At 51.0% G+C, this 134,112-nt stretch overlaps 43 protein-coding genes across 43 annotated transcripts in view; 18 read left to right on the plus strand and 25 right to left on the minus strand.

Annotated features, from left to right (window-relative positions):
* Positions 1-16,654: 16,654 nt before the first annotated feature.
* On the minus strand, positions 16,655-17,669 carry W97_05436 (uncharacterized protein; the record flags this gene model as incomplete). Its single annotated transcript, XM_007783466.1, has 3 exons — positions 16,655-17,187; positions 17,254-17,529; positions 17,585-17,669. 3 exons carry the CDS (start codon positions 17,667-17,669, stop codon positions 16,655-16,657), a joined length of 894 nt encoding a protein of 297 aa, XP_007781656.1.
* Positions 17,670-19,616: 1,947 nt separating this feature from the next.
* W97_05437 (uncharacterized protein) lies at positions 19,617-21,612 on the minus strand (the record flags this gene model as incomplete). Its single annotated transcript, XM_007783467.1, has 2 exons — positions 19,617-20,649; positions 20,714-21,612. 2 exons carry the CDS (start codon positions 21,610-21,612, stop codon positions 19,617-19,619), a joined length of 1,932 nt encoding a protein of 643 aa, XP_007781657.1.
* Positions 21,613-22,214: 602 nt separating this feature from the next.
* Positions 22,215-23,858, minus strand: W97_05438 (uncharacterized protein; the record flags this gene model as incomplete). The annotated part of the gene is made up of 1 exon (XM_007783468.1): positions 22,215-23,858. The coding sequence occupies one exon, from the start codon at positions 23,856-23,858 to the stop codon at positions 22,215-22,217; it is 1,644 nt and encodes a 547-aa protein (XP_007781658.1).
* A 963-nt stretch (positions 23,859-24,821) lies between these two features.
* Positions 24,822-25,421, minus strand: W97_05439 (uncharacterized protein; the record flags this gene model as incomplete). The annotated part of the gene is made up of 2 exons (XM_007783469.1): positions 24,822-25,154; positions 25,203-25,421. The coding sequence occupies 2 exons, from the start codon at positions 25,419-25,421 to the stop codon at positions 24,822-24,824; spliced, it is 552 nt and encodes a 183-aa protein (XP_007781659.1).
* A 402-nt stretch (positions 25,422-25,823) lies between these two features.
* On the plus strand, positions 25,824-27,798 carry W97_05440 (ATP-dependent RNA helicase sub2; the record flags this gene model as incomplete). Its single annotated transcript, XM_007783470.1, has 5 exons — positions 25,824-26,073; positions 26,553-26,963; positions 27,017-27,377; positions 27,432-27,689; positions 27,750-27,798. The coding sequence occupies 5 exons, from the start codon at positions 25,824-25,826 to the stop codon at positions 27,796-27,798; spliced, it is 1,329 nt and encodes a 442-aa protein (XP_007781660.1).
* A 4,414-nt stretch (positions 27,799-32,212) lies between these two features.
* On the plus strand, positions 32,213-34,930 carry W97_05441 (uncharacterized protein; the record flags this gene model as incomplete). The annotated part of the gene is made up of 5 exons (XM_007783471.1): positions 32,213-32,249; positions 32,409-32,529; positions 32,591-32,631; positions 32,687-33,119; positions 33,172-34,930. The coding sequence occupies 5 exons, from the start codon at positions 32,213-32,215 to the stop codon at positions 34,928-34,930; spliced, it is 2,391 nt and encodes a 796-aa protein (XP_007781661.1).
* Positions 34,931-36,423: 1,493 nt separating this feature from the next.
* On the plus strand, positions 36,424-38,178 carry W97_05442 (uncharacterized protein; the record flags this gene model as incomplete). The annotated part of the gene is made up of 3 exons (XM_007783472.1): positions 36,424-36,520; positions 36,580-36,659; positions 36,730-38,178. The coding sequence occupies 3 exons, from the start codon at positions 36,424-36,426 to the stop codon at positions 38,176-38,178; spliced, it is 1,626 nt and encodes a 541-aa protein (XP_007781662.1).
* A 627-nt stretch (positions 38,179-38,805) lies between these two features.
* On the minus strand, positions 38,806-39,502 carry W97_05443 (uncharacterized protein; the record flags this gene model as incomplete). Its single annotated transcript, XM_007783473.1, has 2 exons — positions 38,806-39,379; positions 39,447-39,502. 2 exons carry the CDS (start codon positions 39,500-39,502, stop codon positions 38,806-38,808), a joined length of 630 nt encoding a protein of 209 aa, XP_007781663.1.
* A 642-nt stretch (positions 39,503-40,144) lies between these two features.
* W97_05444 (uncharacterized protein) lies at positions 40,145-41,092 on the plus strand (the record flags this gene model as incomplete). Its single annotated transcript, XM_007783474.1, has 1 exon — positions 40,145-41,092. One exon carries the CDS (start codon positions 40,145-40,147, stop codon positions 41,090-41,092), a length of 948 nt encoding a protein of 315 aa, XP_007781664.1.
* A 990-nt stretch (positions 41,093-42,082) lies between these two features.
* Positions 42,083-43,138, minus strand: W97_05445 (uncharacterized protein; the record flags this gene model as incomplete). The annotated part of the gene is made up of 2 exons (XM_007783475.1): positions 42,083-42,966; positions 43,018-43,138. The coding sequence occupies 2 exons, from the start codon at positions 43,136-43,138 to the stop codon at positions 42,083-42,085; spliced, it is 1,005 nt and encodes a 334-aa protein (XP_007781665.1).
* Positions 43,139-43,498: 360 nt separating this feature from the next.
* Positions 43,499-44,013, plus strand: W97_05446 (uncharacterized protein; the record flags this gene model as incomplete). The annotated part of the gene is made up of 3 exons (XM_007783476.1): positions 43,499-43,513; positions 43,564-43,906; positions 43,967-44,013. 3 exons carry the CDS (start codon positions 43,499-43,501, stop codon positions 44,011-44,013), a joined length of 405 nt encoding a protein of 134 aa, XP_007781666.1.
* Positions 44,014-44,140: 127 nt separating this feature from the next.
* Positions 44,141-44,649, minus strand: W97_05447 (uncharacterized protein; the record flags this gene model as incomplete). Its single annotated transcript, XM_007783477.1, has 2 exons — positions 44,141-44,519; positions 44,573-44,649. The coding sequence occupies 2 exons, from the start codon at positions 44,647-44,649 to the stop codon at positions 44,141-44,143; spliced, it is 456 nt and encodes a 151-aa protein (XP_007781667.1).
* Positions 44,650-44,969: 320 nt separating this feature from the next.
* Positions 44,970-45,792, plus strand: W97_05448 (uncharacterized protein; the record flags this gene model as incomplete). The annotated part of the gene is made up of 5 exons (XM_007783478.1): positions 44,970-45,019; positions 45,156-45,262; positions 45,326-45,489; positions 45,546-45,695; positions 45,757-45,792. 5 exons carry the CDS (start codon positions 44,970-44,972, stop codon positions 45,790-45,792), a joined length of 507 nt encoding a protein of 168 aa, XP_007781668.1.
* A 602-nt stretch (positions 45,793-46,394) lies between these two features.
* Positions 46,395-48,357, plus strand: W97_05449 (uncharacterized protein; the record flags this gene model as incomplete). The annotated part of the gene is made up of 4 exons (XM_007783479.1): positions 46,395-46,468; positions 46,534-46,652; positions 46,709-47,809; positions 48,005-48,357. The coding sequence occupies 4 exons, from the start codon at positions 46,395-46,397 to the stop codon at positions 48,355-48,357; spliced, it is 1,647 nt and encodes a 548-aa protein (XP_007781669.1).
* Positions 48,358-48,759: 402 nt separating this feature from the next.
* On the minus strand, positions 48,760-51,311 carry W97_05450 (uncharacterized protein; the record flags this gene model as incomplete). The annotated part of the gene is made up of 4 exons (XM_007783480.1): positions 48,760-50,425; positions 50,490-50,559; positions 50,625-50,707; positions 50,857-51,311. 4 exons carry the CDS (start codon positions 51,309-51,311, stop codon positions 48,760-48,762), a joined length of 2,274 nt encoding a protein of 757 aa, XP_007781670.1.
* A 1,724-nt stretch (positions 51,312-53,035) lies between these two features.
* Positions 53,036-59,220, minus strand: W97_05451 (uncharacterized protein; the record flags this gene model as incomplete). Its single annotated transcript, XM_007783481.1, has 4 exons — positions 53,036-55,097; positions 55,154-58,744; positions 58,792-59,121; positions 59,195-59,220. 4 exons carry the CDS (start codon positions 59,218-59,220, stop codon positions 53,036-53,038), a joined length of 6,009 nt encoding a protein of 2,002 aa, XP_007781671.1.
* A 1,109-nt stretch (positions 59,221-60,329) lies between these two features.
* On the minus strand, positions 60,330-65,075 carry W97_05452 (phospholipid-translocating ATPase; the record flags this gene model as incomplete). The annotated part of the gene is made up of 4 exons (XM_007783482.1): positions 60,330-61,251; positions 61,302-61,531; positions 61,582-64,593; positions 64,647-65,075. 4 exons carry the CDS (start codon positions 65,073-65,075, stop codon positions 60,330-60,332), a joined length of 4,593 nt encoding a protein of 1,530 aa, XP_007781672.1.
* Positions 65,076-68,466: 3,391 nt separating this feature from the next.
* On the plus strand, positions 68,467-69,961 carry W97_05453 (uncharacterized protein; the record flags this gene model as incomplete). The annotated part of the gene is made up of 3 exons (XM_007783483.1): positions 68,467-69,132; positions 69,211-69,782; positions 69,847-69,961. The coding sequence occupies 3 exons, from the start codon at positions 68,467-68,469 to the stop codon at positions 69,959-69,961; spliced, it is 1,353 nt and encodes a 450-aa protein (XP_007781673.1).
* A 434-nt stretch (positions 69,962-70,395) lies between these two features.
* On the minus strand, positions 70,396-72,135 carry W97_05454 (uncharacterized protein; the record flags this gene model as incomplete). The annotated part of the gene is made up of 3 exons (XM_007783484.1): positions 70,396-70,774; positions 70,855-71,589; positions 71,651-72,135. The coding sequence occupies 3 exons, from the start codon at positions 72,133-72,135 to the stop codon at positions 70,396-70,398; spliced, it is 1,599 nt and encodes a 532-aa protein (XP_007781674.1).
* Positions 72,136-74,111: 1,976 nt separating this feature from the next.
* W97_05455 (uncharacterized protein) lies at positions 74,112-74,952 on the minus strand (the record flags this gene model as incomplete). The annotated part of the gene is made up of 3 exons (XM_007783485.1): positions 74,112-74,408; positions 74,460-74,594; positions 74,704-74,952. The coding sequence occupies 3 exons, from the start codon at positions 74,950-74,952 to the stop codon at positions 74,112-74,114; spliced, it is 681 nt and encodes a 226-aa protein (XP_007781675.1).
* A 1,553-nt stretch (positions 74,953-76,505) lies between these two features.
* Positions 76,506-77,326, plus strand: W97_05456 (uncharacterized protein; the record flags this gene model as incomplete). The annotated part of the gene is made up of 3 exons (XM_007783486.1): positions 76,506-76,907; positions 76,989-77,154; positions 77,220-77,326. 3 exons carry the CDS (start codon positions 76,506-76,508, stop codon positions 77,324-77,326), a joined length of 675 nt encoding a protein of 224 aa, XP_007781676.1.
* A 1,105-nt stretch (positions 77,327-78,431) lies between these two features.
* On the minus strand, positions 78,432-80,169 carry W97_05457 (uncharacterized protein; the record flags this gene model as incomplete). The annotated part of the gene is made up of 3 exons (XM_007783487.1): positions 78,432-79,172; positions 79,232-80,025; positions 80,064-80,169. 3 exons carry the CDS (start codon positions 80,167-80,169, stop codon positions 78,432-78,434), a joined length of 1,641 nt encoding a protein of 546 aa, XP_007781677.1.
* A 1,252-nt stretch (positions 80,170-81,421) lies between these two features.
* On the minus strand, positions 81,422-82,532 carry W97_05458 (uncharacterized protein; the record flags this gene model as incomplete). Its single annotated transcript, XM_007783488.1, has 2 exons — positions 81,422-81,981; positions 82,034-82,532. The coding sequence occupies 2 exons, from the start codon at positions 82,530-82,532 to the stop codon at positions 81,422-81,424; spliced, it is 1,059 nt and encodes a 352-aa protein (XP_007781678.1).
* A 1,474-nt stretch (positions 82,533-84,006) lies between these two features.
* Positions 84,007-84,921, plus strand: W97_05459 (phosphoglycerate mutase; the record flags this gene model as incomplete). Its single annotated transcript, XM_007783489.1, has 3 exons — positions 84,007-84,185; positions 84,272-84,760; positions 84,825-84,921. The coding sequence occupies 3 exons, from the start codon at positions 84,007-84,009 to the stop codon at positions 84,919-84,921; spliced, it is 765 nt and encodes a 254-aa protein (XP_007781679.1).
* Positions 84,922-85,542: 621 nt separating this feature from the next.
* W97_05460 (uncharacterized protein) lies at positions 85,543-87,591 on the plus strand (the record flags this gene model as incomplete). Its single annotated transcript, XM_007783490.1, has 1 exon — positions 85,543-87,591. The coding sequence occupies one exon, from the start codon at positions 85,543-85,545 to the stop codon at positions 87,589-87,591; it is 2,049 nt and encodes a 682-aa protein (XP_007781680.1).
* Positions 87,592-87,984: 393 nt separating this feature from the next.
* Positions 87,985-90,572, minus strand: W97_05461 (protein Arg-6, mitochondrial; the record flags this gene model as incomplete). The annotated part of the gene is made up of 2 exons (XM_007783491.1): positions 87,985-88,040; positions 88,139-90,572. The coding sequence occupies 2 exons, from the start codon at positions 90,570-90,572 to the stop codon at positions 87,985-87,987; spliced, it is 2,490 nt and encodes an 829-aa protein (XP_007781681.1).
* A 1,081-nt stretch (positions 90,573-91,653) lies between these two features.
* W97_05462 (vesicle-associated membrane protein 4) lies at positions 91,654-92,492 on the minus strand (the record flags this gene model as incomplete). Its single annotated transcript, XM_007783492.1, has 3 exons — positions 91,654-91,670; positions 91,759-91,990; positions 92,385-92,492. The coding sequence occupies 3 exons, from the start codon at positions 92,490-92,492 to the stop codon at positions 91,654-91,656; spliced, it is 357 nt and encodes a 118-aa protein (XP_007781682.1).
* A 604-nt stretch (positions 92,493-93,096) lies between these two features.
* W97_05463 (uncharacterized protein) lies at positions 93,097-94,599 on the minus strand (the record flags this gene model as incomplete). Its single annotated transcript, XM_007783493.1, has 3 exons — positions 93,097-93,660; positions 93,748-94,451; positions 94,506-94,599. 3 exons carry the CDS (start codon positions 94,597-94,599, stop codon positions 93,097-93,099), a joined length of 1,362 nt encoding a protein of 453 aa, XP_007781683.1.
* Positions 94,600-95,880: 1,281 nt separating this feature from the next.
* On the minus strand, positions 95,881-97,555 carry W97_05464 (uncharacterized protein; the record flags this gene model as incomplete). The annotated part of the gene is made up of 2 exons (XM_007783494.1): positions 95,881-97,361; positions 97,438-97,555. The coding sequence occupies 2 exons, from the start codon at positions 97,553-97,555 to the stop codon at positions 95,881-95,883; spliced, it is 1,599 nt and encodes a 532-aa protein (XP_007781684.1).
* Positions 97,556-98,328: 773 nt separating this feature from the next.
* W97_05465 (uncharacterized protein) lies at positions 98,329-99,160 on the plus strand (the record flags this gene model as incomplete). Its single annotated transcript, XM_007783495.1, has 2 exons — positions 98,329-98,622; positions 98,687-99,160. 2 exons carry the CDS (start codon positions 98,329-98,331, stop codon positions 99,158-99,160), a joined length of 768 nt encoding a protein of 255 aa, XP_007781685.1.
* An 841-nt stretch (positions 99,161-100,001) lies between these two features.
* Positions 100,002-101,742, minus strand: W97_05466 (uncharacterized protein; the record flags this gene model as incomplete). Its single annotated transcript, XM_007783496.1, has 5 exons — positions 100,002-100,605; positions 100,680-101,014; positions 101,082-101,369; positions 101,421-101,558; positions 101,605-101,742. 5 exons carry the CDS (start codon positions 101,740-101,742, stop codon positions 100,002-100,004), a joined length of 1,503 nt encoding a protein of 500 aa, XP_007781686.1.
* Positions 101,743-103,958: 2,216 nt separating this feature from the next.
* W97_05467 (uncharacterized protein) lies at positions 103,959-104,964 on the minus strand (the record flags this gene model as incomplete). The annotated part of the gene is made up of 2 exons (XM_007783497.1): positions 103,959-104,740; positions 104,793-104,964. The coding sequence occupies 2 exons, from the start codon at positions 104,962-104,964 to the stop codon at positions 103,959-103,961; spliced, it is 954 nt and encodes a 317-aa protein (XP_007781687.1).
* Positions 104,965-105,561: 597 nt separating this feature from the next.
* On the minus strand, positions 105,562-108,353 carry W97_05468 (uncharacterized protein; the record flags this gene model as incomplete). The annotated part of the gene is made up of 5 exons (XM_007783498.1): positions 105,562-106,348; positions 106,402-107,110; positions 107,166-107,242; positions 107,301-107,900; positions 108,040-108,353. The coding sequence occupies 5 exons, from the start codon at positions 108,351-108,353 to the stop codon at positions 105,562-105,564; spliced, it is 2,487 nt and encodes an 828-aa protein (XP_007781688.1).
* A 649-nt stretch (positions 108,354-109,002) lies between these two features.
* On the minus strand, positions 109,003-110,807 carry W97_05469 (uncharacterized protein; the record flags this gene model as incomplete). Its single annotated transcript, XM_007783499.1, has 5 exons — positions 109,003-109,392; positions 109,450-110,158; positions 110,215-110,389; positions 110,446-110,613; positions 110,669-110,807. 5 exons carry the CDS (start codon positions 110,805-110,807, stop codon positions 109,003-109,005), a joined length of 1,581 nt encoding a protein of 526 aa, XP_007781689.1.
* A 1,710-nt stretch (positions 110,808-112,517) lies between these two features.
* W97_05470 (uncharacterized protein) lies at positions 112,518-114,501 on the minus strand (the record flags this gene model as incomplete). The annotated part of the gene is made up of 2 exons (XM_007783500.1): positions 112,518-113,218; positions 113,271-114,501. 2 exons carry the CDS (start codon positions 114,499-114,501, stop codon positions 112,518-112,520), a joined length of 1,932 nt encoding a protein of 643 aa, XP_007781690.1.
* Positions 114,502-115,628: 1,127 nt separating this feature from the next.
* On the plus strand, positions 115,629-117,825 carry W97_05471 (uncharacterized protein; the record flags this gene model as incomplete). Its single annotated transcript, XM_007783501.1, has 2 exons — positions 115,629-117,443; positions 117,520-117,825. 2 exons carry the CDS (start codon positions 115,629-115,631, stop codon positions 117,823-117,825), a joined length of 2,121 nt encoding a protein of 706 aa, XP_007781691.1.
* Positions 117,826-119,038: 1,213 nt separating this feature from the next.
* Positions 119,039-120,588, minus strand: W97_05472 (uncharacterized protein; the record flags this gene model as incomplete). The annotated part of the gene is made up of 2 exons (XM_007783502.1): positions 119,039-120,510; positions 120,576-120,588. The coding sequence occupies 2 exons, from the start codon at positions 120,586-120,588 to the stop codon at positions 119,039-119,041; spliced, it is 1,485 nt and encodes a 494-aa protein (XP_007781692.1).
* A 1,509-nt stretch (positions 120,589-122,097) lies between these two features.
* Positions 122,098-123,510, plus strand: W97_05473 (uncharacterized protein; the record flags this gene model as incomplete). The annotated part of the gene is made up of 5 exons (XM_007783503.1): positions 122,098-122,309; positions 122,370-122,392; positions 122,451-122,631; positions 122,701-122,884; positions 122,941-123,510. The coding sequence occupies 5 exons, from the start codon at positions 122,098-122,100 to the stop codon at positions 123,508-123,510; spliced, it is 1,170 nt and encodes a 389-aa protein (XP_007781693.1).
* Positions 123,511-124,478: 968 nt separating this feature from the next.
* W97_05474 (uncharacterized protein) lies at positions 124,479-126,125 on the plus strand (the record flags this gene model as incomplete). The annotated part of the gene is made up of 3 exons (XM_007783504.1): positions 124,479-124,703; positions 124,771-125,693; positions 125,759-126,125. The coding sequence occupies 3 exons, from the start codon at positions 124,479-124,481 to the stop codon at positions 126,123-126,125; spliced, it is 1,515 nt and encodes a 504-aa protein (XP_007781694.1).
* Positions 126,126-126,741: 616 nt separating this feature from the next.
* On the plus strand, positions 126,742-127,945 carry W97_05475 (uncharacterized protein; the record flags this gene model as incomplete). Its single annotated transcript, XM_007783505.1, has 2 exons — positions 126,742-126,916; positions 126,981-127,945. The coding sequence occupies 2 exons, from the start codon at positions 126,742-126,744 to the stop codon at positions 127,943-127,945; spliced, it is 1,140 nt and encodes a 379-aa protein (XP_007781695.1).
* A 370-nt stretch (positions 127,946-128,315) lies between these two features.
* On the minus strand, positions 128,316-129,286 carry W97_05476 (uncharacterized protein; the record flags this gene model as incomplete). The annotated part of the gene is made up of 2 exons (XM_007783506.1): positions 128,316-128,716; positions 128,836-129,286. The coding sequence occupies 2 exons, from the start codon at positions 129,284-129,286 to the stop codon at positions 128,316-128,318; spliced, it is 852 nt and encodes a 283-aa protein (XP_007781696.1).
* A 708-nt stretch (positions 129,287-129,994) lies between these two features.
* On the plus strand, positions 129,995-132,583 carry W97_05477 (uncharacterized protein; the record flags this gene model as incomplete). The annotated part of the gene is made up of 6 exons (XM_007783507.1): positions 129,995-130,085; positions 130,258-130,386; positions 130,501-131,020; positions 131,097-131,557; positions 131,654-132,097; positions 132,192-132,583. The coding sequence occupies 6 exons, from the start codon at positions 129,995-129,997 to the stop codon at positions 132,581-132,583; spliced, it is 2,037 nt and encodes a 678-aa protein (XP_007781697.1).
* Positions 132,584-133,321: 738 nt separating this feature from the next.
* Positions 133,322-134,112, plus strand: part of W97_05478 (uncharacterized protein) — a gene marked incomplete at both ends in the record, with an annotated part of 1,189 nt that continues 398 nt past the window's right edge. The window contains 3 exons of the mRNA XM_007783508.1: positions 133,322-133,354; positions 133,539-133,946; positions 134,055-134,112. The exon at positions 134,055-134,112 is cut by the window's right edge and continues 398 nt beyond it. Of these exons, the coding sequence (XP_007781698.1) occupies positions 133,322-133,354; positions 133,539-133,946; positions 134,055-134,112 (499 nt within the window). The remainder of the gene's footprint in view (positions 133,355-133,538; positions 133,947-134,054) is intronic.

Raw genomic sequence — 134,112 nt, forward strand, 5'->3', positions numbered from 1 at the left:
TAAAAACTTAGAAGTTACTTTATATCTAATTAGTAAATCTATAAAACGCGGCTTAATCTAGTAATTGTATAGTCTCTTTAGATAGAGATAACTATAAATACTCACTCTCTTAATCACTTTTTATTTTTAGTTAAAAGAGCCTTTAGATTTAAATCTATTAGACTCTAAAGAGTCTATAGAATAAATCTTATCCACCTTTTATTTATAGAGTATTAAAATATATAACTAGTTTTAGTATACCCCTACCCTTTTATAATATAACTTCTACTTAAGAGTAGCATTATTAAATCTCTTTAAAAATCGCATTATTAAAGTAAATTTAATACTATTTACCTTAAGTAATAAGGTTTAATACAGATACTCCTAAACTATAGGTTAGAATACTTAGAATATTTAAAGTAAGGGGTTAGCCTCTTAATCTAGATTAACCCTAAGTAGTTAGCGTAGCTAGTAAAACCTTAATTTCCCTTAAAATATTTACCTAAAATCCTAAACTCTAAACTCTAAATATAATTAGAAAGATAAAAAGACTATCCTCTTACTAGAGTATTATATACTAGCGTAAAATCTAATACGAAAATATAGCTAGCTACTATTTCACTTACCCTTTTAAAGATACTAACCCTATAAAGTAGGTTATCTAATCTAGAATCTCTTCTATATAGCTTATAATAAACCTCGCCTTATATAAACTATTAATAGAGGTAATCTAGCACTATATCTCTCTACTTAAAAAGTACTAAATTAACACTAACCTATAGTAATAGAAAGATACCTCTAGAATAATATTCTAAGATATATTTTTTACTACTAAAAACAGAGCGTTAATAGTTACCCTACTAACTTAAATAGGCGGATTAGTAATAATTCTGAGAAACTCTACCTCCTTATTATTTACTTTAACTAATTAATAACCGCGTATATACTTAGAAAGACTATTGATAATAAGACTAGCCTTCTTAGTATACCCCTTTTTAATAAGGTTAATTTTAGCTCTAGTATCTAGAAGGACTATTAAGGATACTATATCTTAGTAATCTTCTATAAAGATAGGAATAAGAGAATACTTATAGTAATACTTTTATTACTTTTAGTAGACTTCTCGCTCTATAAGCTTCTTTATAGTAAAGAACTAGATATAGCTAATATAGAACACCCCTCTTAAAGCTTCCTACTTATTAGTAGACTATATAAGCTTCTCTTTAAGCTTCTTAATTTTATTCTTAGAGATAGCTTCTATTAAGAGCTTTTAGACCTTAGGTATTCCTATAAGTAGTTAACTAAGAAAAAGCGTAATCTTTTACTTTATAATTAGCTCTACTATTTTCTCTAGAAGCTAGTTATTAGTTAATAGACTCTATACTTTAATAATCTTTACTTACTTTATTTTAGTATTCTTTTTTTTAGTTATAGACTTAGTTATAGGTACCTCTACTATAGTTATATTATTTATTAGCTTAATCTTATATATCTATAGCTTTAGTTCTACTATCTAAGAAGTCTACTAGTTTAGTAGTAGCTACAATAGCAAGATAGTAGTTCTATTATAAAGAAAGTACTCTTTATTATATATTTCTTTTATAACTATAGGCTTTAGTCTAGGTTTAGTAACTCTTATATTACTATTAATAATAGTAGGGCGGTTATTAAACTCTTAGCTATAAGCTTCTTATATACCTTTATAGTATCTCCCTTAATATCTAATACTTTTTTAAGTAGCTGTATTAATACTCTATCTAGACTTTATAAAGTAGGCTCTATACTTACTATTAATAAGTTCTTCCTTCTAGTACTTTAGTAACTCTAGGCTAATCTCTTTTTTATTACTCTCTAAGTTATCTATATTAGGCTCTAATAGAGTAATTTAAGAAGCTAATATCTTTATACTTTTTATTATAAAGTGCTATTCTAGTACCTCTAGCTTATTCTTTCTTAGTAAATAGATTAGTTACCTAGGACTCTTAAAGGTGCCTTTAATAGTCTAGTTTCCTTTTATATAGTAGTATTCTTTCTTAACTATCTCTAATAGTTACTTATAGTTAAGGTAGAAGTTATACTATTTTCTATAACCCCCCTAGTAGTAAAATAAATTTAAAGGTTACTAGCTTATAGAAGGCACTTCTAAACCCTAATTAGTATAGAAAGTATTATTCCTAAATATATACTAGTTTTAAGAAGAAGGCTAACTAGAGTAGTATATAGGGTGAGAATAAAAGGCTTTTATCTTTTCTTAAAAGGCCGCGAACTTCTAGCTATTATAATATATATTTCTATATTAAGGTATTTATATTATTAGACTACTAATACTAGCTTAGTTAAAGCCTATTATAGTAAACTACTATACTAGATTATTAATCTTACTCTTATAAATAGGCGAGGGCGTCTCTTAAGCTATAGAGACTACTAGTATTACTAGCTAAATAACCTATAAAAGAGCATAATCTTAGCCTAAGGTTACTACTATTATTAGAAGAAATATAGGAACTTTAGGAAATAAAGTACTCTTAACCTTTATAGTCTTTATATTCTAAGCCCTATTAATTAAATACTTAAGAGTATCTAGTAAATTAACTACTCCTAATTATTTAAATACCTAGAAGGACTCTTTAATAAGAATTAACTTATTAACCTCCTCTATTAACTACTTAAATTAAAAGAATAATAGATTATAAGTTATAAACTTATACTATTTAAAGAGAGTTTCCTAGGTCTTAATAAGTAGCCTTTAAAGAAACTAAGTATATTATAAGTATTAATCGAGTACTCTATTGTTAACGTATTTCTAGAATATAATAATATACTTATAGGTAAAGGCTTTAAGGTTAGTAACCTTAGTCTTATATTTAGAAAGCTACTTAATAAAGAAAAGTTGGGTCCTAATATACTATATAGAGTTATTACTATAAAACTCTAGCTTAATATACTTTTTAAATTTAATTTAATTCTTATTCTTCTACTTCTCTATTCCCTTAATAGTAGCTTATAGCTACTTAGTATAGAAGTCTAGAAGCCTAAAAGCTTACTTCCTACTAGTAAAATAGCGGTTCCTTATAGTAGCTTTATACTAATAAAGCTAGTAAGTAGCGTTAATACTATTAAATAGAGAAAGTTCTAAGAAACCTACTATAGATATTAGTATTTTTAGAGCTACTAGATGAGATTTAAAATAAGATATAAGCTAATTAAGAGTACTCCTTATATTAGAAGGGGATTCTATAGAAGAGACTCCATCTATAGAAATAGCTATAAGCTTTAAAGCTTCTCTAAAAAAGAGTATAGGTAGAGGAGTATTCTTATTATTACTACTTAATAAGCTAGTAGCACCTTTAGCTATATAGGCTTAGGCGGTACTAAGTCTAAAAAATAGAGTAGATATTTAAGAGAATAAAGAATATATTAAATTAAGAACTCTAATAAGAGTAAATAGGAATTCTTTATAAGCAAGTAGTATAATAGTAAATAGTACTTAAAGGCTTCTAATAAGGATATAGTACTAATTTCGTGTAAGAGAAGAGTCCTATAAATACTTACTAGCTATCTTATAATAATCCCTATAGCTCTACTCCTATTTACTACTTCCTAAATCTTAAAGATATCTTCTATTAGTTAGAGTTTTATTCTAGCTAGAATACTACTCTATTCTTTTATAGAGGCGGCTCTAAACTATCTAGAACTTCCTTATAGCTATACTTAAAATAAATATATAATAATCTTACTAAAAGAGTAGTTCCTAGCTCTTTCTACTAGATACTATTTTCCTAAACGCGCGTTCTATTATTCTAAACTATTTATATTCTTTATAGCTATATAAGTCCCTTTTAGACATCTATTTAATAATTACACCTAAGTCTATATATTGATATTAGTTACTTTAATCTAAACTAAACCTTTTTAAGGTTAATTTAATACTTATATTATAATACTAAGTTAAGAGAGTTCTTCCCCTAACTATAGTCTTAGCATATTAATACTCTATATCTAGTAGAGTCCTTAGAATTCTTAATATTATTATAATACTAAGTTAAGGGAGTTCTCTCCCTAACTACTATTTTACTTATTAATACTATATATCTAGTAGAGTCCTTAGAGTTCTTAGTATTAGTAGTTCCTTACTATAATATATTTATAGTCTATACCATATTCTTAAAATAAATCCTAACTCTTATAATAGCTCTTATCTATAAATTATATACCTATATATTACCTTATAAGTCCTCTAGTATAGTTACTAAAATATTATAGGTAAGGGGTTTAGGTATAGACTTAGGTAAGTAGGTCGTATATATCTATAGAGGTAAAGTGTTAAGATAGGACTATTAAGACAGCGATAGAATTACGGTAATAGGTTATATAAGGCTAAATAGTATATAGAACGAGTGTAGTAATACTTAATACTATAGTATAACTAATAACTAACTAGCTTAGTTATCTAATACTTATTTAATAAAGAACCTCTAACCTTAGTACACGCACCCTATACTAGCTCCCATGTAATAAACCTCCTATACTACTATATTACTACCTCTAGCTAAGTAGTATATAGTTACCTATAAGATTAATACCTTTATTTAGTTAGAATCTAAGGCTTTAGATACACTAAAAGATAAGCTATATATAGTAATACTAGTATTAGTAGACTACTTATAAAAAAGAGAGCGAAGAGGCGCTATAGCCGCCTTTAGGTAAAAGTAGTTCTTAATAATAAATTATTTAAAAGATATCTAAGAATATATAGATTAGTATTTAGAGAGTATAAAGAAGATAGATCTAAAGCGCTACTTTTAAAAGTATAACTATAGCTATTAATAACTATAAATTATTAAGGGGTGGATTTATAATAGGGCTTTTAAAAAAGAAGTTATTAATTTAATTAATAGCTATATTTTATAATACTCCCTTAAGATAACTTCTAGGAAAGTAGCTAAGTAGTAGTTTACCTATAAAGAGCTTAACTAAATAAGATACTAAGCTAGTATAATTATAGTAAAGAAGGTAAACTTTAAGACCTAAAGTAATAGGTAAGTAGTAGAATATAATATATAGAGTATTATTAAAGCTTTAAGTAGTCTAGTATTTATACTACTAGTTATAGCGGCTAAAATTTAGACTACTTTAAAAAAAAGAATAAAAAGTATTTAAGAGATAAGTTATCTAGCTTATTACTACTAAAACGTATAATAAGATTATAGAATTAACTAAAGAATAGTAAGAAGATTATAGGCCTAAACTATAAAAGTATAGGTAGTAGTATTATATAAAAGAATAAAAAGAAAAGTAAGACTATAAAGAAAATAAATCTACTAAATATAGAGTTAAAAAAAGAACTTCTAGAATATAGGCTAGCTATAGAAAAAGAGGTTATAGACTTAGTTTACTAGTACTTAAAGTATATTCTAGTAGGTCTTTTTAACTTAATAGTAAATAGATTTAAACTTAAGAAGTTAAATAGTAATTTAGCTAACTAGATAATTAAGATATAACTCTAAAAAGTAATTAATTTTAAGCTCTTTAAAAAGAGACTTTACACCTTTTATATTTAGGAACTTAGTAAGCTTCTAAAGCTATAAAATAATATACTAGCTAAAACTCTTTATACTTATTTAAAGTATATCTTTTATATTAGCTTCTATAACTTATAACTAGTTATAGCTTTAATATATTAGTTTAGCACGTTCTTTAATAGAAAGACTATAGATTTCTAAAATAAGTATACTAATAGAGTTAAGAGGTTATAGGTATTTTCTATTTATCTAGAGTTTATAGTAAAAGGAACTATACCTAGATTTCTAATACTTCTAAATAACTAAGTAATAGAGGGCCTTAAGTTAGTATATAAAGAAAAGAGCCTTAAGAGTATTATTAACTCTTAGTATTAAGATATTTATATAGAATAGAAATTCTCTAATATTATTAGTAGTATTAATAAAAGTACTTATACTCTAATAACTCCTAGAAGGAGCTATATTTACTAAATATAGTATTCTCTCTACTCTAGTAACTTATATAGTAGGATCTATAAATACTTTATCTAAAGATTACTAGATATAGTAATAAATACTATATATTTATTACTTACTCTTTTATTCTAAAGCTTTTAGTTAATAAAAATTAAGGTTTAAGTTTAAATAACCTTTATTTTTAATACCTAAGTATAGAATATAATAGCGACCGCCTATAATAGAAATAAGAAAAGGTAAATAAGTTTAGAGTTATATATAACTAAAAGGTAGATAATATTAGAGTTACTTATATTTAAAAGTAATTCGTAATACCTAAATTCTTTAGTAATAATAATATCTTTAAGCCTTAATTTACTACTTTAGTTCTAAATATAGTATTATATAGCCTAGATTTAATCTTAAATATATTATTAAAGAGAATCTTCTAAAGTAATACTATAGTTACTATTAATCTTATAAAGCTCTTTAAAACCCTTACTTCTTAAAAAGAGTACCTTTATATATAGTACTAGAAGGTCTTTAACTAGTTTTAGGTAGCCTATATTACTCTTTAAGTAGTAGAGGAGTACTACTTTACTAATTTATCTTTTATTAAAGTAATAGAAGGGGATCTATTTATTAACTAAGGGTACCTATAGTTAGGGGAGAATAAGTATCTACTTAAGGGTAACTAGATAGTTTATAATAATATCTAGAAAGTTATAAAGGTAGTAATTTAGTATAAACTATTAATAGAAGAGTCTAATACTTCTAATTATAATCTAGTTATTACTAAAAGTATAGCTTATCTTTTTTTTTAGCTAGAATCTTAAAGGTCTATAAGGCGCTTTTAGTAGAGAATCCTTTTAGTAATAAGTAGTCTAAGGCTAGAGTTCCTAAAATAAAGAAGTCTAATTAAGAAGAGATTAATAAAAATAAACTAGTTACTAGTATTAAGAGCCTAGTTTTTCAATTAATATAGAATAAGCTAAGTGTTTTTAAATAACTTAAATTAATCTACTCTATAGTTTTTATAGTATAACTAGTAGTTATAGACCCTCTATATAGTTAATTAATAGATTAGCTTTTTTAAAATATTATACCTAGTCTTAATCTAAATACTTCTATTATAATTAGTAATTAAGAAATAGCTAAGAATTCTAGCTCTAAAGGTAACCTATAGTCTCTATATTTAGAATTTAGAATTAAGTAGAAGTTAGAAAGATACTTCTAGCCTTATTAAGAATCCTATAAAGAGTATTTCTAGTGTAATTAGTAGATCTATAAAGGGTGTTTCTAATAAGATAGGTAGACCTATAAAAGGTGTTTCTAGAGGTATTAAAAGGCTTATTAAGAGTAGTTCTAGAGGTATTAAGGTACTTAAGAATAGTGCTTCTATTAATATTAACTAGCCTAAAAATAGTGCTATAGGTATAATTAAAGAGCCTAAGAGTTAGATTCTACCTTCTTTAATAGTTTTAGAGAAGGAGTTAGTAGCTACTACTATATAGGAGCTTAAAAAGACGGATTAAGAAGCTATCTATAAGACTATAAAGGAGTTAAATATATTAGAATAGATATATAGTAAACTATAGCGCTATTAATAAAAGAACTTACTAGTAGTAAGCTAAGGTAGCGCTATTAGTACGAGGACTTACTAGTAGTAAGATATAGTAGTAGGATTTAAGGTTCTAATTCTTTAGTAATCTTAGCGTTTATTTATATTACTATTTAGAGGATTAGAGTAGCTATAGAATAGCTACTAGATAAGGGAGATATATAGTAACATAGAAGGTTTATTATATAGGAGCTAGTATAGGGTATATGTACTAAAGTTAGAGGTTCTTTATTAAATAAGTATTAGATAACTAAGCTAGTTAGTTATTAGTTATATTATAGTATTAAGTATTACTACACTCGTTCTATAAATTGTCTAGCCTTATATAATCTATTACTATGGTTCTATTACTACCTTAATAGTTCTACCTTAATACCTTACCTCCGTAAATATATATAACCTGCTTACCTAAGTTCTATACTCAAATCTCTCACCTACGATAGTAGCTATAGTAAATATAGAATAGGCTAATACCCAATATTATATAGGCGGTGTTCTTATATATAAACTCTACTAGAGATAGAACCTGCGCCTAGTTACTCTACTTCTTATTATAGTAGACTTATAGATAATACTTTAGTATTTAGTTCTATCTCTCTATCTCTCTATCTATCTATAGATAGAAGGCTATACTTAGCTAGTATTTTACCTTTACTATAAAGTAGAAGTCTAACTAGAAATTATTAGTAAATATAGTTTTTCTATTAAAAATAATCCCCTTAGAGACGCTAAATAGCTATATAATCTCTTTAATAAAGATATTATATTAGTAAATCTTTTTTCCCCTTAGAGTCCCTTTAAGTGCTCTAAGAGCCCTCTAAGTGCTCTGAGGCTTTAAGTAACTCTTACTTCTATTAAGACGCTCGCGAGTGTATCTAAGCACTCTAAGCGCTTTAGATATCTAAATTATCTAAATCGTCTAAATTATCCAAATCGTCTAAATTGTCTAAATTATCTAAAAAACGTTCTAAGGTATAGCTTAGTAGAGCTTAGTATACTTAGTTAGCAGCTTAAAAAATTAAAAAAAGCTTTACGTCTAATTTAACTAGTAGTATATAGAGGCTATATAATAGAGCTAGTTTAGAGGGTAAACTTTTAATAAAACTAATTATTATCCGCTTACTTTTTAAATTTATAGATATTATACCTCTTTTTACTAGGGGATAAAAGTTAAGCGAAGATAGGAACTCCAAAAAATTCTACTTACTAAGCTACTTACTAAGCAGCCTATTGTTTTAGACGATTTAGATAATTTAGACGATTTAAATATTTTAGATATTTAAAGTACTTGGAGCGCTCGGAGCGCTCTAGATAAGGCAGTCTATATATAAGGGACTCGCGAGCGCTCCGAGGGCCCTTAGAGCCCTTAGAGCGCTTAGAGGGTTTTTGATTTTCTTAAGGTATTAGAAGATTTACTAATATAGCTAGCTAGGCTAAGTCTAGAGTCTTAGTAGTAGGAATATACTATACTATTTTAGTGTAGCGGTTAATAAATATATAGATTATATTATATGCACTAGCGCTACGCTTACTTAGTAGTAACTCTATAATAAAGTCTATTATAATCTCTTACTATAGGAGGCTTAGAAAGGGTAATACCTACATTTCGCTATAAGAATAATAATAGGGCGCCTATATCTACTAGTACATATTATATATAGAGATATCCTTATAGATATCTTATCTTATTAAGCTTTAGTAGTATTTATAGAATAAAGGCTCTATTATCTTATTTTTACTAAATCCTACTAGTAGGTTATTATAATACTACTATAGAAGTGCTATATAAATAGTTAGCTCTACTAAAATATATAGCTTATTCTTTTATTTTAGAAGGCTAAATAGGTTAAAATACTATAAAGAATCTCTCTTAGTATATTACTAGTACGTATTCTATACTATACTATTAGCACGCTTACTCTTAATAAAGTTATTAGAGTCTTATAGCTACTAGATTATCTTAACTATAGACTATATACTTAAATTATAGGCTTACTTACCTATAATAGTAATTTTAACTTAGGTTTAAGGTATATAATATAGAATTATAATTACACTACTAGTAGTATTCTAGTTAAACTAAAGATAAGTATCTTTTTTACCTTCTATAAGTATTTTACCTATAGTTAGCGCTAATATAGAAGTATTTACAGAATACTTTCTATTTATAATACTATATAGAATATATACCTCTATAGTGTAGTTCTATATTTCTAAAGTTCTTTAGAGTAATAGTAGTATAGTATTTTTTTTGGTAGCTTCTCTATATCTTATAGTTATTTTGATAGTATATTTATAGAGTTTATCTTACTTAGCTTATACTTAATTACTAGATTATAGGTAGTAAGAGCTATTATCTATCTAGCTTATTATCTATTTAGAGTCTTTATCTTAGCAAAGCTAGTTAGGTTATAATAGTTAGTAAGAACTTTAAAGCCTCTCTTTAATTTATTAAAGTAGTACTACTAGTACTTTACTACTATAATAATAGCGAGTAGCTTCTAGTTATATATCTTATAGTTTCTTTTAGCTAGAATAAGCTTTTAAGACTAAAAGGCTATAGAGTACTACTAGCTATTATTATATAATTATAATATAATAGTAGCTAGCCTACTTATAGATATATTAGTCTCTAGCCTTATTAGCCTTTTAGAAGAGTAATAGTATAGAAGTAGCACTATTATAGAGATAGTATATAGCTTTCTTATTACTATCTTAGTCTTTTTAGGCTATTTAAAGGGCCCTACCTTTTAGCTATTTTAGAAGTCTTTAAGTAGGTTTATAATTAGCTTAGCTATTATAAAGTATTTATAGATAAATTACTAGTAGAAGTTTATAAAGCCTAGAAAGACCTAGATATCTTTATATAATATAGGTGACTTCTACTTAGTAATTACTTCTATTTAGCTAAAGTCTATCTTTACGCTATTAAGCTATATAATATAGCTAAGAAACTTAACTTTTATAATAGTAAAGGTATACTTTTTTAGTTCTATTATTAGTAAATCTTTTTTCTTTCTTAGAGCCTCTTAGAGTACTCTAAGAGCTCTTTAAGTACTCTAAGGGCCCTCTAAGCGCTCTAAGGCTCTAAGCGACTCTTACCTCTACTAAGGGGCTTATAAGGGGCTCTAAGAGTTCTAAGCACTTAAAGGGGCTCTTAGAGCCCTTAAAGTACTAAGCCTTATTTATTAAGTACTAAAAAATTATAAAAAAAAGCTCTAAGTCTAATTTAACTAGTAGTATATAGAGAGTATATAATAGAACTAGTTTAAAGAGTAAACTTCTAATAAAAATAATTATTATTCGCTTAATTTTTAAAAATATAAATATATTAGCTTTTTTAACTAAAGGGTAAAAGGTAAGCGAGAGATAGAACTCTAAAGGTTTTTTATAATTTATATTTTTTTTACTTACTAATATTTAAAACCCCTTTAAGGGCCCTCTAAGGGTCTATAAGGGCTTTAAGTACTTTAAGGGCTCTAAAAGCCCTTAGAGAGCCCTTAGAGCCCTTAGAGTCCTTAGAGCACTTAGAGAGTTTTTGATTTTCCTAAAGTATTAAAAGATTTACTAATACTGAGTATTACTCTTAATATATTAAAGTATATAGGCGATCTTAGTTTTATTATCCTAAAAGGTATTAGAAGCTAGATAAAATACTAGCTTTATACTATTATAAAAGTCTTAATACTTCTAAATATTCTTCTCTAAGTATAAGGGAATCTTTATAATAATAGTAGCTTATATAGAAGCCTTTAGCTCTACTACTATACTACTAGTATTACGCTTATACAATAGTATTAAGGTGCTTAGTTTAGAGGTGGTATTATTTTAAATTATTAGGGCTCTAGAGATACTATAGATTAATAGTAGGCCTACTACCCTATATATATCTAGGCTTTTTATTAGGAGTGTATCTAGAATAAAGGGAATAGCTAGAGTAGTTACTCGCCTAGTATTCTACTAGTAAAGAATATTAAATTTTTTCTATAGCTATTCCTTCTTTAGAAAATTTATATACTTAGCTTTAAGCTTATATATTAACTACTATTTAAGTATTTCTATTAAAGGAGTATTAGTATTTAATTTTCTTATATTTTATTAGGTAGACTTCTTAGTTAGAGTATCTACACTTTATAGTTATATTAATACTATATAATAGGTTACTAGATTACTACCTTAGTAAGAGTAGAGAATCTAGAATTATTAGAGGATATAGATTCTTAGAATTAATATAGTAATATAATAATAGGGTATAGGTAGATAGAGTAATATAGTTAGTTTAGTAGGAAACTAAATTCTACTAAGCTTCTATTATATAGAAGTATCTACTATATACTCTTACTTAGCTAGTATATTGCTAGCGGAAATTCTAGGTGTAGCCTAAAGCTCTCTTTACATCTTATAACTAATCTAAAAACTACTATAAGAGAGACTTAATTATACTTTTAACTAAGAACCTTAATTAGAGACACTCTAATAGAAAGCTATAAGCGAAATACATTAGGCTATTCTATATAAATAAGCTAATTAGTAAGTAGATATACTATCTATACCTTTCTAGCTTCTACTATATTCACTCTATTTTCTATGTTAGCCTTCTTAAACTATACTAAAGATAGTAAGATAATAGTAAAGAGCTAATACCTAGTCTAGTAGATCTTAGTAAAGAAAAGCCTACTAACTAATATATTACTAAAAAGCTAAGAGATAAGAAGATATAGTAGGGAGTTATTAAGTATTTAGTTAAATAGAAAGGCTAGTTAAAGGCGTATAATAAGTAAGTCTTATAGAATAATACTAATAAAAAACTTTTTAGAAAGTACTAAAGTAAGTTAAACCGGAAGTAAAAGATAAAAGTAAGTAATATATAAATTATAATTATATAGAGTAATATTATAAAAAAATATATAAAGTAGTATTATTAATAGGTATAAGGCCCTAAAGCTATTAAGCTAATAAAAAAGCTAGCGAGCTACTACTACTCCTCTTACTTCTCTATACTATCTAGTACAAAAAATAATAGCAAGAAGCTACTCTCGCTTATTATATTTTCCCTCTTAATAGAATCTAAGCCCACCTAAAATATATTAGTAAAAGAACTATAAATAACTATAAGACACTATATACCTAGGATTATATAATATCTAAAATACTTTTTAATACTTTATAAAATCTTTAGGTTTCGTGTAGTATAGTAAGCTATAGCTTCTTACTCTAGAGCTAGTAGCGAACCCACTACTTATTAGTAGTATAGATAAACGCCTCTATATCTACCTTATAGAAAGCCTAAGCTATAATAAGCGCAGCTTTTGTAGTATTAGCTATTAAGTTACTAGTAACTTATAAGGCTGCCGCCTTATTACTTATATAAAATAGCTTATTAATATAAGCTTTAAATTCTATAGAAATCTATTAAAACGTATAGTAGCGATTTATAAGTTAAAGCGCGAATAATAGTAACTTACCTAATTATACAGCTTTCTAATCTTCTTATAATAGGCGTACTTTGTATACTTTATCTTAATATAAAGGCTATAACTCCCCTTATAAATACACTTAGAGTAGTAGAGATATATAGACTTAAGTAGCCTAATAAGAGCACAAGCTAAGTATATAGTAATAGGTTTTTAATAAAAATTAGTAGGTAAAATATAGCCTAACCGCGTGTCTATTAAACTTATAAATAGAGTACTAGAAATAAATATTATAGCTAAAGAGAAGATAATAGTGAAATATAACTTAAAAGTAAAGGTTATTAAACTTTAGAAAAGCTAAGGGAGCGCGTAATATTTATACGCTCGCTAAAACTTATAATTTACTATTTATATACGTTTATAAGCTTATTTTATATTATAGCCTTATTTCTATTTACTTCTATAATATCTATAGTAATATAGCGCTTTTATGTATTATAAATAGAGAATATAATAGTAAGATATAGGCGTACTACTCCTAAAAATAGCTATATAAGAAGGGGAAGGTAGTTATAAGATATAAAGAGGGCTTTAGGCTCGCTCTAGGCTTCTGGCTAGTAATACACTAGTTAAGTAAGGGTATATATTAGTCTCTCCTATATAATAGACGCTTAATAGAATTTAGTCTTCTATTAAACCTACTATATTATTCTATCCACGCGTGCCTTATTATTATAATACTATATTAACTCTAAGAATCTATATTCTCTAATAAGTATAGTAGCTAGAAATACTAGCTACTATCTTATTTAGAGGAAATCTTAGTAGTTAGTTACTATAAGCTATAAGTCTAGATATAGCTTAGTAAATAGATATAAAATAAGGCATTTAGAATTATAGAAAGAATTAATTTAGGATTCTAATAATACTAGATATACTCTAGAGTTACTTACTAGCTAAGCTACTTCTTATATAGCTTATATATATACTAATCTAATACATAGCTCTCTATTTACTAAACTCTTAATTTAGTCTATGAAAAAGACTATAGACTCTTTCTAAATAGAATTAAGTATAGAGTTAGCTTTCTTATATTAAAACTATTATATCTAAGTATTACAAAAGTATATAGGTAATTTTAGTTTTCTTATTCCAAAAGATATTAGGGACTAGCTAAAATACTAGCTTTATACTATAGTAGAAATCTTATCTTAATACCTTTAATTATTCTTTTCTAAGTGTAAGAGAATCTTTATAATAATAATCGTTCTTTTAAGGACTTTTAGTTCTACTATTATACTACTAATATTATAATTATATAATAGTATTAAACTACTTAGTTTAAAGAAAGTATTATTTTAGGTTATTATAACTCTAGAGGTACTCTAGATTAATAGTAGGCTTATAGCTATATACATATCTAGTTCTTCTATTAGAAGTATATTTAGAGTAGAGGAAATAATAGAATTTATTATTAAGCTAAACCTATACTAGTAGAGAATATTAATCCTTTTTCAAAGAATATATAGCTATTTCTTTTTTATAAGTTTTATATACTTACCTCTAAGTATATTTATTAACTACTATTTACTTATTTTATTAAAGAAGTTTTGATACCTAATTCTACTACACTTTATTAGAAAGATATCTAAATAAGTGTATCTATAATTTATAGTAATATTAATACTATATAATAGAGTACTAGGTTACTATTCTAATAAGAGTAGAGAATTTAAAGCTGTTAAAGAATATAGATTCTTAGAGTTAATATAATAGTATAATAATGTTATATAGTAAATAATTGAAAACATTATAAGAACATAAGATTTTTATTTTAAGTTAAATTTGATATTAGTAAATCTTTTATTTATTTAGGAAATCTAAATATACTTTGAGTATGTTAGGTACTTTTAAAATACTTAAAGAACTTAAATATACTTATAGGCTACTTATAAATAGATTATTTTATTTAAAATACTTTAAATACTTTAATTATTTGAAATACTTTAAACACTTTTAATACTTTAAATACTTTAAATTTTTAAATTATTTAAAATAGCTAACATAGCTAAAATAAAAAGTACTGCTTAGGAAATAGCTTAATAAATAGGTTTTTAAAGTCTTTATTTTTACTTATTGTTTACTTTTTATAAAAAATCAATAATTTTTATAAAATTAAAAGTTAAGTACATAATAACTACTTTAATTGAAAGTTTTACTTTGTAAGCTAGGTTTATTATATATATCTCTCTTTATTATACTTACTAAGTCAGACTTAAAGCTCTATTTGATTTTTTTTAGTTATCAATAAAGTATATTAAGCTTTACTTAGCTATATTTTTTAGCTAACTTAATAATTTTCAAGATTTTAAGAATTTAAATATTTTAAGTAATTTAAATACTATTATATTTAAAGTACTTAGAGTAGTTAAAGTATTAAAATATATTTATAAGCTTTTTAGAGAAATAAGAACTACTTAGAGCTTTAAAGTTTTTAAAAAGCTTTTAAAGTACTTTAAAAGACTTTAAAAAGAAAAAAAGAATTTCCAATAAAAATTTATATAAAAGAAATTCTATTAGGAAAAATTCATATACTTATAAAATTAGAATTAGTTCAAGATATTTAAGCTACTTAAAGTATACTTAGAGTACTTGTTATTTACTATTAGTATTTTAAATATTTAGAATATCTAATATATCTAATATATTTAATATATTTAAATATCTAAAATATCTAAAATATATATGATATTGCAAATAGCTAGCGCTACTTAGTAAGTAGAAACCTTAGAGTTTAAAGTCTTATTTAACTTTTATTCCTTATTATTTACTTACTTTTTGGATTTATTAATATTTTAGCTCTTTTTACTAACTATTTTTAAAACATTATTCTCTAAACTAGCTCTATTATATACTCTCTCTATTCTATTAATTAAATTAGACTGAAAGCTTTTTTTAGATTTTTTAGCTACTAATTAAGTATATTAAGCCTACTAAGCTCTATTAAGCTCTAGCTTCTAGATAATTTAAATATTTTAGATAATTTAGATAGATTCTTCTACTAAATAGAAAATTAGCTTAGTACTAATTTAGTTTCTACTACTTTAGAGCTAAAAATTCTAATAGCTTAGTTTAAAGCTAGTAGCTTTGTCTAGAAAGTAATATACACTAGATAACTAATAATTTATAACTTCTAGCTAGATTGTATAAGTTTTTATTTTACTAGCTCTAAGTATTTAGAGCTAGATCTAAGAGTAGAATATAGGCTTAAAGCTAAATTTAAGGCTTTAAAACTAGCTTAGAGCTAGCTCTAAGGTCTTAGATTTATCTAAGCTAGAAACTCAGCTCGAGTAGATCTAAAGTATTAGCGCTAGCTCTAAGCTAGCCCCAAGCCTAGTCTCCGAGTTGCCTTCAAGCGTTTAGAACTTATACGCTCGTTGCAATTTGCAAAATAAACTAGTGTTGTATTAGTATTACTATATCTATATGCAGCTTGTATGATTAAGAGTAATAACAATAACTATTATAGGGAAGCCCTGTATCTAGAAGATAAACTAAATGCAAGTTTCATATTTATTTACAAACACTCTGCATCTTTTCCGATGGCTAACTTCGACACATACTCAGTTCATAATCTGTGGCAAGTTAGTGCGCTGTTCTAATGTCTTCACGATCGACCGATATTAACTTGCCTCAACGATAGCAGGGCCGGCAGCGACGGTGTTATCATTGACCGCGTCCGCGCATCCAGTCAGGACGACGTAGCTCTGGCCGTTGACGCCTTCTGGCACCACAACCTCGTAGCCGCCCTCAACCATGGTCGCATTGACGATAATCGGGCCAGTAACCGTAATGAACGCTCCATAGACTGGGGCGTCGTTCTCCGCTTTCAACATGTAACCCGGAGTCGACAGCATCACCGTCGATCCTTTCTTGATCGACATGTCACTGCTGGATGCAGCCAGCACTGGGAAGGCCTTCACGGGCAGCGCAGGGTTCGTTGAGGGGCAGGAGATGATGAACTGCGCGGCAAGAGTGTAGACTGAATTGATGCTGAGGGGAGTATCGAAGGGCTGCGGGTAGGGAGTCTGCTTCAAGGATGCGCGGATGTAGGACGAGTGTCGTGCCTCAACAGTCAAGATGGATCCTGCTGCGGTGAGGTAGGTCTTCGACATAATGTCGGCTGCGGCGCCGAGATAGGCAGAAACACCAACACCTGGAGAGAGGATTAGGATCATCTGCGACAACGTCTGGTAGTATCTGGAAGAGATGTGGAACATACCTTCAAGGACTGACGCAGTAACGAGGAAAGTGTTTACGTCCGTGACACCAAATGCATACTGGCAAGCCTCGACAGGTGTGGCACCAGCTGCTTTCAAGGCCCCGGTCAGGAAGCTAACGTGGGTCGACTCGTCAGACGAGATTCTTTTCAGGTTTCCGTAGAACGTCTCATCGTAGCCAGCAGCCTCGAAGTCTGCTTGAGTGAAATTGGCAAGGCCTTCGCGGTAGAATGTGTCTTCAAGGTGCTCCAGGGTAAGCGCGTAGTTGAGGATGTCGGCTGATCAAGACTTAGTTAAATGAAGAGAGCGCTCAAGCATGAGAGTATGATGTACCGTCTGTGGGGCCAGACTGCCGCTTTGTAGGAGCAGCAGCTGCAAGGCCGGCGAACGCAACGATGGTTGTAGCGGAGAACTTCATGGTGGAGCTGAGAGGCGAGCTGTAAGAGATGCTTTGTCGAAAGTATGTGGGCAAGTCGAATGACACAAAAAAGGTAGAGTAAGATGGACCCAAGTGACTGGAATGTTTCTAGGCTTATATATCTCTTGTTTATATAGACATTCCAGAGTTTCTACACCTCGGGAGATTGACCCAGTCTGATTCCTGGCGCTTCCCGATCTTCACAGGAGCAGCACAATCCGGGCGCACATCGTTTTGGGCGACATGGTATGCTCCGTCATGGTTCATTTCTTCCTGAGCTGGACTGCGTCTGAATTCAGATTAAGCATGCCCAGGTGAAAGGAAGCTCCTTGCTAGCGTGCCCGTATGCAGTGATGATCGAAGCTTAGTCTCTCGTCAACGACGTCGGATCAGGGCGTTTCCGCTGCTAAACAACACAGCCCGCTCCCTAGCGCTGCACATCACCGTTCTAAGGGTCTGGACTACCCGTGACTACCGCCGCGGTGACATAACATCCTCAGGATTACATTCCATCTCAGTCCCAACATAGAATCACCCGGCTTGGCACTCTATTGCCCGTCGTATCCGCTAGACATACTTGGGGAAGGTCTTAGACTTGGACCGGAGTGAAAGCAAGCTTGCGAGCCAAACTGACAAATGTTGATTTATCTTCGACGAAACCAATGTGTAGATCCCGGATCAGGGAGCTCCCGGTCTTACCTACTGCTGATACTTGGTTGTTGTGGAGATTCCTCGTGGTAGAGAGGAGGCATGTGTGCGGGTGGTGACAATACAAAACGCAGCGTTGGAATGGATCCCCAAATTACGCTCTGTCGCCCCGAAGACATTACCTCCTTTTCTTGAATCCAGATCATCCAGCTTGGTCAATATCTCAGCTCGCTCGTTTCATTGCTGTAACAAAGAAATCATCGCATCAGTTTTTCTCTGTCACCAGATCGCATAGAAACCATAAACACAATCGCAATGAAGTGCACCCTCATCTCGATCGCCGTGGCGCTTTTCTCAGCACATGCTGCCACTGCGTATATATAACTCCTTCTAAAAAGCCATCAATAGACTCGACTAACTCATCCTCAGGCAATCGGCTGCGTCCACAACCACCATCATCGCGCCTCCATGCAGCAACAACACGATGACCTCCAACGATATCGTCACTCGCTCGCCCGTATCCGTGCCGATAGGCACAAACTGTCCCAGCTTCACCTCAATCTCACTGAACGGATCAACGACTGTGGCTTCCTCTGCTACTGGGATCATGAATGGCGGTTCTAGCGCCACAGGGAGTTCGATGCCAGCTGTGTCCACTGGGGGTGCAGGAAGGGATATGATAGCGAGGGGAGGTGTTGCAGCGCTCGCTATGGCTGCTGGGGCTCTGTACTATCTATAATCGTGCAATCAGTGGGTAGTTGTGTCATACTGTTCACTACTGTGATCCGTTTGATTCCAACCATCACACGTTAAGATGTAGATCAAGTATGAATACTACAGCTTACAATGTCTTTGAGCTCGTCCTTCCCCGCCTAATTATGAGTCAACCTCACACTCTTCCCCTGTTCTTCGCCATGTTGTGCATCGCGTACAGCCTCTCCCCTTTACGTTTCGGAGCCCTAGGTCTGCTGCGCTGTTTGGTGAACACACGGGGTGGCGCAGCTGCACCGTCAGTTCTTTATTGAAGGGTTGAACCCATACCCGACTCTCGCCTAGATGCTCAAGCTCGCAGACTGTGCATAGGAAGAAGACAGCAAAAGGCAATCTTCTGACCTTAATCTTAACGCAGGTGTTGTACGATAGTAAAGTTTATGTTGCAACGCCATACGCTATGCGATGCAAATCCACCACCATGCCGTCAACCATGTCCTGCGGACTCCAGCTTAAGTCAACCCAGTTACGCCTGACCATCGTCATGCGCCCATACCGTGCTACCGCGTTGTACAGACACTAGAAAGTCTACGCCGTCCGCTGCCGCTTCTCCGCCGGCTCTCCCTTCTTGCTGCACCGGCGGCTTGGGCGACTGCGCGGATTGTTGTCTAAGGAGTTGGCAATCTCGTCACCGGAGGAGGACTCAAGGCGGGATGCTTGCGTTTCGGCAGTGTTGGTTGCCGTCTCCGCGGTGCTGGCGAGCTTTGTGTCCTTCGGCGTCGACAAAGCAAAGGGAGCCGAGATTGAGAAGGACACCAGTTCTCGCGACCTGTCAGGGTTGGCGCCCTTACACTTTATGATCTCCTCTGCTGGCTTCTCATCGTCGTCCTTCATCTTGTCGTATTGACCATGCTCATCTGCCTCTCCGCCCTCATCCCGCTCAACAAGCCTCCCAACCGCCTTCTCCAGCCGCTTGGCCTGCCTCTCCTGCTTCTCCGCCGAGAAGAAGCTCTTCTGACCTTTCTTCTTATTCTCTCCGGCCGCTGCCTCCTCCTCAACAGCTTCCGAGAAGTCCCACATCTCCTTGATCTCGCCCCTGACGAGCGCGGTGCCCCACAGCGAGATCAACACGCTCGGCACCAGATAGAGCAGTGCGGGCTGCGCGTGGTTGAAGACTTGCATGACGCCCAGGGTTGCCAACATACCCACGACGTAGCCGATGACAGAGGCCGTGAAATACGGTTTCGGAAAGGACGTCGAAAGGCCGGGGACTAGGGGCCGGCCGGAGAGGGAGTGCGTCCAGAAGGATTCCGCGGTGTGGTTTGTGAGTGGTACATACTTGGCCTTTTGCGCCAGCTCCTTCTCTCCCCCATTTTCAGGGTCTGAACCTGCCGCTTCTGTGGAAGACGAAGAAGGAGCAGCTTTTGTTTGCTTGCGAAGGTAAAAGAAGTAAAGATCGAAGCGGAGAGCGAGCCCGATCATGATGCCTGGTAACACAACGTCACCAAGGCCGAGCATCGCATGCGATAATGCTCCCGGTGGTGCATCGGGAGCAGCAGGGCGTGGGAACACAAGTTTTATGGGGACATCGAGGGATTTTGCTACGGTAACCATCATGGGTCTAGGCGGTGTCAGCGAAGGAGTAACTACTGGAGCTTATGCGTCGCAACGCCGGCAAGACTCACGTGAAGAAGACGAAGTAGATGTCGTATAGGAACAGGGCCGCTAGTATCAGGCTTCCCGTATCGAAGGTTGTCGGCGACATGATCTGCAGCGCACCATACGCGAAGCCGAAACCCATTAGGTTTGTCAAGTACCAAGGCTTGTCGAAGAAGTTGAAGTACAAGACGGCAGCCAATCCAAGGAAAAAGCCTGTGAGGCCGTGGAGACCAACATTCGCCCTGAGCGCGAGTATGCGGTGGATGTAGGCCTTGATCGTCCACTTGTGTCGAGGCAGGTCCCTTAATGTCCACAGCATATCGGTGATCCTCGTCGACAGAGGCAGCTTTGATAGGAAGCCGGGCAGCGGCGACGGCCGTACCCTCTCTTCGAGCCCCTTTCCAGTTGGCGCAACCGTCCTGCGCTCTTTTCCCCTCACATTCCATACAGTGCCGTCGTGCACATACTGCCTAGGAAATACGAAGCCATGCACCACATCCATCCCGTCCGCGATCAACTTGCCGACGCTGAAGACGCCGAAAAGGGCGAAGTACAAGTTCAAGATCTTGTTCAGCAAGTCCGCGTTCTGCAGCCACTTGATCAGAAAGTATAGTCCCGCAAGCGTACAGCCGGCCAGCAGAGGAAACACAAGCGCGTCTGAATGGCTCAAGCCCTCCATCTTGACCTCCTTGTCTTCGTCCTCGTCGTCGCTGTCTTTGCCTCCATCTTCATCGGCCTTGGGCTGTTTGCGCTTGACGGGCTTTGCGGCGGAGGAGGGACGAGAGAGCGAGGCATGGGCGCCAGCGTAGATGGGGAAGAGGGCGGAGACGAGGAGATGGGTGTAGGTGGGGAGGAGGGGCTGGATCTGGGCGAACTCGTAGGCGATCTTTCCCAGAAGCTCGGCGAGAGGGCCTGGTGAGGCCATGGTGGCCGGGAGGTGGCCGGCAGGTGGCCTGCAGGGATGCTTGTTCCGATGAGGGAGTGACGGAAGGTGCAACTCGCTGTTGTCTGGAATGTTGTCTGGAAGGAAAGCGACCGTGGAAGGCAAAGACGACACAGGGCGCCTCTTTTAGGTCCTAACGTTAGCTGGGGAGCAAGAGCGGTTGAAAGTCTGGGGTCAAACGGGCGTGCAGGTGGTCTTCTCGTCTTTTGCAGACGCGCGCCACAGCCCGTCAAGCCGACGGATCTACCCGCCGCTAGGCACAGTATTTCGTGCATGTCGACATTGATACCTATAGGTATGTAAGAGACTCTTCATCTACCCCAGAACGATGCCGCTCAACGACTCTTCGTTCCACCAGATGAGCATAGTCAAGCTGACGTCAAGGCTTCTGATAGACCGCTAGCGTTCGACAGTAGAACATGTATAAGCCTAGTAAAAAGTACTGTCCCGAAGCACGCCGCCCCGTGCTGTTCATCTCACTTGACTACAGGACCGCTTACACAGCCATCGCCCCAAACAGCAGAAATGACACAGAGCCTCCGCTCGCTAGTTCGGCCAGAAAACCCTCATCAACCATAGCGAGGCTACCCCACCGGGCAAGCCCTCAAGCAACCCACCAGCTCTTTCACCGGCACCTCCACGAACCCCTGTCCACCATCCGCAATCCCGATCCCGACGACGACCTTATCGTCCAAGTATCCCACGTTCTTGTCTTTGACTTCGACGCGGTTTCTCACGTCCCACGCCCAGGCTATACTGACCGTGTACGTGAAGCTCGCCCACATCTCCCCCATTCCGCTCTCCCTCCTCCTCGACGTGCTGTTGCCATTTATGCCTAGTGTATAATTCCCAAAAGGTGCCTCCCCATGGCTGTCATCCCAGTTCTCCCGCGCCGTCCACCCCGCCGCCGTCTCGTTGGTGAAGAGGATAGGATGCTTAGATACGCCCAACATGTCGAACGGCGGCTGCGCGCTCCACGCAACAACGTACCGCTCATACCGTAGCGGCAGGCCATACGCATTGAGATGCTTCCTGTGCACCACAGCTACGAAAACCGTGTTCTCTACGCCTGAGACATAGTCGCTGTCGCGGCGGCGACACAGCACGAGCGTGAGCGAGTTCGTCGACTGGTGCCACGTCGGTGTGTGCTTCTTGCCGTCTATGCCCGTGGTGATGAGGCCGGGGTCGTCGAAAAGACACGGCAGTTCAGCGGGAGACGTCAGATTGGGACTCGTGTATCCCGCGCCGAGCATCTTCGCGAACGTGCGGCGCTGGGGGGTGAGTTCGTAGCTGATGTACCCCTCCTCTCCCTGCCCAAAAACCACCCAGTTCTTCTCCATCGCGCCCCTCGTCTCCGGCGGATTGCGCGTCAGTTCCGCGAGGCTGGAGTACGAAACCAGCGGGCCAAGGGACGGAAAGGAGGGGGACGAGGCGAGGAGCCCTTCCAGCGGCGGGTATAGACTGCGGAGGTCGATGAGCCAGAGCCCGAAACACGCGTATCGGGACTGCGTGTTGAGGATCATGAGGGGGGCGCCGCGGCCGTCCCAGAAGATGCGAGGGTCGTGGAAGCCGGGAATGCTGGCGTAGGGGGCCATGCTGCCGAGGCATTGCTTCGCCGGTGTTGGAGGGACGTTTAGACGCATAGGTGGGGTCATACAGCGCATGCCCATTGCACCACTCAGGTGTGTGAGGTCGTCTTCTGAGCATAGCCGGCCCCCAGGCCCAACGTCGGTGGTATTGGGGTGGCAGATGTTGGCTTCGCAGATGACGTTCTCTTGATAAGCCCCGTCGGTGACGATGCGGCTGATGAGGAGGTATTGGTTCGAGGACCAGTAGGGCAGTGACATGATGGTCGGGTTCCAGAAGATTCGGGCATCCTCAGGCGAGCCGGCTGGGACCATCGAGATCCTGTAGATGAGGTGCGGCAGTCGGATGTGGCTGGTAAACTTGTTTGGAGCGTGGTGGCATTGCAGTAGAGACTTGAAGTATTTGCTATGCCGTAGCGGTGTCCGATCGAACGATTCGAAATCGCTCGTACTGTTGAGCAACTGCTGCCCGAGGGGAGGATGCCGCACTCTGGCGCCTGGAGGCGAAGGTTGAGAGCTATAAAGGATTTGCAGCGGTAGATGGATGATAGCTGGTCTCAGAGATGACTTGCAGATTATGAGTAGGATCAAGCAGACGAAAGAGGGGACAAGGAGTCGGCGTAGCGGCGGCAGGTAGTACATTTTGAGTTGTGTGCAGCGTGCGCATGCGAGATGATGAAGTGTAAGGGCATTGAGAAAAATTGAGGCGATACTGGCAGTTGAGGTCACGGTCGCCAATCCCGCACCACATTGTTTAAGAACTTAAACCCGCTAATCTGCACACAGGTCTTAGAACGACCGCTTCCAGGAAGAATTTTACAGTAGCTGCACACATGCTGCAAGAGTACGCGCCTGGCTTGTTGCCGCTGGCGTCTCCAACATTGAGAGCTTAGTAGATGTTCCCTGAAGGGACCTGCAGTCTTCCCATTATGATAGTAGATCTGGCAGTCCACTGTCCAGTATCAGTTTACAACGTGAAATTGAGTCGAGCGTAGCGCGATACAATTGTCAGCCACTTGAAATGGGTCGACTCTGATCAACTTAGTACAGCTCTCGCCGATTCCATATTTTCTAATGTCCCAGAAGATATATGAGTAAATCTCAAGATTAGACATTTCAAGAAGGAAGGCAATGTCACCGTGATGGGGCTGGCCGCATGCCTTGAGTTTGCAGCCGAGGCTCTAAATGACTCGCCATTGCGTGTACGGATGCCATATATTCAGGAGGAGCCCGCCGAAGCATGCATACAGTCATACATGCCCCCCTCCATTCGAGAACAGACACAATAGAAGCACCTGGGCATTCACGCTCCGTCCTACCTAGTCAAGCAAATCGCTTCATCGTTGAGCTTGTCAAGAGCTGCCACCATGGACGGGGTCCCTTTCGAGGCTGGCAGATCCATGGTCGTCCTTGCGCACAGTGGCAGAACAGCCAAAGCAGGTTGCACCGCCAGCGGTCGGGTGCAGTCGGTTGCTGCTAGATAGTCGCTGTGGATTTTACAGAGTCTTGAACCGGGGGATGGGTGCTGCTTGTTGGGAGATAATACATCCCCCCGGGCAGAAGTCCTCGACTGATGCTGAGCTTTCGACATTGTTGTTCGTTTCTTCAGTCCGAAGCAGCTGCCTTCTGTGCCTGGCGTGCAGCTTTCCTTTGCTGCCGCTTCGCGCCCACCGGGAAGCGCTTCTCCGCACCACAGGTCTTGCACTGGATCACGAGTACATCTGCCCACGGTTTCCGTCCTTCGTAGCTGAGGTTCGCAAGCTTACTGTCTGAGGTCTTCCCAGGGATTAGCAGCGTGTCGCAACGCTTACAGAGTGAACGTTTGATATCTTGCGATAGCCGGACTTGGCTCTTGCGAGATACGCTTCGGATATGAGAAGCAAGGTACAGAGGCGGCTCGAGACTCGGAGTCTCCTTCGTATCGGTCAATGCTTTCGACTTTGAAAGATCTGTCTCCAATTTGGGGGTGGTGGAGTGACCGGCCACACCAGCGGCGGTTTCTGCATTCTTTCCGTGACGCTCTTCAATTCTCTTCGCCCCAGTACTCGGTTGCTCAGCTGGAGCCGAGGTCGCTGACCTCCCATCAGCCCAAGGCTGGACGCTCGCCGATAGGTAACTGACAGCTTGGTGAAGGTACGAGATTCTTGCATGAAGGGCCCTGTTTGGAATGCCTTTCGGGCCCTTGGCCGGCTTCTCCTTCCCCATAGAGTTTCCCCTTCAGATTTGTGCCGGTGGTAGACAGATGGGTAACTCTGTGAACGAAGTCGTGGGGCGCGCTGAGGCAAATATCTGGGCATCAAGAACGGTCGTGAAGCTGTCGCGCTAAGTCACGTGATCAGCTGTTCTGGTCTCCGAGCCTTTTCTCACCTCGCCCTTCGACCGTCTTGCAACGGAACCACATCCACAACTTCCATCCGCCACAGACTCGGCTTCAACGAGCTCCTTTTAAATCCGCGCGACTTTTCACATACAGAAACTCTCCGTAAACCCCGAACATCAGCCGACTGCCGCTAGCCAGCACCACAAGCGTCTCCGACAGCAGCCTTGCGCGACTTCCAGAACCTCGCACACCACCAGCTTAACACATCTCACGGTCAACATACCAACATGTCTCACGAAGAGGATCTCATCGACTACTCCGACGAGGAGCTTCAGACGACAGAACCCGTCGCTACTGGCGCGCCAGGCGCAGTAGCCAACGGAGAGCAGCAGAAAGGCGACCTGACGGTTTCCGGGCCCGGCGCGGACAAGAAGGGCAGCTATGTCGGCATACACTCGACTGGTTTCCGGGATTTCCTACTGAAGCCGGAGCTTCTACGTGCTATCACCGACTGCGGTTTCGAACATCCGTCGGAGGGTCAGTCTTAACCTTTCCCCTCAAAGCTCCTCCTCCAAAGAAGCGTCCGTCCATCTCCGCAAGCGGCAGTCGAAACATGCAAGAAGCGTTCCGGATAGTAAGACACGGTCTGGGCCAGCGGCGCCTCTGTTACGCGGCTGCAGAGCGGACCTGCCCCGGATGTTGCTCGTCGAACGAAACTGTATCTTTACCTCATCATGTTCAAGTCACTTGACTCAGTATCATTTGATTTGGATTACGAGAGGCGTGGGCAAGAAGGGCTCCTGGGGCCTCTCTCCGAAGACGTAGAAGCTCCCCGGCAAGAACTTGCCACTGGCGGATGCTGTCGTCGTCGATGGATTGCTGCCTCGTGAAAGAGACACTTCTGGGATGAAGATATACGCCTGCATGCGAGATGGACGGACGCGACGCCTACCTGCTTCTATCATTATACTTCCTTGGACGAACTTCTCTAACATCATCTCGGTTGTTCGTTACAGTCCAGCAAGTATGCATTCCTCAGGCCATTCTTGGAACAGACGTCCTTTGCCAGGCGAAATCCGGTCTCGGTAAGACCGCAGTCTTCGTCCTTGCCACTCTGCAACAGATTGAGCCGATTGAGGGTGAGACATCGGTCCTTGTCATGTGCCACACTCGTGAGTTGGCCTACCAGATCAAGAACGAGTACGCGCGGTTCAGCAAGTATATGCCGCAAGTTAAGACTGCGGTGTTCTACGGCGGCACACCGATGCAGAAGGATATCGAGCTTCTGGCAAACAAGGAGACCCACCCGCATATTATCGTGGCCACTCCTGGCCGATTGAACGCCCTCGTTCGCGACAAGAAGCTTCGCCTTGGCAGCATCCAGAAGTTCGTGCTCGATGAATGCGACAAGATGCTCGACCAGATCGGTACGTCGCACAAGTCCTTTGAAACAAGACCGGTATCTGACTCAACCACCCAGATATGCGCCGTGACGTCCAAGAGATCTTTCGCGCCACGCCAACTCAGAAGCAGGTGATGATGTTCAGCGCGACTCTCTCGCAAGAGACCAGACCCATCTGCAAGAAGTTCATGCGGAATCCTCTCGAGATCTACGTCGACGATGAGACCAAGCTCACCTTGCACGGCCTGCAGCAGTACTACATCAAGCTCAGCGAGGGCGAGAAGAACCGCAAGCTCAACGACTTGCTCGACACCCTCGAGTTCAATCAAGTCATCATCTTCGTGAAGAGCACTATCCGAGCCACCGAACTGGACAAGCTGCTCCGCGAGTGCAACTTCCCCAGCATTGCGGTGCACTCTGGCGTCAGCCAAGAGGAGCGGTAGGTCGACTCGCACGAACCCACACGAAAGAATGTCACGCTAAACCAAACTAGTATCAAGCGCTACAAGGAGTTCAAGGAGTTCAACAAGCGCATCTGCGTCGCCACCGACGTCTTTGGCCGCGGTATCGATATCGAACGCATTAACCTGGCTATCAACTACGACTTGCCAGCTGACGCGGACTCGTACCTACATCGCGTCGGTCGTGCCGGCCGCTTCGGCACCAAGGGTCTCAGCATCTCGTTCGTTAGCAGCGAGCAGGACCAGGAGGTCCTCAAGGCGATTGAAAAGCGGTTCGAGGCGAATGTTCCGTAAGTTCCGCCCAGTCCCTGAGTATGTGGTTTGTGCGTTCGGCTAATCTCGTTGTGCAGTGAGTTCCCGGAAGGTGGTATTGACGCTAGCACCTACATGGCGAACTAGAGTTTCTGGAGACTTTGCTTTGGGATGAGGCGGTTGATCTCGCCTTGCTTTGCTCTGGGATGAGAACTAGCTCCTCACGTACTTAGGCGGAGGCAGAGCTTCGATGCCGAAAAGATTTTTAGCTGGCGCGGGAAAATTGTTGTAACACACTCGATCTCACACTTTGCTGTAGTCTAGTAACGGGGCCTGAAACAATCAAGTCGGAGTTTTGGGTTTCTTCCTCTGAGGGTTCGTGCCATACATACTGTGTCTGTGATTCCGTCTACTCGGACCTTGGGTCTGTGCCTTGACATCTTAAGTCGTCATGCAAGAAGTGCTGTTCGAAAAATATTCCTTCAAAGGCTCCTGAGCTCTGGCTGTTGCGGACGGAGTTGGCGATTACGTGCTGAAGAAGTTGAGGAGCACTGCGGATAGAGCCTCTCCGTTACCCTTTACACATGTTGTATGTATCCTGTCTCCCTTTAGGTGTGACAGGCAAGCTATGCACTTTCCACAGGATGTCGGTCATGTTTGATCCCTATGACGAGTGCTCATACGAGTGATAGTGAACTAACCCTTCAAAGACACGAAGAATGCTCGATTCACCGACCTTTTCAATAAATATTTATGCCGCTGTGGAAGGGTTCCTCTTGGAAAACATTCCATAAAGTCTTGAACCTTGTCTATTCATGGACGGGCTGGCAGTGCATATCAATAAGAATGAAGAGCATCACCACGAGGAAACCTCTCCCCTATTGTTGCGGCGTCCCAATTCACGATGTTCGTACACACCCTGTTATACCGATACGCTCTCCACAATCTTAGGATGCATGTCGCTTCCCACCCCCAGGATGACGGCTGACAGTCACCACATCGACCGGTGTAAAACAACTCTCCGTCTCACCGGCTTTATCTTAAGATACTTGATATCAGGCTCGCTCGGGGATCACGGACGCCCGTCTCGAAACAGCGGAAAAAGCGCAGGGCCAGCAGCAAGATCTGCCCGCCCAATCTCGCTTGTAAGCTCCCTCTTCCGAGTTCCTGATCTCCGCCACAGCGGTTCGGGAGCGACATACCCGGCGTTGCTTACTACAAATCCGAGGGGTGTTGGTTGGCTGGCGCATGGATGCCCCAGCGGTCAAGCTTGCAACACGTGTAAAGTGACTAGAGGAGGAGTGGGCGAGTCGTGTGTTGCAGCAATGGGCAACCAGGCAGAACCCGTGTCAGAACCAAGATTTGGTCCTGCAGTATGGAATAAGAATGAGTGGTTCCGCGATATCGCTACGATGAGGATCAAAAGGATCAGGGCGCATCCTGTGGATATCGCGATACCCGTTGCGGTAGCATGTCCGCAGGGTGATCAGCGAGATTAGCAGCTAGGGCCGCCATTGCTGCAAGAAAAAACGTGAATAATTCTGGAATGGAGCGAGATGAGATGGCCTCGTTGGCTGGGAGGGTAATTTGCGCTGCCGCCTAAGGGGGTTTAGTCAGGGACACGGACGTTGAGGAATGGCAGCGGCGGCGTGTGGAGCGAGGAGAGTCAGGATGCTGGTAATGGATGATGCTGGTACGGTGGGCACAGTGGGTGGCTTTGGGGCCAATGAAGCCGTTACCACGCCTCGGTGATGTTTCTGCGTTGCTGGGTTAAGGATCATCCTGAATGGCGTGTTCACCAGTCAGCGTGCTGATAAGCGTTGGTGGGCGTCGATGTGGGCTGTCGAGATTGGATGGGGATTAATTTCCGCTTGGCGCTGGGATTGCTCTTTTTGAGAATTCTCCTTTTAGAGTGGCGGCGACTGGCCCTGGCGGGAGAACCCCAGAACCGTGGTTTGATCGACCGTTTTCCCGCTCATCTCTCCAGACTGTGGGAACCCTTCCGCTTTAACTCTGGTTCGACGTCAATCATGGCCTCGGACCTGAGATCGTCCGCTTCTAGCTCGAGTCAAGCACTGCGGTGGACCACGAATAGCTCAGGAACGCAGGTGCCTCGGGGGTTTCGCTGTGCAGCGGATGCACGATGGGAGGCGGATGGGTTGGATGAGGTCCAGCCCTGTTAATTCAGGCACAGCGTGTGTTGATCGATGTCTCTAGAGCACGTTTGGCTGCAGGTCGGATTGTTAAAGATAAAGTAGAGTAGGTAACTTACAGCAACGAACTACAGTGACAGATATCTGAACGAATGAGGATACTCGAGATGCGATGCGCAACTGGGATGCTGACTCGTTCAGTCAACGGCTTTATCGCTCCTTAATATCAGAAATGCACCTTGAGCGTTGCAAAGACGCGTGCGCAGGTAGAGCTCACCGCCTGTAGTTAGATTGATTGTTCGCCATCGAGGACAGTTTTCTGTTTACGGCCGATATCTCGGCGGCGACGAATCGCAATGCCTCGTTCTCCTGCGGTGCCACTGTCTCCGGTGCCACTGCCGACGTGCATTTTCTGCGGGCATGGGTGGTGTCCTGTGCCTTTCTGCCAATCTCGTCCCGATGGAAGAGTTCGGCCAGGGTTCAAGATCAGCGCCAAGAGCTTTGACAGGCCGCGATCGCTGCGAAGCGAACCGTAAAGGCTTAACTAGAGGGGGCGTTGTCGCTATTTTTGACCCAAGGTTCTGTTTGTTGATGGATTTCTGCAAGAGGATGTCGAGGCTCAGGCTCAGGCTCTGGCTCTCAGCACCGCCGCTTGTTCCGGCCTCTGCAGCTGTGGCGGCGCTGTACTGCGGTGGGTCGTAGCACTGAGTAACTAGGTAACTAGCCGTCGAAACAAAGTCCCCGATGTCTCGCTGCTGGATCGGAGACGCACATCACGTGAGGTGGCCCGCAATGTGTGAGGCGTGGTGGAGCACCACTTTGAAGTTGGTGGGCACAAAGCGACGAACAGCAAGGGGCAGCACCCCAGCAGCGCAGGGATTTGCGACGGGGTCGTGCGTGGGCAGGCAGAGTGCTCGTGGCCGTGGCCGTGGCCGTTCTCTTGCGAGATTAAAATGAGGTTTTCCAACGTGCCGCTGCGGAAGCGCTACACCCGTTGCGAGAAGGCACAACGCCGGGACGATGATGATGAAGTGGCCCTCATCCTGCCCAGCGGTGGGACCTTCTCCCACGCTTGCATGCCTTGGCCAGCTTCAGATTGGCCGACTGCCGTTGCCAATCTCGCGGACAACGTCAGAGGCCCCATCTGGCTGCGAGAGAGCAGCACGGCAGCGCAACGTCGGCCCCTGCCGAGGGTGGAAAGTCGACTCTGTGTGAGCGAGGAGGCGCCTACGGAGTACCTACCACCCTACCCAGGTAGCAGACCAGCTAACTTAGTCGGCGCACGACATCGAGGCCTCTGGTGCGCAATGGCGGCCCGCTTCTCGACAAGCTCGCAATTGCATGACATCTCGCTTGCGCCTTGCTGAGCGAAGGTTTTTCTTTGATCGAGTTGCTTGAATGCGTGAATGCCAGCAGCGCAACGCAGGGGCCAGCCGCAAGAGCCGGGAGAGCTCAGCACCCGCAGCCGCAGCCTCGAGGGCGGTGATGCGTGTCTCCAGCGCCCGTGTGCTCAGGCTCCTGCTCTACGACGTGAAACACTTAGCTAGAACGCTGGAACTGGAACTGGAACTGGAACTGGAACTGGAACTGGAACTGGAACTGGAACTGGAACTGGAACTGGAACGAGGAAGGAACTGCACGGAGGCTCGGCTTCAGCGGAGGCGAGATCCAGGAACGGGTGCTATTTTGACGAGCGGCGGAGGCGGCGGCGGCGTTTAAGGACAGGCTTCATTGTTTCATGTCCGCGAAGCGCAGCTGCTATCTGGCCATCAATTGCCGTCCCGCTGCCCTCGCTAGAGCTCCCCAGCAAGTGCATCCTCCTCCGTACAAGCTTTTGATACGCACTGCGGAACCATCTCTTCTGTCGCCCCTCATCCAACCCTCTGTTCTGCGCCAGCCTTCCCCATTACCTCCCCGTACTGCCTGCGACACACGAACTCCATTCGTTTTCTGCTCCTCGTTGTCGCTCGGTGGCTGGGTAGTGATTGCAGACTCAAGAGGCCCACTATCCCTCGGTGCGCCTGCGTTATCTGCTGAGGCGCTTTCCCCGGCTCGGCTCCTCCTTGCGCGTCTGTGGCAGTTTCCCGCCTAGCACTTTTGGCGTCGCCCGCGACCGTCGAGAACAAGGTCTTTCTGCGTCCGATCTCGAGCAACAGCAAAACTCGACGCCTTTCTTTCATCACGGCTCGTTGCATGTCGACGACGACCTGCATTGCCGCCGGTCTCCATCACGCTCGCTTTGCGCCATCCCAACTAATCTTCTAATCCCCGCTGCCTCCCGATCTTACCTACTCAATCGCGGCACGACTTGGATACGCGGCCCTCCGTCAACATTTGGCACCTCCCGGTACCTCCACCTCCACCTCCACCCTCACTCCCACCGTCTCGGCGAAGACGTAACCACCGCCATGGCTCCAGCAGCACCACGACTGCGGATACTGTCAGGTTCGTTGTTGGATTCCGTTCAGTCCACAAAATCGCTGAGCTGTCGTCGCTTGCCTACCCGCCGCGAGTTGAGCGCATTAACCCCTTCCCACGACTGCAATTGCTTTTTACCACTCCTGTGTGCTGCTCGAATTTGCTGGCTGACTGTTCGTGCTATAGTGGGCGGCAATGCCGTCTCTGCGTTCCTGTCCTGGCGACTCCAAGCCACTCAGGCTTGCGACGTCACGCTTGTTTGGAAATCTGGCTACGAAAACGTGGCTCAGTATGGCATATCATTCAAGTACGTTGGAGGTATATCGAAGGCACCACAGACACGATTGTTGACGTGGTTCCATCTACAGGTCCATGCTCTTTGGTAACGAGCGGTTTAAGCCTCACTCAGGTATGTTTCTTCTCTCACCGCTTGCTTCCGCGAAGCATTGTCTGACACCTCGCAGTTGTCAAATCACCCGAAGACGCCGCCCACAGCTCGAAACAACCGTTCGACTACGTCCTCCTTTGCGTAAAAGCTCTACCCGATATGTACGATCTCGCTGCCATCATCGAGTCCGTCGTATCTCCTCAGCACACCTGCATACTCATCAACACTACACACGCACTCGGCGTCGAGACATATTTGGAACAGCGGTTTCCAACGAATGTCGTCCTATCACTAGTCTCAGGAGCGGAGATCGTCCAGCTCGGCGCGAGCGAGTTTGAGCACAAGGGCGCAACCGACATCTGGGTAGGGTCGGCAAACAAGAACGCATCGATACCAGTGTCGATACAATCAGACATGGCAGAAGCCCTGGCGATGACGCTCAGTTCCGGTCAAGTGGATTGCAGGGTGTCGACCAACATCCGGCAGCAGCAGTATGAGCGGATGATTGGGTACGTCCTTTGTTCTTTGACGTCTCGAGGAAGATTTGACTAATTTTCCCAGGCCGATCGCATTCCATCCCACCAGCGTATTGTTCGAGACACCCAACCATGTGGAGCTCATCGAGAAAGTTGGTGTCCGTTCCATGGTCTCTGGAGTTATCGACGAGCTACTATACCTTGCCAGAGCACAAGGTTGCGTTTTCCCGGAAAACTTCAAGGAATCTACTATCGAGGCGATGCTGCTACCGCAGGTCACAAACAGCATCATGTACCAGGACTTCGCTGCCAAGCGACCGATGGAGATCGAGGCATATCTGGGGTCGCCTGTGAAATTTGCTCAAGAAAACGACGTTGCAGTACCTCGGATCGAGACGCTTTATGCGATAGTCCACCACCTGAACATCGTCAATCGGGAGCGACCCATCGCAGCTCCAGCCTCACCAGTTGCCGGACCACCGCCTCCTCGGTTGTCGTCCGCTCAAGCTTCTAGAGGCGCTCCGATGCCCATGAATGGACCGATGAACGGATTACCGAATGGGCATATGAATGGCCCTATGTACGGGGCCCCGATGAACGGGCCGATGAAGAACGGAATGCGACCCAACGGTAGCAGAGCGCCTTCAATGACTGGACCGCCTCCGATGATGATGAGACGGGGCCCTCCTCACATGAACGGCTTCCCGCCTCGACAAGCGAATGGCAATGGCTACCCTCCACAAGGACCACCGATGAATAGGCGGCCTTCCATGGAGGGCAACGATCTTGAAGAGTTCAGTCATCTAATGCTGTACGACAACGTACCAGACGGCGGCGTTCCGGAAGGGTCGAGCGCGATATACGCGGAAGGCAACACGACGCCATCCTCGAGCGATCTTGCATTACGAGAGAGGGAGTTGATGCTGCGGCAAAAAGAGCTCGCACTGAGAGAGCAGGAGTACCATGCGCGGCAGAGACAACAACAGCGAAGGGGGCCACCGCCTCCGCCCCAGCCCCGTTCCAATGCCGGTGGCTTCGATGACGACGATGATGATGGGGACGACTTTTTCGATCCTATGTCAGGGCACGGTCCAACTTCCCAAATGAACGTTCCTGAAGACTTTGACATGATGAGCGTTACGTCCCGTCGTACACGAAAAGCGCCAAGTGCTGGCCAGCTACGCAGCAATCCTGAGGCTATGTCTCACGGAGGTTCGAGGAACCCTTTCAGCCGAGCGGGGAAGCAGAACAGGAACAGTGCCAGACTGGTGGCTGATATCCCTGGGCTGCATGATTCGCTCATGAATGACCCCTTGATGGGCTACTCTTCCAATCGCTACGGAACCGTTGACCGTCAAGCGATAGGACAGGAGTCGAGAGCGAACTCACTGACCGCAGATCGCCTGAATGAGCTGCAGCAAGACGGCGGGCATGGCGCATATCCTTCGATGACCCACCCTCCCACATCCCGCCGCACCAGCCGGTCGCCGGGCAACCCGCTGAGCCCGGGACCAAGGCCTGGCGGAAGACCGTCACCACCGAACGGGTATGCATACCCAAATGGCAGGCATCCCGGCGGCCGGCCGTCTCCTCCTGGGATGAGGCAGCCTGTCCCACGACACCCGCCTGGTCACGGCAATGCGGTGGCGCCACACCGGGTCGAGCAACACGCTGGGGTGAGCAACCTTTACCCGCCCAAAGTCGGCCCTCAAGTGCGGAGTCTGACAGGCAGTGCGAGCGCTAGCGCGGGGAGTGGTGACAGCGGCGCCAGCGCTCACTTAGATTCTTCGGCCCACAGCAGCCAGAGCAGTCTTGGTCCTCGTCCCCCTATCGGCGTCCGGTAATAGAAGGTAGTCTTGCTTGCAGCATGGCACTCGACTCGGAGTATTTTGGCGAATGGTCTTGCGTTCATCTCGATTTATCCTCAGCAGCGTCTACGTGGACGTCAGCGCGTACCGTTTCATCCCCCGACACCGGCTCCCAACCCATCTCTTGACGACCACATCTCTTCGCTTCTCCTCGCTGCCGGGCTGTTTCGACGCGCTGGCCTGTTGTTGTTTTCTCTATCTGTTTATAATCGAAGCGAAATCGGACTGTATCATCGGTGATCCGAGCAGCGAGCGCAGATGAGCTTCATGGGAGAATCCCTTTACGACGGAATTAGACGGGTAATCAGGGCCTCTTCTCCAGTACACGGACACAATCAGTTGTCATTTCCTTCCCCTAAAACGTACATACTCAGCCACTACCGGCACGTCTGTTGCAAGACTGACGCCTCTTAATCGTCTCTGCATCCAGGCGTTTCAGTCATTGGGTTTTTCTCTCCGTCTCCTCACCTCATACATGGATTCTCTAAGGAGGCATGTGGAAGCTGTAGTTGGGGCACCTATCATCATCGTTGGTGGCATTGTCCTGTGTGTCAGTAATTTCCGTGGTAACGGTATACCATCCAATATTCTTTTGCTGGACACGAAAAAGGGGAGCGCTGGATGTCCGACGCTTTGGGCTATGTTGCTTCAGGAAGAGGACTAGGGATCGTTTTGCGGTAGTCAACGTATATACACATATCTGAACAGAAGCATCTACAGTCTACCGTTTACAAAACTCCATATTGCTGTCCTGTGCTCCCATGTTGCGCCTGGGCCAATGACTAGCTACAATAGCGTGTGATGAAGGCGCTGTGACTACCTACGACCGGGTTACCGGTACGGCGCTCTACCACAGAACGCCGACGTCAGCGTGTTGTGCGGCACCGTGCAACGTACCCGATTGTACCGCAAACTGCCTTTGGGGGTAAGTCTGGTTACTGTAGATGAGCCAGCCGTCTTCCCTTGCCCTCTATCATTCACTGAGAGCCTAACGGACGCATGAACCCTCGTCAGTCCTCTCTTCGCCCTCCAAAAAGCAATTGACGCCCAGTAGTCAACGCCAAGCTCTGGGGTGGACCTGATCATTTCCTCGCTGCACGCCTCTGGCTACCCCGCCATTGCCCCACCCCCAGCCAACTGCGGCTGTCTCATGAGCACTGCCAGCGAAACTGTCACACCACGCACCCAGGAGGACTCTCTCCTCACAGCAGAAGTCTTCCTCATATTCTTCATCGTGGTCAGCCTCGATCCTCCAGGCTTTACCGATTGTCCTCATAGCAATTGGTGTCGTTGTTCAATTCCTCTGCCCACAATTGCACCTCTTGTCCCAAGTGGTCCTCCACGAGCAACCACGTCTTACGTCACCCTCGAACCCCTATCCCACGAAGACGGTCTTCCACACCGAGTCTACTTGTCCAATCCTCACAGCAGACAGCTTTCAACCCTTCCACGCGCCCACAAAACGCAGCATGGCTCTCTCAGAAGCAGCGAAGCGGGTAGCCGCCGAGTTCGACTTCTCAGCAGAGCAGGTCGATGCGGCTGCGAGGGAGTTTGTCAGAGAGATGGGTGCGTATACGAAGTTGGAGAAGAACTGCAGGGCTGCTGCTGATATGGTTTGCCGGCAGAGGAGGGCCTGCAGAAGGATGGCACGCACATGAGCCAGATCCCGACGTATGTCACTGCTGTGCCCAATGGCACTGAGAAGGTCAGCTATGCACATTTCCCTCAGCCTTAAACTAGCGCCGCTGAACACTATACTGACAACATCCCTATAGGGCCTTTACATGGCCGTCGACCTAGGCGGCACAAACTTCCGCGTTTGCAGCATCGAGCTGCACGGCAACACGACCTTCTCGCTCACACAGTCCAAAGTTGCCATACCACGCGACCTGATGGTGGCCAAGACCTCGACCGAGCTTTTCTCCTTCCTAGCAAAGCAGATCGAGAAGTTCCTTCAGACGCATCACACGGATCACTACGAAGGACATATCCGCCGACGCAAGACGGACAGCGCAGAGGAGGGCTACAAGGACGAGGAGATATTCAACCTAGGCTTTACCTTCAGCTTCCCTGTCCACCAGATCGGGATTAACAAGGGCACGCTGATTCGCTGGACCAAGGGGTTCGACATCCAGGACGCCATCGGGCGCGACGTCTGCGCGCTGCTCCAGGAAGAAATCGACAAGCTGCACCTCCCCGTACGCGTCGCGGCGCTGGTGAACGACACCGTCGGCACCCTCATGGCGCGCAGTTACACCTCCCCCGGCAAGACCGGGACGCTGCTTGGCGCCATCTTCGGCACGGGCACCAACGGCGCCTACGTCGAGAAGCTCGACAACGTGACCAAGCTGCGTGCGAGCAAAGAAGCAGGCGACTACGACGAATCAACGGGCGAAATGATCATCAACACGGAATGGGGCTCCTTCGATAATGATCTCAAGACGCAGCCCAACACGCCCTACGACGAGGCGCTGGATAAGGAATCCGTGAACCCGGGCATCCAGATGTTCGAGAAAAGAGTTAGCGGCATGTTCCTCGGCGAGATCCTGCGTCGGGCTATTTTGGCGCTTACTGAGGACCCGAAAGTCCCGCTGTTCTCGGACGAGACGAGCGCGCAGAATGATATCCATTCCACGACTAACATCCTTGATACCAGCCCGCTGTACAAGCAGTGGGGTATTGATACTAGCTTCTTGTCGATCTGCGCCGCGGATAACTCCAAGGGTCTGAGGGTCACGCGTCAGGCGCTGGATAAGGACCTCCAAATCCCAGCCACCTCGGAAGAAGACGCCCTCGCCGTCCGCGAGATCGCCAACGCAATCGGGAAGCGTGCGGCGCGCCTCGCAGCCGTGGCCGTCGGCGCCGTGGTCCTCAAGTCCGGCAAGCTGGACGTCAAGTCCACGGAGGACAAGTCCGGCGTCGAGCCCTCGGGCGGCCGCGGCGAGGGCCCGGAGCATGAGGAAGGTGCCGAGGGTGGGGAGGTCAAGGAGGAGGATACGATTGATATTGGCGTTGATGGGAGTTTGGTCGAGTTTTATCCGAACTTTGAGGAGTATATGCGGGAGGCGCTACAAGAGATTGAGGGGATCGGGAAGGAGGGGGAGAAGAGGATCAGGATTGGGATTGCGAAGGATGGGAGTGGGGTGGGTGCAGCGCTGATTGCGCTTGTGGCGGGGAAGGTGGGGAAGCCGGACGATGTCGAGGAGTGTGATAGTGATGATTGAGCGGAGGTGGACTGGGACGGTGGTTGAGCATTGGTATATAGGAAAAGATAATTTGGTAGAGGGAGAGGCGAGTTGTAGATGCATCTTTGAGTTACTTGTAACAAAAACGGGTTGTTTCGTAGAAAAGCTGTCTGTCCTGAACTTACAGTGAGACTGGAACTTGGAACCTCGTTGTGGTGAGAACGACATAGAAATAACGAGGATACTAGCCTTGGGTAGAGTATATAAGAGGCTCCATCCTGCTCGAGCAGCGCCTGATGTACGTACGAAGAGGGCTTGCCGGGCTCGAATGGACGAATCACTGGTTCTAAGCTTGCCTATAGAGCAGGGCACGGCCGGTTGGGAGAGCTAGACAGTTCTTCGAATCTTGCTGTTCACAGAAGAGCTCAGAGACAGAGGTTGATGAGGTAAGGACTTTGAACACATGGTGAGCCACTTGTGCAGGCTTCGCTTTCATGTCTGGTTGCGAGGAAGCAGTGCAATTGGTGGTCAAGAAACAACACTTGATGCTCTTCTAGTGTTCCTTCAAGTTACCGCGTCCGCGTCGTCCGGCATTCAAGGCCAAGGTGACCGTCTCACAAACTTACAATATATACCCGTTGCTTTCATTTCCACTTTACTGCGCTTCTATCGTACAGTCCTCTCAACAAAATTCCTCTCCATCTTCCCGACCTCCCGCCTGAAGTTCTCAACCTCCTGCCAGCAATCCAACGGCCGCCGGTCGTTAACCCTCAAACACCTGACCACCTCCTCCTTCGCCTTCTCCACGCTGGGATCCGCCTTCTCGAGCTTCTTCCGCCCCTCGAGCTTCCTCTTCAGCTCCGCAATCTCTTTTGACACGCTGTCGTGGCTTAGATGCTGCTTCTTGTGCTTCGCGTCTAGCGTGGACTGAGAGGAGAAGGCATCGGCAATCTTCTCGCCGATGGAGGGGGAGGAGTCTTCGGACGAGGAGGAGGGCTCGGCAGATACTTCCTCGGAGACTTTATTGAAGCGGGCGGACTCGGTGGACTGTATCTTCTCGAGCTCGGCGGTTATGCGGGCTTGGATCTGGGCCTCGAGGTTTTTGGCGCGGGTCGTGTCGGACTGCGGCAGTTTTGTTGAGATTTGCGCGTTCGCGTCAGGGAAGCGGAGGGGGTGCTGTACCTCAGGACTGCTCTGCAGCTTCTCTACGAGCTCGTTGGAGAACCGGATGGGCGTGTCTCTGTCCCGTGTTAGCCCCGAGGTATCTTCCTCCAGTAAGCGCCAATGGCTTATCGAATGAGACATACGCGGCGAAGACATGCTGCGACTGCTGTCCCTCGGGCTTCGAGTTTCCCGCGCCCATGGTGAGGTATAGAGGTGGTGTTGACAGCTATCCGGGACTTTTCCGCCCAACTGCTGGAGGTTGCGGTTCCTGCTTGGCGGAAGCACGTCCGTAACGGGCACACAGCTCGCACCATCCACAAAAAAGCTTTGGGCACCCAAGAAAAAAAGACCTGGCCCCACTTGCAGCTTACTTCACTAGAGCTAAGCCCATCTATAAGGTGAATATTCATCGCTTGTATAACTTCTAAGCATTATATATACTTCTATTATGACTTTTCGGCCGAATTTTTTATGATTCTAAATTACTTAGAGCCGCAATTTATCGGAATAGGTTTCTATACTCTTACTAGATAGCCAATCCTAATCATCTAACTTCTAATCACCTAATTTGCAGTGGATATATATATAAGAAATATATATAACGCTCATTTAAAGTATACATGGTTTATATACACTATGTAGGCTAAAAGCTGAGCTTACTTAGAGGTTTATCCGAGAAAACTTGGCTCTCCCAGAGGTTAATCAGTTGGTGCCCGGAACTTTTTTGTGAGTGGAGCGAGCTGTAACCCGGCCCGTGATTCGGCGTGTCACTCACTGCAAGGGCACGCGACTTCTCGTCACTCCAACTGCTCTGCAACCTGGAAGACAGACGCGCGACACCATGCTCCAGACATCGATATCGGCCTGGCTGAACAAGCCGAGGGCCGTCGCCGAGCCTCCTCCAGCTCCCCCAGCTCCTCCAGCTCCTCCAGCTCCTCCAAACCCCAAGTCTCTCACCGCGAAGGCCTCTACCGAACCCACCACAGCGCCAACCTTGCATTCAACCCCCACCCTCCCACCACCACCGCAAAGACCCGCAGCCCAAACGACGCCCCCGACACCAGTGCCACCGTCCAGAAAACCCCGTCCGCTGCCTCCAAACATAACCCTCGAACCCGTAACACCCAGCACACTCCCCTCCCTCCGCCGCCTCAACAGCCTCCTGCTCCCAATCCCCTACCCGCAGAAGTTCTACGACGAGATCCTCTCCGACCCGATCACATCCAGCATCACGCTCGTCGCGCTCTGGCACGACACTCCGCCCGCAGCCCCAGCCGGCTCTGCCACGGCCACAACGCCCGACTCCACCACGACAGATACCTCTCACGAGACTGTGAGATCTGCACCACCGAAACCGCGCGTCGTGGCAGGCATACGCTGCCGCCTCCTTCCCGCCCCTCCCTCCTCCCCCACCAGCTCCCTCACCTCCCCTTCCCATCCAGTCCTTTACATCTCAACCCTAGCAACACTCTCCCCCTACCGCGCCCACGGCCTAGCAACCCACCTCCTATACGCCGTGACACTGGCGGCGCACACGCGTCACGGCGTCGTACAAGTCTGCGCGCATGTCTGGGAGGCGAATGGGGAGGCTCTGGCGTGGTACAAAAGACGGGGGTTCGTGGTGAAAAGCAAGGAGGAGGGGTATTATCGAAGATTGAAGCCGCAAGGGGCGTGGGCGGTGGGGAGGAGGGTTGGTGTGGGTGAATTGGTGGAGATGGGGGCGTTTGCGGGGAAGGAGGATACGGGGGGTGAAAAGGGGATCGGGGACAAAGAATATGGGGGCGGCTGAACTGAACGAGAGGAATGCAGTGCGGCATTGAACGAACTCAAGAAGATGTTCTGGGGTTGGGGTTATGGGAACTCCAAGCCGAAAGCGGAGGCGCTGCCAAAAGGTTGCGTGCGGGCTGTGACCTGGTGTCGCGGATCTGCTGCGAGAGGCAGCTGGATACTGGGCCGCAGCGTTATGTCTTCGCCTTGAACTGGCCTGCGGATGTGGGAGAAGAGGCGGAGATGATGCGCGAGGAGGTGGTGAAGCGTGGGTGCCATGGAACGCGTCAAGGAGGCTGTTCCGATGCTCTGCCGCACTCGGTACAGAGTGTCTAAAGGTCTAAAGCGAACGAGTGGATTCTTCCGGTAGAGACGCTTTTCTGTGTCACGAAACTGTTCCGGGGGCTAATGCTGACCCGCACGCATTCGAGAAGGCAGTGTGGATTAGACAGACTGCTGCTACTGGTTTCTGGTCCTGAATTACGAATGTATTCGCGATGATAGAGAGAATCGCTACCACGACGAGTTCCTATTTGCGCAAAGCTCTGAATCGTCTTGTGTACATAGTGGACGGCCACCCCAATGATAACAATCGCTGGACTCGAAGTCGTGCGAACTGGTAGGTCACTGCGTTGACGACCGATTGAACGCTTTAACGTCAAATATGATGATAGAGCTAAGTCAAGGGCCGAGGCGCAAGGCGCCGTATACAGCCTCGTAAGCGTGTTGAAGCCATAGTTAGACGTGAAACGGTGTTTGCTTGTTCAAAAAGCGTCCATGTATTCGAGACGGGAAAGGAGCCTAGGTCAAACTAAGGATGTAGAACATCAGAAAAGTTTCTTGAAAACTTCAAATCTTGACAGAGCTGCGATCGAATTGGAGTTGTAATTCTGAAGCTGGATAGCCTGAACTCAGTTCGTCACATCAAAAGATCTTTAGAGACATGGTGAAAACGATGAATTTCGGTGATTTTGAAGTCCAGCAGTTTCTGTCACCCGCATGATGGCCTGTGCTAATCGCCATAATCCGCCATACCCTCACTCATCGCCCTCCTAACCGCAGCGGCCGCTCTGCCAACCTCTCCACCCTCTTTCTTCGCCATTCCCAATCCTGCCGTGATCGACGACTGAAATCGCTCATAGAAAATCCTCTGACGGTCCCCCCGATCCCCATACATCTCCGACTCCTCATCGCGCGGTGGCCCAAAAAGATTCAGATGCGCGAACCCACCTCTCGCCATATGGGCGTCGGTACGCCAGAGCGGGAAGTTGTTCACCGGCCCAAGATCCTTGCCGTCGTCTTTCGGCGGAGCTAGTCCAGCGCGCAGCAACGCCGCCAGCGCCATCAGAGTCCTGCCCTGCGCCTTCGCATCGCTCGGTTTACTCGAAACTGCGCGGTTGCTCGTCCAGTGGCTGTCGGTGTCGACGCGGGCCTGCCAGCCCAGCAGCCCGAGGAACGTCTTCAACGTCTTGAACCAGCCGCCTGCACAGCTGACGACGTCGTCGCCCGCGGCGAGGAGCAGCCATTCGAGGATGTCGAGAGAGGTGGAGCGGATGTCGGTCGAGAGGTGCGTCATTCCTGCGCGGGTCCAGAGGAGGAGCTGGTCGGTGTGGCCGGCTAGCTCGGCTGGGGGGAGGGTTTGCAGGAGCTTGAGGAGTTGCTGGCGGACGCCGTGAGAGGCGCTGTGGACGAGGGGTTGGACTTTGGAGAGGATGAGGGTGATGGGCTGGGGGAGGGGCGCGTCGGCGGGCTTGGTGGAGAGGGCGGTCGTTAGGTAGGCTAGGGACTCTTTTACTTGGGTGTCGGATTTGTGGGAGAGCATCGACAGGTGGTGCGAGAACTGTGAGGTCGCCGAAGGAGCGGCAGCCAAGATAGACTGCTGGACGAGGACGATCGCTGTAGTTCGGTTAGCTGGAGCTCGAGAGTGATGATGTAGCGTATACGTACACTTGGCTTTGAAGCTCGTATCCGTAAAGTTCGCAGCCTTCGGTTTGGCCTTTCCAACCTTGAGCTTCGGCTTCTGGAAGTCCTTCTTCTTCTCCTTCTTGTGCTTTGCGCTTTTCGCCATCTTGTCACCCGCTGTCTATGAAGCGGCACCGGAAATGCCTGGATTGATGTGTCGTAGACCGAGTGAGAAGCATGAGGCAGGCCGGAGTCTGCGAGTCTGCGAGTCTGCAAGTCTACGTTCAAGTTCTGGTCCAAGATTTGAACCTTGGTGACTTTCGAAGAATTTTGGCGGAGCATGTCGGATCTTCTTCGGCGAAACTTCCGCGGCGCCAAGCATCGTCAGATATCAGATATCTGAGAAACCTCGCGGTGCACTTGGTGGGACTCAAACCCCTACTACCAAAGCGAAGATGAGCTGGAGTTAAAGGCGCTGCCAATCGCCTCACCGCGTTCTATCATCCTCCTATTCTTCCTCTACATCATGACACCGTCAGCAGTAAGCCTTCAAGCCCACAGTCCTCTCCTTATGTCCTAACTTGAACCCAGCCAGATGATGCCCTCGCCCTCCTAACCCGCCTCAGCCAGAAGCCCGGCGTCCAAAGTACCCTCGTTCTCTCCCGCGAGACCGGCGCCATCGTTCGAACCTCCGGCCTCATCTCTACCAGCAGCAGAGCGAACGCCAACGGCACGCTACCCACCTCAGACGACACGTCCGAAAGTTACGGCAACGGAAGGAAGGAGAGCGGTATACAAAGTGCTGAAGATGTCGCCCGCTCGGTGTGGACGTTTGTCGAGGCGGCTGGAACTATGATCCGGGGATTGGATGGGGAAGATGAAGCGAAGCTGTTGAGGGTTAGAACGAAGAAGAACGAGCTAGTCATTGTGCCTGGTATGTCAGGTCATGTTGGGGAGTGGAATCAAAGCAACAGCGGCTGACGGTGTCTTCCAGATGCGAAGTTCCTCTTAGTCGTTATTCATGACACACCACCAGCTTGAAGTGTCTACGAGATGAGACGCACTGACAGAAAAGTGCCGCCCTCAAGGAGCTGAAGCGCATCCGGAGTCGAACCGCACCCCGGCATGGTTGGCCAACCTGGTCACGTAGAACCTAACAGCTCCGGCTTCACCAGTGCTCCTCCCCAATATCAACCTCCTCGACGTCGACACCTTCCTTGAACCACCTCTCCTCTTCTCCAATCTCAATATCGTTCCCGCTCATCATCCGTTTCCTCATCCTACCATCCTCCGCAAACGTCCAATCCTCTAGGCCATAACACCGCTTCCACTTCATCCCGTCCTCTTTGTCCTGGTACTCGTACCAGAACTGAACCGCGATCTTGTGGTCTTGGAAAGCGAAGAGCTCCTTACGGAGACGGTAGTTCTGCTCCCTGTCCCACTTGGTGGTCAGGAAGGATGTGATTTCGTCATGGCCCTTGAGGAATGTGGAGCGGTTGCGCCAGATGCTGTCTTCGGTGTAGGCTTTAGCTACGTTCTGTGGATCCCTAGGCTTTCGGTTAGGGGTATCTGGTCGCCTCTGGGCTGGGGAAAGGAGCACTTGGTGTTCCAAAGATCCTGGGCCTTCTTGACTTTTGCCTGTGCGGTTCCCGCGCTGAATGGTGGTATTAGTGACATATCCGCTCCGCCAGTAGTGTGGAGCTGGGAATCGAACTCGTAGCGGCAATCTCAGAATCCGAGTATCTTAGTGACCTTTGACAGCTCTAACAGAGCTATGTTCTGATGTTATAGATGTATGTAATACAATGGCGTCATCCAGAAATTTGGATCATCTCGGCACAACGCTTCAACGACCCCGCCCTCATCCCCACCACCTGTGCCTGTCGATCACCTTCAAGCCGTTCCAAAAAACATATCTTTTGTGCATTCTCCAGAACCGTAACGTCATTCATATTAACGACCTCCACAGAGTCCAACCAAAAACTTCTTGAGACAACATGGCACCTCTAAAGGTCGGAGACAAGTTCCCTAGTGGCGTCAAGTTCGAGTGAGTGATGAACTACTCGAGAGCTTCCAAGCATAGCCCGCGAAGAATGCTTCAGTTGCATGCTTTGCAACGAGTGCCAGCTTTTGAGGCGCTGGGGGGTCAACTTGGTGTGAGCACGGCTAATAACATATCACAGATGGGCTCCCATCACCGACGACGACCCAACCTCTTGCGGCAGGCCACAGGAGTATGATGCCGACAAGGAATTTAAGGGCAAGAAGGTCGTCCTAATCAGCGTACCCGGTAGGCTTCAGTACTTGATCCTTGCCTTTCTGGTGTTCCGTGACTTACTCAACGATCTTGCAGGCGCTTTCACCCCCGGCTGCCAGGCATACCACCTCCCTCCCTACATCCAGAAGTACGACGAGCTCAAGAGCAAGGACGTGGACATCGTGGCCGTCATCGCCTCCAACGACTGCTGGGTAATGTGTGCGTGGGGCAAGGTCAACCAGGTCAAGGACGACCACATCGTAGGTCGTGTCATCATCCATGGAAGGGACCACAGCTCATGCTTGGGTTTCAACAGCTGTTCCTGGCCGACACCAAGACCAAGTTCTCCGAGAACCACGGCTGGGCTGCTGGGATGGGCGACCGCAATGGCCGCTGGGCTATGATTATCGAGAAGGATGGGACCGTCAGCTATGCGGAGAACGAGTCTGATCCGAGACAGGTTACGGTAAGTAGAGCGTGAAGCGTGTGTCATCTGCTAAACGATAAGGTCGCTGATGACTCCCTAGGTCTCTGGTGCGGATGCCGTCCTTTCGAAGTTGTAGGCAGGGGTTCACAGCATGGAGTAGGTGCCTCCAGGCATGCATAGGGGAGAGTAGGCCAAACCACTAGAGATAGATTTCCAACAACGGCTCACCTAAATTGAACCGTTCCTCCCCGTTCCTCCCCGTTCCTCCCTAAGAGAAATGCGAACCTTGAAGCTTGATATCGCACCCCCGTGAGCTCCTACAGAGGATGCAATAGAGCTTCGACGCCCTAGTTCATGCTGAAGCGGACGCCAGAGGCGTCGAACTGCCGGTAAACTAAGAAATGAATGGGCTCGATCTGAAGTGTGCACACCGTTTGGTTGGATTATGTATGTGGCGTCACAAAACGAACCGCTTCTTTCAGGTAAAATCCAGAGCAGCAGATACAGGACGGAGCTTGGTCTTCCGCCCACATGAGAACAATCACTGAAGATGTCCAAGCATCACAGCGCACCACATTCCAGTGCGCTGCCAGCGTGAGCGGTGATGACAGACGAAATGCTAGAGATTCGATGTTTTGTGCAAATTGCTGCTTAGTCAGACTTCTTAGCTTGGACCTATGTCTCGACGACCTTGAAGGACAACTCGACACCACACGCAGCTTCAAAACTCAACACGGCATGGAGACGTTGAACAACACAGCCTGGGACGTCCTCATTGCCGGCACCGGCCTACAACAGTCGCTGCTGGCTTTGTAGGTTACCGCACCCATTGCACGGAGTCGCCTGCAAATTCTGACTGACGCAGTCAATGGTGAAGAGCCCTGTCCCGCTCAGGCAAGAAAGTGCTGCACATCGACAAGAACAGACACTATGGAGGGGCGGAAGCTGCCTTCAGTCTGCAAGAGGCCGAGTCATGGGCCCAAGAACTGACTCAAGGTATCACTCTAGCTCGCATGTTGATTTGGGGCTCCATCAGCTAATACAGTCTGTAGGTGACCTCAACTTACCCTTCCACAATGCGGCGATAGAACAGCCTTCATTACCCACTGAAGATGATGATGGACCAAAGCTGTCGTTCTCGCGGGCGTATAGCCTGGCGCTTGCTCCGCAGATAATCTACACTCGCTCCGCGCTCCTCCCGGTTCTTCTTTCCACCAAAGTTTATCGACAGCTAGAATTTCTGGCAGTCGGCAGTTGGTGGCTTTACACACCAGCATCGCCGCCCGACACAAATCCAGAGGTCTCGGACAGCGCTAGAGGTGAAGATGCCACATTAGCGAGCAAAGGCTGCCTTACCAGGATACCAAGCGGGAGAGAAGATGTCTTCGCAGACCAGAGCCTCGATATCCGGTCGAAGCGGGCCTTGATGAAGTTTCTCCGCTTCGTAGCCGACTACGAGAACCAGCCAGAGATTTGGGAAGCACACCGTCAGGCGCCGTTCCCCGAGTTCCTCTCCATTCAGTTCAAGCTCCCTGCGGCATCCCACAATATGCTCCTTGCGCTCACATTGTCACCTTCTGCACCTCTTGAGACGACCACTGAATCTGCTTTGCCGCGTATAGCTAGGCACCTTCGGTCCATAGGGCTATTCGGGCCTGGCTTTGGAGCGGTCATACCGAAGTGGGGAGGCCTAGCAGAGATTGCCCAAGTCTCGTGTCGCGCTGGCGCAGTAGGCGGTGGTACGTACGTTCTCGGGAAACGAGTTACGAAAATCGAGGTCAAGAGCGAATGCGCAAACGTTGCTAGCGACACAGACATAAGCCCATCTCAAGCTTTCGACACAGTGCTTGCTGGCGAAGACGGTGTGGACGTCGTCAGCGCGGCCTGCATTGTGGGCTCCGACGAAGACCTGCCGTCGGCCTCGACTTCCAGCCAAGATGCCCAGCAGTCCGCTCGTCGTTCGATATCGATAATCTCTTCGCGTCTCGAGTCATTGTTTCCGCCGCTCGCCGAAGGCGCTCCCGCACCAGCAGGTGCCGTTGTCGTCTTCCCCGCCGGCAGTCTGTCCGACGGTGGAGCCGAGTCAGCTACGGATTCACCAGTCCACATCCTTATGCATACGAGCGATACAGGCGAATGTCCAGATGGCCAAAGTAAGTCTGTCTACTATGTCCACCTGTGCAAATCTTTCTATTTTCGCCTACTATGATGATCAACCTTGACGAATACTTATCTACATTGTCTGCAATTTCATTGAAGATACAATCTCTGACAAACTGATACTGGCTCACACCTACTGCGTTTCCCACTCAAAACCTCCGCAATGCAGCTTGCTGACTGCTTTAAAGGCGTCCTATACGCAAGTATGACCGCTCCCGGCGCCGCTGGTTTCGCACTCCTCGACCGCGCCGTCTTGGAGCTTCTTCATTGTGTCGGCGAAGAACCTTCGCCGACTGTCCTGTGGTCTCTGCGCTATGAGCAGAGCCAGTCCGCTCTTGATACCCCGGCTTCAGCATCTTCGAGCGAAGGCAGGATTCTTAGATTTCCGCAATCGAGTCTGGACCTGGCTTTTGATGATGGCATGCTTGAGCGTGTCAAAAAGATCTGGCAGGAGATTGTGGGGTCGGATGCGGGAGAGTTTATGAAATTCGGAGAGCAAGGGAATGGTGGCGGGGAGGAGGAGGATGATGAGGAGGCGTAGCGTCAAGACAGCTGACTACATTTGCTGTAGAGTACGCTTGCTTACGGATGGAATGAACGCAAAGAGATTCATACCGCTCACATGGCTCGTCTTGCATCTTTGCCATGCCATATCTGCAGCTAGAATCCTTCCGGTGTGACTTGCTAAGTGTGTCTTCGCTAGTAACAATCTCTCTATTACTATATAATATGACAGGCTAAGACAAGTCGACCCGCAGACCAAATTGGAAGTGCCCCTTTCTTAGGAAGTTACACTGGATACTGCAAAGCCAAAACTGTGTTGGTACCTTTGCACTTCTTCTTCCGCCATCGAGCTCTGTCGGTCCACCACAGCACCCCCTCCGCCGAGATATACTTACTCGTACAAGCCAACACGCATCTCGACACTTCCGTCGTCACGCAATTACACTCCGCCTCTCCCTCCCGCCGCCACAGTTTCCAAGTACACATCCAATGGACTCGTCCCCTCAGCCGCACTATCCCGGCTCGCCCTCCCATAGCCTTCCACCCCTCTGCCAGCGTCATCCCGCCGCCCCCGACCATGCCACCGCTCGTGTCTTGCGCTCTCTCGGGCAAGCGCCCCGGACGTCTTAAGCACGGCTACTAACGCCGCCTCTAGGAGCTGGTTCTCACGCTCTAGGGCTGCGACCCGGGACTCTAGCGCTGTGCAGCGCGGATCTGGGAGGGCGGCGTCGGTGCGGTGGGGGCTGTCTGTGTCTCGCGTGTGAGATGTAGAGAGCGGGACGCCCGTTCGGGAAAGCACGTCCGGCGCAGAGAGGTGGCGCGTGAGCGGGCCGCCCATCGGTGGTGTCGTCGGAGAATTTGCCATCGGCCGCGCGGACGTCAGTGTGATGCTGCTGTCTTCGTAGCCCTCGCGCTCGTCGTCTGCTCCGGCCGTCGTGTCCGCCGCCTCGCCCTGCTCTTCTAGGTTTCGACAGAGCTGCTCCAGCGGCGGCGTGTGTGTGCGCACGGCTAGAGTCGTACCGGCCGCTGCTGCGTGCTCGTTGAGCAGCAGTCTCGCCGGCTTCTTGAGCGTCTTGTTCTTCACGGGGATCTGCTCTGCGACCTGCATCACGGGCGAGAGACACATGCTGCCTGCTGTCGACGGCGTATAGCCTGTTTTGAAACCGGGGGTGGGCGCTGGATCCGGCACGTCTAGGGACGGCGGCCTAGGCCGCACGGTCTTGAGAGGTTGTGGGCGGAGCCGTGCTGATTGCGGCGAGGAGGGGGAGGGAGAAGGCGCTGCTGAGTCCGTGTCGGCGGAGAAGGACCGCTCGATAATCTCATCGATGTTCTGCCGTGTGCTCTCGAGGTCACGAAGTTTGCGGGCGCGGACCCGCTCATCGCGGGTTTTGCGGGTGGGACGGAGTGTGTGGGGCTTCGCCTTGATGGGCTCCTTGGTGGCCAATTTCTCAAGCTTATCGACAGCGGAGTCGTTGCGCCCGTGGTCAGCGTCTTCATGGGAGGCTTGATGCTGGACCCAGTTCTCCGTCGCTGTTTTTGGAGGCATTGATGGCGGGCTGTCGTCGTAATCAGACGAAGACCTTCGCATGCTTTGACCGGTGAGGAGTTCGCTGCTGCGTTGCATTGTTCTTCCTCGTTGGTCATCCTGGTAGCTGAGTTCGCAATGTTGAGGCATTTCCTGTACTTGCGGCTGGATGTCCAGCAACTCAGTGATTACCACCTCGCCACCAAATACGCACAGCGGCTCCTCTAAGGATATAGGCTCCGTGATCGGAAGGTGACTGTAGAATGCCTTTTCGGGAGCTGTTGCTCCGCTGCCAGGAGCTTCGAAAGTTTGGTTCTCGAGAATGGTCCGGGTGAGATCCACTACTCCGGCGCTCAGAGACCGACTACGCCTTTCTGTTCTGTTTGGAGAGCTTGGTGGTGACAGAAGACCGGTATCATCTCTCGAAAGTCCGGGGGTCGATGCCGATCTGTGTGACTTGCGGTGCTCTTTGGTGGCCTCTAGCCTGGGGATCCAGATATCAAGCGGGTCGTAGTCAACGCCTTCGTCTCCGTCCTGGAAGACGGTTGAAATGCGAGGGAGCTTGCAGTCGTTACTAACACTAGATACAACAGTAAGCTCAAAGTGTAGATTGGTAGGCAGACTCTCGGACAGAATAATCTTACTATCGAATGCTGCTTGTGGTCCTCCACTCTGCAGGTTCTTGGTGCGGTATGATCTGCAGGTATTTCTTTCCTAATAACTGTGGGTTAGTGCTCGAGACGACAAAGTAGCGGCAACGCGAGCAATGTGAGATGTACCTTTCGAGGAAACTTTCTGCACAACACAGTCTGCTGGGACAAAGTAGTCTAGTGGTGACGGCTCTCGACCAGATCTGGGTTTCCTGCTCGTGATTGTCAGCGTACTCTTTCAATCCTACACCTCAATGCCGGACGACGTGCCCATCCAATTATTTTATGCTTCCGGTCTCTGCTTGGCGGGTTTGTCTCTAAAATACGCCGAGACAGGAATACTAAGCAATTGCGAACGTACCCTTCAGCCGTTCCCACCTTCGTCGCCAAACTATGCTTCCGCCCCGATTTCAAAAACCTCAACGCACTCTTATGCCTCAGCTGTTTCCTCTCCATCTTCCCCGTCTCCGCCGCCCCTGCCTGTATTGGTCCTGTATTTTTCAAAAAATACGCAATATCAAACGACGCATTCGCAGACGTTACAGGCCCTCCACGAGCCGTTGGCTTATTAAGGGGCATCAAGAGTTCGGACTCAGAAGGCTGAACATGTGGCGAGAGGTCCGTCCAGCTTAGATTCGTGAAAGACCGCGGACGACCGCCGCGATATCTTCTATTGCGCCGCGTGCACGCTGCAGGGCTCGTGCCACCGGAGTTCTGACGGCCAGCGCAGCCCTCGGAGCTGCGATGCGGGAACGAAGCCGTGCCATCTGTGGTGCCATTGCGGAGAGATTGGGGGAAACTGACGAAGTCGCTCATTGGTTTGCAGGGCTCGGAGAGATAGGGGGGTAAACCCAGTAAAGGTGAGAGAGGTCGGACGGCTTGCATGGCGAGTTTTCGAGGGCGCGGAGTGTGATTCACGAAGGACGGGTACCGGCGATCGTGGTGGACGGTTACGTGCATGGGCGCCGTTTTCGCGCGCCTGGGTCATGAGAGATGTCGGGCTGGGTCGGACTCGGACGGCAGCGACACAGAATGAACAGAGCGAGAGAAAAGAACGAGCAGCAACTGGTTATCAATGAATGAGAGCGGATGCTACCCGTACTAAAGCGGTGTTTGTTCGCTATGATCCGGGGTTGACTCACACCAGGATGTGACCGCTCAATCGAGCAGTATCGGTGGCCCATCCAGGATTGCGGACTCTCATTCAGCGCATCACGGCACCGGCAGTGGTTTCCTAATGCTGTGAACAATGCTGCGAAAGCTCTGCAGCGAGGCATCGCAACGATCTGTACGTTGCACGCTTGCTGTTCCCGAGCATCCATCATGCGTCGATAAGGCACAGCTGCAGTCTGAGATGAGTCGGATCCAGCAATGCTGGTGGCACAAGGCTGAGTGATATTCAATGGGTGTAGCGGAGAAGAAGATTGCTTGGATGTTCGAGAAACGCCAACACGTGCGGAGAAAACACATCTGATCCTCTTTGGTAAACGACGCAAGGGACAGGTACATAGAAGATGCGCGAGACGTGGCACTGCATAGGCTGACAGTAGCCTGCGGAGGTCTCTTCTGTCGTGGACGAATCTGAAACAGGGGGAAAAGACGAGAAGGACAGTGGACAGCCCTGAAAGAAACTATGGTGAGATGTAGACATCTCAATACTACTGCGCTTACAGTCCGCTCAGATGTGGCAATGGCTGCAATCGAGTCAACACCGTGTCAAGCTGCACCACCGCGGCGGCAACAGCGGCCAGACTCGACGCCCGGACGTTGAGGGACCTGGTTCCTGGTGACACGGCGTTTCATGAGAAAGTTGAGACCGGCACGCATCCGGGCTGCGCATTGTACCACTTCACCCTAACCGGTTGGTGGGTCGACGCAGCAGCAGCGGGTGGAAACCTGCGGGAGTTGGACGTGGAGATGTCGATGCAAGTTGCACGGAGCAAGTGCTGCTCTCAGAAGGCTGAGCTTCGCCCACGCACAGGCATACCGTGATATTTTAGGCACGCAGGTGTTTGACTAGGCGCGGATGGCAGCTGGAAGCCGCTGGCCAGCTCACTTCAACGAAGAGGGAAGCGCGCTTGTAACGCCTGTAGAAGTAGCTCTCTACTCCACGGTGAGGTAGCAAAGCTCGTAGCCGGTGGGTGTGCATAGAGCACGCCAGGCGTTCACATCAAATTAGCGACCATCGGAACGTTGCTCCACCACAGTATCATCCGATGATCCTACCGCCTAAGCCACTGTTTATAGGTTACAGTGCCGTGCCATCTATCTGAGTGACTGCGCCGCCAGATGAAATGCCTATCAAGTCCTCCGACACCGCGGAAATGCTACCAGCCTCTTCTCCCTTCCCATGCTATGCTGCCCGCAACTGTGCTTACCAGACCAAGAAACCGAAAACAAGCCCGTTCGCCTACCGGAGAAAAGAAAACGAGCAGGTGATTAAGTCTCGTGTGGTGCCAGAAAGTCAAACCGACATGGTCTCACGCCTACGCCTCGCGCACGCGGACCAGCTGGCCACGGCCCGGTCGCAGCGAACGCCTCTACGCCGGCCGCGGCCTTTTCGGTACCGGTTTCTTAATGAATGGATCCACCGGTTTCTTCTTCCGCAGTGGAGGAGGTGCCGTTCTCGGCTCCGTAGCAGTACTGCCCCGCAGGCCGCCAGCACTGCCCTCACGCCTATCCGAGACGCCATTCGAGGCTTGCCGTCCGTTTGCGGTGGACTTCTCGATCTTGGGTTTGACGTCAGTCGCCGGCGTTGACCTCCCACTGGCGTTCCTGCTAGACGCTCTATCTGATTCCGACTTGACGTCCTTCATCTCGACGTCTTCATCGCTGTCGATCGAGGCTTTGCGTTTGTGGCGGACTTTGTTCTCGGGAGGGGCGCCGAAGAGCTCCTCGTCTAGAGACATGGATCGTTCGTTCTTGAATACGCTCAAGGGCGCAGATTCACGTTCGGTCTTAATCTTGACATCTCCATTCGATCGGACCGGCTCAGCCTGCCGAGGGTTCATGTCGCGTGGCCCCGCAGGTGCGTCCTTCGGCGCTCTCGAGGCGAACGTCGGATCAACCTTGACCGGCTTCCGGAGCAGCTGCATCAGCCTATTGCCCTCAATATAACGGCTCCTGCCCTTCGCATCATCGACCAGCTTCCGCCAGTACTCGCCTCTCGCGAGGCTCTCCGAGTTCCCCAGGACCCAAAGCGACGACTTCGCACGAGTGAGACCGACGTTCATACGGCGGATATCCTGCAAAAACCCAATACCACCAGCCGGCGACGCGCGCACGCACGAGAAGATGATGATCTCGCTCTCACGGCCTTGGAAGGCGTCCGTGGTGTTGAATTCGATGGTGTCGAAAACAGCCTGTCCATAGCGCCGCGCGAAGCGATCTTTGAGTTCGCGGAGTTGGCTCTTGTAGGGCGTGATGATACCGACTTTGCCCTTGAAGTCGAAGGAGTGGAAGTCGGTTGTTAGACGCTCGTAGAGTTGCATGGCGACGTCTATTTCGGCTATATTGATCAGGGAGTGGCCCTTTGGCGCTGCTTGGTGTTGGCCCTGCACGTCGAAGAAGCGGTACGGGCCCAGCAGCTCGCTTGCGTGCCATGGTCGTTCGCGTAGAGCAGCCATGTCAGCGCCGTCGAGGAGCCTGCCGTCGTAGAAAGTCTGGCTGGGGAAAGCGCTGATTTCCGGGTGCATACGGTACTGCGTGTCGAGGAGGTGAACGTCGTCTGGATGGTTGCCTTGCATGCGGACGAACAGGCTCTGCTCGTACTGGAAGCGTGCGGCTTCCTTAGAGAAGACGGTGGGCGGCAGCTGTTTAGGATCTCCGACCAGGATGCATTTCGCACAACCGTATTTGAGCGGAATCAGCGCGCTCATCTCAACGCACTGCGCCGCTTCGTCCACGATGACCGTCTCGAATTCGATGTTCAGATTCTGGAACATCTCGTGGCCACTGCCGCTGAGAGTAGCGCAGATGACATGCGCCTCGTCCAGTACAGCCTGCTGCGCGCGCCTTCGGTTCAAGTCCGCTTGTCGATTCTGAAGGTTCTCGTTGTCACGAGCACTATCGATCTGAGCACCAAGCTGTGCTTTACGCCGCCTCAATGTGTCAAACTCGTCTTTAAGTTTAGTCGCCTCCTCGCCTTTGGCTTCGCCCGCATCAAGCTTCTCCCGTGCTTCTCGTAGCTTCTCCGAGACCGCTTGGTGCTCCTTCATGAGATCTTGCGTTTGCTTCCGCTGGTCTTGATTGTCTCCTTGGTTGAGACCTAGACGCTTGCTCACCAGTTCATCAAGGGTAACATCGATGACGTTAGCATTCATGGCGTCACTCCGTCCTAGTCTGACCACACCAAGCTTACGATGCTGGCCAGACAGCGTTGTAACACCTCCTTTGAAACGCATCACCAGTTCGTCCACAGCTGCATTGCTTGGAGCGCAAACAAGTAGCTTCTTCGGTGGAGCCGGAGCGCTGTGAGCTGCTCCGTTCATCCCAGGGGCTCTTGGCTTCTCGATCACTGTTGCTTTGTTCTCCCGTAAGCTGTCTGTTAGTATGGCCCCCACTATGGCCACGATTGTTTTGGTCTTGCCAGAGCCAGGAGGTCTACGAGATAATCAGTATGTGTGTACTCATGTGTTCATGGTTGTTGATCGCCTTACCCTTGAATCAGCGTGAAAGCATCGTTGTCAATAGCCGATTTGACAGCTTTGGCTTGGGCCTTGTTGACCTTGTAGTTGGCGATAATCGGATCCAGATGCTTGTCTGAGTATTTCAGAAGCGGCGAAGGCTTTGCTTTGATGATTTCGTCGCAAAGGTCGTAGTATTCCAAGCCTGCAAGTGCGCCGTACTCACGTTCGAGCGGAGTGATAGACTGCACCTTCACGCCCTTAATAGTGGCATTCGGTACCAAGGAGGAAATGAGAGGGTTTCCGGGCATGACTCGGTACAGCACTTCGAGGTTTGCTTTCTTGCGGGTGATACGCCACACCCTTGCGAGGCAATGCGGCTGGTCCGCAGCTGTAGCTGGATTCGGAGCTTTGCCCAGAAGGGCAATGTCTCCCTCAGAGATCGAGATCTCCTTGTTCTCCGCATGCGTCATTGTACTACTGACCTCGATGAAGGCATCGACGCTTGAGCGGTTGACAATCTTGACTTCATAAGGCTTGAAGTTACTCTCTTCTCGAGCTTTGACAAAGCCTTGCCATGCTTCTAGAGTCAAAAGAGGCTGGAATGTATTCTGGTAATCCACGGGAGTGCGGAAAGTGTTAGGGACCGCGCTGTACATATCCGGACGCGAGTTTGGCGGAAAGTCCCCTTCATGAAAGTAGTCCCAGCCCAAGATCGTCTTATGCAGGTTGGACAAGTCAGGTGCTAATCGAGCACGCATATCTCTTGCAGATCTAACCTTCCGCTGCTTCTTGACGGGGCCTTGTGGCGGCATCTCAGCGTGGACTTTGGCTTTCAATGCAGGATCTCTCTTCACAACCTTCTTAGGCCCGAAAAGCTCTTCGTCAAGTTCATCGTCGTCGTCGCTTTCTTCATCGCTGGAGACCATCATGCCTGTCCCTCGAGCAGCATGATCTTTGCCTTTGATGCCGAGACCTGCGAGACCTGACCCAGCTTCCGCTGTCTGACTAGTTCGTCCTGTGGCGACAGCAAGCATAGCCGCATCTCTCTTCTTCTTCGCCGCAATCTCCGCTTCCCGGCGGCGTTTGAACTCGGCAACGTCGAGTACATTCTTTTGCGCGAGCGCTGCCTTCCTGGCTGCGGCTGCCTCGGCCTCCTTCTTTGCCTTGTTAGCTAAGATACGGGCCTTGTATGCGTCAGCGGTGCGGGGATTGGCTTTGACGATCTTGCTCAACTGGTCAGAGTCAGTTGCGTCAGAGTCTTCCGAGGTGGCCTTGCGTGATTCAGGAGTTGCAGCTCCAGGTTTGAAGAAAGCACTTATTGTGCCCTGCTTCTGCCGCTTAGCTGCCTCTTCGGCCTCGCGCTTCGCGGCTGTTACAGAGTGGCCAACATGTCGTTCGAGCGCCTGTTCTAACTCTGCGATTTGTTGTCCAGACAGCTTCGCCCGTATTTTGCCGGTGATGATGCCTTCGACGAAAGCTAGCGAGTCTTCCGAGACCTCAATCGAAACGTTGTGTAATCGGATGAGCAGCTTGCTAATGAGGGACACAGATTTGGTGGAGAGAAACTCGTCCCGCAGTCGCAGCCACTTGACGGCTGCGCTCATTGTCCGCGCAGGATGTTCCAGGAGGCTTTTGGTGATCGAAGTCTTATCTCGGGTCACTTCAGAATCTGATGATGCGGTGTTGAGAGCACTTGCGAAGATGCTGCATTCGTCGAAGAGCCTCTCTGCAAACTGCATAGTGTCACGGCAGAAATCCATCATCTGTGTCTTCTCGTGCCCCTGGTCGCTCCAGCTCTCCGTCATTTCGAATATAACTGTCAGCTCCTGCCACAATGACTGCCAGAAATGTTCCGCGGCTCTAGCTTCAGGTCCAGTTAAGGTTTTTGATCGAAGAAGACCGTCTTGGGAATTGCACAGCACGTCAATGACGTCCGTGGATAGCTTGAGCGTGCTAGAGGCCGGGGTGAACACTCTCCGCTGTGCTATCCGTCGCAGTGACATAGAGATGGCAGTGAGAGTATTTCGGAAGTAGGATGTGACTATATACCCAACGGCTTCTTTGCGGCCGTCTTCTGAACTGACAACCTTCAGAAGTTCGACTGTCGCTCGACGTGTTTCCATATCTGACGAAAAGAGTGTCGTAATGACAGTGTTAGCGTTGCCAGTGCTCTCAAATATCTCTTTGAGGGTCGACGGCGGAAGGTCATTGAGGCGCTCGATGATTTCAGATACGTTTCGTGAGAGCTGATCAAACGTCTCATTGAATCTCGCCATTTCTTTGGGCAAGGGGACGCTCGCTTTGGTAACGAACTTCTCAAGGCCAATGAGCAGACGTGCACCTATGAGCGCTCGTATAGCGAGTGCTACGGTATCGAAATTGATGCCTTGCACTACCGCCTTCCATAGTGGACCACACTGAATGCCTTGATCGTGCTGTAGTGGTCTGTTTTGCACCAACATCTCTCTATCGATGACCACGGATAAACAGTCAAGCTTCAATGCCTGTTGAACGACATCAAGCGCGATGTTTCCAGAGTCGTCGAGTTGTTGGAGCTTGACAGAATCCTTGATGGTCCTGATGAGTGATTCAACGTGATGAGCGACAACATCTAGAACATCTGAGACAGTCGCTGCTCCAACAAACGTTGACACAGATTCGCCTTCGTTCAGCTTGCTGATTGTATGTGATAAGACCTCGAGTCCCATCCTGGAGCAGAAAGACCATACTAGAGGGGGATATTTCCCATCTTGGAGGCGTCCTAGAAATTGGTCGCAAAGCGAGCGACAGGGCGGCCCTTGGTTTGAAGCCTTGATCGAAGCCAGCAATGGTTTGACCCATGAGAATGTCTGCTGCAAGGCTTCGGTGTCCCCAGTCTCCTCTTCACCCACGCTCAGCAACAGTTTCTTGAGCGAAGGGCTGTTGAAAACTTGCTCGATGACGGTCTTTGGTGATATTGTGCCCATGGCTTCCCAAACGTCGGTCGGCGACGTTTCGAGCAGCATCTGCATGGTGCCCAGTATGTCTACGAAACACTCTGAATCCAGTTGCAATTGATCCAGTGCTAGCGTACAGATATCCATATCCAGTGCTCGTAGATTGTGAGTGATAACCTCTTTATCGAGCTTGCTGACGATGACTTTGGCGCCACTCCAGAAGGTTGGCAAGAAGTCGACCTCGAGATTGCTCATGTGAACGCGCCGCATGGCGTCGGAAAGCGGGCTTTTGATATCACTATCGAATTCTTGTCCAGTAGGGCCTCGCTTGAACTTAGTCCATGTCATGAACCCCCACCTCCATCTGTCCTCCTGCTTGCTGAACAGAAAAGCTGTCATAGCCGGCGTGAATGTTTTTAGCCTCAGTCGCGTTTTCGTCTGCACGAGTCGAAACGGCTCGTCGAAGTATTCGGAAAGCAGATCCTCCCTTCTCAGAAAGGCCTCGCAGCTGATCGCCTCAAAGAGGGCGAAAAGTCCCGATGGTTGTAGGGCGCCAGGGCTGCGCTGGTCTGGCGGTGCAGCTAGGAGATCGTCTCTAGCTTGAACAAGACCTTTCTTGATGCGCTCGATGCTCAAGCCATCAATCACGGCCAGGAAGTCCGCAACTACATCTTCTCCGTAGTCCCTGACCGTGTCAGTACAGTTCCATTCATACGGTCTGGGTGAAGATACGCTTCAAGATCCGCCTTCAGCTCCGCGCGTGCCCGATGATAGATCCTTATGCAAACATCGCAGCATGCCATCTGCGCATCCAGCCGTGTTGTGAGCCATTCCTTGAACTTCGCCGCGTCGCTACCGTCGTAGGCCAGGATCTGCATGCACTCCAACACCAGCTTCTTCCGCCGTTCCGCATCCTTTACGGCATTGAGCCGCTTGTTCCTTGTGACTGCATCTTCGTTGTCGAGTCGGCCGTAAAGATCCTCGTCGAAGTAGCAGGAGTTGTCGTCAGGACCGGTTCGTGGGCAGAAAAGGTGGAGGTCTTCCGGCAGAGACTGGAGCTGCCTATTGAAAGCGCCAGAGGTTAGACAGGACGGAGGCGAATTGATACGTGGAAAGGCGGGTGGGGAGAACTCACTGGAGCTTCTGCGCGAGTTCCGCCATCAGAAGTTAATGTGCAAGGCACGCCTTGCCAGGGTCTTTTACTAGCTTCCCTCACTTCCAGACTATCTCCAGTAAAAGGCTTCAACCAAACAGATCATTGTTCCCCCCGGCTACCAAGAATCGTGTGGTGCTGATGTTCGCTCTGCAAGGGTTGTTGATGGTGTATGTGTGTGGGCCAGGAAATCAAAGGCTATGCGTGACAAAGGACAGGTCTTCCCGATTATGGTTTGAGTAGCGAAGGAGAGTGAATTGGGGTGGATGTTTATAGGGTATCTAGACTTTTCCAGGCGGGCCGAGTGCAGTGAAGCAGAGTGAGCGACGGCCGGGCCAGGGGAGAAGACTGGCGGTAGAGATCACGCTCGCAGCTTCGCTGCCCAGGCGGCTCATCAGAGGAATCGTCGTTTTTGAGGGAAGAGGGCGTCGCCGCTGGATTGCCGGGATGCACAAGACATACAGGAGCGCTGAACGGCGTTTGAAGCAATCCCGGAGAGATGCCGTCACTTTACGCGCTGTCACGACCTCTTGGCGCGCCCTTGTCTCAGACTCAGAGTTGTCAGGTCAATCTCGCAAGTGTCATACGCATGCCTTCAACCACTCGCGCGTGTGAGTCGCTTCGAGGCATGAGATATTGCGGCACAACAGTCCACGTTGTTGGCGGATGCGCGATTGAACTGACCATACAAAGCACGCCCTCAGTCTACACCCTTTGATAAAGCGTCTATCCTCACAGCTCGTCCGCCACACAGGGAAGTGAGGCCCCCTGCGCCGAGTGCACACAACGAGACCGACCGGAAACGCCGCTTACGATGCTGCGAGAAGAACACGTGAGAAGAAAAGGACGAAAGCAACCACAGTGCGCCAAACAGCGCCCTGCCCTCAAGACAAAAAGACGGGAATCATTCAGCATGCCCGGATCCCGCGCAATCTATCAGTGGCATCGCCCCCAAACGCCATCAACGTACGTATCTCAAGATCACAAGAAAACCCATGCCCGACTAGGCCGTCCGGGCGATATGGGTATGTACAACCCCCCTCCGTCCACAGCGCCAGAGAAGAGACAAAAGAGATGGATACAGCCGTAAAACTGAGGAATGCACGGGAGAACAGTTTCATCCCATATCGCGAGTGATGTCATTCCGTCTCTTCGACGCCCTCGCAGCCGAATGGCTACTTTCAATCCGGCTCAGCAGCGCTGCCGACGTGAAGTCGTTGCTGGCTTCGAAGCTCGGCCGACATTTGTCCATTGAAAGCCGAGCGCGGTCGAAAGAGGGTCTGGGCCTGTCAAGGGAGTTGCGTGGGTACTCTAGGGAAGGGCGGGGTGGGGGCTCGACGATGACGCTCGGTTTGCGGTCGTTCCACGACATGTGGCCTGTGTAGTCTGTTCCATCACTGCCGTTGTGGCTGCGAGGGTTGTGGGTTGTGCCGGTCGGGGCGACGGAAGGCGGGTAGATGGGTCGCTCGTCGTCTCGGACTGGAGCGTTGCCATTCGTCGGTTTGTCCTTCTTGGAAGCCTCTGAGGAGCCCGAGGAAAGGTATTCGGGGGATGGCGCTACGTGCTTGACATCGACATCTTTGAGGTAGTCGAACTTCCCTTGCCGCACTTGCTCGCGTATGATGTCAACGTCGAGCGGTCTGTACATCTTTTGGAATGCCTTGACGGCGAACCGGGGCAAGAGACAGATGATCACAATGAGTAGAACTGTGGCCCAGAAGGAGAGCTGGCCGTAGACGTGTGGAGCCGCCTGATAGAAGCGGAAACCTGCCGTTGTTGCAGTGTAGACGCCAGTCCAGAACCAGATCAGAAGGATGCTGATAATGGTGATTAGGATGATGAGCCAATCCCAACGGTAGGTGTTCAAGAGGAGATAAACGTTGACAACTGTGACAGCGGCGCTGCCGATGTAAACACCCATGCGAGTGTTATCATCGATGTTCATGCCGCTTTCGGTGACGAAGTTGGCGGGCGCAAAGACGAGGTACACCATGTAAAAGCAGATGAGGGATTGGTACACTCCGTCGAGCATATAGAGCCTGCGTGGGTTAGTAGCAGTTCTTGGGATGAAGTTGCGGGAAGGACTTACCAAAACTTAGGCTGAGTCCACTCTTTTCGTTCGATGCCGCGTCTGTAAAGCTGAGGAACAGCTAGAGACACCTTGTCCGAAACATCCTGATCCAAGACTCCCATTAGGATGACCGGAAGGGATGTGAAGGCCAAGTTGTACAGGATAATGTACGTGTAATCGAAGATGTACGCGCAGTCGAAGTTGCAATAAATCTGGTACCAGAAGAGGGAAAAGGTCCACACTATATTCTATAGCGTATTAGTGAAACGTATAGTGAGTTTCGCCAAGGCATCCTTACTTTGTAGAAGAAGTTGGCGATAGTTTCTGCCAGTCTCCTGTACGACCACCGCCCGTGGACAAGGACCAGTCTTGTCAGGAACCTGAACTGTCCGATGGCGTAATCTGAGGACATGACGGCTTGGCGACCCTCCTCACCAGCGATGCCGACTCCTACGTGCGCTTCCTGGATCATGGCAACGTCGTTTGCACCGTCTCCGATCGACAAAGTGAGGCAATCAAGACCGCGCTTCACCATCTGCACAACGGCAGCTTTCTGACTAGGACTGACTCTGCAGCACAGCACAGCCTTGCATTGCTTGCAGAGTAATAGAAACCTCTGCTTCAGGGCATCGTCGAGGACCAGCTTCAGGGAGTCGCCGTCGATGATGATAGCGTGCGTAGGCTCTGGTGGTTCGTGGTCGTCCTGAGCAGCCTTGAGCTCTGCATCTGATCCAGTCATGTTGAAGGTCTTGAGATGTCTATCCAGAAGCGCCTCGGCTGTCTCTAACTTATCATCACTGGCAGTAAACACGATGAGGTCCATGTCGTTGTTGAGCAGGTTGCACGAGAAACCAATGTTGATAGCGGTTTCGACCTTGTCTCCGGTTAGCACCCAAAGCTTGATGCCAGCGTCGCCGAGCAGGGCTATGGCATCCGGAACACCATCTTGAAGTCGATCCTCGATAGCAGTGCCACCAAGGAGCAGAAGCTCCCTTTCTATGGCGTCAGAGACCCTTTCGAGTTTCTCTTCTCGATCTTGTACCGCAGCGGCAGCGAGGTCATGCTCCTTGTTCCACTCTTGGTATTCCTCTTCACCGAGCTCTCGCTGCGCAATACAGAGCGTACGAAGTCCTTCTCGGGCGAACATCTCCAGATGCTCGGCAGTAGCCTTACGAAGTTCCGGCTGCTCACCACGCCTGAGGCGCGAATAGATCACGCTATCTGCACCTTTGCAGAAAAGGATGATCTTGCCGTTTGGCATTCTGATGATAGCGCTCATACGCTTTCGCGATGAGTTGAATTCTAGCGTATTGAGGACGGTGTACCTTCGTTCTTCCCCCTGGACGTTGAGAATGATCTTGTCATCGGCGCGTCCCAAAACCGTAAAGCCGCAATCGCGTGCGGTGGCTACTAACGCGGCTTCGTCGGGCGATTGTGCCTTGAAATCAATCCTGGGCGGATCTCCAGGGGTCTTTTCGGTGATGACAGTGTGGCATAACGCCAACGCAAGCATGAACTGCTCATTTGCCAGCTTTTGCCCTTTGCCACTCTCTCCTGCCAGATCATCCACGAAGTCAGGCGCGACGAAGGTGAGCTGGTCGTCAAGTAGGTAAGGATTTGGGTGGATTTTGCGCAGGCTGTTCAACATCCGAACGCGGTCTTGGGCAATCTGCTCATGAGCTCGAGCACCCTCCTCTTCGACGTTGATGCCTTGCCTGCGATGCATGCCTGCTTGTGCTTCTGTATATGCTTCTCCGTACGGCACACCGTTGATGGTGGCTTTCTTGAACTCCATGACGTTCTGTGTCAGCGTCCCTGTCTTGTCAGAGAAAATGTACTCAATCTGGCCAAGGTCGTCCGAGATGTTCCAAGACTTCGGCGTGCACGGGTAATCGATCTTGTCGTAGTACATAAGGACGTCGCTGTAGATGAAGTACGCTTGAGCTGTCCGGATGATTTCAAGCGTGATGTAGAGCGAGATCGGGACCAAGTTCTGAAACAGAATAACAGCGGCCCAGAATGTGATAAACCCATCCAGAGCAGGCGAGCCTCCATAGGAACCGTACTCAAAGTACGTAATGGTAGAATCCGTCTGGGACCAGGTCACTCCTTGGATGATACCGGAAATCAAACACATGAAGAATAAGATAATGAAGTTGTAGATGACATTCCAGTTAAGGTCCTTCGAAATCTTAGCGCGCTTGCTGGGTGTGATACCTGAGTTGAGCATGATCTTCGTTTCTTCTCCAGTGAAGATGACCACCCCGAGTACCCACTCGGTATTGCGGACGCTGCTGCCTCGAAGGAGTACGTTGTTGATCGAAATTGGTTCGGCCATGTCAACGGTAGCACCGTCAGGATTCTTAAGGTCGTGCTGTTTCCACCTGATTACGCCACTGTAAGAGTAGAGGTTGGCGTGGGGGCCCTCGCTTTCTATCACAAATTCAGACTGCTCGCAGTGACGGGCATGCTTCACGCTGCGACCACAATGCAAGGCTTGCCGGACCTTCAAATTGGTCTCCCCGTCCAGGTTCTTCGTCTCGATGTAACACGCTCCGTCGTGATCCGATGTGGAAAGAACGACAATATCGGCAGGGACCTGTTCCTCGTTGTAAAGCCGGACAAAATCTCCGACTTGTACATTCTTCCAGTAATCCTTCTTGAAACGGGCTTTATCGGGCGCTTGCTTCAAGGGATTAATTAGACTGCCGTGGAATCGCCTAGGCGGTTCTGGACGCGCCTTCCTGGGCTTTTCCGAAGCCGATGCCTGCTCATACGGCTCAGCGTGAACCTGCTCGTACGATACGGTTGTCGCAGGCTCGCCGGGAATGTCCATATACTCCTCTTTCTGAGGGCTCTGGCCTGGAAGCGGCGATGGGACGGGTGTCATTTGGATGCCATCGTCGCCTGGTTGACTGCGCGTGGAATGGTACGACGTCCTTCTGGAGCTTCTGGATACCACAGACGTTCGCCTTGTATCGATTGATGGCCTTGGCTGGTCCATTGCCGTCTCAGCGTAGGTTTTCATGTTCCCCTTCTTCGAACCCTTCCTGCCTTGCCACTTCCTCCACGCAAATGTAATTGCTCTTGTCGTTGCCTTCTTAAACTTGCGCCACAATGATATCTTGTCCTCTGCAGTGTTGACATTGTTGAAATCCACCAGCCTGTGCACAGGCGCATTGTTCAACTCGTTGTCGAGATTCGTCCTTCGCCAATCTTCTATACCGTCTTTCACCGCTGTCACAAACAGGATTACGATTAGAGGCACAGCATTCAGAGCCGGATTGTCGGCTCCAAATATGGGGAATATCTATAGTGACGATTGTCAGTCAACCGTTTAGATGCTCGGAATGTGGCACCTACCCCTAGAATAATGATGAACAAGAAGTAAACATTCGCGATGTTGTGGAACTGAAACCATAAGTTCTTCGGTATGAAACTGATCGGCGTATACTTTGCTGTCCGTATCTTGTTCCTAGCAAAGTGGGCTATCGGGTGTCCTTGCTCGTCTCGAGCGTCCGCTGGCAAGGGTATGTTAAAAAATATCCATCGCCCTGAATCCTCTTCCTCGCTACTGTTGTAGGACGCGGGCGTCTCGCCACCGGAAGTGACCATGGCATCGCCATTCGCCTCGCTCTTCAATTCTGCCGACCCAGTACGCTTGTGCATGCGCTCGATGAGCGATTGCCGCTTGCGGTCGCCCTTTTGTCCACTTGCCCGGTGTGTCGCCCATCTTATCCTCTTCGTAGGATTCGAGACTTCTGAGTTATCCTGATAAGGTTGAAGGGCCATGGTATTGGATAGCTCTCAGCGGAGAGCTGCGCCTCCAGGAGCGCTACTGGCTTGAGGCAGCGCGCCGGCCACAGCCGGAGGCACTTCAAGGTTCGGACACTAAGAGGATGGAGGTGTCCTGTAAGCTTCGCGGGTGTTGTTTGGCAATAAATCGATGTTCCGGGCGCAATGAGGAAAGTTGGGATGAGGTGAAGTTACGCGGCGGTGATGGATTCGATTGTTGCGGCCAAGCCAGGGTGTGGAAAGCCAGTTGTCGATCCGATGTTTTGAGGTGAGCTCCAGCTCCCGACAGAGAAGTGTGATGGTGCAGAAGGGCCTTTCGAGCTAGTAGTCACAGGATGTCAGGCCGGCATCCTCAGGGCGTTCGACACATGCTGTCCCTTCGGATTGTCGGTGATGTAGTCACAGCGGCGACGGGGGTTCGATGGTGCTGACAGACCAGAGTGCACTTTCGTAATGCACCGCTTACGGAGATTACGGGAAAAGGCGCGCGCGCTGAGGCCGAGCATTGGCTTGCGCTGCAACGTCCGGCGAACAAGCCTGTGCCGGCCAGCGGCACACGGCTCTTTTCCTAGCCGTAGCATAACCCTTTCGCCAACCTCGCTGTATTAAAGTGCAAGGCATCTCATCGTCTTGCGTTTACCAAGGAGACATGCGCCCTAGCGTACACTTCTTGCCGTGCACAAGCGTTTAGCAGTGCGGCAATCTTGTACGAAGGAAGTGGCGGGCGTTTTGATGCGAGTACAGTCAGGATCAACATCACCGCAGCATTCGTGGATGCGTCAGTCAGAGACGAGAGACGTGCAGCTTCTCCATGCTCTGTTTTCAGGATGCCCTGCCGAAGATCCGGTTCGCTGCGAACTCGCCGTTCAATGGACACGGGGAAGCTGCTGCCAGCGCTTCGTTTCGCCATACTCATTGGATCACAACATCTAGCAAGATCCTTCCCAAGGACCAAGGGCAATCCGAAAAGTACGTTGCCGTATTGAAGGTAGATAGCGCGCAAGCACGGCTCTAAGATCGAGGATGTCTCAAGTGATCAATAAATTTGAGGGTTGCAATGCTGAGTATCTCATCCTTTCTGTCGTGTGTAATCAGTCGCGCTACTCTACAATCGACATGAGCATGAGGCCAGCTCAATCGCGAATCTAGTATTGAAACAAGCTTGAGGACGGATGCGGCGACGCACTTCTCGGGTGGCCTTGAATGTTCATAACTCTACAGCAATGCGGAACTACTGGCTGTCGCTCAAAATAGCTGATAGGCGCACTGCGCACGCTTCATCGTCTGGAAGCCAAGAGAAAGATTGCGACTGAGAAGTGTTCCACCATTGAGCACCCAGAATTCGAGCCCGTGGGCAAGTCCATCGTTCCGGCTTCGCTTCTCTGAAGTCAGTCGTGCTATTCACTTCGCTGTAAATCTCCTCCGAGAATCACGATTTAGTCAACAAACCCTATCCAAAGCGTTCTCGCCGGAAGCTTTCTTCTCGAAGATGGAGGAGATGACGTTTCGCTCAGCAACAGGTTGTAAAAGGCACGTTTTTGAATGTAGGTACAAAGGTTTTTACCATCAACAGAATGTCGTATTACAGCTCTGGCAAGCTCTGTTTGAGGGAGCTTCCGACTGGGTCAAAGAGGCTCAACCAGTTGGTGGGGCCTTGACTAGAATTGACCGCGACCTGATGGAAACGGATTCTGTCGGCCGTCCTTTCGGCCTAAATGGAGGTATTCTCATTCATCCCCCGCTCCTGTTACGGTTCACGTTCCCGATTTTTTCGGACTCTGCTGTACAGCTTCGTACGGCAAGTTTTAGGGTCACAGCGCCGGTTGGGCACAACAGTGTGACATTCATCTCGTGGTAGTGCCGATAACAGGCTGTACACCGGTGAGGGGCCAACTTGGTATATGCTGCTTCCCGTTGCAGCCTTCATTACCTTCGAACCCGTTGCGGTATTGGTCGCATTCTGGAAACATCAAGAGAGAAACGCATTGCCGCATTTGGCGGCTCCATGCCTCACCTTGGCACGTTTGGTCGTCCGAGGGTCGCTATGAACAGGTGACCTTTACAGGAGACTGGAGAAGCTGTGCCGTTTCAAGCATGATGCGGGGTTGCTTAGAATGGCTGGCATCCCATGGACGATGGTAGACGTCGGACGGAGGACGTACGATAGAGGTAGGTGAGAAGTCATAATGACCAGCTCCGATGTCGCTGTAGAACCTCGAGACGGAAGATGTTGGCCTTGGAGGCTCGCGCTTCTGTCCCCTACGCGAAGAAGTAGCATGCTTGCATGCTTGCATGCTTATGTAGCCGAAGTCAAAGCCGCAAAGAGACGGAGTGACGCGTAGATCATCTCTACGTGGGTAGCTTGGGATATAGGGAGGAACGTCTTTCCTTTAAGGGGGTGTATGGATAGTTGTATCCATATGTGTTGGCAGTTAAAGTACTGATCATTCAAGTACGAGATTCGCTTGGTGAGCAAAGCAAGCATCTGCACTAGACACGCATATGCAAAGCCCTGTGTGGAAGATGGGGGAATCGGAGGACGGCAACGAAGAAGTCCGCGCATCGTCTGAAGACACGGGGTGACAGCTGGCTGGCTGGCTGGCTGGCGGCAGGATGTCACACAAGGCGAGCCCGGTACGGCCAAGTTTTCCATTGCAACGCTGCCAGGACCCGGGCAGGCAGTGCCGAGCCATGGGCCTTCCCGAGGTGCAGAAAGATGTGCAGCGGGGGGGATCTGAGGCTGCTGCTGCTGCTGCTGCTTGATGACGGCGACGATCACGGCGCTTGACGCCTTAAGGCTGTGAAGCTGTATGCAAAGATGGATGAAGTCGCGCTTCTGTGCTGTGCAGCGCTGTGCTGCTGGACGGTGACCGAAGAGCCAGGCACTTGCTTCTTCCACCCACTCTCACCATGCCGACGACAGCGAGGATCATCTTGCGCCGCCCACGCCTGCCCTTCTTCCACGTCGCTCTGCGGTAGTTAGCGGCGTGCAATCGGAAGGAAGCGGTGAAGCCAGCCCCAGGAGACTATGACGCCGATTGCGAGCCACGGCAGACTGGCAAGTCACAAGATTCGCCCGCCGTCCTCTTCACTCATCCACCTATTAAGCTGCACGCGCGCCGCGCATAGACACCATGAAGCAACTCACTTGCTGACGCCGGCGCACAAGAAGCACGAGAAATTCCTCCCCTCCATATCTCTGCACCAGCTTCCGCTAGCGTCGCATTCTAACAACCATATCGCCCTCCTCCCTCCTGTCAATCCTCGCCTTACAGCGGACTCCTGTCTACCAACCCTGGTTGACACTTGCGCTCCATACGTCAATATTACCAGACCGACGGCCTGTCATCCGGCGCATCCGATAGCCACCAGGTAGACCGCTTGCGCCATGGCGGGTCTCGCACTGAAGGCCATCGCCTACGGCGCTGAAAAGATTCCCGACAGCTTTTTCGAAAAGATCCCCGGTGGCTTCTACAAGGAGAAGGCCAAGGAGGAGCGAGATCGCAAAGACCGCGAATTCGAACGAGACCGGGACCGACGTAACGGAGACAGGAGCAGACAAGGACGCAAATCGCACCGCTCTCACACCCCGTCGCCAGACCGCCATTCGCCCCCTGACTGGAGCGACGACGAGTTCGAGACTGACCCCGAGTCCGGGACTGAGCGCGAGCGTGACCGAGACCGACGCTCGAGGCGGAAGAGTGACCGTCCATCACGACCGCGCAGGTTCTCGTCACCGCCCTACAACGATACATACTCCCGGCCAAGAGCCCAGACGGGGACTCTGAACGGCAGCATGACCTTCCCGCCTCCACCCATGGGCCAAATGTACGGTCAGTCACCCAGAAGCTCTGTCAGCTTCGTGCCGCCAATTGCACCGATTCCGCCGCAAGCGCCACCGGTAGCGAACGGTGTCCCATACTTTCCGCCTCCGCCGAGGGATGATGTCCGCGAAGAACCAAGCCCATACGCACAGCCCAGGCCCTACAACCCAGCCGACTACGTCGTCGAAGGAGCCATAAAGTCGCCTATCGAGAACCCCAACTATCACCCAGTCCGTCCTCAACAGGTCCGCTCCCAAAGTCTTTTTTCACCTAAAACCACACGTACAAATATACCTAACCCCTCACAGCCCCAAGTAGCTTATGCCCCTTCACCCGCCTACGTCCCCGTAGCCGGTGCTGTCCCCATACCCCCCTTCAACCCCACAGCGTACCCGAGCCCTCCGAACTCCGGTACCTACCCGCCCTACAGCCCCATTCAGAACCCCTACGCACCCATTCCACGCGCACCAGGCGCCTATGCGCCCAGCCCCGCCTTCTCTCCCCCGCACTACTCCCAACCGCCCTCGCGCCACAGCAGCCAGCGCGACCACCAGGACCAGCGCGACCGCCAAAACCGCGGCCGCACCCACTCCGAGTCGCGGCACCGGCAGCATTACAACGACAACGACGTAAGTTCCAGCGACGCCAACCAGCCGCGGCGCGGGCGGAGCGAGTCTCGCAGAGGCGGCATCAGGGCTAAGCTGCATAACAGGTTCGACGGCCTGGATGGGGGGCAGAAGACGGCGCTGCCGGCGGCCATCGGTGCGTTTGCGGGCGGCCTTGTGGGCAGTAGCGTCGGGCCTGTCGGGACGGTCATCGGGGCCACGCTGGGAGGGATGGGAGGCACGGCGCTGGAGAGACGCCATGAGAGGTTTGAGAAGTAGGTGGCTCCTGGCGAGTTGCGCGGGAGTTGTGTGCACCTGCTGACGAAGTGGGTCCGTCAGGGCCAAGTCGAAGGGGAATGCCGGTGCGCGTGGTGATAAGGATGGGCGCAGGCGGAGGCGCGAGAGGAGCAGCAGCCGGAGCAGGAGTGATGAATACGACAGCGACAGCTACTGAGACACTGGAAAGGCTGGTTCGTAACCCCACCCTTCTAAGCGCTCTGGCAGATGTCGACTACGCCGTGCAATTCACCCCTTTATACATACTTGACCACGAGTCTCGACCTTGCACATACTTTTCCTTGGGGGCCGAGTTTCCTTCCCGTAGCTTTTCAATTCTCGTTACTTCTTGGATTCTCTATCCTGGTTGGGCTGCATTAGCGGATGGAGCACCTCGTCTGCTCATACCATTAGGTAGAGAGCGTGATGTTCTGATTATTAAGCGAGGACAAGATACCATCGAGGTCAACTCTACGTCCAATACGTTATACGGCCAACCAACGAACATCCCCCATGCAAGTATCCAGCGTGCCAATGTCCCACCGGCTAGAAACGAATGTACAGAAGGCACATATCCAAAACAAACACGCAATCCCAGCACATGTGTACCCCTCACTGCACGATACTCAAGCTCCCCCTGCCACCATGCACCGACCTCCCCAGCACAACCACCACCTCCTCCTTCCGCGTGGTCTGGCCCCTATAGCTCTTCCTTCCCCTCGCAAACCAATCGATAGTAATAATCGCCACCACGACCGCATACACAGCGCTGACATAATTCATGTTGCTGGCCTTGACGGGCATGGCGTAGGGGAAGGAGTACATGACAACGGTGAAAACGGTCCACATCAACAAAACGTAGTTTGCGAACATGCCGATGGGACCGAGCCAGAAGGGGCCGTGAGCGATGTTATTCCTGCCGCGGTACAGGAGGCAGATTACGGGGATGGCGTAGGAGACATAGAGGAGGACTATGCAGGCTGTGACCATGCTGTTTGGGGGGTTAGCAAATCCTCGGCCCGTTGAGAAGTATACGGACGTTGAGGCCCGGATTCAGGGGGGAGAACTTACGAGTTGAAGGCCGTGTAAGAACCGAGATACAAGCACCCCACAAGCCCAACGATGACGCAGCTAACAATATGCGCATTTAGAGGCACATCAAGCGTCGGATGCACCTTGCTCAACCACCGATGCCCCGGCAGCCCCCTATCCCTCGCAAACGACCAACACAGCCTGCTCTGCCACGTATGACTCGCAATCTGGCATCCCAACCCTGTAACGATGATCAAGCTCTCCAGCACAATGGCCCCCGCCGTATGATTCAGCGCGCGGTAGAACAGCTCTAGGATCGGGACGTACGTCGCCGTAGCCGCGATCTCGGAAAAGTCACCCACGATGCTGAAGAACATGGCGACGCTGTAGAACCAGGAGGTCGTGAAGCCGATGGCGACGGTGCCGAGGATCGCGATCGGGATCATACGCTCCGGCTGCGCGACTTCTTCCGCCAAGTGCGTCGCACAGTCCAGACACGCGAAGGGCCAATTGGTGTTGACGAGGCCGACGATGAAGGCGATGCCGTTGGATTTCCAGCCTGTGTTGTTGATGAAGGTCGCGAAGACGAAGCGGGCTTGTTGGTGGGTCGGCGCGACGGAGGGGACGGTGACGAGGATGATGAAGAAGGAGAGGAGGGATGTGTAGAGGGCGGCTGTGGCGATTTTGGGGAGCGTCTTGCCGTAGCAGTTGAAAAAGAAGCAGAAGGCGTTTACGACTTGGTAGGCAATGAAGACGTGCCAGGTTTCAATTACACTGCGGGCAGTCAGTCCCAGCGCCGGTGGTTAAAATGACACTGAAACCCGATAGTACTCACTAATCGGGATGCCCGAGTTGCCAGCAACCTACGAGCGCGGCTCCCATAGCAAGAGCAACACTAGCGGACGTAAAGATCGAACCGGCCCACGCAAACCAACCGGTCAAGTACGATGCAAAGTTGGCATATTTCCTCGGTGCCAGCTCGTTCGCCCAAAAGTATTGACCGCCTGCATTCGGCAGCGCACTAGCCAGCTCACTGAGCGATATGGCGACACAGGTGGAAATCAACGCAACGATTATGATACCGTAGATGATGAGCATAGGTCCGCCGGAGTTGATACCAGTTACCAAGGCGGCGGATATACCAAACCACGAATTAGTGAGGGAGAAGCCTACGCCCAGGACTGACCACACGGAAAAGTTGCGTTGCAGGTCCTGCGTGTAGCCCATCTCGGCCAGTTTCAGAGCATCCTCATCCAGGCTTTTCTGCTCCGAGTAGTCATCGGATATGGGCGCTTTGGCGATCTCTTTATCGATATCCATTATGGGCAATTTTGTGAGTTAAGCTGCTCTAGGCCGACGCTGCGTAGGGCCCGCACGTAGTGCGTAGGAAGTGCGCGGGTGCTGAGGTTACTGCGTTGGGCGATGAGATGATGTATCTCAGAGGTTGCCAAGCCCGGAAGCGTCTCCGGATTTTGTAGTGTTTGATGGCGAGAGGCAAGTGGTGTTATCGAGGCCTCATAAAGCGTGTCGTCACAGCGTACTGATCGCCAAAACAAATCAATATTTCGAAAGACTTTATGGTGGAGCGCAGAAAAGGGTTAGATATGTGTGATGAAGTGGGAGATAACGAAGATACAACGGAAAACGAGGGCGTGACAGATACTTAAAAAGAAAGCAGTTCCGCTGTCGGCTCTTGTCCAAATCTCACTTCAGACCCTCCTCGATGCACCACTGCGATAGGACAAGAGGATCGAAGAAAAAGCAAACGAGACGGGAAGAGATCTGAGGGGAAGCGGATTATCCATTGATAAAACACCTTGATCTATTTCACCTGGCTGGATGCCCTGACGCAGCTAGCTTGAAGCAGGGCGGCGCTGGGAGCGAGGTGGGTGGTGGGGGAAGGCGACGTATCGAGGCTGACGGCTGGGGTCAAGCAGATGCAGGCTAAGACGTCGTCTGAGGCAAGGCTGTGGCACAGCTTGGAGCAATCTCTGCAACATCCGGGTGGAATCAAGATGAAGAAGCCAAAGAGAATATTCCACTAGAGCGAATGAAACACTTGCGCAGGCTCTTGCAAACAGGTGCTGTGCCGCAGGAACCTGTCAATATCCGCCTGGTCCGCGCCCCGCGAGCGAAGGAACGGGGCGCAGCGGCGCTCTAGCCTGCAAAGGCAGTTAGGACGCATGGCTCTTGCGTATTCTGTGCTCAGCTGCAGGTTCCGTCGTCGCTTTGCGCTTGTGAAACTGGCACAGATTCGACAGCCGATGGAGCTGCTGCATCTGCACCCCGCGTTCCGTGGCGTCGGCGACTGGGGTGCAGAGAGGGTCCGGGGAGAGCCTGGGTCAGGCGTCTGAGAATATCAATACGAAGGATGTGGTGTGAATACGACTGATGGGATTACGCTGAAGGCGGATATTCGGGCTATACCAACAGCAGACAGACGGATGAAGCTCTTACTAAGCGGTTCCAATTACAGGACATGTTGCGGAGCGTCTGTAAAACCATGCTCGAAGGGATATGTCACGTGATTACTTCTCCTAGTCCAACTCATTGCTTCATTACCTCAACTGTTTCTTTTTTTTGGGTCCGTACTGTTTCCATTGAACATCATCCTTGTGGTTTGTGGTCCGGCAGGAACACCCCTTAACGGCAGATACATACCGTTTTGGGCTGTCATATAATGCCTGTGTATGAGGAATGTAGTCTTTGGAGTTGTAGACAGAAACTTACACAGGATACTATAGAAGCTACTTAGTTATTCAGTGGTGAGAGGAAAAGAGGTGGTATTGCTAGTACCCAGCAACATCCTCGAGGTAATTTCTAGGTGCGCACAAGGGCATGTTACTGAAACATGAAAACAGCACAGGCGAACAAGAGCGCACGTTGAACAACTTGCATCGTCAACGTCCTCCATTTTAGCACTCGGCCTGTTCGACCTACTACATTACGTTTTCACACGAGACTGAGTGGGATCGACAACCATCGCCTCAAGAGGTAAGAGGAAAGGAGAAACCGCCGCGAACCCGTGGTTCAGAAGCTACAGAAAGACTGAAACTGCACCTCACGACCACCATTGACTCCATCTGACACCGTTCCACCCACCCGTGCGTAAATCAAGCTCCGAATATGAGTGAGCAGATTGGTCGCTCCGTTGCGTTCATATCCGGGTCATGAGGGTATCCACGTTTGAACTTCGTTTTTCTTCCTTTAGCAGAAATAATTTGGATAATCTGGTAAACTCCAGACATCAGCTCACGGCAGACTCAAAGATGGCAAGGCAGGAAAGGATCCTTCCGTTATCTCAGCTTTTGATCTGGTGGATACTGATGCTGAGCGTGGGGGGGCATTTGCTGTTGTTGCGGAGGCATCGGATACTGGCCGGCGGCCTGTTGTTGCTGTTGCAAATATGACTGGTATTGCAGCGCGGCCTCGGGAGTAAGCCCACCGTACTGAGGAGGCAGGCCTGCGCCTGCAGGCATGCCGGGCCGGCCGGCGTGTACTTGCGCATGTGTGTTGTCCTCGGGCGACTCTACTGCGCCGTCGTCGATACCGTTTTCGTTGCCAGTCGAGGGTTCGGGGGCATTTAGGCAAGCCTAGGACCAGTGAGCATGACTTCATGGAACTTATACCAAGCGCCAACAAACCTGGATGAGGTTCTTCCCTTCAGACTTCGTAACGAGGGGTTGGAGCTTGGGTGTCGTGAAGGTGTATACCAAGCCGGTCTCGGATACGACAAGCAGTAGGACTTGAGTGCCGGTGAGTACGGAGAGTTCGTAGGCCTGAAGCACGGTGTCAGCAGAGGTTCGGACGCGCATGCGACGATGTGCAACGCGATCAGTCGCGTCAGGCGCGTGAGCTTCACGACGGTCGACGCGATGCTGGACTGACCTTCTTCATGATACCAGCCTTGCGCTTTGAGAAGGTGATGTGCCGGCGCGACTTGTCTTGGATGAACTTGATCTCAATCTTCCTCCTCTCGCGACCGGGCTTGTCGTCGTCGTCGTCATCGTCGTCGGCGGCAGGTCGCGGACGCTTGGTGCCTCGACTGGCATCTCCGCCGGCGAGCGCGCCATTACCATTGCCGACATCGTCGTGGTCGGTTGGTGATGGACCTTGGTCGGTGATTTCGCTGGCCATTCGGAAGAATTGCGGTCGCGATTGACGGTTTGGGTAGAGTTTGGTCTAACGCTTTGTGGGTTGTGTGGGAATTTCCTTTTGGAGGGGAGCACCCGCTGCAGACAGCGGAGTGGAGGAAGCGATCCGACCGAGGGAAAGGGCCGGCAGCAAAAAGCGAGATGACGCGCGCGTCTGCAAAGTAAATTGCACACCAGACCTAAAGCAATGGTTTGTTAAAATGGATCAGGTAAAGGACGATCAACGACTACGGGGTCGAGGCTCTGATGCTTGTTGGTGGTGGCGGGCGAGGAATGCAAGGAGATGGCAGTTTGGGGGAGGAGCAGCGCCGGTCGCACCAAACGGAAGCGGCTTACCCAAAGTGAGGCGGCGTCTCAGGTTTCGGGGTGCCACTGCACACTGCAAAGAAGGTCCGACCTGGCTGCGAGCGCTCAGCGGACAGGGGACGAATGTGCGGAACTGTGTATGAGACGATGTTTTAGGGAAAGTGCACAGGTGGATGTCTCAACGGGGGAAGAGCGAACCTTGAAGTAGTTATCTCGCGTTCTGGACGGCCTGTGGACACTAGTGCGCTCGGCCGGTTGGTTAGCCTGGGGCAAGGTGGGTTTGAGGGGACACAGGAAGCCTAGCACGGCGACGAGTCAGCGGCCTGCTGCAACCCCTGCAAAGCAGCCTTCGAAGCACTACGGAGTACGCCTTCGTGTGTGCGACCGCTCGCCGGCTCTCCGAGCGTGAGGGTGAGGGAGAGGGCAGCATTTGTGCTCCAGAGGCTTTGAGCGATTGCGACCGTCGAAGGCGCGGCGACTGAGCAGAGCAGAGCAGAGCAGACAGAGCAGAGCAGACAGAACAGAGCGGAGCGCCGATGTAATACTGAAGGATTGCTACTTACCGATCGGGATTCGGGACGGGTGACTGAGGCTGGTTTTTGGTGTCAGGTGTGACCGAAGAGGCTTAGATGGGGAGGCAAAGCGGAAATGTGAGCGCCTTAAAAGAGTATCGGCGAAACCCGAAGGAGCTAGCCGAGAGCCACGTGACCGTCAGAGATCCGTGCTGCCGCTCAGCCTTTTCACAGAGCAGCAGCACCACCCTTCAATACTCTTCCTTAATAATGCTTCTGCAGAGAGTTACGATACCATAGGCTTGCAGGCCTGAGTGACCACATCTGGCACGCATGAATGCCGGTAGTTGCTTTGTGAGGGCAACGGCCAATCATTCAGTAGTGTAGCCGCCGGCGCTTCTGCTCGAAACGCTGCATGTTAGACATAATCTGGCTGCAACGTTTGCTATTACAACCTCTCCCGTCCTCAGTGTCTTCTTCTTTTCCCGCTTTCTCCTGCTGTCGGTCTGCTCCTAGATCGTGTCTTCTCTGTTCATATGCAATGGCAACTCCAGCAAATGCAGCGATGCTGCTGAGCCAGCGTTCTTAATTAATCTTCGTTCTGGGTCAATCCCGAGATTGTGGATACCCACTCGACTCGTGCTGGCCATCAGTCGACGAGAAACTTCCCTTAATCCAACAAGTACCCGCAAGGCAAAGCTTGCCTATAACCTCAACCATGCCGAACAAACCAATGCTTGTCTTTCTTGCCGCAAACTTCCTCTTCGTAGCCTCTGGCGGCCTCATCCTCGCCTTCGCTCTCGTCTCTGAGCGCGAGAAGCGCGCACTGCCCACCATTACCAACGTGGCGCAGCGCATCCTCCTGGGCCAGTGCCCGCTCACCTCGGCCATCGTCAACTCAATACTGATGTTTATCACGTTCCTCATCTCGTTGCTGGCTGTTTTGCTTCCTAACAACCGCGGCTGGCTGCGCGCACACGGCTGGCTTGTCGTGTCTTGCGCTTGCTTTACGCTTGGGCTGGGCCTGAGTATCTGGTTTGGGACGCTGCAGACCAGAAGAGCAATGGGTGAGACGTGGGCGGAGGAGACGAGTATTACTCAGAGTTTGTTGCAACAGAGGGTATGAAAGTCTGATTGTTCTGTTTCCCTGCCTGTCACTGTTCTTCAAAGTCAAATACTGACCCACTCGCCAAAACCCCAGTTCAACTGCTGTGGCTACACCAACAGTACCACCCCGCCGTTCGTCCAAGACGCAACCTGCATCGATTCGGTAGTCGCAGCCCAGAAAGGTGGTTGTGTTACGCCGTTCAGCGATTTCGCCAACAGCTACCTCGATATTATCTTCACGACGGCGTTCGGAGTTGTTGGTAAGCTTCTCATATGTACCCCGATCGGCGGAGAACAACCTTCTAATCTGTTTGGCGATGTGTAGCTGCGGATATCATCCTTCTTCTGTGCACAGCCATGGTTCTCAAGCACCGCCAGGAGGTCGAGCGGTTCCGGTACATAGACGAGAAAACAGGATTCAGTGCTTTTTAGCCCGAGAGGGCAGACGGCCAGCCTTCAGTGGACGGATGGGCGAAGAAACGGTTTCTACAGTGTCTACTCTTCCGAAGCTTGATGATTGTGATTTTTCCAGACCTTCCCAGCTATGCTACGCCCAGCATAGTCAACATTGCTCGTTGGTTAAACACGTGCTCCAACCCGATTTCGCTTTCTGCATATGGTCACGTAACTTGGACCAATGGCAGCTCTGTCTGTGAGCTTTGCAAGAAACAGCGCTAGCCTCGCCGCCGCCGCCGCCATAACTCTTTCTCTACCGGCCTAGAGGGTTCGTTCCGTCTGTTCGTCCTGACTAAGCCAAGATTGAAGAGCTCCATCTCTGAAGCTGTCACTGCGTTTGCCGGACGCTCAATGCTTCTTCCTGCTCTTGCAGCCATCCGTTACGTCGATTTCACTAAGCTAAAACCTTTGTAGCTCCTTAGAGGAGACTGCTAACACATTGGAGACCGCACAAATGTACCAAGTCAAAGCATACGGACACCAGCTCAACAACTGGCTCAAGCCTCGTTTCCTGTCCTAAAAGGTAGATGCTCGCCTTCACTTGCTGTGAGCTGACAGATCCGTCCTGATGCGTTTAAGTGGATTGCTCCCTTCAACAGGTGATGAGACCTTGCAGTATCTCACTCGCAAGCCTGAGGGCTGTCGCTGCGTTCAGTTTCTCTTCAAAGTCTTCGAATCTAGTGTTTCCTTCCCGATCCTCGAGTACGTTAGAGGAACGGAAAGTGGGAAGCTCCCGCTCGCTGGGCTTCGCAGCTCTCCCTCGCACAAGCGTGCATCTTCCGCTGCGACAGACTCACAACGTAGTCTACAAGATGAGACGGGGAGCAGCGAGTCACGATACTTCCTCCGCCGCCCATGCTTGCACACCATGACTGAGTCTCTTCATCTTCTGCAGCATAAGCACGTACCGCACATGCACAGTAAGGAATACTAGCCGCTATAGCGCAACAAGTCATGAGAAGGAGCGCATGGTACACGCACTGGGGGAATCTCCACTGCAATCAGACCTTGAGCCTAACAATCCATCCAAGATCGTTCGGCAAATCCTCACGTACACATACACAAGCCACGGACTCCCTACTCACACCGCTCCTATAACACCTTTCAACCCGCGCACCTCCTCAACACCATCAACCGCATCCCACTTCCTCTTCGCCTCCCTACCCGCCTCGCCTCCACCATCCACGTCCCTCCCCCTCCCCCTCCCCACCCACCTCTGCATGACCGCACTACTCCCCACACTCCCCGCAAAAACATCCTCCCCGCTCCACTCGACCGTCCGAACCGTATTCCGCAACCTCGAGCACAGCCGCTCAATACTGTTCTTCGCCTGGATCTTATTCAGATACTCGGCCCCGGCACTCACAATCATATTCTCGATGAGTTTGAGCTGCTGCTCCAGCGCGTCGACATCGGCATTGAAGGTCGCTTCCGCGGCCTTGCTTTCCGGGTCCCGCTTCATCCGCGTCGCTTGACCCGTTGTCGAGGGCGCGGCGGACAGCCCGAAAAAATTGAAATCGGAGAACCCGGTGCCGAGCGCGAGGTCGAGCAGGTCGATCTTCGCGGCGAGGGCGAGGTAGTCGGTCTTTCGGTCGATGCGGAAGGAGCGCGATTTTAGGAGGTAGCGCGTCACTGTGCAGCTGAGCTTCGGTTCTATGAGGGAGTAGGTGAGGAAGCGGGGGTCGTTCATGAAGGACGCAAGGGCGAGGCGGCGGGCGAGCTTTGCCTGGCGAGGAGAGTGGGTGGGGAGCGCTGTGGCGAGGCGGAGGCGGAGTATAGGAGGTTTGAGGGTGGTGAAGATGGACAGGGCGACTGAGTGGAGCTGTGGAGGGCGTTAGCTGGAATGGAGCCTGAAAGTGGGATTGAAAGGGTGGCACTCACAGTCTCTTCAGCAAGCGTGCCAGGTATACTATCGATCAGCGCGCTAATGGCCTCTTGAACGGAGTGCTGGATACGGCCATCTGCTAGAACACTGATGTCGAAGCATAGCCGTAGAGCGATGCTCAAAGCGGCGCTGCGCGTTTCATCCGTGAAGCTGGTCGCTAATATCCGCAAGAGATCGAGAACCCATCTGAGCCCTGACGGAAGGGGCGGATTGAGCGTGTCATCCGATTGACGTGATGGTGTTAAGCTGCCGCTCGAATTTATGGCTTCCTGCTTTGCGCCCAGGTCACGGAAGAGCTGGTATAACCGGCTAGGAGTCAGGCATGCGCTGGCTCTCGTTCCGCACGATTGGAGTGCCCTTAGATATGCATGAGTGAGGTCTTCCCTTGTTTGGTAAAGTAGTTCATCCATCATCCATATCATCAACTCTTCTGGTAGTGCTTTAGTAGCCGCAATCATCTGCACACAGCCTGAGGTAAAGGCCTGTTCCCGTGTTTCCGGGCTCTTTAACATCATCGCCCACGGTTCAGGCGGCAGACTCTTGTTTGGAAAGGTCCGCTCAGCGGGCCGAGTGTCACCATCCTGGAAGAAGTGCCATACCTCATCCTGCTGCAACGCGTCCGTTTTGTCTATTGCCCGAGCAAGCTGCCCCGCTGCCTCGTCATCTTCCACAACCGAAGCAAGATCTTTCTCGGTTATGGCCGAGTTGTCAGCGTTGAGTAGCTGACCACCAGCTGCGGCGAGTTTGGATTTAGCTTCAGCGAGCTTGGCCTCAGCAACGGCGTCTTTGCCTGAGAGAGTAACAAGCTTGTTGAGCTGGAACTTATACTTGGGCGCTGCAGGCACTGGCGATGGCTTCCGGTCGCTTCTACCGCTATCCGCTTGCCAATTATCTCGCTCGCGCTGACCATGGCCGCCCTTATCACCTGTCCCATCTGAGGTTGTTGGCTTGGATGCAGAGCCGGAAGGGTGGGCCGCACGTCTTGAAGGCGGAAATACTGTGCTCACTACCTCCAAAGAGGAATCCGAGTCGTCTTCTTCGGAGTCCGAGCTGCGTACGCCCAGCAGACCATTGCTACACACTCGTATACTACCAGAGCTTGCGGGTGGTTCTTGAGATGCGTTGGGTAAGGACGAGCTGGGCGGATGGAAAGGTAATGAGGATTGCGGTGGCCGCTGGGCGGACTTTTTGTCGTTCATTGCGGCGTCTGCGCTAGATCGTTGCGGCGGTGGGGGTTGGTTCGGATGCGATTTGCTCATGGTATCGGTCTCAGGTACTGGAGAGGTTGTCCCACCGCTCTGAGCGAGGCCTGCGGCGCGACCCTTGGGATGCGGTCGGAATTGCCATTGTCGTGCGAGGTCTGGCTTTAAATAGACGGGTCAGCCAATGTGGAAGTCAAACTGAGCGAGGCAGCCGTCACGGACCTGATTGACCAACGGTATCTTCAGAGTCTCTAGAAGGATTATGGATATTCAGCTCGCCACGAGGCCGGAAGAAATCTTTGATACTGCGGTTCATCGGTACAGCGAGGGTGAAGATATCGGCGGTGGTGGTGATGATGTGCACCTTACGCGGGTGGCCTTTCAGACGCGTCCGGCCTCAACGCGCCGCACGTGACTACTTAACAACTGCTCACCGTTTCGGGAAACTTGTAACGCAATGCGAGGGCTCATACGGACAAACGAAGAAGCCGGGTCTCGTTCTTATGCGTTAAAATTGAACAGGCGTCTCTCTGTCCACTTGTACGATTCGAGCGTAGAAGGAAGGCGGAAGGCAAGGCTGATAAACCGACGCGTGATATTTCCATCTACGCGAGAAGACGAGGTGCTTCAGAACATGGGCTCCATGTCTCCAACCAGGGCTACCCAACGGTAAGCATATGTAAAGCCTCGCAACGCTCCACCGTCCGCTGTCTGGATTCTTCTAAGACGATGAATCCTCGGCACATCTCCAACACGCGCGAAAAGGAAAATTCCGCTTCATGCCCCAGTGCCAGTAACATGTTCCCGACCGATGCTGGAGGTATGCTAGCCTCGTATCCCTGATTGTGAAAGCCCAAGCTGCATGATCCGTCTACTCTAGAAACCATATCCGGGAAAGCCCATCAAGAGTGAACATGCTTGTGACGACCGAAATGTTACTATACTATCCTCCTCTGCAGCAATGTAGGCCTTCCTGTGGTCGGCTCATTTGAAACACGCCAGTAGGTTTATGTTATGCGTGGCGGCGAGTCGCTTGACGGTGATCTTGTCCATGAGTTCAGCCGCGAGACGCAATCTGGCTTGAACATGCATCAAGATCTGTGACCGCTTCTCTCTGAAAGCAGGCTCTGGCAATGTAACCAGTTTACTGAGCGAGAGTCCTCCAGCAAGAATGAGCGCCTCTGCGAGGGCGGCCTCAAACCCTCGATCCATCTCCACATAGTAGCGTCTCAGAAGGTCTTCAAGGTCGCGCTTTCCGAGCGGCTCATGGATGACTTTCCGGAGGTACCCGAACGTGTTTACATCCACCAGTGCGCGCATCTTCCATACGTATTCCGCCCAAGGTACCAGGGCGTCGTCGAAGCCGTACTGGGCGCCTGTGAGGTCCATAACGTAGATCTCTCCGGATTTAAGCTTCACTTGCAGGATGTGGTGGCTGTATTCCTTCTCATCGGCCTGACCATGGATGTTGACGCTCTTGAGGCGACGCGATCTGCATTCGCTCATAACATCGAATCGGATTTCGCTGATCTCAGCGTAGAGACCTGTGCTTCGTTAGGATCATCGCTTTATGAAGGCGGCGGTCTATTGACTGACCTTCTAGCAGTCCTGCAATTGTGGTATGCATGTAGCCAAGCGCATCTGTGCACAGCATGTGCGTGAGTATGGCTCGCTTCATGGACTCATCCGGCATTAGCTGATTGGGGAAGGGATAACGGTAGCCCTTGTTCCAACGGTCAACAATGCCACCATCTGCTTCTTGGAGATAGTACACTCCGTTCTTGAACGATATGCCCACGATACTGTAATCATTGGTCTCTTCTCGGAAGATGTACCAGAGGGACTGAGCAATCTCTGCGGCGCGAGAGAGCCTCTTGCGGGCATTGAGCTTCTTGCAAATGGACTTGTGACCCGGCCAGTCCGCCTTCTGACAGTCGGCGTTGCAGTACCACTTCGTTTCGATCTTGTCTTCGAATGCTGGAGCGTCTTTGCAGGCGGCGCATGTAAGCGTTGCTGGTGCCCCACAGTGAGCGCAGGCGTGGTTGTCGCAAAGTGGAGGACCGGCAGCGGCACCAGCAGGAGTGGTGAAAGCCATGTCTACGCGCTGTGAGCTACGTCTGCTGTATCAATCCCAGCTACCGCTCTAGATGAAAGATCAGCTATCTGTCGTCAAACACGCTTTTTGAAGATGAGCTAACCCGTGCCATAGTAAGACCTCTCTGAAGAAAGAGATGAATGAAGTTTGACAGAAAGTAGTGGGAATTAAACAGAGCCTTTCTCGCCAACGGGCGGGGGGAGTGAACGACTTTAGTGAATGCAAATGAACTAAACCAAAGCGAGCAGATTCCATGAATGCAAACGGGCTCGGCGAAAACGAAGATGCTGCATGAAATCATGTCAACCCCGTAGGCAGGCTCATAGTGCAGCTGCGGAAAAGACCTCGCGTTTGAAGGCCCCCTGAAGGGCTCACGACAGAACAGAACACCGATACTACCAAGCCAGGCGACTTAGGCCAATGTAGCTTTGATCATACTTCAGCAAGTGCAGGTGGTGGAACAACACCGATATCTAAACCAGCTCAAAGCCGAGATATCAACAGATCTCGAGGCCGCCCACGAAAGGAGTCGTGTGTCAGCTTCACAGAAATTTGATTAGAGCGGGATTCTCGAAGATATACACAGGAAATATTGGTAGAAGTAAGACTGCTTCAGCTGTATCGAGGAAGGTAGTCCACCCTCTGCATCCGGCTAGGCCCTCATTCACAGTCAGGAACTCCGATCCATCTGTTTCCTTGCAGTATTGGCCTCCAGCTGGGCGTTGTTGAACTCTACTCCGCCGACAGACTGATCTGTTCATCACTCTCCACAGATGAAGTCTAATAATTGCACTTGTGGACGCCATCAAGGCTTGATCACATCTAGGACGGTAGGATCTTTCACATGGCTGTGCTGGCGCTCGAGTGGACTGACTGCTCTCCTAGCCTGCCTGACTCAGATTACCTGGGTGTGAGGAGAATGAGGCTTCGTTGTGAAGATGGAGGTGGTCACCTGGGTGACAGAAATTGCCGGACTCGGAAAAACAGATAGGTCTTTAGTTAGCTTAGGGAGGTCATGAATAGGCGTAATCCTTTATGGTATACTGCTATATAAACATATGCAAGCTATACCTAGAGGAGGGATGGCTAGAGTAAAGATCTTTAGAGATATAGTAAATCCAATAGATTTTTAGTGATTTAGGAGTGAGTTGTAAGTCCGGTAGTTTACGAGTCCGGCTATTTCTGTCACTCGCGTGGTGGTGAGGATAAGAAGATGCTCAGTCATGTGCTCCTCGCCAAATCACGCCCATGCCCCGCCGATGTCATTTCTGCCATCCAAAACCACAGCTCCGCAAGCACCACCCCACCATGTAGTAAAACCTCCTAAATCTCGGGCCTGTCGCCCTTGAAATCGACATACATAGACAGCTCGGCCATTAGCAGTCGAATCGCAACTGTAGACTTCATTTGCAACGAATTGACCTTCTCACGCCCACCGCTCCTCTCAACCGCAGCCGCAACTCATTCCGTAGCCATGACCACCCCCCGAGCATTCGTAGTCCGCCACGGCGAGACAGAATGGAGTCTGAACGGGCGCCACACAGGCACGACCGAGCTTCCGCTCACTGAGAACGGGGAGAAAAGAATACGGTCGACGGGGCAGGCGCTGGTGGGAGATGACAGGCTGATTGTGCCGAGCAACCTGGCGCATATGTATGCTCACCTTGATTTCATGATTCTGTAGCAGCCTTGTCAGGTGCCATAGAAGGAAAGAACACCGCTGACAAAGGATGGTATAGCTACGTCTCTCCGCGCAAGCGCGCCCAGCGCACACTCGAGCTCCTGAATCTCGGCTGCAAAGACCCGATGCCGTGGCAGAAAGACCAACACTACGAGTCCGCTCATCCAAGGACCAACGCCAAGATCACCGTGACTGAAGACATCAGGGAGTGGGACTATGGCGACTACGAGGGCCTGACAAGCGCCACGATCCGCGAAGAGCGCAGCAAGAAAGGAGAAAGCCCGAATTGGAATATCTGGAAGGACGGGTGTCCCGGCGGCGAAAGTCCGCAGCAGATCATGGAGAGGCTGGATCGGGTGATCAAGGAGATTAGGGAGAAGTATCATGAGCCGGCGTGCGGGAAGAAGATGGGAGAGGCACCGCCTTGTGATGTGCTGTTGGTTGCGCATGGGCACATTCTGAGGGCGTTTGCGGCGAGGTGGGTGGGGCAGGATATCTCGGCAAACCCAGCGTTGATCCTTGAGGCGGGCGGCGTGGGGACATTAAGGTACGCTCTTGCGAATTTTCGTCCCGGAAGATAAAGGGAAGACATTATACTAACCACCTTGCAGCTATGAGCATCATAGTATCGATGAGCCGGCGATTCTTCTCGGCGGAGCATTTATGGTCAATGTTGTGGAGAACGCAAGAGAGGAAAAGAACGGATAGTTGCACCATCTCTGTCAATCGGTAAACCCTTTACATGTCAGCATATCTGGAGGTTGTAAGATGAAAGATCTGGCGGGAATGACATGTTGGCTAGGTCTGCGTGAGGTATGGCACTCGGGATTGCACCAGTCACGTGCCGTTTAAAGAACGTAGATATATGAGCGGATGACAACTTCAAAGCACCGCGTGAGACTGATGTATCATATCGTGAAGCTCTGGTGCCGCATCGTAATGCTTGAGGGCATGTGCCTGTGACTTTGTAGGTGTGCTGTCCCTCGACTACCCTTGTGGATATAAGCGGCGAGTCACCAGAGTGTCCACCGCCGGCAACTTTAGCACGAGCTATGTCTAGGACGGTCATTCTTGTCATCACTGCATGGGTACCACCCGCTATACAATGAGACGCTCTTTGTTAACGGCGAAGCGCTCCATTCTGACGCGCCGATACCAACTGGTCACTCGACAACCTCGAGCCTAAGATACATCGATTCCTCAGGTGGAAATCCCTCCAAAGATCACCAAAGTCACCTCCACACAACCCAGGAGACTAATTGCAGACAACGGCAGAGCGAAAAGCTACAATTCCTTCGCTGGCAGAAGAGATAAGCTACGTGCAAGAGCATGGGAAACGGATTACACAACAACGGGAGCGATGGTGGCCTCTTCCTACCGGTTGACCTCACCGGTCATCCGCCGCAGTTCTCATTACCCGACGAGCTATGGATCTCCGTCCTCGAGAACCGCTGCTGGTTCGAAGCGGAGTTCTTCTGGGAGGTCATGTTGAACCTGATCAGGAATCCTGAGATCAGCTCTACATATCTCTTCAGGGCTGATATCTTCTACGACAGCATCAACGATCTCAGCATCGGCAAAGAAAGGTGCGAAGACCACTTCAGCAGCAACTACACGAAGCACATGAAGGCTGAGTATAGACCTATCCCGGTCACAGTGCCTGGCTACGTATGGCATCGAACATTCGTCCGACAACTCGTACCGCGGAACCCTCAGCGCGACAAGCCGCTGGTGCAAACGTGCCATGTATTCATAGCTCGATCTGAGGCAAATCGAAAGAGCGACGAGTTCATGAAGACGATTGTGCTCTATGTTCCACACGTGGCTTCAGCGGATGAGATGCCCTGGTATCACCCCGCTGTTCGCTCTTTGGCTTTCCTGCACACCTGGCGTTCATCAATGACGCCCTATCATTGGTCTGAGTCCAAGATATCAATCCATTACTCCCTCTTTCCAGACAAACCACTGGATAACCGCCTACAGCGCACCGCTCTCGGCCTTTTACGCCTTGTCAACAAGCATGGGAACGGTCAAAAGGCAGGCTATATCAAGCGTGTCCACCATGATCTGATCATACCGCAGGCAAGATTCCAGGACACGTACGCTCGGCTAAAGACAAAGTATGCAAAGGCTCTGATAGGGGAGTGGGTCGAGCAAACAGATCCGGAGAAGCATGTCTTCGAGGATCTGGGCATCGCGGCCTTCCTCATTGAGCTCTGGAGGGACATGTACGCTGGATCGCCCCATGAGGCTCTCCATGGCGAGCAGAGAAATGTTGAAGCTGGGGCAAAGCCACCTTTCCCAGGCTTCGTAGATATTGGGTGCGGCAATGGTGCACTTGTGTTTGTACTCTTGCAGGAAGGCTATCGCGGCTGGGGATTCGATGCTAGGAAGAGAAAGACCTGGGACACCTTTCCGGCAGAGGTGCAGCAGAACCTAAAGGAGATGTTGTTGGTTCCGAGCATATACGAAGCCGCAACGTCCGAGGGGTCGACACCAGCTCAGACACGGTCACAAGGTTTGTTCGAAGTCGACCTCTCAGCTCGCCTAAGCTCTTCCAATTTCAGTGACCCCAGTACCGCCGACACAGATATAAGCACTGAATCGGGCAGCTTCCACAACGGCATCTTCCCACGCGGCACCTTCATTATTTCCAACCATGCTGACGAACTTACGCCCTGGACGCCGCTCCTGGCCTATCTCTCTCGCAGTCCCTTCATCACCATTCCCTGTTGCAGCCACGACTTCGCTGGCGCCAGATCTCGTGCGCGCATGGTAGAAGCCCCGACGTCAACTTCAAGCTTATCCTCAAGCGCTCGATCTGAACAAAGCGCAGATGAGGCTCCCCAGTCAACCACCGCCACTCTCAGATCTCGTCCCCATCTCGAGAGCTCCCAAATTGGCAATGGCATACCATCCACACCTCCATCCACAGCATCCGCCACTCAGCAACCAGCAGCATCCACCCAATCTAACGCCCCCAACAACGAGACACGAAACAGAAACCCGCCCGAGACAGGCTCCCTCAAAAAGCCAACCCACAAACAGCCCTCCGCCTACGCATCTCTAACCTCCTACGTCGCCTACCTAGCCACCGAACTAGGATATCTTCCTGAAAAGGAGATGCTTCGCATCCCTTCTACGCGGAACGCATGCATCATCGGGCGACGGCGGAGACCAGCGCCGAACGAAAAGGCGGTGGACGTTGTTTCTTTGGCGGATGGGGATGTGGGGGATGAGGGTGTGGGAAGAGCGCGGAGGGAGGAGACCATCGTGGCGCTCGTGGAGAGGGAGATGGGTATGAGCGTTGGACAGCTTGGAGGGGAGTGGGTGAGAAGGGCAAGGGCGTTAGGGGGGAAGAAGGGGGGTGGGCACTAGCAGCGTGCGGGTTACAGGGTTGAGTGATTTGCGGGTTGCAGGATATACATCAAAAGCATATGCACAACGCCAGTACGATGAAGCTAGTCAGCCAATCGGCTGTTCACACCACGCCCCAGAAGACTGGGACGTCAGAGATGCTCTTGTCCGTCGCCACGATCTGTGCAATGAAGCAAACTCTATCAAAATAACAGCGGAGCCTGAAGGCCTGGAATACCGCTTCTTGGAGCACCAATGGAGCATACAGTAGACATGTACATGTTTACATTCAGTGATGTTGGCTATGACCCGTCTATCCTGTCCCTTGCATGCCAATGCTTCTGCGAGGCCCATGCATGCGTCATGCACAAGAGGCGCTGTGTAGGTAGCCTCCAACATCAAACCGCCGTCACTCTAATCCAGTGGGATGCCCTCATATTCTCCGTATCCTAGCGCGAGATTCATGTTCTCTGTTTCATTGCGCACAGTCAGCATCATTCCCCTCAACTTCCAGCAACCAACCAGCCCGAAGTGCTCAAGAGGAAAGGAAAGGGAAGGGATCACTCACGCAAACACTGCGTCGCAGCCCCCTTCAACAGGTTATCAATCGTCGCATTAACCACCACCCTCCTGCCCCCCGAGTGCACCGCAAAACCCCCAACATCAACCCCATGTCTTCCCGAAATGTTCTTCACGACCGGACTCTCACCCACGACCTTGATGAGCCTCTCCCCCGCATACCGATCCTGGTACAGCTGCCTCACATCCCTGGCCCTCATCTCCCGGTTCAGCGGGATGTTGATCGTGTGGTGGATGCCCTGGAACCACACGGCGACGTGCGGGATGAAGGCCACCTCCGTGCCGAGCTGTGCCGAGATCTCCTTCTCGTGGATGTGGTCGGTCAGGCTGTAGGGGATGAGGTTGTTGGTGAGGTTCTCGACGTCGTTTTTGGGCGAGGGCTTCGTGCCCGCGCCGCTGTATCCGCTGACGCCGAAGACGGTCGGCTGGCCGCCGAGGTAGTCGAGGAGGGGCGCGATGCCGATTTGCGCGGCTGTCGCGTAGCAGCCTGGATTGCTGATGCGGGTGGCGTCGCTGATTTTGCGCCGGTCGACGAGCTCGGGGAGGCCGTAGGTCCAGGAGGCGTCGAACCTGTAATCCGCGCTGAGGTCGACAATCAGAGTATCCCGCTTCCCGGCCGCATCGACAGCCTCGACATAAGGCCGACACACGCCGTTCGGCAGCGCCATGACCCAGCAATCTATGTTCCCCTTCTCGGCCATGCGGCGCACGTCCTCAGGCGTCAGGTTTTCGTAGGTGATGTCGCGCTTGGTGTAGCCTTGGAGTTTCTTGCCGGCTAGCTCGCGCGAGGAGACGTGCCGGAGGTCCATATTCGGGTGTTTGTTTAGGAGGTCGATCAGCGCTTGGCCTGTGTAGCCGCGTGCGCCGATGAGGGCGACTTTGGCGGGCCAGTCGCGCGATTTGTGCTTGATGCCGTAGGGAGGGTTGGGGTTCGTTGTTGTTGCGTAGGTCCTTGCTTGGACGGGACGGCGGAGTGTTGAAGACCTGAACGTCGGGCGGGCTGTGGTGCCTGTGATGGTCGAGTAGGCTCGGCGCTGCTGCCAGCTGCTCTCTCGTATTCGTGAAGTAGTTTCGGCGGCCCGAGCGAGCTGGGACTCAAGGTTGAGACCACCGAACATTTGGCGGCCGTGGTGCTGGAACTCCTGGATGCCCTTGTTGACTTGGGTTAAGTCATCCTCGCCGTACCAGAACAGCCTTTCGCTGCCCCTTGCCCAGCTTCCGCTAGCCTTGTCAAAGAACCAGGTCAGGTTCTCGTCGTCTTGGCTAACCGTCCACATGAGTTTCGGGAAGTCCTTCATCAGGCTCTGGAAGATGTTGTCGGCGATGTTGGACAGCCAGCCGGACTTCGTGACGGTAAATGTTGCCAGCTGAGCCATGTTGACGTCGTCGGCGGAAGGCAGGACTATGCCGAGAGCCTCCATCGAGTCGTCAAAGTAGGCTTTGAAGGGCCGCCGTGATAGGTCCTCTAGGTAGCGGTCCACGACCTCCTCGGAATTGACGCTTGCGCAATCTCGGATCAGGACTTGCTTGAGCTTCTGGATGTCGCCGAAATCGTCTAGCTTCTCCGCGGTCCTGAGCTTGTTGCCTCGCCTGATCAATGTGCCCGCTCCAGTGTCCGTGAACAGTTCCCTGAGCAGGTGATCCGGGTGTACGATTGCCACACTGGAGGTCTTCGGTAGATCGTCCAGCAGCTGCTTGAGTTCCTTGATCTTTAGCCTGGTGCCATATTTGACCCACGACTCCTTCATCAAGCCCTCATACTCCTCATCCAGGTTGATAGCCGAGATCTTCTTGTGCGTCACACCATGGAACAGCCCGCCTTTCTCAGAAAGATAGATGATCTTTTGCGGCTCCAGCGCGCGTGCCAGCTCTCCAGCAGCCACATCCGCATTCACATTCAGCACCTGGCCCTCTTCGCTCTCCGCCATGGATGTCAGCACCGGGACCTCCCTGTTCGCAATCGCACTCTCAATCGGCCGCTTGTTAACCTTCGTGATCTTGCCCACAAACTTGTACCTGGGCTTATCCAGATAATCCGCCGTCAGCACCCCCGACGTGACCGGCCTTGCCCTGACATCAACGTCATTCAGCGCCTCGACGAGCTTCAGATTCTCCTCCAGGAACAGCTTCCGCGCAACCCCCAGCGTCTTCGCATCCGTGATCCGAATCCCCTCCTCATACTCCGGCTCGACGCCGGCCTCCTGCAGCAGCTTGTTAAGCTGCGGCCCCGCGCCGTGCACGACGATCGGGTACAGCCCCATGAGGTGCAGGGTGCGCAGGTCGACGCAGAGCTGCTTGAGGTGGTCCGTCAGAATGGCGCCGCCGACTTTGATCACGGCGAACTGCTGCGACGAGACGGAGCTGAACTGCGCGAGGTATTGCTCGATCTCGCGCTTCGAGCCGACGTTGTTCAGGACGGACATTATGGCGAGGCGGGCATCGGAGCCCACGGATCGGGGGACGGCATAGAGACGGATGGGGAGTGTTTGGAGGGCTGATGGAGATGGGGAGGGCGACCATTGTTGAGCACGTGCGAGGGAAGTGCAGCGAAGGGGGGAGCGAGAGGAGGACGCTGCGATTGAGGCAGTTCTGGAGCGGAGGATTGATTGCATCGTGAGGATTTGCGGCAAGGCGTATGACTGTTGATAGCGAAGCTCTGAGGAGTCAATTCAGGCTTCAGCCGCCCGGGCAGACCATCTAACAGCAATTGAGCAGCTGAAGGAAAGAGAGGAGAGGGCAATGCAAGAACAACAGACGCCGGGGATCCGCAAAGGAAAAATCAGATAGGACAGAGCGGTGATGCACTTGCAGAGTCAACTTTCCGCCGGCCATTTCTCGCTAAGCGGGCGCCGTTATCGCTGCAGCTCCAAAACCCCCAGTGGCCCCTGCTCCGAGGCGGAAACGTGATCCGGGGTCGAATAATGTGCCTGAGGCAGTCAACGAAAATACCTTGTTTCGTGACAATCATTTGCCAGATGCCTCACAGCGAGCGATAACAGCCGTGTGAGGCCAAAGGCTGGGTCAGTGCCTATTTTAATTCGCCCATCTGTACAGTGATAAGTCCGCACTTCAGGATTTCAAGAATTTCAGTGCTCAAGTCACATCCACAAACGTCTGCTAGGGTTACGATGTTTCGAACAGTAGATAACACCATTGAGGCGGCCGTAAGGGGTTTAGGTCTGATGAATCTCGTGCATTGTCTAAACCATACACCACGGATAACCATGAGGTCGAGAAAGGGGTATTAGGGGAGCCCAAATCAATACTACAATCCTAACAAAGTACAGAACGACAAGAAAGAAACCCTTTGCTCCGCATTCGCCGGTTACTAGAGCCCACGTCGACCGTAGCCGGCCAAAGGTATTGAAAACAGGAGTTCATCGGGAGACTGTCGTAACGCTGGCTTCCTGTACCACACCTGCCACCAGCTGCCAACCAGCTTCCACTCCAAACCTTCCGCCCATCCTCCCTCTGAAGCCTTGGCCCTCATCGCTGACCCGTAGCTTATCTTGTCGCGACAACTATCCAACCGTCAGCTCCAATCCCGCAAAACACTCCGCAGCCTCCATAAAGACCCCAACATCCAAACAAGCAAACAGGTCAACTTACCAGCAGGCACGATGATGATAATCAACAAGATGATGATGCCCACGATAATGCAAATCCGCATCTTCATGTCCTTCCACCACATCTGCTTCCTGACGCGGTTGGCGCCGCGCCGGAACCCCTGCGCGCTGACGGCCAGGTTGTCCGTCTTGTCTTGCAGCGAGTCGAGACGTGCGCCGCGCTCGGAGACTTTGTTGATGTTGTCGCGCATTATGCCGACTGTGCTGTCGATTTCCTAGGAAAGGGGGTGGTGTTAGTGGGAGTGCTTCGAGAGAGGGGAGGCTATACTGCGGGAGGGCTGATGGGGGTATCTCCCGACTTTCGAGGTGGATGGAGGTCGCGGCGGCGTGATGGCCCCTTAGGGGAAGAGTGTAGGGCGCCATGAAGGATGTGTGCTGCGAGTCGAGCAGCGCGCAGTAGCGGCACTCTTCTCCCACGCAGCACGCGGACGCCCTCGAAGCTCCCTCCAACCAGCCGTCCACGTTGTGATGTCCCAGCCGTGAACGTCGTGCCCAGCCGGACCAGTCCGCGCCTCCAGCAGCTGAGCGACTCAGTAGGGACAATCCGCCTCGGTTTGTGATTGCTCCCCCACAGCACCCGGTGTCCCGAATTCAACTAGAAGAACCTACCGCTTGGAGTGCCGCAGTGCGGTGATTGCCATCCTGCCGATTGCTTCCTCCCGCGCCGTTGGCGCCTGAGGGGATATACGGATCGTACGGCTGCTCGCGGTCGGCCATTGTGTTGTTGTTGAGACTGTGTGGGAGATGAGGCTGCGGTGTCGTAGGTGGGACTGAGGCTGTTGCGCAATATGTGTTGAGATGCTGGTGTTGTGGTTGAGTGGTCGCGATGGAGGTTTGCGTGGTCTGTTCAGGGCTGACTGGGAGTTGAGGTTGGCGGCGAAAGTTGAGGCTGAGCGGAAGCGCCGAGCCTTTGGACGTGTGCAACAGCTGGGGGTGACGACGCGCGTAGGATTGTACTTCCTGGTACGTATTTTCCGGTGCGAGTCGTGCGAGGTTGAAGGCTTTCAGGACAAGTTCAAGAGGGCGATTATTGGGGTTGGTCGGGAAATGTGAAACAAGCCTCTTACATTGATACGTCACGTGACGAAAGCTATTTCTGGCGTGATACGGTATTGCTACGCGAATGAACGTGTTGCTTGCGCAGTGCGCGTTATCGCAGATGTCCGGAGACAGTAACTGGTTCATTCGCAGACCTTGAGGACGCCTTGTACCCCAAAAGTCCCGATGCAGATAAAAAACCCGCCACGCAGTAAGAAAACACGCCACATAGATTATACATGCCAACCGGCAGAACGACGACGACGACGACGACTCATACCCTCTATGCAACCATCCACCAAGCGCCACCGACGATGCCAAGCAAGACAATTGCCGTCAAGAAACCCGCGCCCACCTTGTCACCCGTCGTGATCGTGTCAAACGTCAACGGCGTTGAATCGCTCTGGCTGCCCGCTGTATAGTCTCCCTTCGAAATACCTCCGGTCGTATTGGTGACCGGCCCCTCAACCAGGTCGATAAGATTGCTCTGCACAACCTCCAGCACGCTCATCTGCTCCCCGACGCCCAGATTGCCATCGAACTCGCCAGTGTACCATTTCAAGCCGCACTGTTTCCCGTCGGGGCCGCCGGTGCAGATCCTGGCCGCTGCTGTTGCGGAAATCCGTAGCTTGTTCATGACCCAGTCGTGGCACCAGGGCGCGACTTTCGTGGACGCAGCCATCCAGCGCGAGAGGTAGGCTTTGAAGGATTTTTGGTCGACGTTACATTTGCCGTTGGGCTCGCAGGCGACTTCGAACATCACGTTTTCCACCTCGGGGTGGAAGAATATAGGCTCTATACCGTCGAGAATGCCTTGGGTGCGGACACGCCATTTCTCCTCCTGGGTCTATACAAAAGATCAGCTTGAGAAATGATGGACGAAGTGGCGGAGAGGGCGAAAAGTGTTAAGCACGGACGTCTGGAGAAGCCTTACAATATTCCACATGACCGCCGCGCCGTAGAGATACACTCCAGCATTGTAACTCCACTGGATGTGATTGACCTCTGTGCAGTTGATAGTGTCATCGGTGCCGTCATAGAAATAGTACTGCGGGCTCATCAAGCCAATGGTGGCCGTCCAGTCCCACATCCGCTCCGCCCAGTCCGAGTATGTCGTGTTGCCAGTATATCTTGCTAGTCGCGCGGCCATGTTGAAGAAACATCCGTTGGAAATCGTATTCTTGTAGTTGTATCCGTTGTTGAACGTGAAGATCTGCCACTTCAGCCCACCCCCGCACGTCTGATTGTCCCAGCGCGGCGCCTGCGTATTGAAGACTGCCATGGCAAGCTCGAGCCATTGCGGCTCATCCTCCGGGGGGTTTGGGAATTTGGCTTCGGCAGCAGACAAAGCGGCCATGCCCCAGAAAGCTTGATCATCGTTGCCCAACGTACGGGACTGATTGGGAGGCATGTAGTCGACATTCGGTCCGACCTGGTGGAGCATGGCTTGTGTGGTGATCTCGTTGTAGGTTGTGTCGCCGGTGTAGTACCAGTAGTCTATGAGGGCTCCGAACATTGCGCCAGCCTCCCACCAGTAGTAAGGGGCCGGTAGGTTGCCGGGCACGTCGCCTGTGTTGTTGCCCGTGTAGTACTTCACCATGCCATAAGCGAGTGTGCTTGCTGCTTGTTTGATCGATTCTGAGCAGCGCGGTTAGCCTCGCCTTCTGCCGGGGGACGGTTCTTTTGGCATACCAGCACTGGTAAGGTCGACCTCTAGGGCCTGCACGCTGGACGCTCCCAGCAAGAGTGCACAGGCCGCGCTAGACGCGGAGCGGAGTAGCCGCATGTTGACGGTCGATTATGTATTAGGCTGTAAGCAATGATGCTGCACCGGTGGTGATTGCGGATGGACGATGCAGTCAACGCACAGCGTCGAGCTGGCCGTAGGCTCCGGTTCAGTTCCTTCGATTGGAGTAGAATCTTCCGGCTCTTGTCCCTTCCTTGTAAAGGGAGTATGGAGCGAGCGCTGGCCGGTACTGCGTTGGTTGTACCTGAGCCGAAACGAGCGACAGGCGACTGAGGAGGCGGTACAAAGCGGGAGGTGGGCGTCCTCTATCGCGGATGGCAGCGGTGTGCCAGTACAGTCTATGGCGATGGAAACGGCAGCGAGGGCGTTGCGGCGGAACGAGGGTGTTTGGGCTGATGTGGTGCTGGAGGAGAAACCGGAATCGTGGGTCCAAGGCTTGGTGGTGCTGGGTCGTGTCGCAATCCAGGGGAGCGGCTGCGTGTGAGTGGGCGCAGGCAAGCACGACAAGATCGCCGCGCCTGCTGCGCCGCCACGCTTGCGCCGCCAGGTAAATGTCAACCAGCTCGTAGCTCAGACGGGCAATGGTTAGCCTGCTTAGGGAGATTTCAAACACATCACTTGCCTGATATGGCGGTTAAGACACACGTAACCGCATCTAAAGGTGTCGCTGACATCTCCACTGCATGACCGACGACGGGGAGGAGACGTTTTGCTCATGCCTCAGTATCCAGCTGCAATAGCAGTGGAGAACTCATCGGCGGGCACACACAACGCTTTGAAGTTTGTCTTACCGTTGCTACGCCTCGCCGTCGGTTCCCTCCTCGACGAAATCCGGGTTGGAAATTCGGGTTGCAAGTCCGGGTTGCAAATCCGGGTTGAAAATCCAAGGTCATCGGCGGATGTCTACGAGTCCAGGAGGCCACCCGAAAAGTCGGTTGCTGTATTTCTATTCCAGCTTGTTTAACGCCAGCTTCACGATTGAGCTGGGCTCATGATCTTGGCAATCATAGAGCAGCTAGACCAATTCCATACGATGGAGAGCCGAAGATGCTCAGCAGCTAACGGCTTTGATGCATCGACTGCCTTGGGTGTCTCCAATCTCTGGACTACGCTTAAGGGCTATCCATCTCTAGGGCTACGAGGAGCTTTTAATGCGGCAACCAGCTTCTCGGATGGCCGTTAGTCCTCTAATGTCACTTCAGTTCACACGTCAATCGTGGTAATCAGAAGCTGTCTTTATTCTCTAAACTTTTTTGTTTCCAATACAAGGAGCCAGCCAAAACTTATCATCCTCCGATTCCCAGTCAGAACACCTTTCTTTCATTGCGGTTTGCCAGAGAGTTGGACCAACGAATCGATACGAGCAATCAGATCCGCCGGTAGTGTGCTAGGGATAGGCTTCACTCCTCCGAAGCCCTTATTATAAGGATGGTCCGCACGAGTAAAGTCGTCGTCGCCATAGTTACACCGATAAGGGTCTATCGCCTGCGCTCCAAGGTCGAGAAGCGCTACCACGATGTGCGGATGCCCATATGCCAGGGCGCCGATCATGGGCCTGAATTCCTCGCTCGGTCCGTCAATATCGACGCCGCGATCGATCAGCAAACGAACAAGTGTTTCGAACCCCCCAGCCGCGGCACCATAGAGCGCATCGGCGGCCGCTCCCCTTTTCTCGTCCTTAACATTGAGGCCAGAATTCAGAAGCAACTCGACCACACGTCCGTGTCCATTCCAGGCGGCTTTAACCAGCGCCGACCACCGTCGGCTCGCCGAATATGCACCGGTCGCTATAAGGATTTCCGCGATCGCTCTATGTCCGTACATCGCGGCATAACATAGCGCTTGTTCGTTCGGTTTGAAGCTCGGATCATTACGCGGATAGATGGTCGGATCCGCCCCTCGAGCCAACAATAGACGTACGATATCGACATGACCGCGTCTTGCTGCAGCCACGAGAGGCTCTATGCAATCATTCTTGTAGACACCCGCCTTGTTGATGTCGGCGCCATGATCGAGGCATCCTTCGACGATGTCCTTGTGACCATGTGCAGCGGCCGAGACGAGTATCTCCTCGCATCTCCAATCCACCTGGTAGTGTTCGCAGAACAGACGAACCATCGAGGCGCTGCCTGCCTCCGCCGCAAATACCGCGAAGTCTTGGTAACAACTGTCGTCCAAGTCGATACTAAGAAGTAGGCGGACCATGTCTTCGTCCTTTCGGAAGATGGCATGGCGGAACGCTCGCAGTAGTTCCCACTCTTCGGCGAATGCTGGCTTAACTCTCACATCCAAAACCCTGGCTAGCAGTCCTTGGTGTCCTCCCGTAGCTGAGAGTATCATCGGCGAATCCACAAGAGCGGCTCCATGATAGGGGGAAATTCCGCGTTCGTGCGAAACGGACGCGTCGGCAAATGTTTCATCAAACATTCGAGGTATACCCAACAGCGCAGCTGCTCCCAGGCAGTCTCTGCGGAATGTGTCATCTAGTAACCCTGGCTCTTTCGTTTCGTCCAAAAGGTTCAAAGCTCGTTCAGGCTGACGATGCTCAACGACCGCAGTTGCGAGGGCTTCCATAGCCTCTCTGTATGTTGTTGTGTAGTGCGAGCCGATCTCTGGCAGCGATTCAAGAATGCGATGTAGTCGTGCTGATAGATTTTCATTTGTTTTCCCATCTGCGAACGCGCGAGCCACGATGTATTTTACCACACACCGGTGGCTGAATGACCTCTGCCGTGCCGGAGGCTCCTGCTCAAGAGCCCGGGTTCTGGATATAGCGCCCGGTATTTCGCGCTGAAAGACTCCTAGAGTTCGGTCAGCCTTTCCTTGTCCGCCCTTCATTGTCCGCTCAAATCTCTGCGCGCGTTTTGAGCTACTTACTGCACACCGATTGCAGCCTCCCGGCCTCACTGATACCCACGGCAAGGACTGTTTCCTCGAGAACCCTTTGGACGAGCTCCAGCGGCAAACGAACGAGTAAAGGTGAGTCGCCGCACATGTTGGAATCGGCAACAGTGTGAGTGGTACGAGAAGAGCGGTGTTATCACTTTGCGCTTAGATCTTCAGTTCGAAAGCGATTGAAGAGTCGTTTGGTATGTGTTTAACACTGGAGACGGCAACTCGAGAGAGAGGTGGGTTTAGCTCTGTGGGTTGAGTGGTGCTGAATAAGCCTCGCGTGGTGGGTGTGGTTGTTAATTGCTGCGCGCTGTATGGCGCCGCCCAAGTCACCACCAAGCCAAGACCAACACGTTCCGCTCCGAGTCACAGCCCAATTTCACTCAGCATGCGGGTGGCAGAACTCGCTAGATTTCAAATTCACCAAATGATTTTCATCTTCACCATGTTGCTGTGGATCTTTGAGCTCCGAATTCACTAGGATTTTTCGTCTTCACCATGTTTCTAGGGACTTTTGAGCTGACTGTTTCAGCTCCAGTCTCAATTAGCACGAGGGTGACAGAAATCGCGCGGCTCCGAAATCACCAAACGGTTTTTATCTTCACCATGTTTCCGAAGATTCTTGAGCTCCGAATTCACCAGAATTCTCCATCTTCGCGATGCTGCTAGAGCTCTTTAAGCCGACCGCTTCCGCTCCAATCACGGCTTGAACACGCTTATGAAGCTGTATATAGCGTTGCAGCTGCACGTGCGTCACCTTGTTAGTAGTAGAGTGAAGTAGAACGCACGGCGAATTCCACTGTTGCTAATCGTGTCGCCTTCAAGCTTCTTCCTCTTCACATCTGACATCTAAGTCGAGAAGCCTCTTCATCCGCAATGGCGTCCAAGATGCAGAAGCTCCTCCTCTGCGTCGTCCTTGCCCTTCTCATCGCTCTTTCCATTGTCATCTTGGCGCTTGAAATCTCAACCTTGAACTTCATGGACTATGCCTGGAACCATGGATTCCATATCTTCCTCGACCCCTCGAGTGACGACGTCACGGCCTACCTTAAACTATCGGGTCCGTACAGCAAGGGATCCGACTTCACATTTGCGGTTTCCATCATCTCCCTGGTCGCCGGCGCCGCCGCGCTGCCCTTCTCCATCTGGCTCTGGCGGACAGACAAGAAGGTACTCCGCTCCACCACAATAGCTTTCTCAATGTCCTAGAATCCCGATCGCTCACGTACAGCAGCTGAACGCCGTCAAACCACGCGAAGGCCCGTACACCCTCCTCGCAGCCCTCACAGCAACCGCGGCTTTGTCCCTAGCGCTGCTCCTCATGGTTTTTGTTTCCAACGCCCGTGCCGCAGGCTTCGACGTCGCAACCCAGGGTCCACCCCCGTACTGGTATGACCACGGACCGTCGGGGGAATTCTCGGAGGGCTACTTCGACCTGGAGGCCTGGGTGTGTGACCTCGCGACTTTTGCGGGAGTGCGGCGGCGCAGGGATCTGGAAGTACTCAGCAAGCAATGCGGGATCGAAAAAGCTGCGAGGTGGATTCTGGTGCCGTTTTTCGGGGTCTCGGTGGTGGCGGCTGGACTCGGCTGGTGGGCGATGAGAGGGGAGAAGGGAGATGGAGATGATGGTGTCACGCTCGACGAGTTGAGGAGCCGGATGACGTCTTTGGAGCGTTTGGTACCAACAGACAATCGAGCGGTAGTTTGATGAGCCCTGCGGCCGCATTGGCATTGGTAAGGTTGCGGAAGGAGACTGGATATCTATCACACTAGACTCAGCACGTTGGCGGGTGCAATTCGACATCCCTATAGCACAGCCGACCTATCATGCTTCTACTGGTTTCATGCTGTCTGACGCTTACTTGAATCGCCCTTGGCGACTTTCGTCTGAACAAAACCAGCTCATCGGCCAACGTATCCTCGACAAACCTTCAGAGCACAACGGCCCTGCGCCACGCCGCTGCTCTCGCCCTCTTACCAAAACCCCCCTTGTCCGCCTCTCCTTAAGTATCTTGTTGTCCGTGTATGATGCTACTTACATGGATCACTCGCGTTCACAGCGTTGTCATTGTTCGGCTTCTCGCTGCTGCTAAACACGTCAAAGGCAGGGGCCACACCAGAGTGCAAGGACTATCCTATACTCAGAATGCTAGCGTTTATCCAATGCGGCACCTTGGCGAAGCTGAATGCGCTTGCTGGACTGACATAATGGTCCCTCAACACGGTTGTTTCGCTGCACGAGACGGTCGCAGTGGTATGCAGGCCAAATAGAGCCTGCTAAAGAGACTCCCTTTTCGAGTAGCGGAAGGACGGAAAGATAGGCGATGTTGGTCTTGATCAACACGTGATGGCGAGCCTCGACTTACTTCCTGTCCGCTGTTGCCTGAGATCAGTATGCATGGCTTTGCGGGTGGAGCACAACAAAATGGGTTCCAAAGTTTACACGCTGCCCCAGCAATCGCACATTTGTAAGACAGGCTATTCATACATTCAATTACATAAGGGTTTTTAAATGTTCCATTCACATATCACGTTCCCTCACCCTCGCTCTACCAGGGCCTGCCACCCCTGCCATTGCCCTTGCCCCGTCCCCTGCCACGGCCACGGCCCCTTCCATAGCCCTGATCACGGTTCTTCATCTTGATAACGAAGCCACCCCTCTCAATCGTGTTGACAAAGATGTACCCGCTCCTGAAGAACGCATAGCTGCTCCAGCTGCCGACGAAGTCGACCACGCCACCAAGCGGCGTATTGTCATCCTCAGGATAGACATCAAAGAACGCAACCTCGCTAACCCCCTTACCGGTCGGGTCATCAGGGATGCTGCTCACATCCAACACCCTAAACCCAGCGCCGTAGTTGCTCTGGAAGCTGTAGCCATCGATGACGTACTGGTTATGGTCGACGCTGTGGGTCTTGGACTTGTAGATGCCGGTCTGCTTGGGCGCCTCGAGGCTGCGGATGTCCCAGATGTAGGTCACGGGGAAGCCGTCGGCGGCGGGCTCGACGGCGTCGAACTCGTCGTATTCGTCGTCCATGACGAGGAATTCCTGCCACTCGGTGTCGAGGACCCAGCCTTGGTGCGTGTAGGAGGCGCCGGTGTAGGAGGTGCGGGAGATGATGGTCGAGTTCTTCTTGTTGGTGACGTCGTAGCTGTGGAAGGTTGCGGTTAGCGTTGCTGGATAGCGAGGAGGTGGGGAGAAGAGGGGTCCAGATGGTAGACGTACATGGTCAGGGTGTCCTCGTTGTAGCCGTAGCAGATCTCACGGCCGAGGTACTTGGTATCTGGGCCCTTGTAGACCAGGCACTGCGCATCGTGCACGTAACCGTCGTCTGGGTTGCAGCCAGGCGTGGTCGGGTTTGATGGATCGGCAAGATCGATGAAGATGAGGCCACCGCGGCAGGAGGAGTTGCGAGGCGCCGCGCCAACCGCATACGCCCAGTTGGTCTCCTCATTGACGACTACATTGTGAGTGCGGCCGATGGGCAGGCCGGTGAAGAGACCAGTGAGATCCTGCTCGTTGCTGAATGTGACTGGGTTGGCAGGGTCGATATCGAGGAGCTAGAAACGTCAGTCTTTCAGGCCGCGGCGATAGGAGTTGTCCTCTCGAACCACGTCGGGCACGTACCTTTGTCATATCGAAGATCTGGATGTTGTGACCCAGAGCCTCACTGCCAATGACCATGTAGTTCTTGTACGCGCGGATCTCCCTCCAGATGATGGGCACCGAGTACTGCGGAAGTCTCCCCAAGTAGATCATCTTGCCCTGCTTGGAGATCTCGACAAAGGAAGCACCGTCGGACTGGCCAATGGCAACGAACTCGCGACCATCTGGGGACGTCCAACCCCACGAGGACGATCCCTCGCCGCCGTTGCTGCCCAAGGATGCATGGCTCCGGAAGTGATACAGATCCATCTGCTAGAGTCAGTATGGGGAAATCCTCTAGAAGCAGTTCGGATGTCGTACATCCTTGCACTTGAAAGTGTAGTTGGCATTGCCCGGGATGGCAGTAGCAGTGCCATTGATGCATGGAACCTTCTTGTCAATGTCCGGATACAGCGACGAATCGAAGAGTCCGGCATCACGCTGCTTCTGCCAAGTATCCTAAGGAGGGTCAGCTCATTCCCAGGCCAACAATCGGTGCACAAACGTGTTTCTTCGCCATGATGGCGCTGTGACGGACACCGGAGTCATACAGCTTGGCTGCCCTGACCGCGTCCTTCTCCATCTCTCTGCCAAAGGCTGAGCCGGCGAGCGCCAGCACGGCGAGCGAGAGCGAGTACAACATGGCTGATGGATGGCCCAACGAGGGAACAATCAGGAGTGATTGCAGGGGCGGAAACGGAAAACAAGAGAGCGGAGCGAGCGACAAGGAACGCAGCATCGAAGGAATGCCATTCTTTTATGCCGTGAGCGGCCTGCGGCTTAGCTACGACCCACCGTTCACAGTCGCACTGATTCGCACTGACTGTCCTACATGATCCCTACCTTGGGACGATAAGCGGACGGATGGTCAAGGGATCCAAAGACTCCTGCCCAAATGGAACTGGTGTGCGTCCCTGGACTCGTCGTTCGAGTGGCTCAGGCTGGAAAACATCAGAACGGGGGGGAGAAAGCAATCCAGCGGAAACAGGAAGGAGCGAAGGAGCAAGCATGTAGCGGCCTTGGCAGACTCGCCCACCGGAGGCTTAGCAACTACCTACTCGAGTAGAGATCCTTCATTCGACCCCGCAACACGCTGGCTCCAGGTACAGCTAGAGATTGCCAGGACGCAGAATGAGCAGCAGGATTTGCATTTCGTGCATGCCGTCTGCTGGCCATGGCTGGATGGATAACTACTCTAGCGTTGTCGCCTTGGTCTGTCAACCGGACATTGCTGGGACATTGCTGGGGGCCTCGGCACAGGCCTACCTAGGCAATCCCGTTGATGTCGGTCCCGCCGTTGCGTAACGTCTTTGTTTGTTCAGGCAGGCCCCGGAGTTCTCGCCGAAGCTTCGCGATAGGAACCGCTCGTGCGGTGCAGGTGGTGTGGAGAGACTTCTTGATATCGGCCTTTGTCACGTGGCTCAGGTACAGCTTCAAGGGGACAAGGGCCGACGTGTTTCCCAGATCTACGGCCTCCAGAGCCATCAGAGCTAACACGACATCCCACAGCAAGTGTGGAGGCTCAAAGGCAACGTCTGTAATCGTTTGTGTTGGCGCAGCACGAAGGATTGCGCCTGAAACTGACTGCCCAAATAACTTACCTACGCGGCCTGAGGCGCGTCAGCCCTACTTTTCACGTCCGGCCTGCTGAGCCACAACCCTCGAGTGCACATCTTACGCGGCCCGGGATACATGGGAGGAGACTTCTAGCTCCTCAAGAGCTGGAGAGATCGCCCTCGTGAGTGCGGATGACTATCCGGAGAGGAGTCTCCCTTGCTCCAGTTGCACTCGTCAACCACTGGGATGCTTCAGCCCTCGATCTCCATTAACTCCACCGTAAAGACCGTCTCACTTCACTCCGGTTTCTTCAATCAAAGGCATCGACCTTGGGTGTGCGCCTGTTCCATCCCAGCTCTAAGATTTACCTTTGCGAGTCTCATGCAAGCGACCAACCCCGTACGAGGGCGCTCTCAGTTATATTAGGAGTCAGATTAGGAGTTACATCTGCACGATCACTGTGCTTGTCAGCAATAAGCTATCGTACTACCTCTTTACAGCTCGAACGTGGGCATCAGAGATGTAAAATGTAGGCAAACTGGATGCAAAGCAGAACGCATCTGGATCTAAACAACCCATCACGCTCACGCCATGAGTTCACCCAACCTCCGGTTAGGCGACCCTCTGCGGCGGACATCAGGCGGACTCTCTACAACTTTGTCTTCTGCTACGGATGTCAGGCACGTGGGATACATCTCCAAGGAAACAAGCGGTATGAAAGCCTCTGCCGCGCTGCATCGACCTATATTCGCCAACCCGAAGCCAGCTGATACTTTGTAATAGATAGGTAAGGCATTGATCACAGGCACTTAGAACTGATGCCGCTTGTAACAGAGTGTAAGGGTTAGGTGTTAAAAACCTTTGTCAGATTGTTTCTGGAGTGTATGTGTGTGTGATGTCTAATTTGTTGTCCTCACTGCCGCTTCGGCAGCTCTCAACTCCAGAGTATCACTTCCAATCTTGCTATGTTCTTTTCTCACGATCTTTCAATCCTTTACATTGATTTCGGGCATTCGCCGGTGTGCTTGGCCGTGCTTGAGCTTGTACTGAGCTCTCATTGGCGCTGTACATATCATGTCTTGTCACCGGTGACCGATCCCCATCCTTCTGGCCCGCTGGCCGGTCCGTCGCCTCCGCCCGCAACAACATGGAGATCTTTCTGTGCCTCTCGGCGGAGACAAAGGAAGCGGTGGATGAGATGATTGCGAAGGCGGGGGAAATTTTGGAGGCAAGGAGGGCGAAGAATCTTGTGTCTCGGTCAAGGGTACGTAGTCGAGGCCGTATAGGTACCGACTACATAGCTCATCCCTTCTTCGCATAGTTCACGTCACTGCCAGAAAGCTCCGATATCCCCTGATCGCCGCTCAACTCCTGAACCTCGACGCTGTTCTTATTCCGGAGTTCCGAGACACCATGTTGAGATGGCAGTTCCTCTACTCCGAACTGGGTTCCACTTATCTGCCCATTAAATCCTCTCTGGGCCAAGCGCCGGCGTCGTCTCCGCCACAACATGAACCCAAATCCAGCGAGTACTGCCACACCCACTACAGCGCCAACACCGATTCCTGCACCTGCTGCGGCTGAGAGACCGCTCGGGAGGGCCGGTGGAGCTGTGCTCGTGAGAGACGCGCTGAGCGGCTGGGAAGAGGAGCTTGAAGCCGCGGCCGATAGATTTATGCTCGTAGAGACCGCCATCAGACCCTGGGTAGAGGAGCCCGACATCACAATCAGGGCGGTGACCGTGCTGTCCCCCCAAGTGGCAATATCCAACGAATGCGCTTGAGAAGATCTCATCGTAGCTGAGCTTGCACTTGTCTGTTGCGTACTTGTTACCGTGTTGCTTCCGGTAGACATAGTACTGATGCTCCTGCTTCCCGGTGCGGAGGAGGGCGAGTCGGCCGTCCAAGTCGTCGCAACCTCCGCAGCTTCGTTGAGGAACTCCCACACGACCGTGTTGCCCAGCGTGCTGGGTTCAAATGTCATGTGGCAGAAGATGCGCTCGCCGTCACTCCTGTTTGCCGGCGTGTCGAACTGGTAAGTTACTGGGGGTGCAATAGATTGCGAAACCCAGACGCCCGTCTGAACTGCTGCGAGTCAGCATTTTGCTGCCATCGGTTCAGCAGGACAGGCAGATACCATTCGACGGCGTGAGACAGTACAGCGCGACATCTGGCGTTGTTGACGGCGTCCAGCTGACGACTATCTTATCATTGAGATGGATTGGACCGAAGGAGCCCGTCTGTGCTGTGGGTGGGTAAGGCTCGCCGCCGGGTGGCCATACCCATCGCTGTGGATCCGGATTAGACATGTAAGTGGTGGTCTCGAGATGACCGGAGGAAGAATCACGTTCACACGCTTAAAGGTATTGACGCGGCTCAGAGAACTGAAACGTGTATACGGGCACTTGAAACAAGGCTGAACATGAGTAGGTAGTAAAGCAGAAGCCGAGGTGATTCTTGAACGTTTATTATGTAGGCCTGCATCGCGAGGCTTCATCTCAAGATTTCAAGACGGCCTCATCTTTAAATAGTTTGATTGAGGGGTTGTGATACGGCGGACGTCTGCATAACATCCATCCCAAGACCCCTCGTCGGGTTGCTGTACCGAAGTGCTAAGACGGATAGGGCTGATTCCGGCCCCCAAGCGGCTCATAGCGGCGGAAAATGGACGCCATTTCGGGCAGATCCTTGTCTCTACCTTTCGATTGGATCCCCTGTATCGCGTAATCTTGACTTTTTCCTTCACAGCCTTGATGTTCAGAACGGTAACTTAATCCAATACGGAGGTACCGCTCACATAGAGCCGCTGCTTCTTCAACACATAGTCCGTAAGAGCGGACCAAGCAATCAGAACTTATCACTTGATAAACAATGTCTTCCGTAGGACGACTCAGCGCGTAACCATTTTAGTCAGACTGCAAAGTCCCATTCGCCTTTTTCTCATCGTCCAGCACGCCGTTGTCCCGCCCTGCAACAACGGCACTCTTGTGCCGCTTACTGACCAGAACCTCTTCCCTCCACAGCCAAGCTATACCCACTGCAGCTCCAGGTCCTAGCACCAGGACCGTCGCAGCAGCAGCCATCACGATCTTAGTCCAACTCTGCTGCACCATGCCCGCACGCTTGAGATCGCCGAAGAGATATCCAAGCCAAAGCAGAGCGCTGCCAAAGGAGAATAACTGATCATACTGCAGGACGTTGCGTGCAATTGCCGTCCACTCACGTTCCGCTACCGAGGATTCCGGGATGAACATCGCCATAGGAGTGTATGGCGACATGGTGAGGGTGTAAAGCCACACAAGTGCCGACAAAGCTATGCAACTGCCGATCGTGAGACGGATTACTGGAACGTCGCGCTTAGGGTCGTGAATACGGTCCCGCTGGACAGTGTTCGGGAGGACTGTGTACGCGAGCAGACGCTGCCCTAGCATCACCCATACCGGAAACATCTGCCATATCCAGGTCCAGTCGTGGCGTGCTGCAAGAGAAGGGTGGAGATGAGACAGGAAGTGTGGAATGTAGTAGCCAGCGATCATCACTGGGAGGATGCTGCGTGTGTAGGCCAGATCAGTCAAGCGCATGTCGGAAGCCTGGAAATTTGAGATCTGGGCGCAGACGTAGTGGACGAAGAAGTAGATGGGGCCTACGACGCCGATGCCGAGGAGTTGCGCCGCGAGACCAGAAAGAACAGGACTGGTATAAGCGTCAGCAGGTGATTGGAGCAAAGAAACATTTAAAAAGCTTACAATTGTGCAAGTGTTACCAGGTTGGCTCTTCGAGCAGACTCGATGAGAAAGATGGAATACAGCAATCCGTAATCGGTTAGGAACGTGAGTGCCTGCCACCATGCAACTCGATCAATCTCTAAGTTCCATGCGGCGAAAATGGCTGTGAACGGCCGCCAAAGGTCGTCGAGCCAGCCAATGTAGTAGAATGAGCTGCGGATAGGGACTGATCCGCCATCCCAAGTGATGCTGCTCGATCGGAGCATGTTTTCGACGGCAGGAACAGCTCCAGTAATGTCCATGCAGGTCAAAGCCAAAGCACAAAGTCCGAGAAACGGAAGCGCCTTCAGCGCTCGTAAGACCACGCTCTCTCTTCTCCCCACTCCCTGGTCATGATTGAAAGGCAAGGTTGCCTGTAACGAGCGAGGCGGAGGTGGCAGGTATTCCAGTATTATGGCACCGACGATTAGATTAGATTGCATGTCCACCAAATAATCGCCGGCGTTAGGAGCAACATAAAAGGCGGTTAATCGATCATCCCACCCTTTCAGTGCCTGAATCCGTGTTACTTTGTTGGACACCTTCATAATCGCTGATGTTCGCTCGATGCGGGATTGCTGGTAGATCGATAAGCACTGCTGTACGGCTTCTAACGAAGGACGTGGCCCGCTTCGAATCAGCATAGCCCTTATCGAGTTGGCTAGGGCGGCTGCGCTTTCGATGGATGCATCTTCCCTGTGTCAGCACTCGCAGCCGAACTGTCGAACCCGACGAAGGAGACTTACTCCCTCCTGCCGCAGCATTGGGTGTCATTTTGTGAATTCCATCCCCAAGGCAAACGAATCGGCCCCATGTCCAGCGTCTGAGAATCTGTGTTAGCACTTGCAATTGACTTGTCACACTCGGCGTAGAAGGCTTACTTGTACTCCGCTTCTTCCAATGCAACGAGAGTGAAGCTCACTCTGTTGTTCCATACGTCTCCGAATTTGACATTTCCCCCGGGCATAATACTCGCATCTTTGCACTGTTCGCCAAACTGTTCGGCTTCCTCTCTTGTAAATTTGAGGATGGCCTCAGCTCCGTAGACTTTTTCCAGCCTCTTGAAGAGGAAAAAGTAGACCCTGTCTTCTTTGCAGGTAGCCACCATCGTTGAGAAGTCTTTTGTGTACGTGACATCAAGGCTGGTAGATTCAAGACCAGCAGTAGGCGACGAAATACCGAAGAGACACTTATACTCCGTTGTCATCGCCGTCTTGTCTTCGGTAGGTATGGCGCCCGGCTCCTCGTTATCAGCAACTCGCCACATCTCTTGTCTCACTGGACTGTAGACTCCGTCTGCACCTGCTATAATGTCACCTTCGTAGCACGTACCATCGGTACAATACACTTTGACGCTTCCGGGGCCATGGTCAACACTTGCTAGCCGCTTGTTGAGCAAGACTTTGGTCTTGTCAATGATGTGGTCGTACAGCACTTCAAGGACGAGTTGCCTGTCGAGGAAGCAGAACTCATAAGCATGTCTGCAAACACATCTATTAGCTTCTAAGTTCTGGTTGGATGTACAGCAGTTAAGATAGTGCCACCCCGCCCTCCTCACCCAACAAAGAGGCAAGAAGCTCTACTGAAGAACCGCGACTCTCCAACTCAGGAGCTGCTTACCGTTTCCCAATAAGCTGAATAGCATTCGACTTTGGGTAGATATAGTCCCCATTTTGGTAATGATCACCGACCCATATCACAGGTACTGTAAGTTCCCGTATATCGTCGTAGCAACCGAGTTGATCTAGGATCCGGCTACCATTCGGCGCCAACCCGATAGATGCGCCCACTTGGGGAGCGATGAGGGACCTTGCTTCAAGCAGCACGTAGTCAATGTTCGCGTGCTGAAGAGCATTGGCAAGAGTGAGACCGGCGATGCCTCCGCCGGCGATAATGACCCGAAAATGATCTGATTTGGTAGGTGGCACTGTCATTGTGAGTTTTCTCTTGGAAGCGAGTATGGAGAATAACATCTACAAGGGAGACGGATTCTCAGGTGGTGATATATCTGTCGCAATGCTATGTGAAGTGCTGAACCCTGCTCACCTCAGCTGGCGCTCGTATCACAACAGCTAAACCTGCGGACAGCGATCTGGCTCGGGATGGAGCAGAGACATCTGGTTAGCGCAACAGTCAGACGGGAACTTCGGTCAGCAAGCGTCTTGTTGCTGCCGTCTTGGTGCTGCGCTCTCGGCCGAGATGTTCTTGGCTTGATACCTCCAGGTTCTGCGAGGATGGCGTACTCCTCGAATGATTTTTCAAACACCATATCTAGTGGCAACACTACCTACCGCTTGTCACGGCGTGACCGCCCTACAAAAGCCGAATTCCTTGATGTTCGCGCTTTCTCAATATGACAACATGGACCCTAACTATGACACTCCGCATGCGTGGCGGTAAGGGGTGGCACATCTCGAACGTCTCAGCGCTTGGCTTCACAGTACGGAGTGAGTTACTTTTGCAGACTCCCATAGACTGTCAAGCTCCGCTGGCCTTGCTCTAGTTGATAGCGGACTTGCTTTAAGCTAGGTACAACCCCATCCCCATTTCAACGCTTCACCAACTTCTGTGTACTGACATATCTCAAACTTTCTCCGCATACACGGATTCCACCTGAGAAATGCTCTTCTTGCGCGCCTCCTCCGCAGCAATGCTCTGCCTGCGCACCTCCTCAAAGCGGACTGTCGGCTTGAAGGTTGAGCTTTGCCAAGCATGTGGAACGTGCTCGTACATCTCATCCACTTGCTCGAGAGTCAAACCCTTGGTCTCGAAGATGCAGAAGTAGACGAAGATGGCACAGCCAAGACAGCAGGTTCCCCAAATGAAGAACACCTTCGCCTTAAGACCCGCAGCGCCGGGAGTCTCGTCGACGAGATATGGAGTGGCGTAGCCAATGGCCCAGTTGAAGATCCAGTTGCTAGCGATGGAGCATGCCACTGATTTCGCGCGGAATCGTAGAGAGAAGTTCTCACCCTGGAGAGAAGTATTAGCCAATTGAAGTGTTGCTAGACTCGAGGAGATGAAACTTACCACAACGACCCAGCCGACTGGACCCCAGGAGATTGCGAAGAAGAAGATGTAGAAGCAGGTGAATGCAATCAAAACCTTGCTGGAAACTTCGGACCCAGAAGTAACACCCACTATCGCTACGATGAACTCGCAGACTGTCATCCCGATAGCACCGAAAAGAAGTATAGGACGACGACCCCATCGTTCGACAAGGATCAATCCCGGGATTGTCGATACCACGTTCACCAAGTTCGTGGTCAAGCCGATGAGGAATGGATTCTCAATGCCGGAGTTTTTGAAGAATTGAGTCCCGTAGTAGAAGATGAAATTGATACCCGTGAGTTGAGATCCTGCCATAATGGCGCATCCTGTTAAGAGGCGTCTGCGTTGTCTGCCAGCATTTTGGAAAACATCGAGCCATCCGGATTTGCCCAGCGCTAGTTCATATTCGTGATTTGCAACAATTTCAGCAAGCTCTTCCTGAATGCTTCGAGAGTCGGCTGGAAGGCGTCGAAGTCTTGACAACGAATGGGCTGCCTTGTCTTGATGGCCGCGCTTGACGAAGTAGCGAGGCGTCTCGGGCAAATATAGCAGGCCGGCGGCGAGGATCAGTCCCCAGAGAGCTTGGATAACGGTGGGAATACGGTAGCTTCCGGAGTCGTTCCTTGCATGTGTGGCGTTGTTAACGACAGCTGCGAGTAAAAGTCCAATAGTGAGCGCAAGTTGGTAGCTGTTGTCGCGAGTCAGCATACAGCTTGATGCGGACGTGCAAGGTAGAGTTCATACGCAGAGACGATTGTGCCCCGGATCCATTTGGGCGAGCATTCACTCTGATAAAGGGGAACCAAGACTGATAGCAACCCGACACCCAGTCCAGCAATACCCCGGCCCGCCGTGAAGAGTGGAATAGCGGTTGCGATCGTCTGCATGACCACGCCGATGTTGAAGACAATGCAGGCGACTGCCAAACCCTATTAGCATCGCCAGGACTCCAGGACTCTAGGACTCCAGCCATACCTAGTAGACCCCAGCGACGACCGATCCGGTCCCCGATACTTGCCCCACTGAGAGCACCAACGAAGGTACCAACGCTTAACATCGAGACAATCACACCCTGCTGACCGGTGGTGATGTATCTCTGTCCCTCATCGTTTGTTTCTGTCGCAAAAAGATCAACCCAGTAGTCTGTAGCCATAAGATTAGTAGAGCAACCCATCATAACTGGGACGGAGTGGCTGACCCATGGCGAGAATGCCGCCAATAGTGCCAGTGTCATAGCCAAAGAGGATACCGCCGAAAGAGATGAACAAGCCCATCAGAATGGCTGGTGTGGCGGAGCCCTCCATGTCCGCCGGGACTTTGATGAGAGAGAAACCCATGGTGATTGAGCTGGTTGAGTGTGCCGCTTGTCGTTATGATTGATCTTGTTCGAAGCTTGAATGGTTGCTTGCGTTGAGTACAGAGAAATCGAGGGGAAACAAGGAGATATTTATCTGTAGGGGTGCTCTAGCGTCCCCTAGAGTACAGGCTTCCAGACTTTCCGTGGTGTATGCGGGCCTTCCGTCGCGATGGTTCTTGGAGCAACTACCAAGTTGCGGAGAGTATCTAATGCAGAGATGCCGCTCCGCAATCTGCCATGTGGACTGGCGGACATGGGGACGCCTGCAAGTGAAAACTGCGGGGAACGAGTAGGTGAGGAAATCTAGAATGACGGGGTAGAGCGGCTCGGAACTGCCATGTGGTCGAGCCGCTATCTGAATCGCTCAACATACAAACAACTTTGGAAGTTGGGTGTGCGACTCCGGCGGCTTGCCCGTTTCTGGAAACTCCGCCCAGGTCGATCCGCCACTCCACCATGCACGGCGCACCGCCGACGAACCGGTCATGCTTCCAAGCCAAGGGTCATCTGGCTGCTCTATGACCTGCAGACATGAGCTCGAAACTCCATCTCACGTCAGTCAAACACAGACCTCGTATTTTTGGCCCTCACTTGCTCCCACAATTATTACTGAAGCGCTACATCTCCTCAGCAGTCTGGAAACAGCAACGGTTGACGTCTGGAGTGCCAATGTCGAAAAATGCGGCTACCATCTGGATCGGTACAGGCGATATGAGCGTGTATCGTTAGGGCTACGCCGGGAATGGGAAGGCTTTACAGCCGTGTCCGGGGTCTGAGGCATGCTTGGTAGATGATCGTCCTCTCGTATTGAGGTATGTCAGTGACCTTGCCGTGGCCTTGTAGATACAAGAGAATTGCAACGTTCGACAATTGGTGCCTCCGCATGCTAGAACACAAAAGACGGATCTTCTGACCGAGTAATAGTCGACACAGGACACAGCCACTCGTATCGCATACAGAAAGAAGCCGTGGACCGGGGAACCTGAGTAGAACAGCTATAGTACGCAGGAAATTCTGACAGTGCGCAAGACGACGTCCAAGGCGTGCCACAGTCACAACATAAAAGCGCGCAACATCCTCGCAGTCACACTCCAGCACCGGGTTCTAAGGTCGTTCCTGAGAGTCTGAGGATCTCAGTCGAAAAGGTCTCGAAAGTCGTCAACAACGAAGCGCCACAACACTTAAAGATTTAACAGGTCGGAGTAACCGTGCAGGATTCTGGAGAAATCGTGAGACTACGATAAGGCAAAGATATCATAGATATGTCCAGGACGAAACCTTCATCCGTTTTGCGGAAGCCCTCGGTGGACTTCATCGAAACCACTGACTGATGGACACAATCCGGCGTTGGTGTAGCAGTGGAAGGCAATGCCGCTGCTGCTCAGGACCAGATGGTGGTGATATACACTGGTCGACAAAAATATCTTGGGATGAGTGTACTCGTATACAGTTTCATGAGAGCTGGGGGACGGAAATGCGGCGTCCCGCATGGCTTGTACGAAGCGACAAAGCAGCGCTATTTAAGTGATGCGGCTTCATGTACAGCAGCTAAGCCGCAAAACGCTTCTTCTCGGCCACCATAAGCATGGATTTTTGTGACTGTTGTCATAGGAAAACGGTCCGTCATCCACCGCGTGCCGTTTGGACCAAGAGAAGCTCGGGATACTGCATGGTCTCAGAAGCCTAGACTTCAGCTCGCAAAGGTCGCAAGGCTCATCGGAAATGATGGATTGATATTGTCCCCCAACGCCGCATCAATCGCCCCAAGATCGAAGTCAGGGTCAAAGTGGTCGAAGATGTTGAGATCTGGCATGGTGTCGAAAAGTGATGGATCAAATGTACCATAGTCGTAAGCGAAAGAAGTTCGTGCATCCTCAAGATTCGGGGTATACGTGGCGTTCATGGCGTTAGTGTCTCCGTTACTGGGTGGAGTACTTGATGAATGTTCTGAGATTCGTGAACCGCCGTTCGTGACTGGCTCGCCGATAGCCTCCTGGTGTTGCGCGTTGGCCATTGATGAAAATGCCTTGTCCATCTCGCGAATCGTCTGTTCAGCAAGATCCGCCATGACCACAGCTGACCAGAACATGTCGCCGAGCTCTCGTAGTACCGAACAGTTGGCCAGCAGTAGTTTTCGTGCTCTTGTGTGGAAAATTGGCGTTTTGCTTAGCCGCAAGTCGCGGTAAGCCACGCGAAGCGAGAGTGACACTGCATACGGTACTATTGGTAGAAGCGACAGTTGACCGTGGAACTCCTCGCCCACGATAGAAGTCACCTTAGCTGCAGACAGACTTTGACGAACGTACGATGCGGAGGACCGTGGGGGTTCTTGCAAAGACTGTGACCGGCAAGACAAAATGGCCACGGCATGGTAGAGTGTTTCGATTGTTGCTGGGAGGCGATCAATGTTTGACGTGTTTCTTACGCACAGAGCGATACTCACCGAGCAGATGCGAGTTGACGCGAAGAGCTCCAGCGCTTTGCAGCAGATCTTCGAAAGCAGGAAACTCATCCTCCCATCCACGTTCAGAGCCGTCAACCGATGGCCGGTATAGGTTGATCACTTTGTCCAAGAGTAATACTGTACGCAGGAAAAGCTGAAAGCAGCCTTCCTGCTGTTGGAAGCATGTCTCCAAATCGCGACCAAAATCACGTTCGTGCATTTGAACCGGTCGTCCATGAAATGCAGCATTCAACCGGTCCAGCGCCCAAACCGAGCAGAACAGTCGCGTCACGTACTCGTGATCTTTCCGATTCGCTTGAGTCTGTAGATGGAGGCCAGCAGTATGTATGCAGCTAACCGCTCGTGCGCTCAACTCGGCCGACTGGTGCCAATCATCGGAAAGCTGGGTGAAGAGCGAGAGGACAGCGAGAATCTGAACGTAGACTAGTCTGTCCTTCACCAGGCCAAGGTCAACAGATGTCCGCATGGCAAGAGACATCTGCTCCGCAAACTCTCTATGGGAAGGTGCTGTGTTACTAGACAAGTTCAGAAACCTCTTTGCGCCGATATTAGTGCTTGCAGCCAGGCAGATGGCTTGCTTCAAGAGCACTTTGGCGGGCAAATGGTCCTTCATCGCGTGGAAAGCCTCCTTGTCTAGAACGGGAAAAATTGGATGAACCTCTTCGAAATAGATTCTACTCAGCCCTTCAAAGTCCTCCTGCTTCGGTAGAAGTCGCAAGCACTGATTTTCAAGATAAGCCAGGAGCAGATTTGCGACCAAAGGATCGGAGCTATACACTGAGCTTGATTGAGAGTGCCTCAGCTGAAGCCTGGGGTGGTTGCTTTGAATGCTGTTCATCGCTCTGCGGGATAACCAGATACCTACGCTGCCAGGCTCGGTAGAACCAGTAGTGACTTCGGGACTTGCTGCGGCTAAGAAGATACCCTCCGGATTCAGGTCGCCCACAAAGCGGGTATCCTCCTCTTCTTCCTCTTCTTCTTCTCCTTCTTCTTCTTCGTGACCTTTTTCGGCTGCGGGAGTCATAGCCGTGGTCACGGAGCCTGGAGTGGTTTGTTGGCCATTGGTTTGGTTTCTATACACGCTCGGATCGCTGGTGACATGCGGCTGTCCCGAGCTTGCCGCCACGGACTCCCCAACAGATGATGGATCATCGTTGATTGGAAATGTAGTTGTGATGGGCGGTACTTGCCACTGCTCTCGCTGCGCCATTGTAGATGGATTGTCATCGTTCTCAAGATGCTCACAGCGCTTCTGTACAGTAGGTTAGGCATATCGATGGGAAAGCAGGTCATCTGTCCTGCGGTCATCGTCACCAGTGCTTACTGACTTTGCGCTTTCGGCATCTTTCGCAAGCACGGTGAGATTGTTTGCGCTTCAGGGGAAGCCCATCCGCGCTGCTGGGAATGAACTTCAGCATCACTGACGTAGTAAAGCCGTTGAATAGCACTGTCTGCTCATAGCACGTCCGATACAGGAATATGCATGACGCTTCGTGTGTGTAGCGATAGCTATCCCGAGGTCGTGGTCGTCAGGTGCCGCTCAGGTGGTGCTTCAGATGAATTTGCGGGGAGCGGCCACTAGAGCAAAAGGGGTTGGCCCACACGTGCCTGTGAGCCCTCCATGCCTTTGACCATCTTCCGGGTTCCTCTTACCCAACTACCTAGGTACCTAAGGTAGGTATCCACATCTCGAAACCCATCTACGATGGCACCCTATCCATTCCACGCGATCGGCCTCCAGGCTGTAGTCCACTCCTTTCCCGGCTTTCACCTTGCAGGTTCAGTTACCGGACTTGTCCAAACGCCTCGACGTTGACGCTGATGTCCAGGCCGGACTTCTTCGGGAGTCGCTGTAGGCAAGACTCGGGCTAGTCGAGGCACCCTTGCCTTCAGCCGCACACGTCTTGCTCTCACGACCTCGCACATTCTCTGACCGATCGGTCGGGCTTCTGCTTCTGCCGCATGTGTACTGTACATAGTCCGACATGCTTCACCTCTGACAGTCTTTGTGTCGGAGCTACCAGATTGAGCTAGCGCCTCCCCGACTCCCGTCGCCTCCAGGGCTCCGCCGTTCCGCCATGCGGAGCCCCTAGATCCGGTAGGCGTTCCCCAGAATCCCAGTCATGCATGCTATCTTTTTTTGTATAATATACATAGATCATGGACCATGGAGGACTCTAAGCCCATGCAAATTACATTCAGCCCTTCGAACAACCTCAGTTCCACGCCTCCGAACGCTCCAATCTAGCCCTTGCTCCTCTCATTTGCCCTTCTATCCCGCGCCTTTGTCTTCGGCCATTACGAACCTCCCCGGCAATCCATCGCTTCTTCCTCAAAATGGAATATCTGAGCGCCTGGGATGTGATCTTGGTCAAAGTAAGCCTTGCTGGCTTACTGGTGGCTTTTGCGAAATCCTGCGCTAGCCACCTTTTCTTGTCGAGGAAAGAACCCGTCAGTTTTCCGTTACTTGCGGCTCGCAAGCAAGTCATAACGTTACCTCCGACACGGAGTATCAAGAAGAGACTCGAACAGACAGGCAAGAGTTGTATCATCTTTTATGGGAGCCAGACAGGGACAGCAGAGAAGTTCGCCTTGAGACTAGCCAAGGAAGCAAGCACAAAGTATGACCTCCGGAGCATGGTCGCTGACCTCGACGACTTCGACTTCGATGACCTTAACACTTTGGAGTCCGACCAAATTGCGATCTTCGTCCTTGCCACTTATGGTGAGGGCGATCCTACGGACAATGCGATTGCGTTCAATCAATTTCTCAAAGGGAAAGAACGGCGCGCCAGTCTGCACTCTGCCGAGCACGCACAAATGCAGCTTCAATACGCTGCTTTTGGCCTTGGGAACAGCTCATACCAGTCCTATAACTCGATGATCCGCCAGGCTGATACTATACTTCGGTACTCCGGCGCTATGCGAATCGGAGATCTTGGTCTAGGAGATGACGGAAAGGGCACACTCGAAGATGACTTTGCGGATTGGAAAGACACTACCCTAGCTGCCATTGCGGACCACTTCCATCTACCCGAGTTGGAATATACTTTCAAGGCTAACTTCGAGGTGACCGAGTCGGAGCTTGCCCCAACAACCGACGTGTTTCTCGGCGAGCCGAACAAATTGCATCTAAGGAACAAGATTCGTGGACCATTTACATCGCAGAATCCTTTCGCTGCCACGATCGTTAAAGCCGAAGAGCTATTCAACTCAAACGACCGGAATTGTCTCCATATTGAATTCGACATTGGAACTACCACCCTGAAGTACGACACCGGTGATCATCTAGCCGTCTGGCCCGTCAACTCTGATATGGAAGTTGAACGCTTCCTCCGTGTTTTTGGCTTGTATCCACGAAAAAGCGCTGTTATTGGCATCACAAGTCAGGATTTGACCGTGAAGGTTCCTATCCCAGCAAGGACGACTTACGAGGCGGCGGCTCGTTATTACTTGGATGTTGGGGCACCGGTATCTCGTCAACTGCTCGGGATCCTTGCAAGCTTTGCAAAGAGCGAGTCGACTCGATCGGAGTTGGTCAAGCTTAGCGGCGACAGAGAAGCTTTCCAGCGCGAGGTGGCAGACAAGCGCTTGAACCTGGCTCAGACGCTGTCAACAATTGCTCCGCATGACTCCTTCGAATCCGTCCCATTCTCGTTCCTCTTGGAGAACGTGGCCAAGCTGCAGCCCCGCTACTATTCGATCTCGTCTTCCTCGCTTCTCTCAAAGAACAGGATATCGATAACAGCCGTGGTCGATTCCGCTCAATCCTCAGGTAGCCAATTCAAAGGAGTGAACACCAGCTACCTACTTGCCTTGAAATCCAATTACTTAGCAGCGCCGTTGGATGCATCGGCAGCTGCTCTCCCATCCGTACCAGCCGTTCCACAGACGCACCAGATCAACGGTCCTCGAGGGTTGTTTTCGCAGCCGACAGCACTTATCCATGTCCGTCGCTCTAAGTTCCGTCTCCCAAGACAGTCATCGACTCCGGTAATAATGATCGGGCCCGGGACGGGTGTTGCGCCTTTCCGCGCCTTTGTCCAAGAAAGGGCTATGCGATCCCGTGCAGGCCAAGTACTAGGACGAACAATGCTCTTCTACGGCTGCAGGAGAAGTAATGAAGATTTCCTCTACAAGGAGGAATGGCAGGTATGTCCTGTTTGATCCCTTTGAAATTTTCAAGATGCGTATTCGAGAACTACCGCTGATTCTGTCTCTTGCTCAGGAATACGAGAAATCGTTCTCAAAGGGTACATTCTCTCTCCATGTAGCTTTCTCTCGGGAGCTGGAAAACAAGAAGGTTTATGTCCAAGATCTACTCCACGACCACGCTGCAGAACTGAGAAATCTCATTCTACGGGAGAATGCTTATGTCTATGTGTGTGGCGATGCGTCTCGGATGGCCAAAGACGTTTTCAGAGCATTTGCGCACATCCTCGCCGATGAGGGTGAGAAGGACTTGAAGGTGACAGGCGATTGGTACTTGAGAACCATGAAGGCAGCCGGCCGCTGGAGCGAGGATGTTTGGTGATCTACATATACTCAAACTTCTCTGATCTATTAGCGGCATATCTGGGTTAAGGCGTAAGGTCTGGGCGGAATAGACAGTTCCTTCTGCAGTTTTAGGTATGATAGCAAGGCTCGAATAGAGTACTATCAGTTCGAGTCTTCGAAACAACCGTCCCATCTGCCGTGTCTGACATCGTCCTATATGCGCCATGATCCGAAACAAATCTGGACTCCTTCCGCAGTGTTCGGCATCGCCCGACCGTCCCACGGACGAGGGTCCAGGCGTCCGTCTCGCTCGACACGCCGTTTCAACGATATAGACGATCAGGTAATCTGCTAGCTACTTTAATTAACTTATTAGCTTAATACAGTAAGAGTTTTAACTACTAAGCGTCCGAGGCGGGGCTCTAAAAGTCATGCTTAGTCTTTTCACTGATTTTTGGCGCAGAGACCTGCCTCAGTCGAGATTCTTAGCGCAACCAATCATCTACTTGATTACTAACATTCTTGGTGAAGAGGCGTGAGCGTTTAGTCGACCAACCACCACGATCCCTTTGCCAAAATGCCAGGGTCTAGTAGCCTGGAATGGCTAGCGGTCGTCTAAAGCACCGGGTGCCGTCCACGATCTAAACGGACAACTCGAAGACGAACGTCGTCTCAATGATATTGGACGCGCGATGCCAAACACTGCCCTTCCGAGGCCAGACTCACACGAAGAGAATATGCTGCTAACCGCGATGAAGCCGATAATTAACCGCTTCTGACGTGACGAAGGCGCGGTAGACGGATAGCGAAGCGGCGATTCGCTTACCTGTGTCTTCGCGCACTCAATCTCCGCAATCCACGGACGAGTTGTGCTTTTCCGCTTGGTTGTTGATCGATTCCCCCTCGATGCGATCTTGATAGTCTGATATTGAGGAATACCGAGGCGATAGACGGCGGTCACTATACCGTCATTTGTTCGACTGCCAATCATGTAGTTTCAAGAGCATCCGAGAGTATCTCGTTGGATGGGGAACTAGTTTCAATCTCATGCGAAAACAATCATGGATCACGATACCAGCGGCAAACCAAGAAGGGCATGTTAATACGAAAAGGTAGGGTGATAATTCTAAAAAGCTCAGAACATGTCTATGTAGATCTATGGATTCTCAAGACCCTAACGCCCGCTGAACCGCTGGAAACTGATACGATGAAGGTTTCCAGATTTCGTCCCGCTCTCTATTTGTGACCTTCTACACCATAACCCTCTTGCGGCACTTCAACACAAGCTCATCCGGATTCGAGTTGAAGCGTTCAATAGTCCGCAGCTGAAAATCCGGTGTTTCAAACTCAAAGTCGTACGACTTAACAAGCGCAGAGATGACCAGAAGCTGTTCGAAATACGCTATGTTGCGACCAATGCAAGCTCTGGGTCCGGTGCTGAATGGAAGATGTGCTTTGCTCATCTTTTCCTTGTCGCCGGTGACCCAACGGTCTGGGTTGAATTCGTCGGGATTCTCGAATGCTTCGGGATCATGGAGAAGAGTGTACGTTGGCACGGAGACAGTGACATCTCCGTCGATGAACTGGCCTGCAATCATTCGCCCTCCTTTGGGCACCACACGAGGAAGACCCATCGAGCTTGCGGGTCGGACTCGAAGCGACTCTTCGACACAGGCGCGAAGGAAGGGTAGCTGAGATATGGCCTCCCACGCTGGTATTTCGGTAGTACCGGTGGCTGCGTCCAGTTCTTCCCGAAGCCGGGCGAGGATCTTTGGATGCTTATAAAGGAGGTAGATCGTATTCGTCAAAGCTGCTGTAGTGGTATCTGTTCCGGCATTCATCATCACGGAGGCTTCCGCGAGGATTTCTCCAAGTTCTAGACCGACTTGCTCGCCCTTGTTGTTGATCAGGAGCTTAGAGAAGATATCTTCCTCTGCATCCAGATCTCTGAGGCGCTTGGCGGTGTTGTGGTAGATGATGTTCTCGTAGTCGGCACCAGCCTTCTTGAATGGATGCCAAGCGAAGACTCTTCTCGTGAAGGGAAGCAGTGGCGCTTCCATCCCAAGGACAGTGTTTATAATGGTCGAATCGTGAAGCGACTTAATGAAGGGCACCTGATAGACTTTGCCTTCCAGGGTTTCAGCATCGACGATATCGTTTCCACGCTCAAGACATCCCAGCGACTCGCTGTACAGCAGTCTGGAGAAAACATCGATGGTGAAGTAGTTTAGGTATCGACGCATGTTGATAGGCTTCCCTTCGGCTGTGAACTTCTCGACCTGAGCAATCAACGTACTAACGGTATCGCTAATGACCGGTTCCAGATTGGCAATTGTCTTCTGTGCAAAGACATGGGCGAGCATCTTCCTCTTCGCTTGGTGCTCGGCTTTGACTCTAGCATCCGCCATGTGTCGGAATTCGCCAGCACCGCCGTCATACCAAGCATCTTTGAGAAAGTTTGCACCATGGCCGTATATATCATTCATGGCTTGCACATCGGAGACCGAGATGTGGTTGGGAGCAATTCGTATATGCGTGCCGAGTTTCTTGTGGGCCTCGTGTACCGCAAGATAATGCTCGTGTTGCAGGTTCTTGATGATGCGCCATAAGGATGAAAGCCCAGCATAAGATGGAGCTGGGAACTTCCGGAGATGTTTCGAGTCCCTGACGAAGACGGCCACAGGCTGAATGAGGAGCACAACAACGGCCGAAGCAAGAATTACTAAGGCGTGGGTTAGACTTCTGAATCTTGTATCTAACATGGGAGACCTCGAAAGGCTTGCTCACCTTGTATAAGCATTGTTCCGGCAGGTTTCGGAGTAAGAGCTGATGCTCGATATCGTCACTCGTGAGGAATAGCTGCTAGTGATGGTAAGCAATGGCAAATCCGAGTTCTGCTTTGCACTGTGTTCCGGACCATCATCGCGTCTGTGAACATGTATATAGACCGTGATTCACCTGCAACGTGCGGAGGTTCCCAATGGGGAAAGTCCGCAGGCGGCGGCACACATCGATTTGGACTCCGCTCGCCAGACTTCGCCCGCCAATTCGGCGCAACCCTCCTCAGACATGTCCGACGCGACCTCTCCCAGGTTGTTGGTCTTGCATTCGGTGTCAAATTTGCTGGGTTACTTGCACGAGTGATTCATTACACTCAAAGATGCCGTCGCCGCGTCGCTGCCTCCTTAGTCATTCGTTGAGGGTGTGGTTCGAGAGAGGCTCTGTCTAGACGCTTCGATCCCTTATTGGGCTCATGCGGACGGGCTTCGGAGAGGGTCCAAGCATGAGGTACCAGCCCGAGCCGAGCTGAGAGCTGGCTTCGTGGCTTTGAATTCGGGATCTTATTGAACAATGGGCTGCGCTTCAAGAGATTCGGCGTAAGCGGATCGGTCCCTTCTTCATTCCTCATAGATTAGCACCTATCTTGGGCTGGAGAAAGCGTTACATAGCAGTATCATACTATGGCCCTGGTTGTTGTCATGAGTATTCCTTTGTGGCCAAGACCCGCTGTTGCCCGTTCCGCGGCTGAGGCGCGTGGTTACACGTGCATGCAGGGTCTCAGTCGCTTCCAAGCGACCTGTGCACGCACGCTTGCAGAGACCTCGGCTTCAAACCCAACGGCTACTCCAGCATCCACATTCGAAAAAGAGAGATGCTCACATGGTGCCGCCGTGTAGGCAATTGTGCCAACCAAGAGTTATCGATTGATGCCATCTCGGGAGAAGGTGTTCGCTCCCCTAGCGAGCAATAAAACCACGATGATCGAGCAATTTTTCAGCTCACCAGCGTATTAGAAACCAAAGGAGAGCCGAATGAGCAGCTAACATTGCCCTCGCTGCTCCTGGACATTCGATCTCACGAGTCAACGCGGTTTGATCCGAACAGCTCGCACGATCGCGATCTATAACCTCCTTCCCTTTTAGGCAAATAAACCGCCTAAGGCGCTGTCTAAGACTACCAAGCTCGGCGCAGACATGGACGGGGCGTTTTCGTGGCGCAATTTCTGGGGTTGAATGCATGTGTAGATCCGTCGCTTTGCTTTACCAACGGCTTATGAAACCCTCATGCGTTGAAAGGGGTAGCATACGATGGGGTCTGCGACTCGACTCATGCTCGCGTAGGCCTGGACGAGATCGACAAGCTCTGACATATCTACTTGGTAGGCGGAGGTGAGATTGAATGGATTTTGAGTTCAGCTCTTCCTCAAGCAGATACCTTGTCCATAAACACTCCATAGTAGGCACTTGCTGGCCTGGGGACGAAGCCGACTTCTCAAACTACAGCCAAAGCGACGGGCATTCAGGACTCCATGGCATCAACGGACTCAAAGATATCGTGCATCGCCTTCGGATTCACAATCGGATTCGGATACCTGACGGCGTGGGACGCATGGAAGATCACCGCAAAGCACCGCAGTCCGCTGCGGAGCTTGTTCGTTTGGATGGTGTGGTGCGAGATAGTTGTAAACCTTGCTATAGCTATCTTCGCCTTCCTTTTCCTTGAGGGTCATATCAAGCCCAGGTTTGTAGAACTTTGCTATTACTTATCTTCTTGTATGGCAGAGCTGACGGATGCTCGCAGCGTTACTACGTTCTTTTTCATGCGTACGTTGAACCCCCCGTTAGAGTTGCAAGGAGTGTCTTCTGACAAGGCGCTTGGCAGTTTTCTTATGGGTCTTCCAGATCCAATTCATCCTTCAAATCATCGTGAATCGGGTTGCTATCATCAGTATGGAAAGACGGAAGATGTCTTTAATCAGATGGGGCACAGTAGCAGCTATTACTTTGATACAGATATCGGTATTTTGCATCTTTATTCCTGCGAACATGCAGGTTTCGCAAACGTAACCTCCTACACAATCCTCCACTAACGGCTCGACACGTGCCTACCAACTTCGCCTGACTTTCTGCAGATACGTCAAAGTAAACAACATCTGGGATAAGATTACGAAGTTCCTCATTCTGTTCATTGACTGCGGACTCAACTACTACTTCGTCACACAAGTTAAGAGCCGCCTCGTGCGAAACGGACTGCAAAAATACAACGCTCTCGTTCAGTTCAACATGCGCATCATCGTCATCTCTATTGGCATGGACGTAAGCAAAATGTGCCTCCGGCAATGAATCGAGCGTTCACCTAACGGAGACTCCAGTTCTTACTCATCGGCACAATGTTCCTGAAGAACGGCGCTGTGTTCATGCAGTTCCACCCTGTGGTCTACATCGTCAAGCTGAAAATCGAGCTCTCCATGACCAACCTTATTACCAAGATTGCGCAAGAGTCAGTCCAAGAACGGATGGCTACCAGTTCCACCAATAAGCGCATGACGTTTGGGGACGAACGTGCGCATACGCGCAGCATCCATCTCAACAGCCACCTCGGCAGCAAAGGCAACAGCAAGTCGATCTTCCCCGATAGCATCAACACTAAGGATCACGGTGCTGTTGTCACGCTTTCGGGTGCCCGCCCGGCACATCATTATGACCATCCCGACATCAAAACACCTGGGCTCTCAACCCGTGTATCCACCGACAAAGCTCTTCCTGTTTTCCCAACAAACGCCGACAGCAACAAGATACATGTCAGAACACACCTCACTCATGATACGACTGACCGTTTGTCGGACCGCTCGGACGCGACGCGGGAAAGCAGCAGGGGAAATGTTGAAGACTTCGATGCCCATAATGATAGGGATGATAGGGAGATACTCTCGTGGAGGTAGCGAGTACGTTGTTTTGATAAACTGCGTGTGGCCGCCTGATGGGCTTTTTGCGGGAAGGGATACCCATTTGACTTCCGCGTTCTTCTTTCCTCCGTCATCTTCTTCTCTGTCTCGGCACCTCCTCTAACGATCTATCGTTTCTAATAACCCACTGTCTAATTATCTGTATACAGGCTCTCTAGCGTAGTGAAGAGTAAGCTGAATCGTTATGCGAACGTCTCCGTCCGAGGCGTGTCTGATGGCATACCAGCCACTTTTGACTATCGCTTACTGAATGCCGGCGCTTGATCTGGTTGCACAATCCCTTCATCTCCTTGTCTGAACAGTCTAAGAAGTAGCACTGGTATAGCACTCAACGCGGTTACATCCTTCAATTCTCCGTTATTGCGGTGCGCGAGCGTGATTCTTCACGAGAAGTGGCGGCCAGGCAAGGTTGCAGAAGTCGTGGGACACTCTTGGCGATCGCCTCACCACAAAGTGTCCCACGACTTTGCAACCTGGCCTGTGGGCTTGGCGGTCACGGAAACGGCTTGAGTGATCCTCGCATTGCCTTGCAGCCTTGTGGCGCTTCAGGGCGAACATTCCGGCGCTTCGTGGTCTTGGTCGGAAGCCTGACTCAGCCCCGAAGCGAACACTATCTTCAACCTCCATCAACGTCTAGTGGGTTGATCACTCATCCGTTTTCAGAAGAACACGAGCTCTGAAAGCGACATGACCGTGTAAACGGCTTTGCCTTGCATAGGCTCACACGGTAGGCGAAGCGAGGCTGTATCGTTCTCCTTTTTCTGTTTCCGCCTTGGCTGCCACCAGCGCCTCTGGTTACAGCCTTGCCAAAATCGCGCCACCATCATGGCGCAGCTGGATGGTGTTGGCTATTAACTGAGCATTCTCGCTCCTGATAACGTTTTCGTGCTCTCTTCATGCAGCTTCTCTCTCGTATCTGACACCATCAGCTACTTCCCTTCACAATGGCCCGAACAATCACACTTTTGACCGTGTTCGGGCCAGTTATTGTTTGCGCCATCCCTCAGCGCGGAAACTTCATAGGAATGGCACAATGCTCCAGCCTTCCCAGCATCATCCGCATGACCGTCGAACAATGCGAGCAGATTTGCGGGATAGGCTGGCACGCATACGAGAAATGGGAGGTCGTCAGTGCCCTCGCGACGTGGGTCATCCCGCTGTTCGTATTGGTAGGCAACATGCATTTTTCCAACTTCGAGCTCGAACTGTTCAGTCTTTCTTCACCATCAGTGCCAGCGTCTGGCGGGAGTGGGTTGGACGCTGCCCGCACAGCATGGAGCGTGTTTGTCAACTACGGCTTCGTGGCCTCACACCCTTCTTGGCAACCCAATCGATGTCATCTGGAGCCACCTCGAAAAGCTGGAGCATATGCATCGAACGCAGCAGGACGACGCAGCACTGGCCATCATACGTATAACTTTGGACGACTTCGACTTCGATCACGGCGCGCAATCTACCGCAAAGATTGAAGCCAGAGAAACACTGTCCGCAATCCTCATTAGGTACAAAAACAGCCTTGGTCATACCGAGCGGATTGGCTTTCTCGAGAAATGTCACGACGCCGCCTTCCTGCTCGCTCATAACCGCACCAGCAGCACGCGCCGCGCCGCCCTCGCCGTAATCGCCTACGCTGTCGCCCTCTTCACTTCCCTCGCTTCCGCTATGGCACAGAATTCCGCGGCTGTCCACACACCGCACACCCTCGCCCTGCGCGAGCTCTACTATTGGCTCATCAGCGCTATTGCCCTGAGCTCCGCCACCGGCGCTTTTCCGACCGAACACACCGCCTGGGCGGACTTGAAACCCGTTATCTCCGCCATATCAGATAGCCAGTTCAACCTGGCCCCACTCAAGCCGTGGACGGGTGGGAGCTACTGTTATCGGCCGCATAAGCGCATCAAGGGGCGCTCGATACCGCTCCTTGGCCTCTCAATTCTCGCTGTTGGGGGCGCATGGGCTATCTCCTTCACCATGAGCTGGATCACGCCTACACGCGGGCTCGGATGCCGTAGCTTCATGGAACTAGGCTTCTTCGCAGCATGGGTCATAAACTTCCTCGTCTCTTATTGCATCGCACGTACCGCGCACGAAAAATGGCCGAAAGGAGCGTTTGTTGCTACGTTCATCTGCGACATCATCATCGCAGTGCCATCGGTTCTGTGCTTGTTCCTTGCATTCAAAGGCATGTAACCCCCTTTTTCTTCTCCCCATCTGATCCTGCGAGCCCGATCCGGCGATGCAACGGTCACAAGGTAATCATAATTGACACGCATCATCACTTCTCAGGCTGGTTCAACAGCTGCAAGTGCTGGGCCGCGTTCTGGACCGTTCGCCGCGCCGCAGCGCACTATGTGCCCGTCGGCCTTGCTGCGCAGGAGCACGCCCTTGCGCCCACGTACTTCACGCTCCTCGCCTGCGCGCTGGGCGTGCAGGTCCTGCTCTCGGGTGGCATACTGGTGCACTACCGCCGAGAGCTGCGGCTTATCTATGGTGGGCAGTTGGAGGGACCTGCTACTAGTGAAGTACCACCGCATCATGGCCGCGAAGATGCAAGTAGGCAGGATTCCGACGGCAGTGGCTCTAGTGTGTAGTACATCGCTGGCTATTGCGGTAGTCACTCACAACACATCACCGGAGGCCCATATGCAAAGGTATTTTCCATATACTCCAGCCTTAACCAACTTTGGCTGTGCTCTATAGCCTCGGAATCGTCGAAAGCTGGACAACATAGTAAAATTACAGCGCCGTGTCGTGCCATCGGCCAGCATCTCAAGACAGCCGTCTATGCTTTCTACTAATGCTACAATCCATATAGAGGCCGGTACAACATCTTAGGCCAGATGATGCTGAGTAGCCGCTCTAAGCTGTGTCTGAAGCGCTCTTGGCGGTTGCGAAACCCTTATGAAACGACTACGCCTCCATCACTCTGTGTCAGAGGCACGACTCGTAACGAAAATCACAGCGGAAGGCGCCTCACCAGCGTTAAATTCATCAGACAAAATGGACGCTGTTCCCCCAGTTTCGCGTCAATAATTACCCTGTGATTTGCGTTGCGTACATACTCCAACCACCGTGTGTAGCTTTTTCACTAAGCCATAATCTTCTGCTCAACGTTCTATCCTATAAATTCCGTAAAGTCTCACATCGGATACCCCATCTCCTAGTGTTTATACAAGCTTTCTATCCCGAGGGAACCTACATACCAGAATGCGAGCCCACGGGATCATGCGTTATTCGATATTCGCGTTTCTCTTCGGACACTGCCATTCACAACAACAAGACATATCCCGAGGCTTTACCTCTGGATCTACAGAATTGCAGGCAAGCTTCGCGGGCGAAGCATCGGAGGGGTTCTCAGATGGCGCGCAGCTTAGTCAACAGGGTACGTCTCTTACCGTCCGTAACATGCTCTACCTCGACCTTGCGGACTAACCCTGGTCGAACAGAAACATCCTCATCACCTGTCTTCGCGCTAGGCGATTCTTCCGGAGTCAACACAGCTGCTTCGTTCACAATCATGATGGTTGACACTACCTCCGCAGATGAACAGACGCTCCGTTTCTTGCGCACGGGTTACAGACCCTCCGGCGAGAAAACTCAACTGCAATCATCCGTGGATCCATTACTTCCGTATCAAGCCCCAGGGTCTTTTGTGGAGACCGGTGCGAGGAAGTACATCTTCCTGTTGTACAGCGAACCCCGTAATTTGCGCATACGCAATCTACCTCAGGAAGGCGGGGCTTTTGATCTGGACCGGTTCCAGACTGAGAATAACTTTAAGAGCCCAAGGGCCGGTATCACGTTCAGAGTCAACATTGGAGACGGTGGGGACAGGCAACAACCCAGTGAATCAGTCCCCTCCCAGGGTTCCACGACAACCACTGCGGTGAGGACTGGTCCCGCACCGCCTAGCACTACCCAGCTAGCACCGACCAGTGCAGTGGCAGATCTGGAACCGATATCAACAAGGCCCCTCGCATCGTCGACATCGGTGCCCATTTCGATTGCGACTTCCCAACTTTCCGCGGTTCCCACAGTCACCTCTCAGATACCAACCCCGTCCGAAGGGCAATCAGAAGCGCCATCCACGCCGCTCGTGCCAGTTGTCAGCACTGTCCTTGCATCGAGTGCTTCCGATCCACCTTCAAGTTTGACGAGTTTCCTGACTACCACGAGTGATGTCCCAGCGAGCAGCGCTCTCGTTGAGCAGCCCAGTGCCTCCCCGACAACCCTCGAGATTGCTACGGTTTCAGCTTCAACAACCACACCGGCTAGTGGTGCTACATTAATCGCAACAAGCACACGCCCGTCGCCTGCGCTGCAGACCGTTAATGGGGCCATGGGTGTCAAGGAAGCGGGTCTCAAGTTAATCTTCCCGGTCATCCTTGTCTGGAGTTCTTTGTATCTGTGAGGATTGGCGGATGCTTTCAAGCTGTTGTGCATGTTACTCACGGGAGCTTTTGATTGATTGTACGAGCAGCCTTGCGGCACATTGTATGGCGTTGATGAATGAAGTTTATGCATGGCACATGACCGGCGCATGCATTGGCAGGTATATAGAACGCATTCTCTCCGCTTTTCGCTCATGACTGTTGTTTCGTCTCAATCTTTAACAGGATAAACTCTGTGCTTCTTCCGCAGTCGCTTCGGTGACGTGCCTGAGTGATAGCAAATGCCTGGCAACAGCGTTTTCGAACTTGTTGTTGAAACGGCAGCTAGCAGGATTCATGTCATATTCTGTCAACGATCGTCCATAAGTCTCTAGGCTACCTATCAGTTCATCACGTAGCGATCTCCCCCTCGTCCCCCTTCTTCCACCCCATCCCAATCCAAGCCTTCATCCCAATCCTCACCTCCCCGTCCCGTTCCTCAAACGTCCTCAACTTCCGCACTTCCTCCCTAAAAACCGGCCTCGCCCTCTCCAGCTCCTCATCACTATACCCCTTGAAGAACATCTCCTTGATCAGTAGCAAGTTGTCCACTAGCTTATCCAAAGTTGGCGCACTCGTGTACGTCAGGCATGGCCTGACTTCGGCGTTGTTACCGAACCCGGCGTTCTCGAGTTGGGCGAGGAGCCAGGAGCCGCGCATCCATTCAGGCTGTATGGCGATGCTGTTTTGAGGGGGCTCGTGCGGACGGATTGCGCATGCTGTGTTGCAGAACGCGGGGGGCCACACGCGGTCTTGTGGGTGTGTTCGTGAGCTGTAGAGCGCAGGAAGAAAGCGAGTAGGATTTGAGAGGAGAAGTCCAACAGGAAGAACACCAAAGGAAGAACACCACAGTGAAGGCCCGGAGACTTACCAGCCCACGTAGATATCACAGCAACACCCTCCGGCCTCAGTACGCGAAAGCACTCCCCCGCGACCTTTACCCCTGCCTCCGTGTCCCCCGGCACGAGCAGCCCGAAATTCGTGAAGATGTGCGAGAATGTGTCATCCCCGAAGCTCTTCAGATCCCGGACGTCCAGAACATTAGTCTCCACATTGCCCCACCCTTCCCTCTCAACTCGCTGTTGGACCTGCTCAATCATCGCTGGAGCAAGATCCGTAGCCATGATTCTGGCATCAGGGTGAAGGAGCTTGACCTGCTCGGTCACCATGCCCGGGCCGCAGGCATTGTCGAGGATGTAAGAGGAGGAAGTTATAGGCGGGAAGATATTGGAGAGCATTTGGGCGGCGACTAGGCGGGTGCAATTGCCGGTCATGCGCTCGTAGTAGGAGCTGTAGCCGGGGTGGGAGGGGGTGGAAGTCATGATGGGGACTTGGAGGAGTTCTGCTACTGGAAAGGAAAGCGGAAGTGTGATAATCTTGAGAGTAGAGTACGGATGAAGAGAAGATTGTTATAGCGGCGTATGTATTCTTTTAAGTACTTTGCATTGCGATAACTGTCTCGGAGACATATTCGAAGTAAAGTCTCCGGTATGTACAGTCACCTACCCGTTTGTGGAGGGGCCCATAGCAATGCTTTCAAACCGAACACACACTGAGGTCTTTTGGTGGCAGTAAGTCTCCGAGACAGTCATTGTAGTTGCTGGTAGCATGGATTGTGAGATATAATCCCAAGATAGACGCGAGGTTTGGGATTCGGTTATTCTTGATGCTGGTGGATCAATTTGAATCCGTTTAGATCACTGCCAACTACTGAGCGGCGTCTTATAGAGCTATAGACAGACCCGACTACTTCAATGCAAGTGTAGAAGATGCGATCTCGTATTGCCAGTACTCGACAGAGCGTTCTGCCTCGTGTTCTCAAGTTTTCCCCACGTGACTGAGGGGGGAAAGCAAGTGCCGATCCCCACATCCCAGAAGCCGAACAGCAAGCCCGCGCGGCACTGACCCCCGCCAGATCCTCCCCATCTTGGGGAACCCCAGGTCAAGCCATGCCAGATATGACGGCAACCTCGGCAGCTAGACGGCTGGAGAAAGCTGTCCAGATGCCGGCCTCTCATAAACTGCCAAACATGCCTTCCGTTGTTCTCTTCGCTGTCGTGATACCCGTTTTTCTGACTATACTGGCCCTGGCCTTCCTGACTACGCGGGAGAAGAAGAGCGGTAAAAGCGATTGATATTGAGGTTTCCGCCTGAGACGCGGGCAGTACAAGATATGGCGCTCGGTAAGGCTCCTCGAGGTTTGCAGTTCAACAGGATTTTGGGCACTCGGAGCTCAACACCACGTTTTAGAATCATTGGAAAAGATGTGGAAGCTGACTGCGCAATTGAACAGCGACTACGGCCGCAGCCGTTGCGGCAACGACCGCTGTATCAGCTTATCTTGACGCAAAACTCCACCTCACAAAAGACATCAAGACGATATGGAACAACAAGGCCGCGGAGTGGACGTCGCAGAAAGTTGGTATGTCCCTTCTGAGAATCTATCACCCACCAGTCACCCTCCGCATTCTGGGCTAGATGCTATATGGGATCGTTGAGTAGAGAGCCTAAAGCTGACCTAAATTCTTTCTTACAGCGAAGGAAAACCGCAATTCTCTATGGTACTTCTTCGAGACTCAAGTGAACCGCATGCCCACCTCCGAGCTCTGCATCTGGTCCCGCAGCGGCTGCTACACGTGGCAGCAGACGCACCAGCAATCCTGCCGGTACGCGCAGTTTCTACTCAATCAAGGGCTACAGCCAGGCGAACTCGTGGGCTTCTACTTGCAGAATTCGCCGGAATTCGTATTCTGTGCGCTTGGGAGCTGGTCCGTGGGGTCGGCGCCGGCATTGATAAACTACAACCTGAGCGGAGACGGGTTGATACACTGCCTCAGAATCAGTGGAACGAAATTACTATTAGTGGACGAGGACCAGGGATGCAGGGAGCGGATTGAGGAGTCCAGAGGCAGGATAGAAGGAGAGCTGGGCATCAAGATCGTGAACTTAGACCAGGCGGCCAAGGCGAGCATCAATGCGTTGGAGCCGAAAAGACCGGAGCGGAAGTACAGAGAGAATGTCAAGCCTGACTTCCCGATGTGCTTGCTATACACGAGGTTTGTCCATCCACCATGCCGACTGCTTCCACAACCGGTAATGTGCACCACCAAGGCTAACCTTAACGTCATACAGCGGCTCCACCGGCCTTCCCAAAGCCTGTCCCTTCCAACTCGCCCGCGCCCACGTCCTCGCCGGCCCCCGCGTCCGGGCCGTCGGCCTCGAGCCTGGCCCCAACGGCGACAGATGGTACAACTGCATGCCATTGTATCATGGCACTGGATTCACGACTGCCGTGACCTGCATGATCAGCGGCGTGGCGCTCTGCGTTGGCAAGAAGTTCAGCACGAGCAGGTTCTGGGACGATATCCGAGACAGCGACAGCACTGCATTCGTGTACGTGGGCGAGACGGCACGATATCTGCTTGCAAACCCGGTGAGCGAGCTGGATAAGAAACACAAGGTCAAGGTCATGTTTGGGAACGGGCTGCGGCCGGATGTGTGGAGAAGGTTTACGGAGCGCTTTGGCGTGCCGTGTGTCTCTGAGTTCTTCAACAGCACCGAGGGCGTGTTTGCGCTGCTCAATGTGTCGAGAGGTAAGATTGGGCCGTCTCCTGTGTCCTCAGCTCAACGCAGACTCCTTTCGAGTCCGACCGCAGTAGCGAGAAAGCATGGCTGACCACGATGGGCAGGACCCTACCTCCAAAGCGCTGTCGGCCACCATGGCGCCATCCTCCGCACCCTCCTCCACAACACCTACGTCCCCGTAGAAATCGACCATGCGACAGGCGAGATCTACCGCGATCCAGTCACCGGCTTTGCGCGCCGCAAGCCCTACGAAGAGGGCGGCGAGATGATCGTAGCCGTGCCCGACAAGTCCGCTTTCGTCGGCTACTGGCAGAACGAGAAAGCGACGAACTCAAAGTTCGAACGCGACGTTTTCAAGAAGGGTGATCTGTATTATCGCAGCGGGGATGCGCTGAGACGTACGAAGGATGGAAGGTGGTTTTTCATGGATAGGCTTGGGGACACGTTCCGGTGGAAGAGCGAGAATGTCAGCACGGCTGAGGTGGCGGAGGCGTTGGGCCATTTTCCGGGGGTGGAGGAGGCAATCGTTTATGGGGTTGAGGTGCCAGGTATGCTCCATATCCATCTTTCATTCTCCATGGAAAACCTCTCAAGAGGCGCCATCACGTGATTGGGCAACGAGTGCTGACTTTGTGTCTCAAGGCCATGACGGACGTGCCGGCTGCGCAGCCCTCTACATCGCGCCAGACCAACGCGACAAGTTTGACTACGCCGCCCTTCTCGCCTACGCCCGCAAGCAGCTGCCCAAATACGCAGTCCCGGTATTCCTGCGTATTCTAAACTCGCAGGAGGGCATGCACAACAACAAGCAGAACAAGGTTCCGCTGAAGAAAGAGGGCATTGATCTCAAGCTGATAGAAGAGGCGGCGAAGGAGAAGGGAGTCCAGCCGGACAAGATGATGTGGTGTCCGTATGTGCTGGGGACGCCGAGGCCGGAGGGGGTGGGGGAGAACGAGGGATATGTGGAGTTTAAGTGGGCGGATTGGGAGGGGCTGAAGGTGGATGGGCATGGGGAGACGGCGAGCAAGCTCTAGAGGAGTGATACGGTGAATAGTACGACCTTGTACATCGGAACACACTGATTTTTGCTGCATCATCATGGTCAGAGGAATGACCCAAGGACAGGTTCGCTCGATTGAGAAGAGAGGTCAGCAATCTGAAGGATCGTGTTGCGCCATCAAAGCGATGTCTTCATCATGCCTACATCTGGGAGCACGGCTTGGAGCTTGCGACTTGGGAAATCAACATGTGTCATAATTTTGTTGAAGTGATTCGTGTCGCTGTTGTCGTGATATCGTCATCTGTGAGGGACGAAGCTGCTTGTGGATTCTGCTTGCAGGATAGCTAAAGATCAGGGGAAGCGCTAAAGTTAACCACTCAGCACGATGTGTATGGCAGATTCGGTGCCAGGCTTTGCATAGATGAGCCAGAGTCGGGTGAACGCCCGAGGGTAGAGCTGAGGTAAGCAGCTGCCAAATCCACCTGCATGTTCCGCGCTCGCGTTCCGTGAAGCTATTCGTCAGCAGCATGCCGGCACGCCGTACATATGTAAGCACGACTTAAGCTTTGTTGACGTCTTGAAGTGGGGATATGGCGAGGTATGGCTCGTATAAGAGTGTCCGCTGTCTGGGCTGGAACAGTATCTGATTTCGTCAATTGAGCTCTTCCTTTGATTTTAGAACTGCGACTTGACTAGTCTCCTATATTCCACGCAGTTGTCGTCCTGCTCAATCACAATTAAATCTCTAAAAGCAACTTAATCCTCTAACGCGATGTCAGACATCAAGAAAGTTCTACTGGTTGGTGTATGTAAAGTGCTTTCAATATCCATCTCCACTTCCACTGCGTTGCTCTCCATAGTCCGCCTCCCTGGAACGAACTTCCATGTCACGTCACGCCAGCTCCTCAGCCTCCACTGATCTGACGTCCCCTGTTCTACGTATTTGAAATATCTCGCCTCATCCCCCATGCTTAAACCACCTCTAATAGGCAAGCGGCAACCTCGGCCCCTCAGTCCTCTCCGAATTTCTTAAATCCCACCTCACCGTCTCAGTGCTCAGCCGCCCGTCCTCAACCGCAACCTTCCCCCCCGAAGTCAACGTCATCAAGTCTTCGTACGAGCCCTCTGAGCTCGTCCCCGCGCTCAAAGGCCAGGATGCAGTGATTTCACTCGTCGGCACCGCGGCGTTCGACGAGCAGCAGAAACTGATCGATGCCGCAATCGCCGCAGGGGTGAAGCGGTTCGTGCCGAGCGAGTTCGGGGGCAACACCGCAGACCAGAAGGCGCGGGAGTTCGTGCCGTTTTTTGAGGTGAAAAAGCAGGTCGTGGACTACCTGGCTGGGAAGGAGGGAGAGATCAGCTGGACGGGGGTTGTGACTGGGCCGTTTTTGGACTGGGTATGTGGAGCGCCTCTCTTTCATTCCTCTCTGCGCGCCAAAGGCCACCCTGGCGCTCCAGCTTCCTGGTTTGTGTAGCCGCAAGCGTGCTAAAGGGACGGACGATAGGGCCTCAAAGTCGGCTTCCTCGGCTTCAACCTCACCGCACACACCGCCGCCATCTGGG

This window comes from Coniosporium apollinis, assembly GCF_000281105.1.
Source record: "Coniosporium apollinis CBS 100218 chromosome Unknown supercont1.27, whole genome shotgun sequence".
NCBI lineage: Eukaryota > Fungi > Ascomycota > Dothideomycetes > Coniosporium > Coniosporium apollinis.